We start from the raw sequence: 144,179 nt of genomic DNA, 5'->3' as shown, positions 1-144,179 counted from the left end.
CTGCTGGGCAGTAACTAATAAGTGTTATTTGGAAAACCTCAGTAATGCTTATTGAAGAAGGGTGAGTGGAGTGAACAAATGGGAAGAACTATCTACAAATAAGTCATGGAGATGTGGCTATACTTTAAAATTTAAAATCTGAAGTTTTTATAGGGAAGCTAAGTTGCATTAAAATTTTTTTCTAGCCTACCCCTTGAATTTATATTTGTTTACAAAATTTTTGAAATTTAACTACTGTATTATTAATGATATAGAAATCATAACTTATTTAATGATATGAAGAAAGTTAGGATCTAATTTACAAACAGAAAGTACAAGAGCTATCTTACTGTATAAAATCGGGCTCGATATCTTGCATTCCTAATGGATCTGTAAGTGAAAAACAATTAGGATAAGATGTGTCTTGGGTAAACAACACTGGTATTTGTTGAAAGTATTTTCAGAAGTAAAAGAACCTTACAAGTTTCCATGAACATTAACATTCAGTGACCTAAAGGCAATTCATGTTTTAAGCATTTCAAACAGGCCACGGTTTTACATATGAACCAAAAGAAAATGATGAACAATAGTGTGATTATTTTATCTATCAAAGGATATAAATTAAATGCCTTGCTAGCTAAACTCTAGAAGAAAATAGAGGTGATTCATGTCAAACCTGTATAGATTTATCTTAGCTGTCCAAAGAAATCATAAAGAGAAAGGTAAAAAAAGATTTGACTACATGAAATTTATAGCTTTTATATGTCAAAAATGATATAATAGGGAAAACAGATTAATTAGAATTGCCAGAGAAACAGAAAAGATTAGTATTCTTATTATCAGAAGTGTTTCTACAAATGAATTTCAAGCACTAAGACTCCTTTAGAAAAATGAACAAAATAATTGGGCCATTCACAAAACAGGAAAAATAATTTGTTAACAAATATATAATGCAGACAACCTGCGTACATGACCTCTTATCTTCTCATTAGAATATTGGTCAACAAAAGTGCAAATTCACAGGCGTAAATACTTCATTTGCTTTGATGAAACATATGCCAATAAAACAAAGAGGGCCATATTTTAATTATATGTTCACATACCAAGCAAAAAATATTGACATTTCAAAGAAGAGAAAGCTAATAATTCTGCAGAAATGTAGAATCTGGTTAACAGTTCAGTTATTGTTAAATCATCGTTCTTCACCCCTTTCATGCTGACTGTGACATTTAATTTAAAAACAAAAGAGCTGTTCATCTTCTCTAACAAACAAACAGAACATTCTCAGAGCACTGCACTAAAAATCACTATCCTAATTAAGTCTCTGTCGCTACCATTTTAACTTTAGCAAGTCATTTAATTCCTCTGGACTTTAGTTTACTTATATTCAAAATTGAGATAGTACTATATGGTTGCTGTGAACCCTTTTTGGTTATAATAGAAAATGTTTCAATGATTGTTGGAAAGAAAATTGAATTCTCTGCTGTCTTTTTGCCTTTAGTGATTTCCAAGCCTCCCATGCAAGAATCAAGAATTTCTACTTTGCTGCTGAGTGTTCAGATGAGATGAATTAGTAAGTAATTTCTATTCATTCATTTACTAAACACATATTTATTGAGCCTCAGTTATGTGTCAGGTACCATACTAAGACTAAGTAGTACAATGTCATGCTTTTTTAATAAAAAAAAGAAATATTTTTTCAAGAGCTTAGTATAGTTGAGGAGAGCTATATTAACTGACAGAGGCCAATGTGCTGCAATGTAGAGAATGGAGTAACATGGTACAAGTTGAAGACTTGAATTTTAAAAGAATGAGCAATAAAATTGAAAAGTGATTTCATACTTACATTGGTCATTCTTCTGTCCATAAGCTGACTACATCTCTGTGCCACAACTTAGTTTAAAGCTTATCATTTTTCCAAGTAAACCACATTTTATCTGTTTGCATATCAAGCATGGTCCCTATGGAATATGATCAATGCAGTTTTACTTTTGTAACAAAAATTTCTCATGTGAATAAAGAATGCACTATAAGACATCCATTCATTTAGGGAAAGTAGAAGATTATTGGTATTTTAAATTACACCTGACTGATTTTAGGGTGTGTTGACTAACATCATCAATGAACCTTTAACTATACAAGGCTTTTATGTTCACGTTTAATTTAGATTAAAAGAGAATTAAATTACTATAACTTGAAAGGAAAAATTGCTTATATTTGTATTCAACATGCTATAAAGAAGGGTTGTTCTCTTACTGAATGCTTGTAGCCCACTCTGTATTTTAATTATGTTGAATTTAATCCTGTTTCACTGCTGGTCTATTATTTATGCCCCTGAAACCCAAGCACAACAACATTCTTAGTCTTGAGAAACAAACAAAAAAACCTTTGTGTTGATAGCACGTAAAGTAATAAGTTGTTATAAAAAAACAAAATAAAATTCAGACAATATCAGAGAGGCTGTGTGAATATTCCCAGAAAAGAGCCCAGTGATGAGTGTAGCTATGAGCCCCCTGGAAAGACATTGAAAAATATGAAAATATGAAAATAATAAATGTGTTTGTTCTATTCTGTCAAGAAGTGAAGTAGGAAGATTGCTTGACTTCTGGGAGACGATAAGGATTAAAGGTAGAGTGTTTTGTTTTATAAAAGGGAAAATATGACAACGTTTACAAGTTTAAAGGAAGGAACCAATAAAGAAGAAGACTAAAAATATAATGTTAAAGGAAATTGCTGATAAAGCACAGAGGCAAGAGAGGATGAAACTGAAGATATATGTGAGGAATTAGGTTTTAAAAAAGAGCAAAAGAGCTTCATGGTAGATAGGCATGCAGACAAGTTTTTGACAAGTTTTCTTCTGAAAACAAGTTTTATTTAAATACAGGTTAAATACATTACATAACATTAAAACTGAAGGAAAAAAAAAACAGTTTGTTACTTCACATGGCATTGGGCAGCTGTTACTGTAAGTTACAAGCTCTACAGCTATATGACATACATCCGTTTGAAATTTGTTCCCTTGTCAAAAGTTTGTAGGCAAGTGGATTTAAGGCTAATCATTTTTGTTGGCTTCCTATTGTCTTCATGAAGGAGGCAAGATGCTCTGAAAGAGTTAAATTCGTTAAATATATTTTAATTGATACATAGAAAAGTAAAAGTGTCATTACACACAAAGTGAATAATAGAACTGACTCTGAGACATTTGATATTTCCACTAAACAATATTAAAACAATATGAATGTTCTCAGGTAAAAGCAGCTTTTAGCCTGGACCATTAATAGAGATGCCTAATTCACCCTGACTTTCAAAGCTCAAGCACAATCTAAGTGAATGTATTCCATAATTAGTAAACCAGAAGTAAAACTATGATAGACTTAAAGAATTGTAGTGTCTGCTTTGCTCTCTCTATCAAAATTATTTTCTCTTCTAGTTAGAGAAATGTTAGAAGTATTCTACGATAAATCTTTGTTGATTGAACTTGGCATATTGATTGTAAAGCAAGAACCTACATTTCTTAACCCTCTTCCAGGAATTTTATGTAATTTAAAAATTTTCAGGAGTCATTTAGTTTAAAACAGGTAGTTATATTCCATCATTTTTTTTCTTTGGAAAAGCTGCATTTCTGATGAGTGATTTCATTGGGAATGTGAAAGAAGAGAAGTATACAATTGTTTCATTTAAAATAAATCTTCTCTGTCTACATAGAAATATATTTGGTTTTAAATATACAACTGGATAATAAAAATTAAATCATTGAGAATGGATTGATTTATGTTGCAAGTTTTCTTTTGAAAGTGAAAGAGACCACATAATTTGAAAACAGTAATAATTGATAAATAAAAACTACACTGAGTTTAAAACCTGATGACTAAAATGTCATCTAAATTAATGGAGTTTCTATGATCTAAGCTATGATGCAATAATATATCATAGGAAAAAGCTTATAAAGTAAATTTGATTTTTCTTTAACATTAAAACATATCCAATATGATTCTGTCTTATAGAAAATTTAATATATATTAGGATCAAATTTTTCAAAGATTATGCTCCTCTTCATTTTAATAAATGTGAAATCTGGGACACTGTATTAAATGCTGTGCCCCAGATCTGACTATCCCTGTTAGAATACCTGAGACTGTATAACACTGACTCTCCACTTCATGTATATAAGCTTTTCTTTTTTAAAATGATATGTAATGCTTATATTTTATGTAAAATATTGTGATTTTTACTTTCAATATTGTGTAATACAAAATTAATAATATTATTGATGTATTTATACAGGCCATTTGAACTTAAAACTAAACACAATGCTCTGCATAAAAGTGATAGGGTTATAGGCTTGTTTGTTTGTTTGTTAATCCCATTAGCTACATAAAAAAAGAGAAGATTTGCACACATAAGCAGCATGAGTTGTCATGTTCACTCACCAATGGTTAGGATGTCTGGGCAAGTTAATTTGTAATTTATTTCACGAATCTAAGTAGATAGTGCCTGAAAAGAGATCAACAGAATCATACTGAATTATCAAATCACAGCAAGTGCTTGATCCCATGAATGGCATTACTTATAAAGACTCAGGAACCTTAGAACGTACAATCACTCTTAGGATTTGACTAATTTGGACAGATGAGCTCATTACAGAAAGTCTGTATACCCTTGTTTCTGTTTGGGAAGTAAATTATCATTTTCTCAGAAAAGCAGAAAATAGAAAGACTGGAAGTTACAGGTGCAAGCCACTTTCACCTGTGAGTAAAACTTATTTGCTCAGTGGTACAGACTAAAATAACTCAGAAAATTCTTACATGCTAGTAAAATTATATTAAATATTTATATTAAATTATATTAAAAAATGAAATTCTTTAAAGATAAATACATGGACAAATATAGTAACCTGTATTACTGTTATTTTGTCCACAAACTCACTTCTAATTCTTGTATAGAATTTAAATGTCAAAAGCATAAAAATGAATATGAATCAATGTTATGCAGTATATAAAGTATATAAAGATGCAGTATATAAAGAGGTATATAAAGTATACAGTATATAAAGTTGCAATTTGTGACATCATAATGTTAAGACAGGGATGGAGTTATATAGGAGCAGAGTTTTTGTATACAATGGAAATTAAGTTATCAATTTAAAACAGAACATTACAACTTCACAATGTTTCATACAATTAAAATGGTAACCAGAAATAAAATATCTATAGAATACACACAAAATGAAATGAGAAAGTAATTAAAGCACATCACTAAATAACATCAATAAAACAAAGGGTGGTGGAAAACAATATGGCAATTTCTCAAAAAATTAAAAATAGAACTACCATATGATCCAGCAATCTAACTTCTGGGTATATATATATCAAAAAAATTGAAAGAAGCTTCTTGAAGAGATATTTGAATATCCATGTTCACGGCAGCACTATTTACAATAGCCAGGAAGTGGAAGTAACTCAAGGTAATGGATAAACAAAATATTGTATATACTTAAAATGGAGTACTATGCAGCCTTTAAAAGTAGGGAAATCCTGTCAACTGCTACAACATGATGAACCTCAGGGACATTATGCTAAGTGAAATAAACTAGTCACAAAAGAACAAATACTGCATAATCCACTCATATGAAGTATCTAAATTAGTCAAATTCATAGATACAGAAAGTATAATGGTGGTTATCAGGGGATGGAGGAGGAGGAAAAGGGGAATTGTTGTTTATTGCATAAGGAGTTTCACTCCTGCAAGATGAAAAGTTTCTATATGTATGTTTCATAGCAATGTAAGTATTTTACCACTACTAAACTGTACACTTAAAAATGGTTAAAATGGTAAATTTTATGTTTTTTTCATAATAGAAAAAAGTCAATGTAATTCACCATATTAACTAAAACCAACCAAACAAACAAAATGAACATCTCAATACATGCAGAAAAAGCATTTGACAAAAGCTATTCCTGATAAAGATTCACAGTAAACTAGGAATAAAAAAGAATTTCCTTAATTTGATAAGTGGTACCTATGAAGATAATACAGCTAACGTCATATTAATCATGAAATATTGCAACATTTCCCCCTGAGTTCAGCAAAGAGGCATGTGTATTCATTCTTATCACTTCTCTTCAACATCATACTTGGACTGTATCTGGTACAATCAGGCAAGAAAAAGACATTAAATGTATCCAAATTGGAAAGAAGTGAAACTATCTTTATTTGAAGATGACACAATTGTCTATGTAGAAAATCTTTTCTAATCTACACGAAAGCTATGTGTAATACATGTAAAAAGTAACATGTGAGTTTAGCAAGGTTGCAGAATATAAGATAGTAGACAAAGATCGTTTCTATACAAGTATCAAACAATCAGAAATTAGAATTTTAAAATGCTACCTAAAAGAACACTAAAATAGATGAAGTACTTATAGATTACTATGAAAGAAAAAGAATTACTGAGAGAATTTTTTTTAATCTAAATAAGTGGGAAAATATACTGTGTTCATGGGTCAGAAGACTCAATATTATTAAGATAACAATCCTCTACAAATTGATCTACAGGTTTCATTGCAATCTCAGTCAAAGTTTCAGCAGCATTTTTTGGTAGAAATTTTCAAACTTTTTCTCAAATACATATGGAACTTCAAAGAACCTAGAATAGCTAAAATAAAATTTTAAATGAAGAATAAAGTTGAAGGACTTCTACCAAACTGATTTCAAAGCTTATTATAAAGCTATACCAAACAAGACAGGTAGTATTGGTATAATAATGGACAAATACATCAATAGGACAGAGTAACAAGTCCAGAAATACACACATACATTTATGGACAACTATTTTCCAACAAAAGTGCAAAGGCATTTCAGTAGAGAAAGACTAGTCTTTTCTACAAACGGTGTTGGAACAATTGGATATGGGTATGCAAAAAAAAGAGACACCTTTGATGTATGCATCACACTGCATACAAATGTTAAAAAAAATGGATCATAGGCCAAATGTAAAACGTAAAAGAAGTATAAAGCTCCCAGAGAAAATGTAAGACAAATTCTTTGTGATCTTGAGTTAAACAAAGATTTCATAGATATGACATCAAAAATCACAATCCACAAAGAGAATATTGGAGGTTATTGTAATAAAAAATGTCTGCTCTTTGAAATACAATGCTAAGACAATAAAAAGACAAGCCAGAGAGAAGGAGAAAATATTTGCATGCCATGTATTTGATAATGGACTTGTGTCCAGAATATGTAAGTAATTTTCAAAACTAAGTAATCAGGAAATAAACATCCCAATTAAAAATGGGCATCTCCATACTGTTTTCCACAGTGGCTGTACCAAACTGCATTCCCACCAGCAGTGTAGGAGGGTTCCCTTTTCTCCACAGCCTCTCCAGCATTTGTCATTTGTGGACTTTTGAATGATGGCCATTCTGACTGGTGTGAGGTGATATCTCATTGTAGTTTCGAATTGCATTTCTCTGATAATTAGTGCTACTGAGCATTTTTTCATGTGTCTATTGATCATTTGTATGTCTTCCTTGGAGAATTGCTTGTTTACGTCTTCTGCCCATTTTTGGATTGGGTTGTTTATTTTCTTCTTATTGAGTCATATGAGCTGCTTATATATTCTAGAGATCAAGCCTTTGCCAGTTTCATTTGCAAAAATTTTTTCCCATTCCGTAGGTTGTCTTTTTGTTTTACTTATGGTTTCCTTTGCTGTGCAGAAGCTTGTAAGTTTAATTAGGTCCCATTTGTTTATTCTTGCTTTTATTTCTTCTAGGAGAAAATTTTTGAGATTTAAACAAACATCACATAAGAGAAGATATACAGGTGATAAATAAGCACATAAAAATACTAAACATCATTCTACCATGGCATCATTAGGGAAATGTAAATTAACACCACAATGTGATACCACTGCACACTTATTAGTATGGCTAAAATTTAAAAAGACTGATAATACTAAGTGCTAATGAGGGTACAGAACAACTAGAACTCTCATACATTTTTGGTTGGAAAGTAAATAGTACAACCACTTTGGAAAGCAGTTAGGCAGTTTCAACATATACTTATCATATGATCCAGTCATTCCACTTGAGTATTTGTCCAAAAGAAATAAAAGCACATGGCTACCCAAAGACTTGTACACAAATGTCCATAGACTCTTTCTTCATAATGGGTAAAAACTGGGAACAAGCTAAATCCGTATCAACAAGTAAATGGATAAATAAACTGTGATACATATGTACAATGAAATACTACTCAGCAGTAAGATTTGAATTATAGATGCAGTTGACAATATGGGTAAACCTCAGAATAATTATGCTAAGAAAAAGAAACCAGATACAAAAGACCACATATTATATTGTTTTATTTATATAAAATTCCAGAAAATGTAAACTAATCTGTGTGACAGAAAGCAACTGGGTGGTCATTGGGTATTTGGTGGTGAACAGGAGAGATTACAAATGGGTACCAAAAAACTTTTGAGGGAGATGGATATGTTAATTATGTTGATTGTTGTTATAGTTGCATAGTTGTGTACATATATCAAAATTTGTCAAATTGTGCATTTAAAACATGTACGGTTGATTGTATACCCATTATACCTTAATAAATCATTCTTTCAAAATTAATGGGAAATAGCCTCTAGAATTGTCCTGAAAAAAATGTATTTTTAGAAAATTTCAAACCAACAATATTTCAAACTTTCAAACACCCTGGGTTATATCTTGCAATTTCTACTACTTGCCTGTCAGACTAATCTTCATTAAGCAAATTTCTTTTGTCTTACTCCTCTGTAATTTTTATTGGAGCACCTTTCCTCTTGTTGTTGGATTAGCTCAGAACCTACCCCCTTTTCAGACCTGTCCAAAGTGTCTAACCTTTAAGGCCTATTTTGAATCCAGTTCCTCAAGAAGCCATGAAGAACGCAAGTCTGATTCTCTCACCCTTCTCTGAATCTTTACAGCAATTATTTTTCTGAATGATAATATTAATACTGGGCCATATATCTTGCATTTTTAACACCTTTTATTGTGGTATGATTCCTGTACAGTAAACTACACATATTTCAGATGTACAATTTGATGAATTTTGATAGATGTATACACCTATGAAACCACCACCACAATCAAGAGAGCTAACATTTCTATCAGTCCCCAAGAGGTGCAAATTTCAAATTCCCAATTTATCCCTTCCCACCCCGTTTACTGCGTGGTAACCATAAGTTCTCTATGTCTGTGATATCTTGCATTTTTTAATGATTCTTTAATTGGCATTATTAGCATTGTCTTTCCAGCATGAACAATGATGTCGTCTTTAGAAAGGATCAAGTTACCTTTTTTGTATATCTCATGATACCTAGTATAGTCTGAACACATGGTGATAGCTTTGAACACTGCACTGAAAATCAGACTGATTGACACGTCATTAAAATAAGATTGTTAATATACCATATGGAAGTCTGTTTTAGAATCCCTAAATCTGAGACTCTTTCTCTGAAAACAGATTCTGTTCTGTGCTACCAATTGAATTCCCTTAGCTTAGACCAATGATTCTCAAAGTGTGGTCTCTGGGCAAGCAGCATTAGAATCACCTGGGACTTGTTAAAAATACAAATTCTCGGGCCCCACCCTAGACCCACTGAATGAGAAGCTCTGGAGGAGGGGCCCATAAATCTGGGCTTTAACAATCCTTCCAGACAATCCTGATGCAAGCTCAAGTTTAAGAACCACAGCTTTAGACACAACGACCTCATTAAACCGACATTGATTTTTATGACTTTTGTGATAAAACCCAAAGAATAGTCCACAACTGTGTCAACTTCGGACGAGGAGAAATAGAGAAATCAGCCACAGGAAATTAAAGAATCAGTATCTGAACTGTGATTTTTCTTAGATAACTAAATGGAATGCTAGACAGAGTGATGGACGATGAACAACAGCTAATAGATATTAATCTATCTCATTCCACACATTTTTAAGCAGGACACTAAAATTTACAAATGACCTTTGATTAGTATTAACTGTGAAAGAAATAGCGTGGAGTCAGCTTTGCCTTGACAGCCTTTGCTTTAAGCAATGAAGTAAGATTGTCTCTTTGCAGAATTAAATATGTGTTTCAATGGGACACCACATTGAAAATATGCTTGTATCATTTTTATTCCTAAAAATTTGACAGTTCATTATCTATAATGAAAGTGTTACCGTGACTGTATCTGAGGAAAGCAATGTGCCCTTATGACTAAACTCTAAGAGAAGCATTACATTATGTCAGATAAAAGTTAAAGTGGCTTTGAACTGTCATTGAGGGCTTGTTGAGTGAAGAATAACACAATGTATTCCCACTATATTGCTTTTCTTTATTGTGGTGCAATATCTTGTATCCTGTAATGTTTCTGACCTAAATTTTAGATTAGGTGAAAAGACAAGAATTGTAACCCTTTTGTATCAATGATTTTGTGTAAATTATGCCATCCATCCTTTAATGAATGCATGTGCTCATCCAGAAAATATTGAGTTCCTAGTATATACTAGGCAGTAAGAGTACAAAAATGATCAAGGCCAATCCTCTCATTAAATAACTATCAGACTGGCTAAGAGGATGAACATTTAAATAGATAATATAAATGGAGTAAAATATATGGTGTATTATAGGCACACAAAAGATTCTATATATCAGAAAAGAGTGAAGTTTACTTTTCCATGGGGACAACTGAATAGGACAATCCTGAATTTTAGAATTCACCCTGCAAGTGAATTATGCTATTGAAAACTATAATAGGAATTGATATATGCTTTAGGGAGATCATTCTAAGTGGCAGTGTCGAGAATGGATTTAAGGGTAGCAAGACCAGCAGCATAGACACTCATTAAAATTGCAGTCTGGTAATAAATGGTCATATCCTGAATTAAAGTAGTCACACTGGGGATTAAGTACAGATAGCTGTGAAAGGTATTTTCCACAGGACTTGGTCGATGAAAGGATGTGGGAATCATGGCTACCCTTTTTTCCTATAGAGAATTCACATTGTCCTGATACTCAGTCCAATCAAAAAGGTTGGTGTTAAAGGCATCCTATCTCACAAAATAAATTTTAAGTTTCATACCCTTGGAAAAAGAAAACTTCAGAAGCTTACCTCAAAATTTTGGGATGTTATATATGCATTCTATATAAAGAACTAGCCCTGGTTTTCTTTTCCAATTTTCTTACAAAACGTTCTATTATTTTAAATGAAGATTTAAAAATTTGATATTCACTACAGTAACAAAAATAGTAAATTTGTTCACAAACACACAAGCCATGTTCTTGTTGGGTGTCATGTAATAGTTCTTTCAATGAGTTAGACACTTTATCTTGCTATTAGAGGATCCATTCATCCAACTCCATTCTCCCCCTTGTAAAGTACTGTCAGATAATTATTATTTCACTGCCCTAATTTAGTTGAATACTTATATTAGATAACTAGTTTTGCAACAGGAAATTTTCATAATTGAAAAATGTCCAGCATATCATAAATGAAACTGTGGCCTACCATACCTAATGTGATTTCTTACTGAAATTTAAGAACACTTTATTAAATTATTGCTTAATTCATGGGAAAGGATTGATATGGCTAACTGACCAACCTATTTTGAAGATACTTGTTTGGCTTTACATTCTCACACATACAAGCAAGTGAAGAGGATTTAATGTAAATCAGTTATCTTTACTGGAAATCCTCATGAATGAAACATTGTTCTGCAGTTATGTTTGTTATTGAAACCACTGCTTTTCAAAAATGATTGTTTTTTAATTGAAGTATAGTTGATTTACAATATTACATTAGTTTCAGGTGTACAATGTAGTGATTCAACATTTTTATAGATTATACTCAATTTAAAGTTACTACAAAATAATGGCTATATTTCCCTATGCTGTACAATATGTCCTTCTTGCTTATTTATTTTATACCTAGTAGTTTGTGTCTCTTAACCCCATAGCCCTGCCTTGCCCCTCTTTCCTTCCATCTCCCCACTGGCATCCATTGGTTTCTCCTCTATATCTGTGAGTCTGCTTCCATTTTGCTATATACATACACTTGTTTTATTTTTTATTGAGGTGTAGTTGATTTACAATGTTGTGTTAGTTTCTGGTGTACAGCATAGTGATTCAGTTATACATATTCTTTTACATATTCTTTTTCAATATAGGTTATTACAAGGTATTCAGTGTAGTTCCCTGTGTTATACATTAGGACTTTGTTTAGTTTATATACACTTGTTTGTATCTGCTAATCCCACATTCCTAATTTATCCCTCCCCTGCCCCCGCTTTCCTCTTTGGTCACCATAAGTTTGTTTTCTATGTCTCTTGAGGCTCTTTCTGTTTTGTAAACAAGTTCATTTGTATCTTTTTTTAGATTCCTCATATAAGTGATAACATAGAGTAATTGTCTTTTTCTGTCTGACTTATTTCACTAAGCATAATAGTACTTATGGTCCATCCATGTTGTTGCAAATGGCAGTATTTCATTCTTTTTATGGCTGAGTAATATTCTACTGTATATATGTCACATTTTCTTTATCCATTCATCTGTTGATGGGCACTTAGGTTGCTCCCATATCTTAGCTATTGTAAATAACACTACTATGAACATTAGGGCACATATATCTTTTTGAATTAGTGTTTTCATTTTCCTCAGATATATACCCAGGAATGGAATTGCTAAATTATATGGTAGTTCTGTTTTTATTCTTTTGAGGAAACTGCACACTGTTTTCCATAGTTGTAATCTCACCAACAGTGTACTAGGGTTCCCTTTCCTCCACATCCTTGCTAACATTTGTTATTTGTAGACATTTTGATGATAGCCAAAAAATGATTGTTTTTATAAAAAAAAATAACCAAATTGCTTACAATACATGCTTAGGTAGACTATTAGTTTTTTTTTTTTTTTTGCTTCTTTTCTCCTTCCTTACCTGTCAGAAGCCTTCCAAAAATTAAAGGGACTTCAGCTTGAAATTGAATTTTTGAAAACTTTAATTCTTAATAAAAAATAAATTTACCAAAACATTATAAAAAGGTATTATAAAAAGTTAAAGCAGTAATGTAACAAGAGAAGCAAGTTGGTGGAGTAAAAGGATGCTCGTAGCTCACCCTTTCCCACAAATACACCAAAACTCACATCTACAGATCCACTCAGCCAACCAGAGCACCTGCTAAACTCCGAAAGAACATCGCCCTCTTTGAAAGACAAAGACGCCAAAAATCTGGTAGGAGAAAAGGAAAAAAGAAAAGAAAAAGCAAAACAGTGTGGGACCGGTCCCATGGGGAGGGAACAGCAAAGGAGGAATAGCGCTAGTTCGCTGAACCTCCCCCTCTCCAATGGAGAGGCCAATGGGACAGAGGGGGAGCCTCTGAGGCTCAGATCTGCCCCGAGCACCCCTTGACCAACAGAACTAAGTTAAATGGGCACAAAGGGTCCTCATGGTACCCAGCCCGAGACGCAAGCTGGCAGCTGGAGCCAGAACAGGCCGCCCGAGCCAGGCGAAGGACTGGGGCAGCTGCACTGAGGCAGCCCCATGGGACTGCAGGGTGCTGCGCACTGTGGCTGGGAGGGGATACGGAGCAGAACAACCTCGGTCCCCCATAAATTGCGAAAAAAGCAAAGCAACATGGCTGGTGTGCCCTGGGAGGAAGGGCACTGTAGCCTTTGTCTCCTAAGACCTGCGGCACCATTACTGGCACTACTCGCGAGAAGAGAGGCTGGGCACAGCCACAGCAGCCATTTCCTCCTGTGCGTGGCGCCTGGGCGGAGGCGGGGCCAAGACTGAATCCGCACCCGGGGGCTCTGCAACTTCCCTGGCAGGACTGAGACTTGTTTACAGCCCAAGGCAGATAGGATCTTTCTGCCCTGGCACCTCAGAGAACTCACACCGCCAAGACAAACAAGGAGCTGAGATCTGGCATGGAGCAGGGGTGGGGCTGTTCCGCGGTCTTCCCCGAGCCCACCTACAAAGCACCGACCCAAGGCTGAGCGGGCAGCTGCACAGAGCAGCGGAGCGACCAGCACCAGGAGAGGGTGGGCAGCCACTCACCTTCCTGGCAGGAACACAACACCTGACCGCGGTGCTGGGAGGGGGCGCAATCCGCCCACCTGCCTCGCCCGAGCACAGCATCTGACTGCCGCATCGGGAGGGGGAGTGACCCGACCATCCACCAGGTAAAAGCTCAGCACCTGACCCAGTATTGGGTGGGGGCGCAATCTGCTAGCCAACAGCCACTGGGAGCAGCACAGACGAAGGCGCCAATGGAGGGCCTCTGGAAACAGCAAGCTGAGTTTGTGAAACGGCGAAGACAGGAAGACCTCTCGATAAAATCATTAAGAGCACACAGTCTCCAGGAGAACACATCTTTTTTGTTTGTTTGTTTTGTTTGGGGGGGGTTTAAATCTTTTTTATATCTCTTCTACTTTCTATTACCTTTTTAATTTTTACTTTTGAAATAATTGTATATGTCTACGGTTTTAATCCCTTTAAATTTTTTCTCTTAAAATCTTTTTTATTATTTTTATTTTTAAAAATCTACCTCATTTCATTTTTAATTATCTTGGTTTTGATCTCCTGTTATTGATTATACACAGGTTTCAAATATTGTTTTCTGATTTTTCTCCTTTTTTTAAGGTTTTTAAAAGACATCTCAACTCAATTGCTGTTCTGCTTCAACTTGCTCTTCTATTATTGATTATACACTGTTTTCAAACCTTTTTCTTCTCCATTCTTTAAAAATTCTCTCTTTTTTTTAAGTTTTATTCCTGCATAGGCTTTAGATAGATAAATAAATAAACTCCTTAAGGACCACAATAGATAACTGATACTCCTTAAGCCACAGTGCCAGAGAGATATGAGAAAGATGAAGAAGCAGAGGAACCACTCCCAATTAGAAGATCAAGAGAAATCCCCTGAAAGCATGATCAAGGAAATAGACATTGATGGCCTACTAGATCAAGATATCAAAAAAGTAGTGATCAAAGTACTGAAGGAACTAAAAGAGATAGTGTTTAGAGATATAAAATATGTCAAAAATGAAAATGAAGCTATAAAGAAGAGCCAAGTAATATTGGTAAACTCATTGGTTCAGATGAGAGCTGATCTAAAGGCTGTACAAATAATGCAGAGGAACAAATAAGTGACCTAGAAGACAGGACAACAGAAAGCACCCAGTCAGAACAGCTGAAAGAAAAACAAATAAAAAACAATGAAAACAATATAAGGGACCTATGGGATAATATAAAGTATGCCAATCTACACATAATAGGGGTTCCAGAAGGGGAAGAAAGAACAAAGGTGATTGAAAAGGTATTGGAAGAAATCATGACTGAAAGCTTCCCAAACCTAAAGAAGGAATCAGATATCCAAGTACAGAAGGCTCAGATGGTCCCAAACAGGAAGAACCCAAACAGACCCACACCAACACATACCATAATCAAAATGGCCAGAGTCAAGGATGAAGAAATGATCCTAAAGGCAGCAAGAGAAAAACAAAGAGTGAGTTACAAGGGAACCCCCATAAGGCTCTCAGCTGATTTCTCTACACAAACACTACAGGCCAGAAGGGAGTGGCAAGATACATTCAAAGTCCTGAATGAAAAAAAAAAGATGCAGCCTAGGATACTCTATCCAGCAAGGCTACCCTTTAGAATAGAAGGAGAGATAAAGAACTTCACAGACAAGCAAAAACTAAAAGAGTTTAGCAACACTAAACCCATGCTGAAAGAAATATTGACAGGTCTACTCTAGGAAAGAAGCAGGATGCTACAAAAATGAAAAACTCATAACTGGAAAGACAATAACTACCATGAATTACAAATAGAATAAACACAAAATTGTAAAAGAAGACATCTAAATCATTAAGAGTGGGAGAGGGAAGCAAGGAAAGCCACTGTGGAAAACAGTATGGGGATTCCTCAAAAGACTAGAAATAGACTTACCATATGACCCAGGAATCCCACTCCTGGGCATATATCTGGAAGGCACCCTATTTCAAGGTGGTACCTGAGCCCCAATGTTCATAGCAGCACTGTCTGCAATGGCCAAGACCTGGAACCAGCCTGGATGTCCATCAACAGATGACTGAATAAAGAAGTGGTGGTATATTTGTATAATGGAATACTATTCAGTCATAAAAACCGACAACATAACTCCCTTTGCAGCAACATGGATGCTCCCGGAGAATGTCATTCTAAGTGAAGTAAGCCAGAAAGAGGAAGAAAAATACCATGTGAGATCGCTCATATGTGGAATCTAAATAAATAAATAAATAAATACAAAACAGAAACAGACTCATAGACATAGAATACAAACTTGTGGTTGCCAAGGGGACGGGGCGTCTGAAGGGACAGACTGGGATTTTAAAATGTAGAATAGATAAAAAAGATTATACTGTATAGCACAGGGATATATATACAAGATCTTGTGGTAGCTCACAGTGAAAAAAAAATGTGACAATGAATGTATGTGTGTTCATGTAGGACTGAAGGATTGTGCTCTACACTGGAATTTGACACAGAATTGTAGAATAACTATTACTCAATAAAAAATGTTTAAAAAAAAGAAGTAATGTAACAATGTTAAATTCACTAATGTTGATTATATAAGAGAATGTCTCTCTTAGGAAATACACACAAAACTATCTGGGAGTAAAGGACCATTGTGTATGTAGCTTAGTCACACGTGTATATATATCAACAGAGAGGAGATAGATTGAGATAGAGAGAAAGAATTAGTATAAGGCCAAAAGGGTTAAATGTTAAGGAGAGGTGAATCGGGGTGAGGGAAGACTGGAGGGAAATTCATTGAACTGCTCTTCTTTATTTACGTAACTCTCAGCAGTGGTTGGTGCATGTTTCCCAACTTGCCAGCCCAGAGCATGAGCACTGGGTGAGCCAACAGCCTCCAGCCCCTCTACCCCCAACTCCCTTCCCTCTCCCCCCAAACTCTCTCCATACTTCTAGCCCCTTGCACCCCCATCCTGTTTCCTCCTCCCCTCACCTCCCCTGCCTCCTCACCCCTCCCCCTCCTACTGTAAACCCCTACCCACTGCCTCCATGGGACCTGGCCACGATGCGTAGTGTCATCTTCATGGTGCCTGTGACCTCACTGAGTCAATCCCCACATGTCACTGGAGGGCCCAATGTGGGCAGTGGTCACCGGCATTGACCATTTCCAAAGTATTGTTATCTATCTGCTGGTAACCACTGGAATCTAAGGATGTCCAGGCAGATGCTTTCTTTTCTGCCTCTCTCCCACACTCTGGTTGGTAGGCTTCTTCTCAGGACATACCTACTAGCACTCATTTGTCTTGTTTTCTCAAAAACTGTGTTAAGTTATAAGATTTTACCCAGCTTGTAAGCCTACACGTTAGCCGATGGAGGTCAGCAGAATGACACAGACTCCTGCATTAGAGACAAGACTTCATTAGTCATGGCCCAGCGGGCAGCCTGAGCTTCACTGACATCAGCTCTCCTTGACCCTCAAGACCCAAGGGGGAGATGTGGAGCAGACCAGGATGTGTGTGTCACAGCTGAGCGACCCCAAGCTTAGGACAACCCCCAGTCTTTGAAAGAGGAAATCTACCAAACCTAACCAACTTTTGCCCCAAAGGGAAATGTAATCTTTATTAACCTGCTCAGGAAACAATCCATCCTCTGCCCTGGAGGGCCCTCTATCTTTCAAGGCTGTTTGCTACACAAACGTCCTTGAAAGAATAGTCCAGGACAAATGCTGTCACAAGATGTGTAGAAACACCATGAAGAATTGCACCCTGACAGTTTTAACTGCTTGGCTCTATCTGGTTCTAAACGTAAAAATTAATTTTATTGAAATACTTGTGTGTATTGAGAAAATTCAATTTCTCCTTTAGAACTTGTACTACATTCTGAAATGACCAATCTGTGTAATAAGCAGGTTATTAACATTATCACACACATTTAAAATTTTTTATAATTTAATTACAAAATTATATAATTATATAACATAATTTTATATTATATATTATATAGAATTATCTGTTATATTATCTAATGGCAGTAAGGCTAAGGATGGTATTCTTTTTTAAAAAAGAAGTCCATTCCTTAACATTTCAAGAAGAGAACACCAATAACAGCTAAGTAGGGAAATGTATGCTTAGTAAGAACTGCTTTTAGGTACAAATAAAACAATTTTTTAGATGCTGACAATACTATTAATCTTATGTTTTCAATAAATGTCAGATTTTTCTCATACCTAGGGCACTGATAAAACATAGAAAAATGTATTTCTGCTTAAATACAGCAACTTAAAAATTGCATTAATTTCTCACTTGAGAAAATTCTTAGTCTCTAAATTAAACTCCTTTACTTTTTTTTAAATTTTCTTTTGGAAAAGTAATAATTTTAGTATCTTATGTATAATCTATTCTTTTAGGGGGAGATGGAGGGATTATAATTTTACAAAATATGAAAATATCAATTGCTTAAGAGTTTAAATTTCTTATGAAAATAATCAAGTAAATATATGAAAATCATTGATTTTTGTGTCAAAGATACTAACCCCTAGTGTATATGTCCATGTATGACTTAAAAATTGTGCTGAACACTAGAATTTGACACATTGTAAAATGATTATAAATCAATAAAAAATGTTTTAAAAAAAAGATACTAACCCCTAAAATACAAAATACCTCTTTTTCCAATATATTAAGGCAGTGTTGTCTAATAGAATCTGCAATGATGGATATAATCTATAAAACTTTATATTATGCAATACAGTAGCTACTAGCCACTCAAGGCTTTTGAACATTTGAAATTGAGAGAGAGGGAAAGAATTCTGATTTTACCTAGTTTTGACTTAAAGTTGTCTTTATTGCACGGTTTGCAAACCAGACACCTTTGAATCTTTCTTTTTTAGTTTTTCATGCCACCCAGAGATTTTTTACAAAATATTTACATTGTGATTTGTAACTGCAAAAAATAAATAGAATTTCAGTCTATTCACTAAAGATCATTGATTTAACAGAGAGCCATGCTAAGAATATGTTTAATATTTGTAGAGGGTTGAAACATTGCTGCTTGATGAATTCTAACAAAGAAATTCAATATTATAGTTTGTTGCAAAGAAGCTAACAGAAATTTGTATTGCAAAAATTGTACATATAGGTCACCATAATAATAGGCAGAAGCTTCAGATTAAAATGATTTCACATTATTATTTTTCATGTAATAGTTCAATTCATACTTAGTATTTATATTGCCTTTATTGTTTTGCTTCAAACATGTTTTTAACATAAAAATTAAAACCACATAATAGTAAATATTTGAGGCTAAACAATAAAATCTAAGCAGGACATTTTGAGGCAATCAAAATGGCCATATTAGGATAGTAATACCATTTCTGGTTAGAATATTTAATATGTGTTTTATGCAAAATGTTCACTTTCATCTTCTTGGTCAGTCCCTAACCACCATTTCTTAAATTTAAATGAAACCTATTAGGAATCATTAAAATTTGTATTTGGGTTATAGGAGGGAGAGATGAGTCTTGTTCTGTCAATATTTTCAGAGGCAAAATAACAGAGCTGTTTTGGGGACAAGATTCTATCCTAGGCATCAAAAGACATAACATTTGCCTGGTAAAAATCACTAACAGCTACTTTCTAAATGAAATATTGCAATGTAAAATTGAGTACTTTTAGCTTGCAAAGTGTTTGCCATGAATTTTAATACCACGATTTATGTGTATTAGGAGTACAAAATTATGACTGAGTCTTACCTCTACAGATACAATCAGGGCAGTTCTAATTCAGCTAGAAAGTCAGTCCATAAAGAAGAATGATTGACATTTATTGGTACTTAGCTTTCTAATGTTGGTAATATGAAAAATTGATTAGAAATTGTCCAATCATCAATGATGCAGCTTTCTTTGATCTTGTGATTAGAGAAAGTTCTTGTATAACTTATATTGGCCTTATATCATGATATTTATTTATTTTAATTCTAGTTTGTACTATTACTCTATTATTAATGAAAAATTTCTCCCTAAAGAAAATTATCGTGTCTCTGGAACTCTCCTATATTTGGTGTCAGGCTGTATCCCTTTGAGTTTTAAGATATTTCTAATGACTGCTTGAAGCCATATATTATAGTGGTGAAGATTGTGGACTCTGGAGTTAGACTGCCTGGATTGAGAGTACTATCACTTACGAGCTGTGTGAACTTGGGCATATTATTTAACCTCTCTGAACCTCACTTTTCTCATGTTAAATGGGAATAATAGTTCCTACTCTTATGGTTGATGTTGGTATTAAATGAGAAAGTGCTTTGCATATTATAGTCATCCAACAATTATTGGCTGTTATTTTTAACTGTTGTTTTCTTTCTCCCTGTTCTTTTTTTCAGTTGGGTTGGACAAATGTTACTGTTAGCATACGGTTCCTCCTTTGGAGATGCAGCTGCCAATGAAGGTAAGAACTTTAAAGTCCCTTTAGTCTAAAAGCTTTTGCAGTTTAAATATTGTAAGTCAAGTATGCTTCAATTTAAAAATGCAGAAATATGATTTAAATACAAGTTCATCATTAACACATTTTTCCACACATGGCATCATCAAAAGATTATCAGACATTTAGCTATAATGCATTTCATAAATGCAAAAGAATTACTTTTGAATATATATTCAAGAATTACTGAATTGTGCCAAAAGATTTTAATCTCTAAAACAGAGATTTAGAAATGAACAAAACTATGTAACATTTTGGAGAGACTATTGATTTGTTAGATTAGGAAACAGGTATTTTTTGGTCCAGTACCTTTTATCACTTGCTTCTTTACTCACTCACTTCATAATTCAAAGCACAAACAGTTTTCTGGCCTATTCATCAGAGACTACACAATCCTAAAAATAGTGGATCACATATCTATAAGTCCTTTTGTAATTCTACACACTTTACTTTTATTCTTCTAGGTGAATAATTCTTGAAGGGTAAAAAGCAAGATTAGGTTAAACTAATTTATATAATTCCTAGGATTACTCAGTACCTCCTTAAAAAATGATAAATCACTTGATCATGTCTATTGATAGAAGAATTGTTTATCAAGTGATTTTGAGACTGAGGAAACAAATGTTCTTACTATGTAAACATTATCAAGCATTCATTGTTATTACCAGTAGTAAAAAGAAGTCTTGCATGTAAACTGATTTGGAAAACAAAGGAAAAAAGACAATAAAGCAAAGGCTTACACAGAAATATTGCATATAAAGTTTTGCTTGCATAGTCATCAAAAAGCAAGCATAAATTGGATACCAGATTCCAATATTCACTGATAAAGAGGTATCTGCACCTTTATTGCAGAATTGGAGTATGTTTCTGAGGATGAATATATAAAATAACTAGCAAATTTACTTAAAAGGAGCTATTCTTGATAGCTATTTACTGAAATATTCCACAAACATACAGCACACACTTGTGATAAAGTGCAGTCTCTACACACAACACTAACCAGTATTTCCATTGTGCAGCTCAGCTTCAGTTATCTTAAGATTGGTAGTTGATTGGATGCCTCAGAATACAGAATACACCTATATGGTTTTTTTAGTGAAATCCTGGATGTGGCAGTAGCACTAGCCACATAACCAGAATTTCCAGACTAGCTGAAAATATCAGCCATCATCATCACTGGGTGTACTGCTCTGTGCTGGAAGGGAAGGAAGAGCTAAAAGTGTTTCTCTTTTTAATTCTCATCTTCCTTCTGTTCAACTATAACATATATTGAAAACTATCACAAATGCCAATTTACAAGTGATCCTTGGATAGACTCTTCAAACCCAGAGCCCTTATCTTTTTTTACAGAATACAGACGTATAGGTGCTATCATTTACGCAAACTGTATTTTGGCCCTGACAAGAGAATTTCCTGTGATTCGGTGTAACACTTGCCACCATCCAACTACTGTAAGTACTATCATCATTTCAACATTGGTCACCCATGACCAAATGTAGAACACTCAAATTGTCAATTTAAGTTTAAAAGTGTATTTGTGTCAGAAAGCAGTTTCTGTCTGAAACTCATTAGTGTGAAATATGAATGTCATTTTCAGAAAATAGAATCGAAGAATCCATAGAGAAAAAATTTTTTAAAAAGAAGGATGACAATTCACCTGTCCCTTCATTTTGCTGCACTAGCTGGCATGATGAAGGCTAGTATTTTAGGTGGACTTTTAACAGATGTTAAAATATATTAAACATATTAAAATATTATCTATTTATTTATTTATTTACCTTTTGTTTTCTATGCCTGTATGTAGGTGTTTTGTTTTGGTTTTCTGTGTCTTTTTCTTCTTCCTCTTCTTTTTAAATGGGGCTTCTAGTTTCTTAAAGCTGCAGTTTTTAGTTTCTGTCTTTGACTAATAACTCATAGTGTGGAATTTCTAGGTGGTTACTGGAAAAGGGGAGAGAGAGAAGGGGCCTAGTGGTGTTTCTTTAGGCAGTCATTTCTTTTTCTTTTTTATTGAAGTATAATCAGTTACAATGTGTCAATCTCTGGTGTACAACATACCAGTCAAACATGTACATACATATATTCATTTTCATATTCTTTTTCATTAAAAGTTATTATAAGATATTGAATATAGTTCCCTGTGCTCCATAGTAGGATCTTATGTTGTTTATCTATTTTATATATAGACGTTAGTATCTGCAAATCTCCAAATCCCAATTTATCTGTTCCAACTCCTTTCCCCCTGGTGACCATAAGTTTGTTTTCTATGTCTGTGAGCCTCTTTGTGTTTTGTAAAGAAGTTCATTTGTGTCTTTTTTTTTTTTTAAGATTCCACATATAAGCAATATCTTGTGGTATTTTTCTTTCTCTCTCTGGCTTACTTCACTTAGAATGATGATCTCCAGGTCCATCCATGTTGCTGCAAATGGCATTATTTTATTACTTTTTATGGCTGAGTAGCATTCCATTATATAAATATACCACAGCTTCTTTATCCAGTCTTCTGTCGATGGACATTTAAGTTGTTTCCATGTTTTGGCTATTGTATATAACACTAAGCAGTCATTTCTTGTTTCAAGTTTTCCCAGTCCACTTCTCAGAGACTGGGGTTTGAATCCAGAGAACTATAGCAGCCTTTCTTTAGGACGGAGCAGTTAGTCCCCCCTTGTCTGATTTATTAGTCCCTTTTCATCATGTTTTAACAAAATCTTTTAGAATAGCTTGTATCTCTTGGCAGATGAAATTTTTTTCTTTTTTTTTCTTTCTTTCCTTCTCTGTTTTTAAATTTTTTAACATTTTTTATTGAGTTATAGTCATTTTACAATATTGTGTCAAATTCCAGTGTAGATAAAATTTTTGTCTTCTATCTGTCCCCAATTTTTTTATCCTTATGTTATTTACCAGAGAAGCTTCTGATAGTCCTAAGTGGCCCTGTCCATAGATAGAAGCCTCCCTCTCTAGGTGTCCCAATTGACCTCTGAGGTGCCTGGATCAACTTCCAGAAGAGTAGCAGTGACCTTATCAGTATTTTTGAGTCTCTAGATTTTGAACATAAGACCCTAGGCATGCTGGTATACAACAGTGCTCATAAGGTATTTTATACACTGAATCAGTTGAATGACATCCTTGGGGGTTCTTAGGTGAGGCAGGGATAAAATGTGCCCTCCCCTTTTCCTTTTTCATTATATGTGTTCCACTTGTCTCCGAGGGTGACAAATACCATTGTACCCTACTGGGTCAGGATGCAAACTGCAAGAGCAGCAAAGCACGCAGCAATGCAAGAATTTTTTGTCCAGAATGACACCTTTTTGGGGGTGCCATGTCATGGTCCCTGAGGTGAATGTCTTCACACTTACTCTGTGTGTCCCTCACAACACACAAGAACCTCTGAAGAGCATTCTCCTTCCACTCAACAGGTCAGGCTGAAATGAATAGGAAAATAACAACCCAATTTGCCCTACCACTTGTCATTGTTGCCTGGTCGACTGATGAGGCCTGTCCCACAGTACTTGGAGGGAAGTCACACCTCACTTCCTTCAGAGGAGCCTTTCATAAGCTTAGCTAATCAATATAAAGGAGTTCCTTCAGGAGCACTGTCCAAGTATCCAGGCAATTGACTAAGCTCATACCAGAACTTGGGAAGGACTCAGTTTTTGAATTCCAAATTTACACTGGGAACTCATGGCAACACCCAATAAATGGAACAGCTATCATGGCCATAACACAAGAACATGCTAGCAGGCAGAGACACTGTCCCAAGCAGTCTGGTAGTACCAGTAAGTCAAGAACTTTCTAATGGCATATCATTCCAGTCTGAGGCCAAGTCACTCTGATCACTGTGCCAATTGTCTTAATATAGGTTTTATTATTTAGGTATGATAAGGGCAAAAGATCAGGAGATGACTACCAGTGAAAAGATAGTTCTTTATACTTACAGATTCCAAGAGGAGGGGGCACCCTCGCCTTGGAAGTCCACACAAAGAAGCAGGAGGGTGGATCAGAGGGCAGAGGTGAAGGGGGAAGCTAGGCAAGAGCCCTCATTGTGGTTTCCTTGGGAAGAAACATGCTAGGAAGGGTACACAGGTTTAGGATTGGCTAATATGTGTAATTTTAGCAGGCTCTGGGGCCTAGGAGCTGTCCCTAGTTGTCTGGTACCTAGCCCTGGGTTGATTAAGGCAGATAGGTAGTGGCCCAGAGTGTGAGAGCCTGATAAAAGAGGTGGTTGAGTGTGGGCTCCAAATTGGTTGCTTTGTGTATAAAAGGCTTGCTCATGGGTGAGCTGTATACTATAGCTAGGAATTGGCTAACATTGTAAGGGGCAGTTCCTCCAGGGTCAGCAAGGCCCCATATGTCAAAGCATCAGAATACAGAAAATAGGAGACATGGTTAATGCAGTGAGTTATATATCAATTTTAAAAAAAGACTTCTCACAGCCTTTAATAGACTACTCTACATTATGAAGTTGTAAGACAGAATATATATTATTTTCCAATTACTAGCCATGGAATCTTGTGTGTGTGTGTGTGTGCGCGCGCGCGCGCATGTGTGTGTGTGTGTGTTGGAGCCATTGATGAGACTTGGGTTCTAGAAAATACACTTTGGGAAACACTAGACTAGAATAATCTGTCCCTTGAAGAAAAAAATTCTTTTGCGGATTCCTTTTATTCCTCAATGGTTTTGGAGGAATCTGAGCATGTTTATAGCATCTATTTTAGTATTGTACTAGACTTACAGATCTAGGATAGAATGTTTCAAAAACAAGACAAGGAAATTAAAAGTGTTAATATATTGCAATGACTGTATCTATTTCTGGATAGTGAAGGAGTTCATAGTCTGATTTTCAAAATTATTTAACAATTTAATCACATGTGATTTGACTATATTATGTAATATTTAGAATTTGAATTTTCTTTCAGATTGTTTCCGTGAGTCCAACCTTCCAATACAGATGTGCTCAAGACGTCTCTGATGAGTTCATCTATTTTCGTCCAATTGACGCAGAAGTTCGGGAAGAGGCCAGAAAACAAAAACATCGGAAATCAACCAGGGCCTCTCATCGACACACCAGAGAAGGTATCCATCAGAGGGACTTGGGGATTATAAGTCAGGTGGTGATGGTGACCACTCTCCTACTAACTAAACAATTAGAGAGCATTGCCCTTATAAGACCAAAAACTTCAGGGTTTCTTCACCTAGAGAAAATGTCAGTTAAATCACCAAGGGTCCCAGAATCTCAACTCTTAGAAGTTACAGGAATTGCCAGTCCAGAGGAAAGGGGGAAAGGCGCCGCAATATTTGTTGCTGGTGTGCCTGGAGATGAGGAGCTAGATGATACAGAAATTCCAATTTTGAAATGTACTGAGCTTGTACATCTGGAGTCTTTAATAAATAAATGTTCACCATCCTCAGAACACAGTTGCCCACAAACACCAAGAAATCTGTGGCTGGAATCTCCAGAAAATGCAGAGTTCCAAGGAGGTGATGATTTGGAAGTAGCAAGAAGCATGTATCCTTTTAGAGAAAGACCCATCCTCCGGCGTTCCTGGGAAGAGCTCTTAGAGGCACCACTGAACAGTGAAGGACTCCACATACTCCAAACTACTCCTACAGAAGAGAGAGAGATTGACTACCTCCAGCTGCCACCAGAGGAGGAGAATCAAGCAACCACTTCGCTGAGGGCTCACCATCTCCAAGCTTTGCAAGGACCTTTCCCACTGCATCCTCAGCATCCGAAGCTCCAGAGGCAGCGTAGTCACAGCTTGCCACGATACAGTGATGTCAGAAGCCGAAGACTAAATGCACCTGAGTTAACATTAAACCCAGAGGAGACATGGTTCTTCTTCCCAAGTGATCATACTTTGCTTCCAGGAGGTAAGATTTTTGAACTTGCTATGACTGCTTTTATAAATTACGGATAATTTTTAGGACAAATAGAATTTCATCAGTGAATTTATTTTCAAACTCACCACCTGGCAACCTATTTCTTTCAATAAAACATTAGCTTATTCTAAGAAAATTGGATACCATCCTATAATTTGAAGCTTTATATTTGGTGCTTACAGTCTGTCTTTATGTTATATAAATTCAGTCAGACGCTGGTAATAATCATGTGAAAATATATCCTTAAAATATACAGACTGTTTACAACTTCAGAAGTTTTAAATAAATATTCTCTGAAAACAACTTCCAGCTAAGTGGGTGATCTTGAGAAAATGACATTGTATCACAGTTTTGGACCCACAGAATAGAACATTTTACCCCCAGAACACCCATCACCAAGTAACTAAATAATAGAAGCTTAGATTAGAAAATGAATGGGAGAATGGACCTGATCCTGCTGGTTAGAAAAAGGGGGAGGAGGAGAGAAAGGGGGAGGGAGATGAGACTCTCTCCATTTCCTCCTGTATGAGTGCACCCTAGTGGCTAGAAAATATTGGCAAATGAATAATTAATGTTACAACCTATACCTGCTTAAAAACAATATTAATAGAAGTATTTAGAATGTATTTTATAGTGTGTTTATCATGTATTTTAAATCCTAGACTGATATTTGCTATTAACTGTAAGGTGACATTTTTGTTTTTATCATTAAAGCTATTTAAACATGTACAACAATGCCACTAGGGATATCGTAAAGAATTAGGAATTTTTTATTTAACTCATGTTAGTAGCTGGCCCGTATAATTTCCTAAGAATAGTGTCATCTATTAGAAACCTTTTGTAGAAGTAGCACCACCAAGTATCAAAGGTAGCTCAAAATAAGTATCTGGAATCTAGCCCAGACTTTGGAAATCATAATATGACCATTACATATTTTATTTCTTTTTCTATGCATATTTAGGGCTCTGAGATGTTCTTCATAAGCAACTGAAATCCAAATAAAACCCAAAGCGGGCTGAGATCACTCCATCTTTGAAATGTTCATACAATTTGCTCAACCCCAATCTCACATCCAATCCCCTCCTCAAGGTTGCTGCAAATTCTTGGGTGCTTCCATTCTCATGGCTACCTCTCTCTGATTTCATGTTACCACTGAATTCTTAATCTCATTATTTTCTCATACTACAAAAGCAATAAAATTGAATACTAAATATATGTTCCTAAAAGTCCTTCTGCCACCCACCACTGTAATTTCTCATTGGCTAACATTCTTCTGTAGTCCCCCTCCCATTACAATATTACTTTGCCTCTCTCTTCCTCTCTTTCCTCTCACTTCTATATTTTCCAGTACCCCAAATTCCTCATTGTGTGGGACTATTTAGCCAGATTTTTGTTTTTCTCTGTATATCTTTACACCTCAAACAGCTTATCAAGATATCAAGAGGTTACATACTGTGGCTATTGCCATGTAATTTTAAATCATTAAAGTGATTGGACTGGGATCAAATGTGGACATATTAGTTGGTCATTCTTATTCATAGAATCTTTTTATTGAAATGAAAGTCAATCTTCAATCATTTAAAAATAACTTTTGATTTTGTGTTTTAGAAAATGCAAAGGAAAGTGACAGCATTGAAGAGGCTTGGCAGAAGACCATTTTGTCAGCTTCGGGTGAACATCCTCCTATCAATCCAAGTTTTGAGAAGTCTTCTGCAATGAGGGATAAAATTGGAATTCCTGGAGATAATACTAGACTTCCCAGGGGCAATGTTAGAGTTTCCAGGAATAATGTCATCATCCCCCAGATTAATGTTGGAGTTCCCATGGGTAATGTTGGGGTTTCCATGAATAATGCTAGGATTCCCATGGATAATACTGCAGTTACTTTGGATAATTCTAGAGTTCCCAGGGGCAGTGGTGGTGTTCCCATGGGTAACCTTGAAGTTCCTAGAGGCAATTATGGACTTCCCAGGGGCAGTGGTGTTGGAATTCCCATGGGTAGTGTTGAAACTCTCAGGAATAATGCTGGAACATCCAGACGTATTGTAGCTTATCCACTTACTGAGCTCTCAAAGATAGGTGAACACCGGGTATAAAAACTGACACTTTACAAAGCAGTCCTGATATTTAAAGGAATACACCAAGACACTAAACATCAAAATGGCAGTATCAAATATTACAATCTAAAATAGGAAATGAAAAATCTAAATTTGAAATGTATAAGTGAACATACAAATATATTTATTATGGATGTCTTTTATCAGAATTTTTGGAACTAGATTGGAGTCTACTTACTAGTTTATTCTGAGTGACAACCCTTTATTAACCTGTGGAATAATCTAGTTGGAGGGGATGAGTTGTGGAGGAGTAAGACATTTACTTCATCAAGCCTAGATTTCTATTTAATAAAGAGATACAATGTCTTTGTCTATCACTAAACAAAGTAACAACTAATCTCCAAATGATATTGTACATCTCATAGTTACCAAAACGTCAGGTTTTCTTGGATATTTTGATGAGCAAATGAAAGTGATCTCATAGTTATCAAGTTTTCTGGATGAGTCCAGCTTAATGTCCAAGAAATTTATTTACTAAAAGTTAGGGAACCAGAAAATTCAGCAGAAGATTTCTGAATGCAATGCTTTTCTGAGATGTCTAGATAGGACCTATGAAGAAAGCCCACTAACAAGAGTATTTAAACATACATATTTATTTCTTGTGACACATATCTGACAAAATTGTAAATATTTACTGGAAGCCTTAAAAATACAAGGAGACAAACTGTAGAACTGTAAATAGAATACATGGTTGTGATGTAAATACTATGGTAAGACAACACTAACAGCACCACAGGATGCCTAAAATATTGCATGCTAGAACAATATTTTTCTTTAAGAAATTAATTTTGTTTATTTGTCCCAACTACTAAATTAGTTTGACATTAAAATGCAGGATAGAAGGGACAATTATTGAAATATTTTACTAAATTACTGAATAAGATGCCTTTTTCAGAAAAAAAAAAAGAGGACCAATTTTAATTGTTCCAGATGGTTAGTATAGTATTCAAATCACACAACCGTAGTTATCTATAAAATTGGGTTTTCAAAAACATTTATTTCACACATCTCTGAAGATAGACAAGGTAATAAGGCTCACTCCATAAACTACATGGGAATCTCATTACTTTCTGTTCATACATAACATAAATTGTATCCAAAGTTTTAGGGCATATGGGCCAGCACTCAATTTGTATATTTAAATTTTCAAATTTCCTGAATAATGGTAGCTGTTGTTTTTACAAAACTAAGGGCAATTTAAATTATGGGTACCACCTAACCCCGTATTGTGTGCCTTACCACATAGTGCAAGGGGTGGTAGTCTGTGTTATGAGGGAAAACTCTTGCCTGTTCACAGGTTTTATTTGGCATTTGAGGAAGGAGGTAAAGAGGCTGGCTAGCCTCCCTCTTTCACTCTCTGCCGGTTCAGTTGGGTTACTGAACCACGGCCTTGGCCTCAGAAGGAAAGGAAAAGTAGTGAGATTTCTTTCTCCTACTTCTTCCAGCCCAGAAACTGGAGTACAATTTCAGACTGGAGTAACCTGAATCTTGTATGGGGTGGCCAAACCACAGAAGTAATGGAAGCATACAAGCTGCCATACTTCAGTTACTGCCAACCCCTGACAGAAAAAAACAAACTGACAGTTCACCTTGTTTAACTGATAGTTTACTCTATATGCTCTCTTGTAACACTGACTTTGTGAAACAGAACTATTGCATTTCGACCTTCAAAGGGAACCCACCTTGCAAGTGCAAAAAGAGTAAGGTGGAAAATTTTGAGATGAAGTACTAAGAACTAACATTTACCAAACAGCAAGTGAAAAGAAAGACAGCAAACACAATTATATTCAACTGTGTATAACACTGATACACAACTAAAGATGGTGACTAAAACAAAGCAAAACACCACCATACCACCATCAAGAATAAAATAAAAAATACCTGCTATGTGAGTGTTAGTCTTCTTGCTTATGACCCATATAATTTTGGATATTGTGTTTAGTGTCTTAACATTTAAATATAAAAAGTATATATGTAAAATGGCCAGCTGCTTCTTCTTTGTAAAATTTTAAAAATTGAATAAAACTAAATTAGGATGGATTAAGAAAATAATCATCAATCTTGTAAAGAAAGTTACTTGTATTGGTTTTATTCTGTTAAATATTGTTCAGAAATAAGAAATGCAAAAGTTTCAGTGGCACATTGTTATCTATCTTCAAAGATTGTGCCTTGTCTTAAGGTTGTATATATCAAATAAATCATATAAAGTCATTCATTAATCATCATAATGCTACAGAAAAGAGAGTAAAAAGCATGCAATATATTGAATAAGAAAACTTCACCACAAATTTCACAAAAACTGGACTTGAAGTTTTCAGGGAAAAAAAGGTAAAATTGCAAATCTAAATGCATAGTGTTGAAGAAGGAAAATGATAAGCCATTTCTAACCCTCTTGCACTTGCCAAATGAGAGACAGATTAAATTTACATATATAATTCTATATTTTAATATATCTCCTGTAAAATAAGAACAAAATTACTTGTTAAAATCGATGACGGCATAAAATGAGAGAAAGAACTCTAAAATTTTCCTGCATATTATAGTGTACAAGAAAGAACAGTTGATTAAAAAATATAATATATAGTTTAACAATCTTAATTAGCCATATAATTTCCTCTCAAGTTTCTAGAAAAGTGTGAAGTGTGCTCTTCTCAGTGTGAGTAGGAGATTAATTTTTCTAACTTTACAGATTTTTTTTACATCCAATCCCCTAATTAGAGAATTATATCAAATTGATTTTCATTCTTAAACTGCATAATGTGCATTCAGACAAGTTTAAATGATTTTTAATTCACAAATGTTACTTAGCAATTCTGATTTGAAAAATCCCAAAGTTTCATTTATCTCTGCTTAAATCTTTAAAAATTAACCAAATGAAAAGATATTTTAAACAGTTAATAGGATGGAGCAAAGAGAAAATTATCACAAAAACACCCCTCTAAGAATGAACGAATGTATGGTATTCAAATCACATAACTGTCACTTTCATTTCAATTAACATGGTGTTAGAAAAATATTTTCAAAGCACTTAATTGAATTCAAAATATCTTTGAAGGATTCTGAGTACAGAAACCATTCAATCATAATCGGTACCTTAGACCAAAGGGACTTCAACAGTTTCTAAAATGTCTCTTTTTTATAAATCTTTGGAATGATCCATTATTAAAAGTTTTAATATCCTTAATTTACTCTTTACTGGATAGTAACAATAAATTTAAAAATCATATAAAGTAAAACTGTTCATTTTTATATTGATTTGACCTTTTTTCATTATTTAAACTTGAAGTTTACCAAAGGTGAGACATAGTATATAAGAAAATTACTGCTGTCCAACTAACAAAGCACTGTGATCACTTTGGGTGAAAAAATGAGCTGCCTGAGAAATAAAATAACTTTTGTATTAAGAACAATCTAAGAAAACTGAATTTCGACTAACAATTAAAAATCATCTTGAATTCTAAATTGAAGCCAAATTGTGTCCACAATTAAAAAGTAAAATGAAAACTTGAGGTTTTGTATATGTAGTGAAACTTTATTTCAGAAAACCACAGTATCAAGAGCCATTATAATATTAAAACATGCAACTATAGAAAAAAAATTAACCAAAAGAAATCCATGCAAGGGAATTGTTTTTGATGATTAATATAATAGTAAATGAATGTACAATGGTATCTCTAGTTAAGAATGAAGCATATATAGACAGTATGCATTATTTTTTCTAAACTCCATTAACTAGTAAGACAACTTCATTAATTGCATGTGATATTTCTATCTAGTGATTATATTTTAAGTGTCTTAAAAGTGAAAACTCAAAATATAGCAAAATGCTTTTAATAGGTCATCAGGTGTAAAGTACATGTGCCTTTTACATATTTCAAGAGTAGAGATCCTCACTGAAGTGAGTGACAATCTAGTAGAAAGTGAGAGAAAGAAAGAAGAGAAAAACAAAAAATTAGAATAAAACTGTAGCTTTTTAAGTAATTGATGTTTTCTTAAAATATTATTTTAAAGGTAATTTTTTTCTCTTTTGAAAGTTATTTTTGTATTAACATGGACAAATAAACCTTAAAATAATTCAACTTTATCATTTATATCTTTAAATTTTATACTACCTCCTAGTCCCCTAATTCTCACTCCTTATACCTGTTCCTCATTCCAAACCTTATTCAAGTCCATTCTTCACCTTATCCCATCCCCCCTTTACCCCATCCTTGACCTCTTCTCCATACCCATAATACCTTAATCCCACTTCATCCCTCCCTTGCCCTTACTGGATCCTACCTCATTCTGGATATCTTATCCTCTTATCCTCATCCCAATCCCCACTTTTTTTCTTCCCATCCCATTCTAAATTCACATCCTATCCCTGATCTCCACCCCATTATGCACAGCACCCCATTCACTATCATCATCCTTTCCCTCAGCCTATTCCTGAGCCCCAATCCAATCCTAACTCCACCTTTTGATCTCACCCATCCCAAGCTTCACCCCCATCTTGGACCTCTCAGCTTCATCCTAACACTAATCTTAAACTCTCCTTCAATCTTGAACGTCAGAGAAAAGGATAGAATAAAGACTAGTGTAAGGACCATGAATGAATTAAAGATGTTTATTTCATGCCTTTACTGATTTATTAAAATAAAACCCCAAAGTTGGATTTTTTTTTCCAGATTATGTCAAGATATCCCAAATTATGATATCAAAGCAGCTAAGTCAAAGTGCAAAGGTCTGAACACCATGTACCCCCTAAAGTCATCCTTAATAGGGAAAATAGACTAACTTATGCAAGGCTTTCAAAGATTATAAAAACATATAAACGTCATTTCAAACCCTTTTCTGTTTTGTTTTTAAATTTTAATTTTTAAATGACTTCCAAAAGATTTGAATGGTTTTATCTTCTTTCGTATTATTATAAGATACCTGCCACCTAAAGAAATACTCACTTTAGGCTCTTCAAGTAAATGAAAAGATATACATCACCAATTTCTTAATATTAATTGTAAAATAAGTTGATGAAAAAAGATAAAATATGCACTTTGTGAATTTACCTAGAGTGTATTTTTGCTATTGAAAAGTAATATTTTGAAAGTTTATTTTTAAAATGGACACACCTCTAATGAATTTCATTATCTTATACAACTAGTATCCATTTAGAAACCAATTTCTCTATTCTTATACATAAATTATAATAAAAAGATCATCTTCAAAATAAAATTCACTTTAAAAATGCAGAGACATTCAAAACTAGTTAGTATATAATACTAAACAGTGTTAGAACTATCAACAATTAATATTACCAATTTGTTCCCCAGAGCCCAAGAATCTTGAAGATATTAACTAATTTTCATAATTCCTACAGAAGTACATCTAGTCATTTGAAAATAAATACACATAAATTTGGTAATTTTAAAGTTGCAGAATTATAATGACCAAAGTTTATTCCTTAAAACTATCATTTCAGTACTGTGTAATAAGAGTTAATGCTAATACATGTGCAGTACTTGAAGAAATTCAACAGTCTATGAAGAAGAAAAATTAATTTTAAGAAAAAGTATTATTGATTTTAAAATACCCTTTATTGTCAAAATTTGGTAATAACACCTCCATACATTACACCTTCTCAAAACTTTAACCCATCAAGCTCTCAAACCAAGTGTTTCAGTTTGTTGTGACTATGTCCAGTACATTCAAGTAGGTAACTTCATATTTCTCTTTTGCTATATTTATCACCAGTGATTAGAGAACAACTCTGTCTTAACTTGGGGGGAAAAACAGCTCCAACAAAATCAGTGAGAGCTGGTGCAATGCTAATGATTTTAGCATTCATTATGAATTAAAATTTTCCACCTTTTGAAAATGAAGCACTTGACTTGGTTTTATTTTCAAAGAAAGGGAAGACAGTAAAGTACACTGGTATCATGAAATATTTTCCATTTTACACTAATGCTGTATCACATTTTTCAAAATGTATATTGTCATTAACTGCTGACCATTGTTGAATTCTATCTCATTTATTAAGTATTTATTGTGATATGTTCAAATAGTGTACCGTTAAAGGTGATATTTTAACATATATGTGACATGTGTATCTTGGCCTGTATTGTATCTTTAAAAAAGTGTGGTGTAGGTTGATATGATGCATTTATTTATTCAGGGGTTGAATTATCACAGCACTAGACTTTAGAACTGCTGGTGCTCCGTATTTGAGATTATCCTAAGCTTGCAAAGCTCTCAACAAATATTTTAATATCTTACTAATTTAAGATTCTAATAAAGAATATTACAGAGGGGCTATGATCATTAAAAAACTAAACCACCAAATTAATCTTATTTCTGGAGCAAAATGCATCAGACATTCAGTAGGACTTTTTTCAAAAACAGACAAAACCAAAATTATTTTTGTACTTGCTGATTCAGCTGCTGTTTCTAGTCCATGGTCTTTTGTCCATGAGTAGTGCCAATGTAGACATTTTCATTTTTGGATCTTTCTCTGTGAGTGTATATGTGTAGGTTTGCGTGTGCAAACAAGTGTGACAGAGAAACGAGGACATTTTGGGGAAAATGTGTAAATCATTATTTGCATTTAGGTTTAATCATTGGCAGTTTTGACACCACAATGCACATTTTCTTAACCACTCTAAAATTATTATTTTATATTTTTCTAGAAAATAATTATCCCAAAATTGACTATTCAACCTCTAATACCACTTCATCTACATCCATAATATAAATTTGTGGTTCTTAATCTTTGACCTGATTAAGTTGGCAAGCCAGGGAATAGATATTTCAAATGTTGACTTTGGTGTCCTAATGAATTCTGAATAAAAGTAGAAGGTACAGCTAACCTCCAGACTTATATATTGAAAATTGCGATGGGTTCTATGTGTTTCACGTGTTTCGTTTATACACAAAATCTCATGAAAAGTTCAATTTTTCTTTTTTCAGAAAGTGAACTCCTCACTCAAATACAAACTTGATTAGAAACCTTTTAAATTAGAACACTAAAAATGTTTGATGCTACAGAAATAGAAATTAATTACTTCCCTCTTGTATCTTTAAAACTAAATTTCAACTCCTGAATAATATTGCTTCTCCTAAATTTTTCAATTTTGTATTTGTACCATGTTGAGACTTATACTCTAGTAACATTATGTAAACTTGGTGTTGTTTCTCTTCAAGTGAATTGTGATACTAATTGTAATTGATGCCATTTTTCCTATCATATTTCTGCCAGATTACCTTATTAATATTTGTGTCTAGTAAAACTTGATGGTAAAAGTCACTGTTATCCTCATTAGGCATATATTTTCCGATACATTACATTGATGTGTAAGGTGCACTGCAAAAATGTTAAATTTTTGTTTCTAACACGTCAATTTGCAAAAAATATACATATTTGGCACAATAGTGAAAGGAACCTATTTCTTTCTGAATCCAAATTTGTCTTCTGCTTTACAAACTTCATTTGTAAATTAAGATTTCAATAAATGGTGTCATCTGCATTCAAATGTTGTCTTCTTTTAAATTTTCTTTTAGAAACACTTTGCTTAGTGTTGCAAACATCCCTAATTCAAGTATGTTTAAGGCAAGCAAATAATGAGTGTTAACTCTTTGAGTGCTTGAAAGCATAAGCCATAACCCCACCTTCCCAACAGCCCAGTCATTTAAAACATGGTCAAGCAAGTTTTATGATACTACTTTAAATCTTGAGGACTTGACTGTTCAACCTAGTTGTATGTGAACAAAGCCTTATAACCTCATGAATTCTGAGAAACATAAACTTCCATCACATCCCAGGATTCTGTCATGCATGGGTCTCCAGCTATAACTTTGCTAAAGGTCTCTCTTCCCATTTCACCAAACTTGAAATAATCCCATTGGTGCTTTCTGCGTGTAAATGGGCTGCCTTCCTCTTTGGGGCAACTCCAAGCACTTCAGAGTCCCACTGTGTTTAACAAAACTCTAGAAGAGCACTATTTATCCCTTTCCAGTAAACGGGTGTTGAGCAAATATTGATATTTTTAATGAATATATTTAAAAGTTAAACTATATGTGTATATACTAATATGTATTAAAGTTTATTCCAACCATATTGTGTTCATGAGACAGAAAATGATGAATAAGAGCAAATCAAAATAGCTATTGTTCTTACCTAAGTTCCAATTCTAATCCAAGAGTTTGAGTTATCTTTATGATTTAAAAAGTTAAACATTTTGTATGGGATAAAATTATTCCAACCAATGAATGAATGAACAACAGTATCTTGATGGCAATGTTTCATTGAGAAGGAGAAAATTAATGAAGAGAACTTATGAAAAGAGAGCTATGGCATTTATTCGTTTTATTCAACATACAATTGAGCACCAAACATGAGGCAGGTACTGTACCAGGCACTAGGGAATATAATGATGAGAAAAAGAAACCCATTCATAGATTCCTAGAGCTTACAATATAGTTGAATAAACAGTGTAAATGATTAAGATGGTCATGAAAGGCCATTTTGATAGTAACTGGTAATCACTTTGCTCCATTTCTTATAAGAAATAACATTACAACTAAGTATGAATAAACTCTGCAGACAGACAAAAAGGTCTGCTTAGGTTCTTGTTGTGTAATCATAATGTAAAATAGCTTTGGACAAATATTGAGTAGTCTCTATTACTACAAGAATTTTGGAAGAATATTCTCCCTCTAAAATATAGCAAAATCCTAAGGTATGGCATCTAATAACAACACAACTCCAGCAAAGAACTCAAGTCACATTTGTTGCTTCTCTCTAACTTGTTGATAAGACAGTTTTCTTGATTGCAGTTGACTCTCGGATTTGATGTGCATCAAAATCTCCAGGAGAACTAGCTAAAAGACAAATTTAATTTGGGGGGTGGACAGCAATAGCTCAGTGGGGGAGCACATGCTTAACAGGCAGGAGGTCCTGGGTTCAATCCCCAATACTTCCATTAAAAAATAAATAAAAAGATTTTTTAAAAGACAAATTCTGAAGCCAGATCTTGATACTAAATGAGAATCTCTAGGGATGGGGTACAAGAATCTATATATTTTTGTTTATTTTGAAACAATCACATACTTAGAAAAAATAGTATAAGTATAGTAAAGAACATTTTTATTTCTGGACCATTTAAGAGTAAGTTGCAAACATGATGCACCACCACTTCCGACTAATTTAGTGTTTCCTATAATCAAGGACATTCACCTATAATCACAATACAACCATCAAAATCAGGGAATTACTGGGGCCTATTCAAGTTTCTCCAAATGTCCCAATAATGTCCTTTATGACAGAGGATCAAGTTTACAATCACATGTTGCATTTAGATGCCAGAATACTTTAGTCTTCTTCAACCTGGATTAGTTACTTAGTCTTTTCTTTAGTTTCAAGACTTTGACTCTTTTGAAGATTATAAGAGTTTTTTTTTTAATGTCTTTAAATGTGAGTTCATTTTTCCTCATAATTAGATTCAGGCCATGCATCTTCAGCAGGTATATCACAAGATGTTGTATACATCTCATTGCATCCTATCAGATGACACACAAATTTGATTTGCCTCATTTAAGTATTGTTCCTCATCAAACTTTTTTCCAGTTACATATTTACATCTGTAAGGATAGTTTCTGATTTTAATAAATGATTTATAATCCATTATTATCATTATTTATTGTTATGACAAAATATCCTTCATTTAGTCAGTGAGATCCCCTTAAGAGTTGATTTCTTATCTTTTCAGCATTTCTCCATCATTCTTTTGTACTTCCTAGATCTCTGGTTTAAGATGTTCCAGGATTCTTTAGAATTTTTTTCTGCCCCAAGCCTAGAATCAGCCATTTCTCCAAGGAACTCCTATTCTTTTTGGAGATCGGTATTTAGAGGCCAAGATCTAGGTGTTAAGTGAGCTCATTAATATAAGGGTGTGGCTGCTTTTAGTATAGCAAGCTAAGGAATAGATATTAGATAGACAGGTAGATACATACATACATACATATGCAAACATTTATTTCTATACCTATCAACACATATTGAAAACCATGAATTCTTATTAATACCTCCAATTCCAATTCAAAACCATTAGAATGAACAGTTTTCATTCTAATTTTCCCCCTTTCCACATTTGTAATGTCCTCTGACAGTGAGAAACCTGGCTTAAATTATACTTAATATACTTATTTACTTGATTAAGTAACCAATATCCCATTTATACATCCACATCCTTCACCCTTGCAGATACTGTCTTCTTCCTGTTCCCACTCTGAGTACCCATTCTGAGCCAAACATAACCCTCCTTCACCCATATGGATGACTTCCTCATCCTACTCGAGCTCTGACTTCCTGTGCCAGGCCTCTCTTCTGTAGAGATGCTTTCATCCCTTTTTCTGAGGGTCTGAATGAATACCTGTATCAGGCTGTTTTCCATGTGGATACCTTCTTCATCCTACTTGGGCTGACACATCTCACCAAACTGCCCTTCAGCAAGGATGCTCTTCTTACTCAGCTTGGTCTTACTCCTTTGCCAGGCAATTTTAATGTAGGGATGCCTTCTTTACCCTGATTTGGTTGTGACACTCCACAGCAGGCTACTCCTCTGAGAGGATGTGCTCTTCGCTGTGCTTAGGTTCTAACTCCCCACACTGGGCCACTATTCCTCCTATGGACATCCTCCTCTTTATGCTTGGCCCACAACACCTTGCTGTGGATCATTAGCCCCCTATCATTGACATCATGGATGTCTAGCTTACTTTGTTTTCCCCACTCAATGGCTTTAGGACTGAATTGCTCAGGAATAAATGGAAAGGAAGGGGCAGGAAAGAAAGATGTATTTGTCTGGGTCCTCTGAGAATTAGATGCCAAGATATGGATAAACATACAATGATTTTATTAGAGGACACACTTGTAAGAGAAAATAGGAAGAGAACTGGGAAAGACTGGGAGAACCATCAGGCCTCAAGTTAAAAAGAAAGGGAAAGAAAGTTGGGTGGATGCATTCTAGACCACCTTGCAGTCTAAGGAAGTTTAATCAAGACCGTTGTGAAGTCCACAAGCCCAAATCATCTGTCAGAGGGATCCTATGTGTCTTAAGAATGTGCCTGCCTTAATTTCCCTGCTACGTTCAGTCACATGTCAAGAGTAGTCTATGGGAGGCATGGTCTCAGTCCAAATGTAACAGTGGATTTTAGAGTGCTGCAGCTGGGGCCCTTGGTCAACTATACTTTCTGTAGTTGGAGATCTGAAAGGGGAATGTTTCAAGGCCTCCACAGAAGGAGAGTGAGGGATGGAAGAAAAGAGAGGGGAAGTGTACCCAACAGAGCATCTGGAGGTCATTGTGCTTTTTGTTGAATATTATGAAAAATAGCAGAGGGAAAAAATTAAGCATCACAAAATTCTCTTAACTTCCCTTGTGTGTTGAAAGAAGACTTCCATTATTCTAATTTAGCGTGGAAAATCGAATTTAAATTCATAGAAAATCAATGTTCAGCAGAAACAGATACTGAATACAGAACAACATAATGTAGTATAAAATGTACTGAACAAAGATCCAGGAGGCATATTTTTGAGCCAATTCTGTCACCCCAAAAGCTGTGTGGCCTTAATAAAGTCACTCTGCTACTCAGTTTACCCACCCCCAAGCACTTCCACAGTCCAGAGTTTCACATTAAGACACTTCAAGGGGGAGGGTATATCTCAAGTGGCAGAGTGCATGCTTAGCATACACAAGGTCCTGGGTTCAATCCCCAGTACCTCCTCTAAAAAAATAAACAAATAAGTAAACCTAATTACCTCCTCCCCACAAAAATTAAATTTAAAAAAAGACACGCCAGAAAGAATTGCTTAGAGCTTATTTCCTCAAAAAAGCAATATAAGCATTTTAAGAATTTAGGACTTCAATCTAACATATTCTACTCTTTGCCTGTCTAACACAAAACACCCTAATTTTTAGAGATGCACATCCAGAGAGATCTGTAATGTTTTCTGAATACATTCCCAAAAGAACTAATCATTTTTCTAATGAGGAACAAACCAAATTCACATCTAACTATTGCACCCAAATGTCAACAGTGAGACTACTTCTAACACTGCTTGCCATACTCATATAGTCCATGATCTTCAGGTGATACAATTTATTGTACTCATTTATACTCCAGTTTTACCAGGATTTTATCCAGTTGTTGTTTATCCCAATTCTACATTCTAAATAGTAAATAAAACCACCACCAATACACAGTACATATATGACAGTAAAGTAAATCCTTAACCACCTAGCCAAGTGGTTAGCCATCTAACCCAAATTAGTTTAAACCCCGACTTCAGACAATGCTTCATTCCAGGACTGGTGAACTATAAGATGTACAGTTCAAAGTTCTACCTACTATAAGAATATCCCTCCTTCATTACCATTCAAGACCACTTCTTGAAAGGCTGTAACACTGCAACACTCCATTTCCAGCAGGTGCCAGCATATCAGAAAGAGCCATCTGTAAACCAAGAAAGAGTCTTTTCATTGTGAGTCAATTGGTTATAAGGAAGTCCTTATTAAGCTATAGATGTTATATGAAAAAGAAGGCATAACAACACAATAGGCTTATACTCACTGGAATTAATGTAAATCTAGTACCTTACACAACTGATAAAGGACTGTTATCAAAAATATACAAAGAACTCTTGACATGCAACAATAGGACAATGAACAACCTGATTTAAAAATGAGCAAAAGACCTGAACAGATGCTTCACCAAAGAAAATATACAGGGGCAATGAGGCATATGAAAAGACACTCAGCATCAAGTGTCATTAAGGGAACTTCAAATTAAAACAACAATGGAATATCACTGCACACCTATTAGAAGAGCCAAAATTTAAAACATTGATAACACCAAATGCTGGCAAGGATGTGAAGCAACAGGAACTCTCATTCATCAAAGGTAGGAATACAAAATAGTACAGCCATTTTGGAAGACAGTTTGCCATTGTATAACAAAACTAAACACTTATCCTTCAATCAATCACAGTCCTTGGTATTTATCCAAAGGAATTAAAAACTTAATGTCCATGCAAAAACCTGCATGCAGATGTTTATAGCAGCTTTATTCATAATTGACAAATCTTGGAAGTAACTAGGATGTCCCTCAGTAGGTGAATGGATAAAGAGTGGTACCTGGAGTGGTAATGGAATATTGTTTAGCACTCAAAAAAACGAGTTGTCAGGCTTAAAAAAAAAAAAAGGATAAACCTTAAATTACTAAGTGAAAGAAGCCAATCTGAAAAAGCTTCATACTGTATGATTCCAACTTATATGGCATTCTGGAAAAAGCAAAACAATGGAGACAGTAAAAAGATCAGTGCTTGCCAGGGTTTTTTGGTTTTTTTTTTTTAAGAGGGGGTTGGGGAGGATAAATAGATCAAGCACAGAGGATTTTTAGGGCAGTGGAACTATTCTCTGATACTATAGTGGCAGCTATATGTTATCATACATTCATCTAAATTTATACAATGTACAACACTACGAGTTAACTGTGTGTATACTATGGACTTTGGGTGACAATCACATGTCAATATAGGTTCATTGATTGTAATAAATGTATCATTCTGGTGAAGAATGCTGACCGTCAGGGAGATTTGTTGGGGCATAAAGAGTATGTGGGAATTCTCAGCACTTCTCACTTGATTTGACAGTGAACCTAAAACTGCTTTTAAAAGTAAAGTCTATTTTTAAAATCTCATTTAGTATCTCAACTTTGCCCTTTCTCTCTCTGAGATAGCGTTATGTTTCTACTGACATATTACTATCCCTCATCTTGGTGAGCAATAAACTCAGCTTTGTTTTATCAACTGGTTGTTTTGTCAATATTTTGAGGAGTTAGCATTGCTACAGCTTTAGAGGTCTCACTGAGATCCACTCAAGATCTCTTCACCAAAGTGGCCCAAAACCTCAACTTGTAAACAACGTGCTTCTCCAAAGCCCATTGCACCTCTTGCTTGGAGGCTCTATGACCTTAAGAAAAGGATTAGATAGCGTGACCAAGTGGGATTTATACTTAGGATGTAAGGATGGTGGTTCAAAATATGCAAATCAATCAATATGATTTGTGTTGTGCTCTCTTAGTAATGCTGAAAGCATTAGTCATATGTGGTTGTATTTGCAATCTTAGCTGATCTTATTGCTTTGCTGGAGGGTATATGGAAACCTTTAGATTCAGGTGATCTTCAATATCCTAGCCCAATGACTCTTTTCAAGTTTATGTCTGAGCTCACAATATAATTAACTAATCAAAATATCTCTTTGGTGTAATACATTTTCAGTGATGGACCAAACAAGGTTGTAGAACATTTCTCTCTTCCATAAATTGCACATATTTCATGACAAACCTACAGCCAGTATAGTATTCAATGGTAAAAAACCCAAAAACTTCCCACTAAAATTTGGGACAAGACAAGGCTGCCCACTATCACCACTCCTATTCAACATAGTCTTGGAAGTCCTAGCAACAGCAGTCAGGCAAGAGAGAGAAATAAAAGGGATCCAAATTGGAAAAGAAGAGGTAAAAGTGTCACTATATGCAGATGACATGATACTATATATAGAAAACCCTAAAAGGTCCACAAAAACTACTAGAACTAATCGAAGAATTCAGCAAGGTAGCAGGTTACAAGCTTAATGTTCAAAAATCAGTTGCATTTCTTTACACTAATGATGAATCAACAGAAAAAGAAAGTAAAGAAACAATCCCCTTTAAATAGCACTCAAAGTAATAAAATACCTAGCAGTAAATCTAACCAAGGAGGTGAAAGAATTATACACAGAAAACTATAAAACAATGATGAAGGAAATTAAAGAAGGCTTTAAAAAATGGAAAGATATCCCATGCTCCTGGATTGGAAGAATCAATATTGTTAAAGTGATCATACTGCCCAAGGCAATCTACAGATTTAATGCAATCCCTATCAAATTACCCAGGACATATTTCACAGAACTAGAACAAATCATAATAAAATTTATATGGAACCACAAAAGACCTAGAATTGCCAAAGCATTACTGAGGAGAAAGAAAGAGGCTGGAGGAATAACTCTCCCAGACTTCAGACAATACTACAGAACTACAGTCATCAAGACAGCACGGTATTGGTATAAAAACAAACATATGGATCAATAGAACAGAATAGAGAGCCCAGAAATGAACCCACAAACTTTTGGTCAAGTCATCTTCAACAAAGGAGGCAAGAAAACACAATGGAATAAGGACAGTCTCTTCAGCAAATGGTATTGGGAAAACTGGACAGCAGCATGTAAATCAATGAAGCTAGAACACTCTCTTACATCATACACAAAAATAAACTCAAAATGGATCAAAGACTTAAACATAAGACAAGATACAATAAACCTCCTAGAGGAAAACATAGGCAAAACATTATCTCACATCCATCTCAGAAATGTTCTCCTAGGGCAGTCTACACAAGCAATAGAAATAAAAGCAAGAATAAACAAATGGGAACTAATGAAACTTACAAGCTTCTGCACAGCAAAGGAAACCATAAGTAAAACAAAAAGACAACCTACGGAACGGGAGAAAATTTTTGCAAATGATGAAACTGACAAAGGCTTGTTCTCCAGAATATATAAGCAGCTCATATGACTTAACAAGAAAAAATAATCCCAATCCAAAAATGGGCAGAAGACCTAAACAAGCAATTCTCCAAGGAAGAAATACAAATGACCAATAGGCACATGAAAAAATGCTCAATATCACTAATTATCAGAAAAATGCAATTCAAAAATATAATGAGGTATCACCTCACATCAATCAGAATGGCCATCATTCAAAAGTCCACAAATGACAAATGCTGGAGAAGCTGTGGAGAAAAGGGAACCCTCCTACACTGCTGGTGGGAATGCAGTTTGGTGCAGCCACCGTGGAAAACAGTATGGAGATTCTTCAAAAGACTAGGAATAGACTTACCATATGACCCAGGAATCTCGCTCCTGGGCATATATCCAGAAGGAAGCCTATTTCAGAAAGACACCTGCACCCCAATGTTCATAACAGCACTATTTACAATAGCCAAGACATGGAAACAGCCTAAATGTCCATCGACAGATGACTGGATAAAGAAGAGGTGGTATATTTATACAATGGAATACTATTCAGCCATAAAAATGACAACTTAACACCATTTGCAGCAACATGGGTGTCCCTGGAGAATGTCATTCTAAGTGAAGTAAGCCAGAAAGAGAAAGAAAAATACTATATGAGATCACTCATATGTTGAATCTAAAACAAAAAAAATGAACATAAATACAAAACAGAAAGAGACTCATAGACATAGAATACAAACTTGTGGTTGCCAAGGGGGTGGTGAGTGGGAAGAGACAGACTGGGATTTCAAAATTTGTAGATACTGACTTGCATATGCAGAATAGATAAACAAGATTATACTGTATAGCACAAGGAAATATATACAAGATCTTGTGGTAGCTCACAGTGAAGAAAAAAAGTGATGATGAATATATGTATGCTCATGTATAATTGAAAAATTGTGCTCTACACTGGAATTTGACACAACATTGTAAAATGACTATAATTCAATAAAAAATGTAAAAAGAATTGCACATATGTCATGAAATACTTCTTGTTCTGCATATCATGTTTCACTCCACTGTAAAGAAATTATCTGTTAGCACATATTCTTTTTTCACCAGTTTTATTAATATACAACTTATTGCCATAACATTCACCCTTATAAAATGGTTTTAGTACACTCACAGAGTTGTGCAACCATTGCCACAATCTAATTTTAGAATAGTTCATAACCCCCTAAAGAAATCCCATATCCATTAGCAGTCACTTTTCATTTTCCCTCAACTTTTCAGCCTTAGGCAAATACTAATCTACTTTCTGTCTCTATAGATTTGCCTATTTTGGACATTTCATACAAACGGACTCACATAATATGTGGACTTCTGTGACTTGCTTCCGTGTTATTTTGAGAAGATACCATTTTATTTAGGCGACAAATATTTATTGAATGACTATATATGAAAACAATGACAATAAACATTTTATGTACATGATTATTTCCCTTTGAAGACCTCATTATAAACAGGTGTATGGAGAGAGGAAAGATAATTGTGACCAATTATTTTGGCATTTGGATGTGTGTTTAAAGGAAAAAAAAAGTGTATGAATAATCCTGAGATGAGCAGTTAGGGGAAATACGACTACAATTCATCCCTGTACTTTTAAAACTGCATTTATTCCTAACGCATTTTAAAATGAATGGTATGCAGTTCCTCTGATGTGACAAGGATAGATGGATATTAGCCAAACATTATACAAGTGAATATTAGACTTCACAAAAATTCACTTCTTTTTTTCCCAGTTTGTAACTGTCATAAAGTTTTAAAGGTTAATCCATTTTGTAGTCTATTTAAGTACTTTATTCCCTTTTATTGCTAAATAATACTCTTAAATATATATTTCACATTTTGTCTATTCATTCATCAGTTAGTGGACATTTGGTTTATTTCCACTTTTTTGCTATTATGAATAGCACTGGCGTGAACATTTGTGCACAAGTTTTTGTATGCACATACTTTTCATTTCTCTTGGTTAGATACCTAACAGTGGAATTTCTGGGTCATATATTACTTCTAGATTTAACAATTTAAGGAACTGCTAAACTGTTTTCCAAAGTGACTGTACCATTTTACACTCCCATAAGCAATGTAGTAGGATTCCAATTTCTCCACATCCACACCAACAATTATTATTTTTAGCTATAATCAAAAAGTGGTTGTGAAATGATATTGCGTTGCAATTTGGATTTGCATTTCCCTGTTGACTGTTGAATATCTTTTCATGGGAGAACATTTTTTGCAAACAATATATCTGAAAAGGTACTTGTATTTAGAATATGTATAGAACTCTTACAACTCAACAGACAACTCAGTTAAAAATGAGCAAAGAACCTAAATTGACACTTCTACAAAAGAGGTATACAAATGGCCGACAATTACATGAAAAAGCATTAATAAAATCAATCCATTGTTTTCACAATTCTCATAATAGAAAACATCCTAGGGATTTGGAGTGAATACATCATTGGTCCAATAAAATCTAATTTTTAGATATTTAACATTGTAGTTTCTGGTACCCTTTTTTTCTTCTCTTTTTTTAAAGCAACTTGTGCAAAATTATCCCATTTACAGATTCATTTGTCCAAATGCATAATGATCAATAATCTATACTTGCCCAAAAAGTATACTGCCTTGTCTTATCTCTGTTTATAGGAAAACAGTTATTTATACTGTTTCCTCTAATTCTTCACCAATTCTTCACCTTTTATATCTTTATTTTTTATTAAATATGTAATACATAAATCCACTCTAATCAGGAAAAAATCAACTGATACAGAAATAGAGAAAAACATGAAAGTTACCTTCACTATCCATATTTATATTTTTATGGCTTGTGGTATTTAGATTATTCATTGTAGTACGTAGACTATCCTAACAACTCTTTTACGCATTATTGACACACTCTTCCACAAATGATTCATTTCTGTTAATCGAAGATCTAAGGCAACCTAATAGTAACAATAAAATGCAAATTTAACAAATTGAAAAGATAAAATGCAAATGCTGGAAAATATACTAAGCAAGAGAAACTGAACCATTAACTAGAAATTAAATGAGATAAAATGTCCTTGATGTTCACACACAACCTTTGAGTATGCAATTATGATCAAGAATATAATGAGATTTCTGTAAAAATATTAATCTTAGATTTCAAATTTGTGAAGATATGAATGAAATTAGTTTCTCATATTTTTACTTTGAAACTTTTAAATAGCCTTAAGAGATAAGTAGGAAAAAAGATTACTCTGTGCTCTCCCTGAGCAATCTCACCCATGATCACCTATATACAAGATTCCAAAATCTTTGTCGACAGTTCAGACCTCTCATCTGAGCTCCAGTATGCAACTGAATGTCCCATAAATATTTCATACTTGATACATCCAAAACTGAACTCAGCATCCACTCACATATTCCTTTACTCCACTACAGAACTGTCTTTGGGTACAGTTAATAGCAAGAAATAGAAATTTACTCAAGGTAGTTTAAGTTTTTTAAAAAAATCTCATGAAACCCAACTGTTGCAGGGCAAAATAGTTATGGGATTTTGCTTTTCTTCTTTAGCAATGAGCTCCTCTTTTATCCTAGATTGAGGGATACTAATGGTAAAAAGTATGGAGTATTTATTCTTCCCTTCCAGTGAAGGAAAATTATATTTCCAAGGACTTGGGGAAAGATGTAAAAAAATTAAAAGTTGATGTGTTGTGAAGGACTGGGGACATCAGGCTCTTTCTTATGATCATCAGATCCTGTTATGGGGGAGACATTCTAGAATGAAGGCTTTTATGAATAAAATCCTAAAGAAGAAATGGGTAGGAACAGTGGGGCAAAAGACCTCAGGGTTCAGATGCCTGGCCATATCCTTGAGTCTCACAAATTGTAGTCTGAAAAGTGCTGCAGCTAGTGGGTTGCTATGAAGAGCACTGTGCAAGTGCCCAGGATCTCTGATTAAGTGGAGAATTCATACCAGCACCACACCCTGGAGGCGACTCCCCTGGTTAGACCACTCAAACTGTGTGGGAACCTTGCCATACTGTGCCTCGAGGTATTGCAATACACATGAGCACAGGACTTGTGAATTCCTGCCAACTCCTACTACTCCTAACCTCCAGGGTTTGGGTTGCAAAAAAATGCATGTGGTCTAAATACTTAAAAGTCAGAATATTTTGTCTTGACAACTTGGAACTGAGTGGAAGGAACTACTCCAATGTTTGCCAGAGTATCTCTTGCTTTCTGTTGTCTTTCTGATACTGAGGCTGAGTACCAGTGGCCACTGATCATTGCACTAGTGTTTTCTTTGTATCCTTATTTCTCTCAAAAATGGGAAAATAAAAAATGGGCCAGAAAAGCTGTATATTTCTTCTATGTCTTGCATTTCACTCATTTACACTAACAGATTATGAATAATTTGGTGCCAATATATTTGACAACTAAGATGAAATAAGTCAGAACTACAATAACTCAACATATGCTTCCCTAAAAATCAATGTACCGTGAAATCATGTAATAAAAGCTGTAAAACTTATGGGGAAAATGAGATTAGGGGTGCAACCCCCAAAAATCTCATCAGTAACATATTACAAAAAGATAGGAACTTAATAAACATGGTAGCACACTTTTAAGCACGTTAAACAGTTGAGAAATATATAAACACTATTTACAATACATAAGAAAGTAACCTGAAGTTTGCTTATGGACGTGGATGTAGGAAGGGTTGCAGCCCATGAGTTATTGTAAAGCAGTTTTAAACAGATTTATCAAAATTTGCAATCTTTCACAGCCTTAAATCCTAGGTCATATTATTCTCTTTCAAATGTAGGTCCTTTAAGAGATGCATATATAATAGACAACTTTTTCATTAAAATTGAAAATGTAATCCAATGTAATTCTTTTTCTTCAATTAGCATGTGTTTCACTACTAGAAATTCTTCTGCAGGTTTTTCATCTGCAATCATATCTTCACCCAAGGCTGAACGTTTTGGAAATTGCAACAATGTTTTAAACCACGAAACCAACTATTACTCAAAATTAAAGGCACCTCTTCCATAGGACTTAACAATTTTCTTTTAAGATCTTTGTGTATAGATAGTGCCTTCTCATTGATTGTGAGAAAGGTTGTTCCCAAATTTTTTACCATTTGGTCTTCAATCCATAGGCTCATCAATTTTTTCATTTCTTTTATTACTTTAGGCCTCACTACTGATTTTGCATTTCTTGAAGTTTTTCCAGCCATAGATGTTTCTTTTATTTTCACAGTATTGCCTCATATGGTCCAAAATAAAGATTTCTTCATATCTGCTGCTCAGGAGATATCACATGTTCTCTCACTTCTTTCAAAATGCTTGATTACTTCAAGCTTTGCCTCAATATTTAAATCTTTCCTTTTTCATGCTGTGCTTGATGTTTTTGAGCCAGTGTTCAGACACGTTTGGGATACTGAGTGAGTGTTTTCTCATGTAGAAAATTTCACAAATAAAAAAGTATTAGCAAAACATAACTGTAGGATAACCCCTGGGTGAATCAAGGTGTCTGGTAGATGTTTGAGGAGTGTGTGTGTGTTTTGTGCACTCATACACAGTTCAGTTGAGCTAGATACTGTTTTCAGCATTCACATCATGTTTCTTATGGATGAAATAGTACATGAGTGAACAAAAAATTTTCAAATTGTTCCCTACTATATCCATCATGTTGGAATAACTTCACCTTTTTAAAGTAAGTGTTACTGTAGAACTGACTCTACACAACTCACCAAATCAGTCACAAGAAATGGAAATCTGAGTGCATGTTGAATAATCTGGATGTATAATTAAAAACCTATTACAAAGAAATCTCCAGGCCCAGATAGCTTCATTGGTAAAATCTATTAGACATTTAAGGAAGCAATAATGCCAATCTTAAACAAGCTATTTCAGAAAATAAAGAGAGGAAACACTTCCCAATTTGTTTTATGAAGCCAATAAAACACTGATACCAAAATCCTAAAAGAAAATTACAAACCAATAACCATCATGGACACAGACGTAAAAATCCTAAATAAAATATTAGCAAGTGGAAATAAGGAATATATAAGAAGAATAATGTATCAGACTGCTTAAGCTGTCACAACCAAATACCACAGACTGTGTGGCCTAAACAACAGAAATATATTTTTTCATAATTCTGGAGACTAGAAGTCCCAGATTGGTCCAGCATGGCTGGTTTCTGGGCACCATTAAAGGGATAAAAATGCAAGCCATGGTGTGAGAGAAGATATTAACAACACATGTAACTGGCAAAGTGCCTATATATACTCTTCTTAAGAACACTTACAAATAAATGAGAAAAATGGACAACACAATAGAAAAAGTGAGCAGAAACCTTGAATAAGCACTTCACGACAGATATTATCAACATGGCCAATTGAAATATGAAATGGTGCTCAACTTTATTAAACATCAGGGAAGTGCAAATAAAAAGTTGAGTGAAACTAAACACCCATCAGAATGACTAAAATGAAAACGACGATACCAATTGCTGGTGAAGATATTGAGAAACTGAAACTTTCAAACACTACTGGTGAAAGTGTAAATTGGTACAATCACTTTGGAAAATTGCTTGGTTGCATCTACTAAAGTTGAACAAAGTCATGTACTATTATCCAGCAATTCCACTCCTGCCTTATATCCTTTGGCCAATTTTACGAAGACGAAAAACAGCGGCACATGGGCTCCTATTGAATTCACTCAGGGGCAGTTTGATGGTGCCTTACCTTATCTTCATGCTATACTCTTTTCATCTTGCATCCCAGGGTTCCCATGTTGCCATGGAAGCATGCAATGCTGTAGACCTACCCAGTATCTGTACATTTGCTGACTAAAATTTGAGAGCAGATAACCATCCTAGCATGCATCTTTAGATGAGAACCAATGGATAAATACTTTTCCCTCTTCTCCTACTGCCAGACTGTCTTGAGACAGTCCATATAGCCTCTCAAAGATGAGACTGATTGTGAAATTGAGCAGTCAGTTGCGTTGGTTCCAAGTGGTAGTCAGCTCAGTAATATGCCCTTGTGTTGACTCTCACTTCTTCTGAGACTTAGTCACCTTGGGAATGTATTCCTTAATAAAGTAATAGCACATAAGCTTTTTGTCAGGCTCAGTTTTCAGAAGAACCCAAGCTAAGGAAATACCCAACTAAACAATATACATATGTGCATCAAAAGACATGTGCAAGAATGTTTATAACAACATTATTTACAATATCCCAAAACTGGAAACAACTGAAATGTGCCTCAAAGTATAATAGATTTTAAAATGTGACAAAAGAAGTCAAATACAAAGAATACCTACTGTACAATTCCATTTATAAAAAGTTCAAACATTAGTAAACCTAATATATGGTGCTAGAAGACAGAGTAGCGTTTATCTGTGAAGCAGATGATAGATACTGACTGAAAGTGAGCATAGGAGGGCATCTGGAGTGCTGGAAATGTTTCTTGGTCTGTGTGCTATTACATGGATGAGCTTACTCTATAATGACTCCTACTAATGCACTTTTCTACAGATAGGTTGTACTTCAATTTTAAAAACTTAAGTGATTGATGTAGTCCCATTTGTCCATTTTTGCTTTTATTGTCTATGCTTCTGGTGTCAGGCATCCTATGGAATGGAATAAAATATTTGCAAACCATGTATCTGAAAAGGGTTAATGGTTAATTTCCAAAAAGCATAAAGAATTCCTATAAATCAATAGTAAAGATAAAATAAATAACCCAATAAAAAATAGGCAAAGGACCTGAATATACAGTTTTCCAAAGACATACAAATGACCGACAGGTATGTGAAAAGGTGCTCGATATCACTAATCTCATCTCTGATGAGAGAAATGCAAATCAAAACCACAATGAGATAATCATCTCTCTTCTGTTAGAATGGCCATTAGAGAGAGAGGAGAGGAGAGGAGAGGAGAGGAGAGGAGAGGAGAGGAGAGGAGAGAAGAGAAGAGAAGAGAAGAGAAGAGAAGAGAAGAGAAGAGAAGAGAAGAGAAGAGAAGAGAAGAGAAGAGAAAGCAAAAGAAAAGAAACATTGTTAAGGATATGGAAAAATTGAAATTCTTGTACACTGTTGGTAGGAATGCAAAATGGTGCTAACAGTATAGGGGTTCCTCAAAAAATTAAAAATAGAACTACTATAGGATCCACAAATCCCACTCCTGGGTATTTCAGTCCAAAAAAATTGACATTAATATCTCAAAGAGATATCTGCACTCCCAAGTTCTTTGAAGCATTATTCACAATAGCCAAGACATAAAAATAACCTGAATGTCCATTGACAAATGAATAGATAAAGAAAAGGTGGTATATACAAGCAATTGAATAGCACTCAGCCTTAAAGAAGAAGGAAATCCTACCATTTGTAGAAAACACGGATGAACCTGGAAGATATTATGCTAAGTGAAATGTCAGTCACAGAAGGACAAATGCTGCCCAATTCCACTTATATGAGGTATCTAAAATAGATAGTACTCATAGAAGTAGAGAATAGGATGATTTTGCTAGAGGATGGAGGGAGGAGGAAATAGAGACTTGTTGTTTGATGAGTATCAACTTACAGTTATACAAGATAATATATAAGTTCTAGAGATCTGCTGTACAACATAGTGCCTATAGTTAACAATGCAATGCTGTGCACTTAAAAACTTGTCAAGAGGATAGACCTCATATTAACCGCTCTTACTGCAAAAATAAAAAAAGCAAGGGGCCATAAGAAATCCTTTGGAGGTGATATATATGTTTATTACTTTGTGGGGATGGTATCATATGTATATCAAATGTCCAAATTCTTCAAAATGTATAAATTTAAAATGTGCATTTTTTGTATATTAAGTATACCTCAATAAAGCTGGAAAAAAAATTAAATGACAAAGGTCATGAGAGGGAGAGAGTAGTGTGAAAGAATAAAGTTTTCCAAAACAAGTCCCTGAATCTGGGAGATAAATCCAGGGAAGTTTTCCAAGAAAGAAGCAGGCCCACTGCCTTTGAAAAGCTGAGTACCTATAGATAAGGACCACAATGAGGAATATTTTGTGCATTACCAGGAAATGGGAATTATTGCTCATAGACTTTCCAGCCTTAAACTAAGCAAGAACTACCTACCAACCGTCTACAACTAAGGACTAGGTTACCTGATCCTCCCAGTGGCATCTGGAAGGGATTTAACTTCATCAATATCCAGTGACTACCAGCAGAAGTCACACCAATCCATGACCCAAGACTTCTTTGCTTCCTGTATGATTTGCTTCATGTGAACATTCACTCCTTAAAATGTCCCAGAATGTCCACAAACTCAAGGAAAAGAGGGAAGTAGCTATAGAAGCTCCTCTCCCAAACATGTGTGCTTGGGATAGGTGTGGACCCTCTAAATTGGTAGATTGGTTAATGGCATCCCAGTTACTCATTGTTTAAGAATTCTTTAATATAGTCTGACAAATCATTGATTATGACAATGATCCTTGTAGAATTTTCACTAAACAGTTGGGAGTCATACAATTATTTCTAATGCTACTCCCCTATCACAAAGCCCATGCCTCAATCATAGAGAAAAAAGTGACTTTATGGTAGACAGATTTCTAAAATGGCCCAAAATGATTGTATTCACATCCTTATCGTATCCCCTCCCTTTGAATGTGGGCTGGACCTAGTGACTTACTTTTAATGAATAGAATATGACAGTATTTCACTTCTATGATTAAGTTGCCTCCATCTTGCTAGTACTGTCTCTTTCTCGCTGAAACATTCTTGTCCTCTTACTGCTTTGATGAAGCAAGCTGTGAAATGGTCTATGAAGAGGCATATAGGTCAAGTCATCTAGGGAGGTCTCTAGCCAACAGCCAATGAGGAACTGAGGCCTTCAGTCCAACAATCCACAAGGCACTGAATCTTGCCAACAACCACGTAAGTGAGCTTAGAAGTGTACCGCTTCAGTAAAGCCTTCAGATATGACCACAGCCCTAGTCAACACCTTGATTGCAGCCTTGTGAGAGACCCTGAAGCAGAGGACTCAGCTAAGTTGTGCTCAAATTCCTGACCCACAGAACCTATGAAATAATAAATGTGTATGCTTTTAAGCCACTAAGATTTGGGGTAATGTTTTGCACAACAATAACTAATACAGCCTTATTCTTGACTTTAGTATCCCTTCAACAGTTTCTTTCATTTCTCAGAGGCTGAAAAAAATTATTCAATCAGAGCAGTCTACACTCAGTTGCCTGGACTTCTCCCTTGAAATATTTATCATTTAAGATGAGTTTCAAACTTCCTATCTTCATCAGCCTACTTTGGTCTAATAGAGTTGTATACATTTATTATTTTGTTTTCCTTGGATTCTATGCTTTCTTCTTTCAGTAAAAGCACTTCATATCATCTCTAGAGAACTACCTCACCTGTATCAGATGTTGTCAATCAATGATTTGGGAATTATCAATTTAAAATATTTAACATCCCTAGATGGGTGAACATATAATCCAAGATGGGCCGATCAGTCACTCTTTATGTAGGATTTTAATTTTGAGCAGTGTAATGGACATTGCAGGAGGGAGGTCCTTCCTTCCTTCCTTCCTTCCTTTCTTTCTTTTCACTAGGACTCAACCCTCTACCATTGGGTGGAATCTTCAGTTCTGTGAGTTTTTGTAGGAGGCACACTCCATCTTCCACCCCAAAAGAGAAAAGATTAACTACTTAGTCTCTCCACAGTTTGATATGGGCATGTATTTAGATCAGCCAAGTGGAAGGCTTCCATATGAGACTTTGAATCTTGAAGGAATAAGTGAAAGATGCATACTTATCATATGGAGCAACCTTAGCTGTGTTGCCTGCATCCTAGCCTTCACTGATCCCTGCTCATATTTCTGATCCTATGCCTCAAGCCTTTCTCTTAATTTGGTTAATTGCCTAATATCTTTCAATAATTACTTTATATTTAACTTAGCTAAAATTACTAACAACTATTGTTTACAACTAAGACTTCTAATGGATATAAACAGATTGCAAGAATTGAAAATTGTTGAAACACATTCTTTTAGACAGTGAGGCCTGGAATTTATTGTTGTTCAGTTCCTCCTATCTAGGTTCTTGTTCCTGTCTTGGTTTCTGTCTTTTTAAAGCTCTGTTTATTTAGCTTTTCTTTTGATTCTATTATTTGTCTCTGATAAGTTCCATTTTTGCTTATATTATCCAGACCTGGGTTTTGTTGTTTGTAATTAAAGAATGCTGACCAATACCAAAATTGGAATCAGGAATAAAGAATAGTTCAGAGAGAGAGGTGCAGAGATTTTGAATACTTTTAACCCTTTAGCTCCTCCCAGATAGCCCTTTTCAAATATCAGGCTATCACTCTTTCCTGCTCGAAGCTCTAAATTTATACACAAATGACCTATCAGGATGAGGTATAAATTCAACTGAAATAATTTTAGAAATCCAAAGAATCAATCTTTGAGTTTAGCTTTTAAAAATCTCAGCTTTTTGGGCCACAAGAAGTAAAGGGGCTTTCTTTAGTATGGCCATCAAAAGTCCCTGAGATTTATAATATGCTGAGGGTAAATTTAAGAAGTTGCGCATACTTTTCCTTTCACATTATATTAGTCAATCCCGTAAGAAGAAGAATCCCATTAGCAGTACTTTCCTGGCCATGAATTTTCTCATCCTTGTATGCACATCCCTTTGCAGTATGAATTTTCTGTTCTTCTTATTAACAGACATCCTTTGAATCTGATCTGGCCTCATGACTTCTTTTGATGAATTGATTGTGGGGACATGATATTGTAGGATATCCAAGCCTAGGCCTTGTACTTTCCACTCCCTCCTTTTTAGGTCCCTGAGACCTTCCTATGAAGGCTTGGGCTAGCATCTTTAAGGATGAAAGAACATGTGGAAAGAGATACCCCACCAACCTCCAGATATGAGAGTGAGGCCGTCTTAGATCGTTCAGCCCCAGGTTGCCAAACAACTGCAACTATGTTACTGACTCCAGGAGAGACCAACAGAAAAATTGCCCAGCTGAACTCAGCCTAAATTGTGGGTGTACAGAGTCATGAACAAATAAAATGATTGTTGTTTTAATCTGCTAAGTTTTGGGGTTAGTGTAGTACACAGTAAATTATTAATTGATACACAATCCTACCTAATCATCTAAGAATTTGTCATAGCATTAAACTATTAATCTACGAACACAGCTACCTTGCCTGTCAGTGCTCTCAGAGGCAAGGAAATTAAGTCTATATTCTGTGCAGCCATGTGTCCAGATAAAGGTCTGGTTCTTATTATTACAGAAGAAGGAGAAAATGGATATTGGAGTCTCTTCAACACTTCTTTATTCTTTTCACTTTATATACTCTGGATAATCTCAGCTTTCCCATGATTTTAATTACTAACAATATGGAACTGACTCCTAAATTTGGACCTATCTCTGAGCATCAGACTTGTATAATCATTCATTCATATATTCATTATATACATACATATATCATATAAATATTTTGCTTTATATATATTTATATATTCCTGTTAAAGAGCTTAGACTTTATCATAACAGCAATGGAAGGCATTTGAAGTATTTCAGGAAGATAAGTAGATATGATCAGATGATCACTTTTTTACACTGTGGAAAATGCTAATCTCTTCCAGGAACACTCTCATAGACACATTCAGAAATAATGTTTTACCAGCTACCTGGGCATTTCTTAGCCCAGTCAAAACGACACATAAAATTAACCATCACAGCTACCATAGAGGAGGAAGATGAGCTGCCTAAAGTCATTCTGGTCCAAAATAAAGTGTTTTTTCAGAGGGTAAAAATAAACTATTCTAGTGAGGTTTGGTAGTTGAGTTTATTGTCAAGAAAGTAGTTGAAGAGATGCACCATGAGGTGTAGGCTGGTTAGAAAAGAAAATGAGGCCAGAAGGGCCAACAGATAATGAAAAAGGAGAGATGTGGTGGTTTTAAAATATGTATATAAAATCTTTGATATTCTTCCCTTCAAAAGTCAAGTCTACTACCCCACACCTTGCATATGGGCTTTACTTAGTGATTCACTTATAATGAATAGAATGTGGTTGAAGTGACAATGTATGACATCCAAGACAGGGACATAAAAGGCATTGTGGTTTCCTCCTTGCTCTTTCTCTAAGATCACTCATTCTGGAGGAAGTTAGCTGTTGTATCATGAGGACACTTAAGAAACCCTATGGAGAGACCAACATGATGAAGAACTGAGGCCTCCTCTAACAACTATGTAAGTGAGTGAGCTATCCTGGAAGTGGATTCTCCAATTTAATCAAACCTCCTGATAACTGCAGCTCCAGCCAATGTCTTGACAAGAAACTTAATGGAGACCTGCAGGCAGACGCACACAGCTGAATTTCTGATCCACAGAAGCTGGGAGATAATGTTTGGTTTTTGTGCTAAGTTTGGGATAAATTATTATATAGTCATAGACAGCTAATACAGACATCAAGGCCTAGAGATCTTGATGAAACCAGAGAAAAGGTGTGGGTCTTGAAGGATAATAGTTGTGGCCAGGGAAGAAAATTTGTTTGAATTAAAAATTTCAGAGGTGAAGTGGCTCTCCTAGTAATAACAAAGTCAAGAGTATGGCCATGGTTGTAGTTGGCTGAAATGCAGCTGGAGTAAAGATCATTGGAGATGAGGACATAATGTGTCCACAAGAATACTGAAGATACCGAGGATCATCAAACACATTAGATAAGAGCCCTTATAGAATCCTAGAATATCAGTGCTAAGCATGACATACAATGGTAAGTCATCTAGTCTGTCTAATTGGACTTTATTAGTTTCTCAAAGTGTGATCCAAGGAATATCCACATTAGAAACAGAGAAATTGAGAAACTCTTGCAAAATTCCCTTATTTCAGAATAAATGAATATTAATTTCTAAGGGTGGTATCCAGGAATCTTCATTTTATCAAGTTGTCCAAGTGATTCTTAGACACACTGGCTTTTAGCACCTCTAGTCTAGTTCAACTGCCTATTTTTATGACTACTTTTTTAGAGAACAAGATCTTATCTTGATTCTAATACTTTCCATGACACACAGCTGCCTTTGGTGCCCAAAGCAATCAGTAGCAATTGGTAAATCTACAATAATAAATCAAATAATATTTAAATTAAATATTTCTTCTATATGAAAATGAATATATGAATGTATATGTATCACTGAAATATGATGCTGTACACCAGAATTTGACACATTGTAACTGACTATACCTGGATAAAAAATAAAATATTTCTTCTAAAAAGAAAATTGAATTTTTTTTACATATGATTTGGCTCCTGCCTGACTCTTCTACCACTTTCTACCTAACTCACAATGCTCCAGGAAGTTTGTTCCTACCTCAGGATTTTTGCATTTGTCATTCCTTCTGCTTGGACACTTCACATTCATGTGAGCGGACTCTCTTGTTACTCAAGTCTCAGCTTAGGTGTCTGCTCCCTGAAGAAGTACTTCCTGTCCTCCCAGTCTAAAATAACTCCCACCCTAACACACTCACTCTCTATAGTATTTATCACTATTCTAAGTAACCTTATTTCTTTCTTTGTTTTCTTGGTCTAAAATTTCCACTTAAGCTCCTCCAGACCAGGATTGGGTCTGTTTTGTTCATTGCTTCATACCCAGCACGTAGAACAATGACAGGCTATGGTGCCCCTTGGGGAGGAGTAGGAGTAGTCAGATCTGAGTGCAAGCAATAAGGGGCTGGATTATCCATAGAGAATTTAAAACCAATAATAAAAATGTAACCAAGCAGGACCCTGTGGGGACTTCCAAAGTCAGACCCTTCCCCCATATCCTCTACTGTAGTTCCTCTCAGAAGTACCCAGATAATAGTATCTCAAGTACATTTCCTTAGTTTTTCAGATGCTAAAAAACCATCACCAAAGGGAAGAAATTTAACTACTTGATGACTGAGAGCACATGGCCCCCAGACCTTCTGGAGCCTAGGGGTTGGTAGTGTTGATAGCACTGTTCCCTGAACATCTGCTAATCAGAGACTCCTGCATGAGTTGATCATGTACCTTATGACTACCACTCCCTTACCTGACCTTTAAATATGCTTTGCTGAAACCCTTCGGGGAGTTCAAGATTTTCTTGCGCATAAGCGACCCTGTCCTCCTAGCTCGGCCCTGGAATAAACCTTTCTCTGCTCCAAACTTGAATGTTTCAATTTGTTTGGCCTCATGGTGCATTGGGCACATGAACTTGCCTTTGGTAACAAAAGCAAAATAAAATCATTCTTCTTTTTATTATCACCGTGCACTGGCAATTCTCAGCAATGTCAGTGATAAAACTCCTTGAGAAAGCCTTTTTTTTCTTTGGTCTAAGTTCAAAGCAATATATGTAACCTTGAAATCAGCACATTTTGATAATTTATCTTTTAATAAACATTGCATTCTTCGTGAAAGTGAATTTGGATAATTAATTCTCATTTATACAATTGGTCTCAAAAAAATCTGTTGGCTAAACTACATTCATTCCTTTAGAGCATAAGTTCACAATGTTTCCAAATTGTTGGAGCTCAGCTTTTGATGCAATTTCGTGTCTCCATCCCCTGTGATACTACATATCCCTGCATTTAAACAGTGTATTAGAAATGAATGATAATAAAACAGTGATTGTAAAAAACAGAGAAATAGAGTCTAAGTTACTTCAGTTCTGCCATCTTACATGACCACTTGGTGTTTTTATTTGGGTTTAAAATTTAAAACACTGAAACAGAGTACAAACTTTGGGATTTTTTGTTTGGAAAATGTAACTTTTAATTCACACATGTAATATTTTAATATATTTGAATTTGTCTGTTTTGAAACTTTAGATGACACTATTAATCAGACAGAAAAATATGTGCAAACATCCTGAATTAGCCTGGAGCAATGTGAAAAACTAAACTTTAAATTGTTCCTTGAAGATTGGGTCAAAGAAATCGTAGAGAAAGTCATTTACTACTGAACAAAAAACACAATGTAAGGAAATGGACATTTACACAGAAAAAATATAAGCAATTAAAAAAAAAGCAGGAGAAGTGACAAAAGATGCTAGTCTGACACTGTCAGAGAAACTAGAAGGGCAGTAACTGAATGCCTTCTTTGCATCAAACACGGGACACTTGTTCTAAAGCAATGGATTAAATGATGTCAAAGTTCCCTCTCATTCAGACATTTTCACTGATTTTTACAGAGGAAGGACTTCTGAAGTTTTTACCAACTATTATAGAAATGTATGATTAATCTTGTGAAGATATTTTAGGTGATATTTTCACCTGAGGAAAATTTGAATGCCTCTGAATTTGATCCTGAAGAAACAAAGAGTTAGATGGTATTGTAATTCATGGAACTTTTGTGAAATAGGATTTTTATGTTTTCCCTTCTAAACTTATTCACAATTTTAAGACTTGTCCTATATCTGTTGCTTACTATGAAATAAACTTTACTAATACTAAAATCAATTTAAAAAGTGTTCATCTATTAACAATGAACAAAGATAAATTGACCAATCTACCTATATCATCTATTGAATATGTAGAAACATGAGTTTGATTGACAATATCAAAGTCATTGACAAATATACAGATGCTAAAGCTCAAAAGCAGAAACTATAATATTACTCATTACTGCAGTAGACCAATATGTAGGTATATGTAAGTTCTTTCTACTTTAAAAATACGTTAACACAATTAGAAAATGTTGATCCATTACTTTTGCCCTTTTTTGTACTGTACTATTTACTTTATTTTATATTTTATTTTTATACTGGCATGATAGATAGTTAGATAAAAAGAAAGCTGTGACACTCACTAAAAGAAAATTTTCACTCTATTTCTTTTATGGCCTTCATTATTAGTTTAATTTCATCATTATTTCTTAAAATAATTTTGTCATATAGAGGAGGAGGCTGTAAAAAAATCTGCTTTGGGTGTCAAATGTGCTAGGTAGGTCACTGATGCCTGGCATATAATTTGTACTTAAATATTTGTTGAATGAATAAATGAATTAATATCCAGTATGTTGATGGATAGATTATGAGCATCTTTCCTTAGAATCATTCACTGGAGGCCTAGGGGAGATCTTGTTCCTACTGAGAACACTGCACCTGTCCACATATTCTCCTTACAGCACCAAAATGATCCTTTTTGGTGGGGGAGGTAATTAGGTTTGTTTATTTATTTATTTATTTACTTACTTACTTACTTATTTATTTTTTAAATGGAGGTTCTGGGGCTTGAACCCAGGACCTTGTGCATGCTAAGCATGAGCTATACCACCCCCCTCCCAAAAATGATCCTTTTAAAATCAAACTTAGATTGTGCCACATCTTTGGACAAAACCCTCCACTAACTTCCCCTCTTTTTCAGAGTCAAATCCAAAGTTCATATGGTGGCACAAAAAAAAAGGCCCCTACACAGTGTGTTATTTCACTCCCTCTCAACTTACCACTTCTGACACATTGGCCTTTTTCATTGCTGTTCCTTCTGCGTGGAACGTTCTTCTCTAAATTCCTTCAGGACTTTTCTCAAATGTCACCTTATCAGAAAGTCTTTCCCTAACCTAGCTAAACCAGTAAATTTCTACTCCATCCCCATACTGTTTTCTTCTCCTTCATAGCATTTGGCACTTTGTAACACTTGTTTCTTTTTTCTTTTTGGAACCATAAGCTCTATGAGGGAAAGCATTATGTTATGATCTGTACTTTGAACGAGTGCCTGGCATGTAATAGGCGCTTAGAGACAGAGTCTTAGACTGTAGGGACTTCGCCACGTATTGCATAAGTAACATGTTCTTTGTGACTGTATAGTTATTAAAGCAGCAGGACTTGGATTTTAAATCTTCATCTAGACAAATCACATATGCCTGAAACAACGAAAACACTGAAAAGTTCTGTACCCAGCAAAAGAACTTTCAAATGGACTATGGAGACTATTCTGAACGGCTTTATCAGAGATAGTGACAATCAACCAAGAGGTTGAACCCGTTTCTCCGGAGGAGAGCGGGTTAACTATAGCCGCTTCCCAGAGCCGCAGCAGAAAGGCGGAGAAGGGGCGGGAGCGGGCAGGCGAGGGGCGGAACTGGGCGGGGCTGTTGTGAGTAGAGCCCAGTTGAACCGTTTTGTCCCTTTTCGCTCTCCGTGTGAAAACCTGGGCGCGGAGGGTCAGAGATATGGCGGCCGCTAGGGTAAGTAAAAAAAAAATACCTTGCTGAGTTTCTCTGGGTGTCGATAGCTAGCACTCTAGTAACCATAGAAGGGATCCTCCTAACTTCAGAAGGGACCCCACTGCAAGAGACGAGGGGGAGGTGGGGTTGTGAGAGGATTGGCAAGTACAGGGAATCTATAACGTTTGAAGCCTCAAGACACCTACCTGTCCCCGTAAGAGTTTCCTCAGCCTGGAACAGTACTCTCTCCTCAGTCCCCTGCAGTTGACTGTTTATACAGCGGCAGGGTGGAAACTGGGAAACGGCTGGGTGAAAGTCGCCAGCCGCGCAATGAGCAGCGGCCGACTTGGGTCTTGAGCTGAAACAAAGAGAAAAGAATCCTGGGCATTTGTCTGGGTGCACAGGGCGGGGCCTCAATGACCCTTTGAAGGACTTTGTTCAAACATTATTTCAGGTGAAATAGACCAGGATAGAGACGTCTCAAGTCTTTGTGCAGTGCGCGGGTTTGTAGTCACTGTTACTCTCCGGGTTTGACTAACAAACCTAAGTTTCTTTTGAGTTCTGTAATGGGAAAAGGTGCCTTTACTTAGTCTGTGTACAGGAAGTGACTCAGCTGGTTGCTAGTTGCATTTCCCTAAGTAGGTTTCAACAACAGCAGTCGTCCAATGTGTATAAGTAGACAAATATCTCTGGGTACATATTTGTAGCAGGTTTTAAGTGTACAGTGCACCGCTTCCAGGAGATACAAATATGAATAGTTCAGGCTCAGTATCCGACTTGATTCGCCATTCTCACAACATTTCTGCCTTAATAATTTATCTGAATTACTGCAACATCCTTCTAACTGGACTTGCTGCCTCTAGCCTGACTATTATGTAATTCATTTTCCCCTCCACTGCTAGAGTACTAAAATGCAAATCTGATTATGCCTGTCCACTACTTAAAAACCTTTATTGGCACTCCATCATTTAACCTCTGCGGTCAGGTCAGACTCCTATGTCTAGAACACCGTGTCGTGGCTTTGCAGCTTCATATCCTGTCTTTCAGGAGCTTTCCTAGCATCTGTACTCCAAGCCTTGTCCCCTGCTTTTTCTCTGGGCCTGAAGTGCCCTTTCTCATCTTCATCTAGTTAGTTCCTATTCATATTTCACTCACTCAGTTAAGAGATTTGTGTACTGCCTCCCCATATGCTAAGCACAAAAATGCCTTTTCCAAGATAGTGTCCTCGACCTTCCCAGTCTAATTTAAACAGGACCTGGGGCATATTTTTACTATAGGACTTATCACACTGCAAATAATAGACTATTTACTTGTCTGTTTTACCCTCCTAAACTATAAGCTACTTGAGGACAGTAATTATATTGATTTTTGTATCTTTAGTACCTAGCACAGGTATGACTTATATTAGGTACTAAATAAGTCTACGTGAATGAATAAGTGCCAGGCAATGGAGATAAAAGAGATTCATTTAAACAGTGTAGCTGCATCATATAACAAACACCTGTGATTCAGGGAAGTGCCTTGCCTCGGGACAAGTACAAAGTGATCTGAGGGTTCCGAGAGCGCACACCTGGTTGAAGAGAATAAAGAATGATACCATGGTGGAAGTACAGAGATAGAAGGAATGGTCAAAAAGCAAACCTGAATAGTGTGTTGTTACTGAAACCTAGAGAAGGAGAGAATGAGTTGAACAGTCTTTTGATTTGGCCATTAATAAGTCACTAGTAGCTGCCATTTATTGAGTGCTTACTACAAGGCCAAGTGCCGTGCTAAAGTATTTTGCATATGGTATTTCACTTAATTCTCAAGACAACTTTATGTTGTAGATATTATGATCACCATTTTACAAATGAAAAACTAAGGTTTGGAAAAGTCAGGTAAATTGCCCCAGTCATAATGCTAATAAGAGCTGAAGTGAGGTAAAGTGGTAGAGAGAGAACCTAGATTGTAAGGGTTTAAGGAAAGGATCAGGGGTGGGAAACTGGCATTCGTTTAGCACCCACTTTGGCCAGCTGCTTTACATGTATTATTTCAGTTTCATCTTCTTCTCCTAAGAAATGAGTAGTATCCCCATTTTACTTATGAAGAAACCAAGGCTTAGAAAAAGTGCTTGCTCCAGGTTATACAGCTATTAAGTGGAAGAACCAGGTTCAAACACAAGTATATTTGGCTCCAAAGCCCAGGATCTTTCCACTACTCCTTGCCTCCTCTGAAAGGCAAGTGTACATTACTCTTTAGAGAAATGTTGTGGCGAAAGGTAGAAAAGAAGTCTTGAGATAAGGGTAGCAAATTCCAGAAAAGGTATCTTTTTGTTTAAAAAAGTAGGAGACTGTATGCCAATTAAATCTCAGTAAAACTTGGGGGGAAACTGTCAGGAGACCTGAGCAGGTTTGGATACAAGGGGAGATGCACCAAGAATAGAAGAAAGAATTAATAATAGTTATCACAGCTATTATGTTATTGAATGTTTACTGTGCTAGGCATTTTGCTAAGCACGTTATGTGAATTTTCTCATTCGTGCTTCACAATGACCCTGTGAGTAGCTACTGTTATTCCCAGCATTTTACAGGTAAAGAAACAGAAGCTTGGGGAGGTTGAGTAACTTTCACAGTCACACTGTTGTAAGCAGTAGAACTGGGTCTGAAATCCCATGATCTAAGTCCAGATTGTGGAGTTTAAGCTTGAGGAAGCATCTGTGAGGCTAAGGTACAAAAAGGGTGATCTGAGTTAATTTTGAAACCCCAGAGTTTACTTGCAAGGATTAAGATAGAAAGGAGTCCTGAAGGTTGGTAGATAATTCTGAAAATAGTTTACATACATTTTGAAACATAAGAGCTTTTTGAACAGGTATATATAATGGTGAAACGTTGTGGAATTAGCCTTGAGACCAAGGACTGTGCTGATCTCTCCTCCTGACTTCTTGAATCAGAGAGAACAGCTGAAGGACTGGCCTTCTTTTAAAAAGATTGAGAGGAATGTAGTAGTGTCAAAAGCTAAATTTCGTTAACGGCAGAGATTGAGTGAATTTCAGGAAAATTTGGGTCTGAAAGATATTTGTTTATAATAGAATACTTAATATTGAAATATAGATACCATGTATTTAGTATTTCCTGTGTGTCAGATGCTGTGCTATGCTGTTGATGTACATTATTTCACTTAATTCTCACAAAAAAGTTTTCTATGGTAATGTTATTAGCTCAAAGAACAGGAGTAGAGCAGTAAGGAAATTAAAGCTGAAATAGGAGGTTGTAGTCAAAGTAAAGCTTTTTGAGTCTATGATTTTAGCTATTAACAAGTCTGGGAAATGGTCAATTCAAGGTGTGCTCATGGAGTGGGTAACCATAGTGGAGTGAATATGAAGGTCTAAGAACATGAGGTCAAAGAACAGTGAGGTGAGGCTTTTGAGTGATTCGTCCACGCAGACATTAAAGCCACTCAGCATTATGGCAGGATTTAGAGCATAGAAAATGACTATTAACCAGGATCCTAAATCTATGATGTGATGAAGTGACCGGGAGGCCAGTAGATGACAGTGCTAAGGATGACTAGACGGATGGTATGGGCCTCAAAGGAGAATTACTTTTCTTTCCTTTCAGTAAACTTTTTTTTTTCAATGGAAGTATAGGATATATACAACAAAGTACACAAATCATAATCAGCTTGGTAAATTTTCAAAAAATGACCATACTTGTTCAACCAGCACCCAAATAAAAAAAAATAATATTACCAGCATCCCAGAAGCCCTCCCCTTTGTTCCTCCACACAGTTATTCTCCACCATAAATTAATTTTGCTTGTCTTTGAACTTTTTGTAAATGGAATTATGCCATATTTACTATGTTATGTCTGGCTTCTTTCATGAAATACTGTTTTTGAGATTCAGCCATTATATATGTACGCTACTTCATTCATTCTTACTGCTGTATGTTACTCTAGAGGGTGAAAATATCATGATTTACTTATCCACTCTACTGTTGATGGACATTTGAATTATTTTCAGTTTTGAGCTATTATAGCTAATGCTCCTATGAACATTCTTGTATATGTCTTTTGATGCACATAAGTGCACATTGCTGTTGAGTATATACCTAGGAGTGGGATCGCCAGGTCATAGGGACTGCAGCTTTGGAAGCTACTGCCAAATAGTTTTCCAAAGTGGTTGTACCAATTTACATTCCCATTCATGAGGGTTCCAGCTGTTCTACTTCCTCACTAACAAGAACAGAGATTTTTACCTAAGGGTGGAGAATTAATGGCTTAGCAGAATTGGGACTCAGAAGAAGACAAACTCTCCCTCCTATCCCTGAGACACTTTGAATAGCCTCCACTTGAGAGTTACGGGGAAGTAGTGACCTCAGGGGGAAGTCATGTTTCATTTCAGACAAGAAATGAGGAGGGTAGATGCAATGGAAGGGTTTTGGGAGTTTGGGGAGGTAGCAGGAATTTGGTCAGTGGAGAGAAAATACAGAGCACTGTAGAAAATAGAATACAGGAGATGATACATGACTCTGGGATTGTGTTATGGGGCTTGGACCAAAGATGGTGGGGATGGGAAGGAACATGGACATCATAGATGTAAAATTTTCAAAATCCTTGATTATACCAGCCATATATTCCTTTGTCTCAACTTTAGTCCTTGTCTCTTTCTCTTCTTTCTTTCATGTGACTGATACCAGAAAATAGTTGGAACCTAACAAAGTGAAGTTCATTCCTAGGAAGACTGGTAGTTATCTCCAGCAAAATCAGTTTTTCTGCTTCCACTCAGCATTGTTGAACATCTTTATTTTCAGTGTAACTTTGAAAGTTATACCTTGAAACCCTTAACCATACTTGGTATAGGTTCCAGGATGTTGCTTTATGCTATAAAGTGAAAATGATCTGTGCATTGCCTCCTCCCACACTCATATGACTGAACAGACAGCTGTTAGGTATTCTGTGAACCTCATTAATATGAAAATAAAAGACTATTTGACATAAGTCCTAAAATTTTCACACAGTGGGCTTATGTAAGTCAATATTTCCTGATCTTAGCTGTGCCTTAAAATCATCTGGGGAGCTGAAAAAAAGTACTGATGCCTGAGCCCCACCCCAGATGGGGCATTTTCATGTTTAAATGCCCACCATTGATTTCAATGTGTTGCTAGGTTCAAGAGCCACTAATTTAGGGGGGAATATGTGGCTTTTATACAGGTTATAGAGAAAAGAGTAGCAGACTTTTTCAGGTTATGAAGAACAGAGGCAAGTTCAAGTTATCTTAAGGATACATAGATTAGGAGGAAAGTCTAGGAAACTGTCTCACCAGCTAAACAAATCTCCAGAAGAACCATTCAGAATACGAATACCAACTCTGGTAGTTATCATTCTCATGATTTTTCTGCTTCTGCTAACTCTATGTGTGTTATATCCAGACTTTTCCTAGAGGGAGGATCTGATTGGGTTGGCTAGTCACTAACCACTGCAAAGTACCCTTCTTAGGCAGAAATTGTACCTCAGGCCCTTTTATTAGATAGTCTCATGTTGGCTGCCTTTTTCTCTGGTACAAATCCCTGGTCCAGTCAGTTTTGGCCGGTGCATCAGTCCTGTAGTTCACAGCATAATGACCTATGTTAGGAATCACAGAAGGGAGCCATATAATTGTCAGGTGTTCTGAGGATTCTTAGAAGGGGCAAGGCAATAGATGATCCATTTGGGATTCATGGTCTGTCTGGTACAATTTACTTTTGAATACTTTCCAGAAGTAAGTGATAAAGTTGTTGAAAATGTGGTGGAATATATTCAGAATTACTATTAAAAACTAACTTATTAAGACTTTGTAATTTAAACTAGGAAAATAGTTGCCCAAGGATAAAAAACACTGAGACAGCCACTAAGTAGCAATCTGTGGCGGATAATAAAATTTGCTTAGTATAATTTGAACATGTTCTGGGGAAATTGTAACTCATTTCTGTAATCTCTCCCGAGTGAGACCATCTGTCATGTTGACTTGATGGATATTAGTACTCTAAGCTAAGGCATGAGTTACATACTTAATGTAGTTTTGGCCTGGCTGTTTTTGGATCTTTTCTTTCAGTCATTCTGAAACTCACCAGGCACTTTTCTTATCACTAGGCTAACTGCTACTGCCACATCCCCTCTTCAGCCTGACTCTGTAGTTAACCTCATTCATTCATATTTCCAAATTCCCACTTGATATTTTTAGGTGCATCAAGTTCAGTATGTTCAAAATTTATTTATTTTTACTAAATTTGATTTTTCTGCTCTGTTCCTTATTTCATTTAAGAATGTGAGCATCTGATCTTGGGATCATCTTTAAAGTATCCCCTACATCCATACTGTTAACAAGTCTTGTGGATACTTTATTCTTTCATACATTCTTATTCTTTTACATATTCATTCAAAAAAATCTTAATCCCTATAATGTTCAGGAGCTGGTGATAAACATTGGGGATACAAAGATCAACAAGATACGAACAAGACATAAAGAAAACACAAAAACCAATAAGCACATGAAAAGATGCTCAAAATAATTATCAGATAACTGCACGTTAGAACAATAAGATAAAACTAGAAGAAAATAGAATGTTGGTTAAGTCCAAATGTTTGTAGGGATATTGGAATATAAGTGTTCCCATGTACTACTGGTGGGAGTGATGAGTGGTATAGCCACTATGGAGATATTATTTAGTGAAATTAAGTACACACATATCCTGTGACATGGCAATTCTGTTCTTGAGTGTATATCACAAAAATATACAGGTTCATTAGAGCACTTGTACAAGGATATTCATTACAGTGTTTTTTATGATGATGGGGAGTTTGAGGTAATATATGTGTCCATCACTGACAGTGGATGAGTGAAATGTGGTGAATATATATCATGTAGTACTATATAGCAGCCAGAAGGAATGGGTTATATGTACACATAGGAAGACAGATGGATATAAAAGGCTGTGCTGTATGAAAAAAGATAAGAAACAAAATAACTAATACACCATTTACAATGTGAAAAAAGTAAGAAAAATGAGATATGTAACAAAATTAAAAAAAATTTACACATTACTACAATGTGCATTTTGTAGAAACTCAAATAAAAAAGATAATCATAAAATACATTAAAATAGCTACCTATGGTGGACAAATTAGAGTGAATTTTGGCAATTAAGGAAATAAATGAACAAATGAATCAATTGATTTTGAAAGAGGGAGGACAAAGAAGAACAAGATCAAAGTATTGTCCTCAAGGAATGGACTCTTATGGGTGAAATTGACAAGTAAATACAAATTATATTCAAATTAAAAGATATCTAAAAGTTACTGTGGGAGAAAAGAGGAGGAAGTAGTTTAAATGTCTACAAAATAAAAGCCTGCTTCATAATATTTGCTCATTTTAGTTCTTCATTTAATTCTTCAACGAGTATGTATTAAACACCTACCATGAGTTAAGAACTGCCAGTTGCCAAATGGTGGTAGATTGTATTTTTTATTTCAAATATTTGCTCTCTCTTTCTATGAGGATTATACACCCCTGCCTAGATTTATTGTTCTTTTCCTCTACCAAAAGAATGACTAGTATTAATTTCATGGTAACTAATTTTATAATTTTTCAGCATATTTTGGTACTGATCAAAATATGATTAAAGTGAAATGTTTACCTAAGTCTAACTGAAACACAAATTCTTTTGTTTATCATGAAAGAGCTAGTAGATGTTAAACAGAACTTAATTTTGTAAGCAGAGAAAACACTTTATATCCATTCACTCATCTGGACTAATGGAAAGAATGGCATAAATAATTGAAAACTAGTATTTACACCTAACTTTGTATGTATTTTTGTATTTATATTTTTGCCTGTAGCAACAGCTGAAATTTTGGGCCCCTGTGAAAAATATTCTCAATAGAGCTCCTATGACAAAAACTCATCAAGCCATGCACCTCACAGGGACAGTTCCTCCTCCTGTTGAATTGTCTTGGCACATTTGTCAAAAACTAATTTAACCCTAAATGTAAGGGTTTATTTTTGTACTCTCAGTTCTATTCCATCGATCTGTATGTCTGTCTTTATGCCAGTATCACACTGTCTTCATTACTGTAGTTTTTTTTACATTTTTTATTGAGTTATACTCATTTTACAATGTTGTGTCAAATTCCAGTGTAGAGCACAATTTTTCAGTTGTACATGAACATATATATATTCATTGTTACATTTTTTTCTCTGTGAGCTACCATAAGATCTTGTATATATTTCCCTGTGCTATACAGTATAATCTTGTTTATCTATTCTACATTTTGAAATCCCAGTCTATCCCTTCCCACCTCCCGCCCCCTTGGCAACCACAAGTTTGTATTCTATGTCTATGAGTCTCTTTCTGTTTTGTATTTATGCTTTGTTTGTTTGCTTGTTTTTTTTAGATTCCACATATGAGTGATCTCATATGGTATTCTTTCTCTTTCTGGCTTACTTCACTTAGAATGACATTCTCCAGGAACATCCATGTTGCTGCAAATGGCGTTAGGTTGTTGGTTTTTATGGCTGAATAGTATTCCATTGTATAAATATACTACCTCTTCTTTATCCAGTCATCTGTCGGTGGACATTTAGGCTGTTTCCATGTCTTGGCTATTGTAAATAGTGCTGCTATGAACATTGGGATGCGGGTGTCTTTCTGAAATAGGCTTCCTTCTGGATATATGCCCAGGAGCGAGATTCCTGGGTCATATGGTAAGTCTATTCCTAGTCTTTTGAGGAATCTCCATACTGTTTTCCACAGTGGCTGCACCAAACTGCATTCCTACCAGCAGTGTAGGAGGGTTCCCTTTTTTCCACAGCCTCTCCAGCATTTGTCATTTGTGGACTTTAGAATGATGGCCGTTCTGACTGTTGTGAGGTGATACCTCACTGTAGTTTTGAATTGCGTTTCTCTGATAATTAGTGATATTGAGCATTTTTTCATGTGCCTATTGATCATTTGTATGTCTTCCTTGGAGAATTGTTTGTTTAGGTCTTTTGCCTATTTTTGGATTCGGTTGTTTGTTTTTTTCTTGTTAAGTCATATGAGCTGATTATATATTCTGGAGATCAAGCCTTTGTCGGCTTCATTTGCAAAAATTTTCTCCCGTTCTGTAGGTTTTCTTTTTGTTTTACTTATGGTTTCCTTTGCTGTGCAGAAGCTTGTAAGTTTCATTAGTTCCCATTTGTTTATTCCTGCTTTTATTTCTATTGCTTGTATAGACTTCCCTAGGAGAACATTTCTGAGATGTATGTGAGATAATGTTTTGCCTATATTTTCTTCTAGGAGGTTTATTGTATCTTGTCTTCTGTTAAACTCTTTGATCCATTTTGAGTTTATTTTTGTGTATGGTGTAAGGGAGTGTTCTAGCTTCATTGCTTTACATGCTGCTGTCCAGTTTTCCCAGCACCATTTGCTGAAGAGACTGTCTTTATCCCATTGTATATTCTTGCCTCCTTTGTCGAAGATGAGTTGACCAAAAGTTTGTGGGTTCATTTCTTGTCCCTCTATCCTGTTCCATTGGTCCGTATGTCTGTTTTTGTACCAATACTATGCTGTCTTGATGACTGTATCTCTGTAGTATTGTCTGAAGTCTGGTAGAGGTATTCCTCCAGCCTTTCTTTTTCTTTAATAATGCTTTGGCAATTCTAGGTCTTTTGTGGTTCCATATAAATTTTATTATGATTTGTTCTAGTTCTGTGAAATATGTCCTGGGTAATTTGATAGGGATCATTAAATCTGTAGATTGCCTTGGGCAGTATGATCACTTTAACAATATTGATTCTTCCAATCCAGGAGCATGAGATATCTTTCCATTTTTTAAAGTCTTCTTTAATTTCCTTCATCAATGTTTTATAGTTTTCCGTGTATGAGTCTTTTACCTCCTTGGTTAGATTTACTCCTAGGTATTTTATTATCTTGAGTGCTATTTTAAAGGGGATTGTTTCTTCACTTTCTTTTTCTGTTGATTCATCATTAGTGTAAAAAATGCAACTGATTTTTTAATGTTAATCTTGTAACCTGCTACCTTGCTGAATGCTTCGATTAGTTCTAGTAGTTTTTGTGTGGACCTTTTAGGGTTTTGTATATATAGTATCATGTCATCTGCATATAGTGACACTTTTGCCTCTTTTCCAATTTGGATCCCTTTTATTTCTCTCTCTTGCCTGACTGCTGTGGCTAGGACTTCCAAGACTGTGTTGAATAGGAGTGGTGATAGTGGGCAGCCTTGTCTTGTCCCAAATTTTAGTGGGAAGCTTTTGAGTTTTTCACCGTTGAGTATTATGTTGGCTGTAGGTTTTCATATATAGCTTTTATTATGTTGAGATATGTTCCCTCTATACCCACTTTGGTGAGAGTTTTTATCATAAATGGGTGTTGAATTTTATCAAAAGCTTTTTCTGCATCTATTCAGATGATCATGTGGTTTTTGTCCTTTCTCTTGTTGATGTGATGTATTACATTGATTGATTTGCATATGTTGAACCACCCTTGTGTCTCTGGGATGAACCCCACTTGATCATGATGTATACTCTTTTTTATGTGCTGTTGGATTCTATTTGCTAATATTCTGGTGAGGATTTTGATGTCTATGTTCATCAGTGATATTGGCCTATAATTCTCTTTTTTGGTAGTGTCTTTGCCTGGTTTTGGTATCAGCGTGATGGTGGCTTCATAGAATGAGTTTGGGAGTATTCCCTCCTTTTCAATCTTCTGGAAGCACTGGTATGAGTTCTTCTTTGTATATTTGGTAGAATTCCTTGGTGAAGCTGTCCAGTCCTGGACTTTTATTTGTAGGGAGTTTTTTTTTTATTGCTAATTCAATTTCATTTCTAGTGATCAGTTTGTTCAAGTGGTCAGTTTCTTCTTGGTTCAGTCTTGGTGGACTGTATGTTTCTAGAAACTTGTCCATCTCCTCTAGGTTATACAGTTTTGTTCCATATAGTTTTTCATAATATTCTCGTATGATATTCTGTATTTCTATTTTATTTGTTATAATTTCTCCATTTTCCTTTATTATTTTGCTAATTTGTGGTCTGTCTTTTTTCTTCTTTGAGAGTTTGGCCAGAGGTTTGTCGATTTTATTTACTTTTTCAAAAAACTAGCTTTTGGTTTGATTGATTTTTTCTATGGATTTTTCAGTCTCTATTTTATTTATTTCCTCCCTGATCTTTATAATTTCCTTCCTTCTGCTGCCTTGTGGGTTTTTTTGCTGTTCTTTTTCTAATTCTTTTAGCTGGTGGGTTAGATTGTTTATTTGGGATTGTTGTTCTTTTCTGAGGAAGGCCTGTATTGCTATAAACTTCCCTCTTAGCACTACCTTTGCTGTGTCCCATAAATTTTGTGTGGTTTTGCTTTCATTTTCATTTGTCTCAAGGTGTTTTTTAATTACAGCTTTGATTACATCATTGACCCATTGGTTTTTTAATAGAATGTTGTTTAATCCATGCTTTTTTTTTCCCTTTGTTTCTCTGTAGTTGATTTCTAGTTTCATGGCATTTTGGTCAGTAAAGATGCTTGAGATTAACTTCTGTCTTCTTAATATTATTGAGGTTTATTTTGTGCCCAAGTCCATGATCAATCCTAGAAAATGTTCCCTGTGCACTTGAAAAGAATGTATATCCTATTTTTGGGGGGTGTAATGCTCTGAAAATATCCACCAAATCTAATTTTTCTATTGTATCATTTAATTTCTCTGTTGTCTTATTTATTTTCTGTCTGGAAGATCTGTCTAGTGATGTTAATGCAGTGTTAAAATCTCCGACTATGATTGTATTCCCATCAGTTTCCTCCTTTATCTTTGTTAGTAATTGTTTTATGTACTTACGTGCTCCTATATTGGGTGCATATATATTAATGAGTGTAATATCCTCATTTTGTATTACTCTTTTAATCATTATAAAATGTCCTTTGTTATCTTTCCTTATGGCCTTTGTGTTAAAGTCCATTTTGTCTGAAATTAGTACTTCTACACCTGCGCTTTTGGCTTTTCCACTTGCATGGAATATTCTTTTCCATCATTTCACTCTCAATCTATATGTGTCCTTCTCCCTATAGTGGGTCTCTTGTATGCAGCATATTGAAGGTTCTTGCTTTATTATCCAGTCTGCTACTCTATGTCTTTTTATTGGAGCATTTAGTCCATTAACATTTACAGTAATTAATGATAGATGTATGTTTATTGCTATTTTGAACTTACCTTTGCAGTTGAATTGGTATTTCCTCTTTGTTCCTTTCTTCTTCCTTTTGTGGTTTGGTAATTTTCCTTTTTATTATCTTGGATTTTATTTAGTTTTTGTGACTCACTTGTAGTTACCTTTTTTGTAAGTCTATTAATCCATTACTATAACTGTTTGTATTAAACAGATAGTAATATAAGCTCAAACCCATGCTACCAAGAACAAAAATTTTAAAAAGAAAAATTAATACTCTATATTTTCTTGCTTCCCTCTCCCACTCTTAATGACTTAGATGTCTTCTTTTACAATTTCGTGTTTATTTTATTTGTAATTCATGAGTTAACACCTTTCCAGTTATGAGTTTCTCATTTCTGTAGCATCTTGCTGCTTTTCTATTTAGAGTAGACCTTTCAGTATTTCTTTTATCATGGGTTTAGTGTTGCTAAACTCTTGTAGTTTTTGCTTGTCTGTGAAATTCTTTATGTCTCCTTCTATCCTAAAGGATAACCTTGCTGGATAAAGTATCCTAGGCTGCATCATTTTTTCATTCAGGACTTTGAACATATCTTGTCACTCCCTTCTGGCCTGTAGTGTTTGTGTAGAGAAAGCAGCTGAGAGCCTTATGGGGGTTCCCTTGGAACTCATTGTTTGTTTTTTTCTTGCTACCTTTCGGATCATTTCTTTATCCTTGACTCTGGCTATCTTGATTATGATATATCTTGGTGTGGGTGGTGCTGCTTTGTTGCTACCTAGTGGAGGGTAGAAGTCTAGGTTCCCTGGTCAGTCTCTGTTGACACCCAAGGAGGGAAGGGTCCCCTTGTTATTTCTGGGCAAGATTGGGGGTTTAAATCTCCCACTGGGCTTCTGCTCTTACTTCCCTGTCTGGGAGGTATAGGAGTACCTCATTAGTGCTCCCCACTTATGAGCACTGTTGGGGCAGGGAAGTGACTTTGTTACTACTTAATGATAGTGAAAATCCTGACTCTTCACTAGGCCTTCTCAGTACCACCTTAGTGCCAAAGAGGAGGGGTTGCCTCATTACCAACAGGTGATATTGAATATTCTGGTTCCCTGCATGTCTCCACTAATATCTAGGGGGTGGGTGGGGGGCAGAACTAATTACCACCTGGCAGGGATGAAAGTTCCACCTTTTTTAATACCACCTTTGTGGGATGGTCAGTGTTAGAATGACTTATTTCTCCCTTGTCAGAGTGGAAGTCTAGGCTCTTCCCTCAGCCTTTGTTTTTGCGGGTGGGTTTTTGGCCTTAGGTATGTTTGTGGTGTTCTGCTGTAGTAGAGTGGCTGTTGTTTAAAAGTTTTGTGCCTTGCTAGACCGCCCCTTTCCTGGTCTTTCGGCTAGAGAGAGCAGGCTTTTCTTGAGTCTTTGTGTTCACTGGTTGCCATTTCTGTGTTTCTGGCTTCTCTAGCACCCAGTCTAAGACATATGAGACACAGAAAACCCAGAGATCTCACTGCCATATCATTCCTCAGGTTCTGAGATCCCTCACTGATCTGCCATCTTCTCTCCACCATTTAGAGTCTTTATGCACTTATTTTCTTTATAATATCCAGGGTTTTGAGCACTACTCAGTGGAAGGAATTGGGAAAAGTATATTAACTTTATCATTCCAGAAGTAGAAGTCCTCCATCTTATCCTATTATCATCCTGTACTGGTGGTATATTTGCCTGACTCCCACACTAGAGATTTTACAATACTTGAGGGCAGGAACAATGTCTTTGCGTATTTATACCCATCATGGTCTAAGAGGGCACCTGCCTGGGGCGTAGTGTTTGTTTAGGAAGTGTTTTTTGACTGAGTTGACACTTTGAATAACTTTTAGACTTATTGCCCTTAGGAACAAAGTATCCTGGTTGGAGAAATATTAATTAATAGTCCAGAATAGTACGTGGTTAAATTTTAAATCATCCCAGACCTTTATAGACTGGACAGTTTATATCCTTGTAGGTATAAAAAAAATTTTGAAATACCTTAAAATGAGGATGTGTTCCTTATCTTTGCCCCCTAAATAGAATAGATCAATTCCTCTCTGTGTCCCCATTGTACACACCTCTGTTATACTGCTTATAACTATATATTCCATTTATTTATGTTTTTCTCCCTCGTTAAACTGAGAGTTTCCTTAGAAACGAGGACCATGTTTTATTCATATTTGTATTTAAGTCTCTCAGGCTCCTGAGATATAGTATACAGTAGACACTTGAATGGTTGTTGAATGAATGAATGAGTGCGTTCTGTGACACCCATATACACAAATATAAGATTAAAATTTTTATGTTTAAGTATTTAAATATATGTAGAGGGAAATTTATCATAATTATAGATTTTAGAATATATTAATTGCTAAAGAGGGTAATGTTAACATGATCTATATTCATGCATTTTTTCAGAACTTCATTGGAAAAAATGTACTTTAAAACTGACTTTTGCTAGTGACTTGAAGTTTGAACCTTTATTCATATTTATTGATAATATTTCTGCAGGTCAGAAGAAATATTTGAATAAATAATGGCTGAGAATTTTCCAAAAATAATGACATACATCAAATCACAGATCCAAGTTGCGGAGAGAACCTCATGTAAAATCAGTTACACATACACACACACACACACACATAAGCTCATCCCACTCCCCTGTACACATCATTTTCATACTGCTGTAAAATAAGAGAAAATATAGGAAAAAGCCAGAGAAGAAAGACACATTACCTAAAACGAAACAGAGGTGAGACTTAACAGCATATTTCTCAGAAAGTACACAAACTAGATAATGTTTCTGGAGGAGACTATTCTTTGTGATTGCAGCTGTGACTCAGAGTTGTTAAATTATACTTCTTACTTGCTTTTCTTTTGAACAGCTGAGGGCTTCTCATCTTTAAAAACAAAAACAACGCCCAAATCCAAAATCCACACTATATATTGGTGAAGGAAATGTTTAATTGTACTGTATACTGGATTTTATATCATGGTAATCATAATTCAGCTTCCTTATCTTCAAACCGATGCATATAATCACTTTTTTTTAGGACTGTAGCTTTAATACCACTCCAAGATAGGGTGTTTGATTTGTCCTGAATCTCTGTTATTAATTTGTACTTAGGAATTCCTTATTGCATTAGAGCCCGAATTATCTCAGGATTCTAGCTACATAAAATGCCTCAAGTTCTGTTCAAGAGCTTAATAGAATTGATTACACACCAAGTACAGTCCAAATGCACACAAATTCTATGACATTATTTCTACTCTAAAGGAACTTACAATTTTGTTGACAAAAAAGGACATATCCCTATGCAATGGATAATATTATAAGATAGCATATATTTGAATATTATAAACTATAATATATGTAATAAATCCTTAGCAATTCAATAAGTGACCAATATATAATAGTTTAAGGCCTCTCAGACCTTAAATTATAGTATTTAGATTACCAAGAATGAAGCAGTTAGCTTGTCAGCCGTGGCTTTGTGTTGAACATTGTCATATGTTCCAGGAACTTAAAGCAATTTGGCTGGCTAAATCAGAAAGGTTAATTTGGGGTTACTTATAGAATATAAGATTGGATTAGAAACAGGAAGAAGGTGGAGTGTTTGAGTGCTAGGATAAGTTGGAATTTTATTTTGAAGGCAGCAAGAAGCCACTGAAACAAATCCAAAGTGATTTATGATTTTTTTAGTTTAATGTAAAACATTACAGATGTGCAAAGAGGTATTAATGAACACTGCAAATGCAGTTGAAACCTCCTGTGTATCCCTCCAGCTCTGATCTCATCCCCCTTGCTCCCTGAACTCACCATAACCACTCTCCTCGTTTTTGTATTTAACATTGCTATGTGTGTTTTTAGACTTCTACTATATCTGCATGTGTTCCTAAACTTTATACACTATTGTTTTGTACGTTTTTAAGCATTCTATAAATTGTATTTATGCTGCTTATATTCTTCCACAACTTGTTTTTATCACAACGCTGTTTGTGATATTTATTCATGTTTATATGTATAGCTTTAGTTATTCATTTTCACTGTGTGTAGTATTCTGTTGTATGAATATACCATACTCATTTCTCTGTTCTCTTAATAGATGTTGTGGTCACTTCCTCCACTCCTTTTTCTGTTACAAATAAGGCTGCTATGAACAATGATATGCGAGTCTCTTTGGACTAATGTGAGAGTTTCCCTGCTCTACCTGCTGTATGACTTTGGGCAAATCACTTAACCTGTCTAAACCTTAGTTTTCTTGTCTGAACAATTAGGATAAAAATAGTATTTATTTCATAGGGTTTTATATTAGGAAATGCAAATAGGTAATATATGATGTGTATAATACTATGCCTAGGCTATAACAAATGTCCAGTATTTTCTATCTGCTGTTGTTTTTATTAGTATTCAAAAGACTCTTTATATTCCCAGCACCTAGTACAATGCTGTATTTCTTCTGATCTTCAGATCCCAATTTAAGTCACACATCCTTCGTGCCAGTGGACAGATAAGCTGTTTCTTGTGACAGTGAACATCAGAAGTCTCAAGCAAGTAGAATAGGAATTTGATGTGTTATCTTATCAAATTTTTATTAAAATGAATACATATTTACAGCCTTATTTCTTCTTAGACTTATTTTGATTTCTTTCAGACCCTTGATGGTTATTCATGATGTTTTCAATGACAGAAGTCATCTTTAAAAGTATAAAGTGTAATGTGTTTATTTGATTGCCATGCCCTTTATGTGTAAAATGTTCTCCTTTCTCTCTCTGTCATTCAAAGCCACTAAGTTAGAAATTTGAATGCAGAGGTTATTGCAGAGATTGTTTACTCAAAAACTATCCTGTGAATTATGACTTAAGAAGTTTCTTGAAGAATAATGCAGATTGAAGGAGGTAAAGTTCTAGTAGAGTGGGGATGAGATTACCATTTTCATTGATCATCTGTGAAAGCCTAACTGTTAAGAGTGTAAATTGAGGCATGCCAGAGTCTCAAACCTTTGAGGACTGAGATGCTGGAGGCTTTATAGTTTGTGGCTGTTTTACCCCTAAAGCTCTTCCACACATTCTTTATTTTTGATCTCAGTATTTCAGTCCTTTGAAATAGACTGTTTGAGATGCTGACATGGAAAGCCCGAATTGTACAGATACATTTTTGTAGTTTGATTATTGTTCTTCAGTACCGCTATCTTTTTCGAGAGTCTTAGGAGAAAATACAGGAAGAGTTTTTAGATTTCCTATTTCAGCCAAGTATCTACTTTTCAGGTACCAGTATAATAAATAATGCCATAGCTGATGGACTCGGCTGTTCTTAGTAGATGTAATGATAGTTTATTCTCTTAGAGATGATTCATCCACTCATTATTTTCTGAAGAAAATAAGCACTATGATGTATACGGATCCTCTGTTAGTGACTCACTGGTGATTACTTTAAAAGAAGGCATCCTTGTGTAAGACTTATGTTGCTGTCAAGAAATAACTCTTAGGCTATAGCTACAAAATGAAGCATTAGCACCTTTTCTTGTTCCAATTTTCGTCAGAAAAAAAGATACGATAGTTTCTGTTAAAGCAGAAGATGAATTTAGTGGCAGTTGCCATTGTCAGAACTTTACTACCCTTGGAAAGTAGTACAGGGGACCCAGTGGTGCATTCCACAAGTCTAATGGGAAATTAAAATATGCTTTTATTGGCAAGAGTGGCTGGACCTGTGCTACATAACCCAAAGGAGTGGAACCAGGACCAGTGAAAATTACATGGATATGTGTTTCAGTTCAGTCTGTGGAAGAACTTTCTCATAGAGCTGTGAAAAGATGGAATGATCTACTAGTGGAGTTTCCCCTTACTGAAGGAGGTCATACATAGACTGTAATGTCACTTGGTGGTGTGTTATAGAAGGGATTCTATCATCAGAGGAATGGTCAGACCAGAAGATACCTAAGGTCGTCCCTTTGCATTCTGAGACCAAAACGCTAGTACAAAGAAGGTGATATGCCTGAAACACAGCCCTATATTTTGAAACCAATCTCTCTTTTACCATTTTAAGTTGAATTCAATAATCATTAGTTTATTCAGGTGCAGTGCTTGATCTTTCTTGTCAATTTATGTTCCATCTCCTACCTGATATTTCAAAAGAGGGTAAACTTCCTCAGTTTTATAGCTATGCCCCTTGTTTGTTTTCCTCAGGACTGTTTGCACTTCAGGTCTGTGGACAAAGGAAATCATCCAGAAAGAACAGGACTGATGCAGTCAGTTACAGTCTTCCCTCCCCTTCTGATAAGCCAAGCTATTAGCCCTTTAGATCTACCAAGGAAAAGAAAGGGCGAAAGAAGGAAAAGTAGGAAATGGAGGTAAAATAATGATTGAAAAATAATTGGAACAAATAGTTGCTGAAAAAAATTAAAGTGTGGGAGAAAGAGATGAGAAGAAAGAGCAAAAAGTGAGAGCAACTGGAGATGAGTAAGCTACTTTTTCTTTTACCAGGGATGGCAGACTATAACTTCCTCTCTTCCTCACCCAAGTCTAGTGATCTAGAATCATAAACGCCCCTGTGGTGAAGAGATTTTCCCTGTGAACAGCTCCTCAGGCACCAGTCCCACACTGAAAGGGAGACTTAATTTTCATACCTTTCCAACTCCCTCCATTTCTGAATGTTTTGACCTCCAAAAAATGAGGCCTTTTAAAAACTGTATTTAAGCAATTATGGTATAAAAAATTTTTTTCCCTAAGGGATGCCTTAAACAAGGTATTATTGACTATTCTAGCTAAAAATGCATCAGGCAGAAATATTTTAAGGTATTTATTTGATATAGTATAATAATCACCGCATTAAATTAACGAAGAAATTTTGTTATGGCACGTGCAAAGAAAAATGTTGTTTCTAGCAAGAAAGAATCAGGCTTGTTGTCCACTTACAGTCTTTAGAAGGTTGAAATTTAGTTTAAGAATGTGTTATAAGAACACTACCTTCCATTTATCTAGCAAAAGAGAGTTTATAAAAATTTTACCGTCTATCATAGTATTTGATTTTTAGAACATTCCTATGAGAATTTGAAGTAAGAAGACATATGTTCTCTAAGGCATGTATACATGTATCAGAATAAGATGTATTTGTGATAAATTTTAGTTGTGGTGGGGTTAGATTAATTGGGTCCTCAAATGCTTCAGAGAGTATGGTGGGGTGTGCAAGCATATGCAGAATTTTGAGAATGACAACATTTAGGGGGACCATAGTGCATAACTTTCATTGGATTCTTGAAAAATTAAGACCATTAATCTTAAAATTTCAGATTAGCTTTAGGACCTTTATCATTTGCCTCCACAAATACTTGGTACATAGGTATTCAATAAATGTTACATAGAAAAACTAGCTAGATTACCTATATACACTCCCTTATTTAAACCTGTGAATTATTTTATTATCTTTTTTTGAGGTCTTTAGTCCTCCAAATTCCTTTGGATACAGAAGTATAAGACTACTTACAATGAACCTACATTTTAATTAAAAAATAGGCTACATATTTCTTAAAGGTAACTAATAATATAACATGTTTGTTTAATGCCAGATTAGTGTTTCACACAAATAAGAGCTTAATGAATTCAGAGCGATGGCTATGAGTGAGCTAACAGGACTTGAGCTAGACCTTCAGTGAAGGGGGTTTAGGTAAGTGTATTCATTCAACAAATATTTTTTGAGGTCCTGCTATGTGCCAGGCACTGTTAGGTGTAGGAGAGGGGAAGACATTCCAACAGGGGAAATGAAGGGAGTGAAGGCACTGAGGAAGGAATGTGCTTGCCATCTTTGGGCCTAGGAAGATTAATTCAGCTAGAACCAGAGGGCCTAACAGGACATTTGTTCCATCAAACATTTGGTTTATAAGACATTTGGACAACACCAAAAGGTCCTTGAAATTTGGTCCTATCTAAAATGCCCATGCACGTATTTGATCCATGCCAAATGGTTTTGGACAGGACCAAATATCAAAGACCTTTTGGCCTGGACCGTATGTCTTATGGACATTTTGGACAAGATCGAATATCTGCTAACCCCAGAAGTTAGATAGAAAGGGATAGACTAAGGTGGTTTATTTGTTGAGCTGGGAAAATAAAGCAATATTTTAGAAAGATTAATTGTGTTTCCTGTATAGTTTATTTAATCCTATTTTGAACTTCAGTCACAACTGAATTCTGAATTGACAACCCTTTGAACATCATCTCTTACTGGAGTGTTACTGTTCTCAAGTAAATAGAATGCTCTCAATATGCCTTTCCCACATCCCTACAACGTACGTGTTTTTTAAAATTTAGTTACTGATTTTGACAATAAGTATTTGTCTGACCCTGATTACCATAAACTGACTGAAGTTGAATTATGCCTATCTGTCTTGTTATTTCTGGAGGATTTCCTTTTTTATTGAAGTATAGTTGATTTACAAAGTTGTGTTAGTTTCTGGTATTCGGCATAGTGATTCAGTTATGAGGTTCTTTCTCATATTCTTTGTCATTATAGGTTATTACAAGCTATTTAATATAGTTCCCTGTGCTATAGGACCTTGTTGTCTATCTGTTCTGTATATAGTAATTTGTATCTGCTAATCCCAAATTCCTAATTTATCCCTCCTCCCACCCCGCCTTTTCCTCTTTGGTAACCATTAGTTTGTTTTCTGCATCTGTGAGTCTGTTTCTGTTTTGTAAATAAGTTCATATGTGTCATTTTCTTAGATTCCACATATAAGTGATAGCTGGAGGATTTTTAAATGTTTATTTGTGTAACTGCTATATTCCCTATTTTGTTTTTAATTTTCTACTTAAATTTTTATTTATCGAAGATAAACTTTTGACATTTTTTCAACTGGTACTTAGTAATAATTACATCACAATTATTGAGTGTTCATAAATTCCAAAATAATTTTGTTCTTTCATGCAACATCATAATTAAAACACTTGGCACTTCAAATGCTTTAACATCAACATTCTGTAATTTGATAATACAGTAAAAACCATATCTATCCAAGCCACGCTGAAGTGGGCAGTTATTTGTTTTGGCTAATTTGAGATTGTCGTTTTAAGTGCTAGAGCTTTAATTTTGATAAAGATTGTAGCTCAAGTGTAGCATGTACTTCCCATCTATCTTAAGCCGGAGAGTTTAACCCATTCTTCACCATTAATTAGGTATGTTCATTATTTAATTTTGCCAACTGTAATATGCTGTAGCTGTTATTCTTAATGAAGATGAAAATGTACATAGTTTATGATATGAACACAGAAATAGCCTTAGAATATGCTATCTTGAAACGCTTCTGGTGTCATTTTCTTTTTTCCCATAAATGTGAAATAAAATAGACGCAACTTCTTAGCTTTGTGGGCAATGTCACATGCTCAATAAATAAAGGCAGTGTTTTTCCAAGTGTTTTTCTGCCTGCCTAAGTTCACTGGTGATTCTTGTGTCCTTTCACTTCTCTGCCGCATTCAAAATACTCTGTATGCTTTCTCCACCGTTAACATAAAATCTGATGCATAGTAGGCATTCAAAGAATATTTACCTCTTTCCTGTTACTAATGTATTAATGAGTATTATTTTGTCAGCACATTCATCTTCATATTATTTCACTTTTACAGATGTGCTACAAGTCACTACTTTCTCTTTGATATTTAATTTCCAAAAAAAAAGGCCATAACCTATGCACCATTTAAAATGCCATTTTTCATATAGGTAGTAGAGCAGAGAGATGGAAGAACCTGGGTTTTGATAAGTTACTGCATCAATCCTAAAGTTCTGTCTACTTCTAGACTTCCTATTACATGGGAGAATAAGGTTTTGTCATTGTTGAAGCCAGTTTGAGTTAGGGATTCCAAAACTTTAGCCAAAACCACCCTAAACCCACAATATTGGATTGTTGTGAAGACTGAAAGATTCAACATATGTAAAGCACCTGGCACATAGTAAGTACTCCTTAACACAGAACATTATGTCTTCAGGGATCCCTTATGTGCTCAGGGACATTATATTAAGACATAAGACAGGTACCACTACCACATTGTTGAGCTGTTGCATCACCCACTTTTAATTTCATTGCTGATTCTCTTTCTTTCCCAGCTATAGTGTGTGCCTCTGCTACTATCTTTGATTTCTTCTTTTATTCTTTCTTGTCTCTTACATTTCTTGTTACTTCTTCCACTTCTTAGCTTTTGTATGATAAATCTAGCCTTTTATAAACACAACTAACCAACTGGAATCCCTTGCCTGTAATGCTCAGCTCTCTGGTTCTTCTCCCTTTTTGTTGGTTACTGGATGTTGAAGGACAGCTTTTTGGCCACAAGAGATTCTAAAATATGAGGCCTTATCTCTTTTTCCCCTTCCCAGGTTTTAAAACTCCTCTAAATGCTGAAAAGTTTTAGGAGCAAAGGTCATACTGTACCTAATAATAATCATGATTTATGAAAGAGAGATTTTCAAAGGCCACAGGAAAATTAATCTCCTTACTTTAGAGTCACACTATTTTTCTTAGTCAGCTCCAGCTGCTATCACAAAATACCATAGTTTGGGTGGTTTAAACAGCAGACATTTATTTCTCACAGTTCTGGCAGCTGGGAAGTCCAAGATCATGGTGCCAGCAGATTTGGTTCTTGAAGGCTCTCTTCATGAGTTGCAGACTGCCACCATCGAGCTATATGCTCACATGATGTCTTCGTTGTGCACACTGTAGGGGGGAGGGAGCTCTCATCTCATTATGGGGGCTCCACCCCTGTGACTTCTTCTAATCACATCCTAAAGCCCCCTACCTCCTAATACAATCACATTAAGGGTTAGGGCATCAACATACGAATTTGGGGGGATACAAAAATTCAATCCATAATACCATGTATATTTTTAAATTTTAAAAATCAAGTTTGGTGTCATCAGGAAAAAAATATCTTTTCTTTCTGAGTGTCTCCCCACCACCCCCTTTATTTCACTTTGGGACTGCATTTGATCATCATATGTCCCCACAGTGTTTTTAGTCTAGAAGTAATAAAACTGCTATTCAGGCCGTTTTCTTCCTCTCTTGGGTTGGCCTGGCCCCAATTCTCTGGGGTGTACTATATTTTACTACCTTTTTACTTTACTAATCAAATCTTCTATTTATATATAAAAAAAAACCTCTGCTATTCAAATATCTTATAGGTACTATTTTCGAAAAACACTAGGTGATAGTGGATAACTATCATACAGAGCAGGCTTAAGTTTATAGTACAGATAACATGCTTCAGGATTTTTCCCAGATGGTATTTTTTTTAATTTTGTTTGTGGCAAAAATGTTAGTTTACGGCTAAGGCAAAACAAGCAAATTCATGATTTGACTGTTTTCATATCAAATAAGCCAATAAATGGTTCTCTAATAGATCATGGGTTTATTTGTAGATTTTTGTTGATCACTAATAAATTAGACTGTATTTTATAAGCCTTGTGTTTCATACAGTAACAAATTTCAGATGAGAGACCTGTTTGAGGCATAAATCTGGCTTATTCCAAGTTTAAAGCTATGGAATAATATGTAATACATAAACAGAGAGATTATCTTGAATATGCTGATTGTTAACCCCTGCTCTAAGTTTTAACACTTCAGAAAAGTGGTAATGATTTGTAGGCCAAATGAAAATCTAAAGAATGGATAAAGAGGATAGGATTACTTCGTATTTTAAACTTTAGATCATACATTTGTCCAACGATAGGTTACTCTAACCTGATGATTTTCTATCATTAATTTATACTAAAACATGTACTTGATACAAGTCTGGGGCAAAGTGGCTACAACACTACTAAGATTTAGTCATTGTCTTTAAGGAAAATGCAATCTGTGGGGTTCAATATATAGAGTGAGAAAACAAATCTAATTAAAAGGTTAGGAAAGACTACATGAAGTGTGCCATATCTAAATAGTTCTTAAGAATGGCCAAGATTTAGTAAAGGGGGTATTCGTAGTGGGTAATGACATGGAAACAGGCAACCAGTTGAGTTTAACTGCATCAGAGAATTCCTGAAGGAGAGTAGTGAACACAGACAACGATAGAAAAGTGATGAATTTACTCAGAGATGGGGCTTGGGAGGTGGGAGAATATCTTTTTCTTATGTTTATATTCCTAGTATCTGGCATAGTGTTTGACTAATCTTTGTTTAAAGAATGGGAAAATGGAAATAAAATGTATACAGTGGAACCTGGAACACATTTATAGATTTAGACCATCTTTTAGAACCATTCCTATAAAGGATAAAAATCTCTCATTTTCATATTTTCCTTTTACTTTCTTGAAAATGTGATGCCATTATACTCCTCTGCAGTGGTATAAACAGTATCCAGTTCTGCTGCTGTTTTTAGGACAGGATATATGCCCTAAATGGATGGATAGAGTTAAAACTGGTAGATTTGAAAGCAAAAATCATGTAAATGATTTAATCTTTTCTTTTTTATTGAGTAAATTTGACATGTAACCTTGTGTAAGTTTAAGGTGTATAGCATATTACTTTGATACATTTATATATTATAATATGATTGCTGTTATAGCAATATGTATCCAATTACATAATTATAGTACAGTATTATTGTCTGTATTCATTATACTGTGCATTAAATCATTAAATGGTTTATTTACTACTCAGTACAAGTTTTTGTTTTTGTTTTTGTTTTTTTTAGGTTTTTGGTTTTTAGTTTTTAGTGCTTTGGTGGAGGGGAGGTAATTAGGTTTATTTATTTATTTATTTTTAATGAAAGTTCTGGGGATTGAACCCAGGACCTCATGCATGCTAAGCACACACTCTGCCACTGAGCTGTACCCTCCCTCTACTCCTTACAAGTTTGTACTCTTAGATACGATCAATCTTATTCCCCTTCCCACATCCCCTAGTAACTGCCATTTTACTTTCTGTTTTTTACAGGTTTGACGTTTTTAGATTCCACATATAAGTGATATCATACAGTACTTGTCTTTCTCTGTCTGACTTATCTCACTTAGTATAAGATGCTCAAAGTCTATCCATGTTGTTGCAAATGGCAGGATATCATTTTTGTGGCTGAATAATATTCCATTGTGAACATGTACCACATCTTTTTTATCTGTTCACCCATTGATGAGCTTTTGGATTGTTTCCATAATGCTACAATAAACATGGGAGTACATGTATCTCATCAAAATCTTAATCTCTTGTTTTTGATAGAAGCATAAAAAAAACCTAAAGGTTAGAGCTCTAAGGCAGTGCTGTCCAATAAAACTTCCTTCGATGATGGAAATGTTCTATTTCTGTGCTGTGCACTATGGTAGCCACTAGAGTCACATGTATCTATCTGTTGAGGCCTTGAAATGTGACTAAGGGGATGAAGGAACTGAATTTTCATTTTTTTTAATTTTAGTTAATTGATATATAAATTTAAATAGCACATGTGGATATTGACTACCATATTGGATAGTGCAGTTCTAAAGCCCTAACAAGTTACCTCCTCAAGGTCTTTCATTTTACAAATCAAGAAATTTTGGCCCAGAGAGATGACATGACTAACTAGAGATTACCTGGTTGTTCAGGAATAAAGCTGGGACCAAACACAGTTGTTCTGATGGCCAAGTCAGTGGTATTACTAGATCTGAACACTTTGAAATTTAAATTGCTATTCAAGTTATAATTTTACTTTTATTCCATTTATTGTGTTTAGTAATAATTACCTATTTCTCCTATCCTTTCCACTGCTTCCTCTCCTTCACACACACCTACACTATCTCCATTAAAAAACAGGTGGGGGGGGGCCTTTAGGAAGACATATTCAAGTTCATTTATTTAAATAGGATGTAATTTTTAATTGTGTATGTTTTTAAATGACTGTTATCTCTAAATTCTTGAAATCCCCTCTGGGGTCTTCACATTTAAGATGTTCATTGTCAATGTGACTATATAATCTAGAGTTTTATTTTAATATGAGGAAATTATTTTTTGGTGACTTCCCTTCTGGTTTTTAGAGAAGCAAAATGGCAATATCTTTTCTGTAGTAAATTATACACTTGGAAATTATCACTGAACTTTAAAACCATGCATTGTCAAAATTAGAAGGAACTTTAGACATCTTTCAGTGCAGCTTCCTTTCACAAATGGGCGGCCTGACATACAGTGAGGGGGCATTTACTTGTAAAAGGTGACATAGTGAATTATTAGCAGAGCCCAGACAGCTGTTCCAATTCACAGCCTGGTGTTTTTTCCATTATATCACGATTTCCTCTCAGATCTTCACAAATGAACAACTCAAACGACACTGCAGCAGATGAAGTTCTTTTAAGCTGCTAATGGCTATACTGAATTTTGATAACTAAGCTCAACTTGTAACAGCTCATTGGGTGCTGGAAATAGACCCACCAAGTTCTTCAGCCAAATATTTTTAAATTAAACTTATTGTTTCTATTATGTAGTTAGAAGAGTGTAGTAGACAGATGGGCATGTATATATTGGCTGGAAATTGAGATAAGTTTTTATAAGTGGGAATCAAGAATGCTACCATAGAATCATCAGTCTCAACTTTACCTATCTGAATAAGATGTTGTTGAGCCAGATATTTCAAAGCAGTTTACACTTGCAGTATTGTAAGCACAATTGAATTTTCTTACAGATCTCAATTTGAAGGTCTAGCTGGCTGTTTGCATGGTGTAGTTGTTACATAGCTCTATTTCAATATGCCAGCATCTGCTAAGGCTTGTACCCACCCCCAGGTGTCAAAAATACGGTTACTTTTCCTTTGAGTGATGTGGAGAAATCATATTTATTTTTATGAATTATATTGGTCAAAGGTCAAATATTGTGATTTGGAATACTGTGGGGCCAAGATATAAAGCAGGCCAGACTGGTGACTGGAAGAATGAAAGGGAGCGTTTTACTTCAGTTTCCTGCAGCATTGCAGCTCTTCTAGCCTGCCACAGCATCTGCTGTCACTGTTAGACAGACATTTAAAATGCAGTGGTGGTGCTTCAGAGGTGAAAGATACACAGCTGTAAACTTCCCAGGCCCATGTGTCTCATGTTTAAATTTACGTGTCTGGAAGAGGCTCTCATCAATGCCAGGGAACTCATCTTGTCAACAAGTATATATTGTTCCCCTATTCCCAATGAGTTAACAGCCTACTTTGGGAGAAAATACTAACACCAGTGGCTAGCTTCAAGTGCAGTAAGAAGCTCAGGATAAATGTTGAGAGTGCTTATACAAATTGTAGATAGATTATGGAGAACCTAGAAAGTACAAAATGGTTTTAAACAGTGTGCTAGGAAAGGGAGGGCCAATTTATTTTCTTGAGTAGGGTAGTAATCTGACTGACAAAAGAATTATTTTGGTTTGACAGTGGAAATTACAGTTGGTTGGAATTAGATGAGAATGGAGTGGTGGCCATTGACTAGGAGGTTGATGATGACAGTAATGATGATGTAATAATAGTTACATGAGCCCTTTTTCTGTGCTTGTCACTGTGAAATAGCTAATATTACATGTGTGAAAATTGACACCCATTCACATCACCTGCCCAAAGCCATACCAGTAGTAAGTAGTAGAACTAGAATTTGAATCTGTCCTTTTCCCATTACTTTACCAAACAGATGGTAAGGGCCTGGTCTATGTTCATGGCCCTGTAGCACCTACTTGTATTGTAACACTCATCACTCTAGGCTCTTTTTGTATTATACATCTGTCTCCTCTGCTAGACTGTGATTCTTTGAGGACATGGATTATATCTTAATCGTCTTTTTAACCCCAGCACCTAATGTAATTGTACAGTAGGCACTTAACAATGTTTACAGAATCAAAGGATAGATAGTAAGGAGTAAACAAGAGACAAAAACAATAAACTACATCATTTTTGTACTTTAGAGTAACGTTGGAATAATGAAGTTGGTAATAGAGTGCTTGCTTCTGTTCTTAGAAGCCTTTTATTGCTATTCCTACTAAACTGTCCTCATTTTAGCTAGTAAATACTGTTGAAAGATTATAATGATATGTATCCAGAGTTTCATAGGAATCTTTTAAAAAATTTTATTATAGAAAATTTCAAACATTTACAAAATTATAGAGAACAATGTGAAATATAATAATATAATGTAGCATAATATATAAAACATAGTATATAAAATATAATATTACAAAATATAAACCTATCATCCAGCTTCAACAATTCCTGGCCAATCTTGTTCCACCTCTACCCAACCCCTGGATTATTTGAAGCAAATCCCAGACATATTTTGTCTATAAAAGTATCAATATATAGCACTTTAGAATGCTTTAAAAATATTATCACACCTAAAAATTAATAGTAATTCCTTAATATCTAATATCTAGTCAATGTTAAAATATCTGAATGTATCATAATTTTTTAAAGTTCATTTTTTTGATTCTGACTCTAATAGTATCCATATATTCCAATTTCTTGATTTTAAGTCTCTCAAGTTTTCCTCCATCTCTATTATTTATTAAAGAAATCGGATCATTTCATTAGCTGTATAGAGTTTCTGAATTCTTGAATTTTCATACTAAATTTCCATAGTTTTTAATGTATTTCTCTATCTTCTGTATTTCCTATATCATAATATCAGATAATGAACTGACCTCTTATTCAAATTCAGAACTACAGAATCTTGCTTTAACTTCATCAATCTTTTATCTTTCTCCTATACTGAAAAAATCTAATCTTTAAAATGTCAGCATATTTAAATATCTTATCCTATAATATACACATAACAGTTTCATAACAAAATGCCAAAACTGCAACCAACAATATGATTATTAAGAAGTTTTAAGGTTGATTGGTTTGGGTTTTTTTTTTACATTTTTCATTGATTTATAATCACTTTACAATGTTGTGTCAAATTCTAGTGTTCAGCACAATTTTTCAGTCATCCATGGACATACACACACTCATTGTCACATTTTTTTCTCTGTGAGTTATCATAACATTTTGTGTATATTTCCCTGTGCTATACAGTATAATCTTGTTTATCTGTTCTACAATTTTGAATCCCAGTCTATCCCTTCTCACCCTCCACCCCCCGGCAACCACAAGTCTGTATTCTCTGTCTATGAGTCTATTTCTGTCCTGTATTTATGCTTTGTTTTTGTTTGTTTGTTTGTTTTTGTTTTTTAGATTCCACATATGAGCGATCTCATATGGTATTTTTCTTTCTCTTTCTGGCTTACTTCACTTAGAATGACATTCTCCAGGAGCATCCATGTTGCTGCAAATGGCATTATGTTGTCGGTTTTTATGGCTGAGTAGTATTCCTTTGTGTATATATACCACATCTTCTTTATCCAGTCACCTGTTGATGGACATTTAGGCTGTTTCCATGTTTTGGCTATTGTAAATAGTGCTGCTATGAACATTGGGGTGCAGGTGTCATCCTGAAGTAGGGTTCCTTCTGGCTACAAGCCCAGGAGTGGGATTCCTGAGTCATACGGTAAGTCTATTCCTAGTCTTTTGTGTAATCTCCACACTGTTTTCCACAGTGGCTGCACCAAACTGCATTCCCACCAGCAGTGTAGGAGGGTTCCCCTTTCTCCACAGCCTCTCCAGCATTTGTCATTTGTGGATTTTTGAATGACGGCCATTCTGACTGGTGTGAGGTGATACCTCATTGTAGTTTTGATTTGCATTTCTCTGATAATTAGTGATATTGAGCATTTTTTCATGTGCCTATTGATCATTTGTATGTCTTCCTTGGAGAATTGCTTGTTTAGGTCTTCTGCCTATTTTTGAATTGGGTTGTTTATTTTTTTCTTATTGAGTCGTATGAGCTGCTTATATATTCTGGAGATCAAGCCTTTGTCGGTTTCCAGACAGAAAATAAACAAGGCAACAGAGAAATTAAATAATACAATAGAAAAACTAGATTTGGTGGATATTTTCAGAGCATTACACCCCCCAAAAATAGGATATACATTCTTTTCAAGTGCACATGGAACATTTTCCAGGATCAATCATGTACTAGGGCACAAAAGAAACCTCAACAATTTTAAGAAGATAGAAATTATCTCAAGCATCTTTACTGACCACAATGCCATGAAACTAGAAATCAACAACAGAGAAGCAAAGGAGAGAAAAAGGAAAGCATGGAGATTAAACAATATGTTATTAAAAAACCAATGGGTCAATCAGGAAATCATGATTGGTTTGTTTTTTGATGTTCTCTTTGTACTTTGGGTATAGCCCATTAAAGATGGAAGGTCAATTACTTGGTTGTAAATTCACTTTGAATTGTTCCTGTCTGTGTGATCATTGCCTCTGCATTGTTTGTTTATTTCATTGTCCTTTTAGTTTTTAGGGCTCACTTTTTAAAATTTCCATTTTTGTTTTATACTTATCACAGGATTCTTAATTTAATAAGATAACTTTTACTACATGATGATACATCTCTAAAGCAGAATTATAATGATTAGGGCTGATTTTAAATTAGCATGTAATAAATATATACTCTTTATAATAAAATAGGTAACATAAATTCTTATAGAAGGGAACTTTAAATTTCAATTCTGTTATAAGGAAGAGAAGACAGATATATTTATGTTTTCATGTGAATTTGGAGCAGTTAATGCTCTGCCTTGTTTTTTCCAGCTCTCATATTGTGAACGTGTCCCTTTTGTGGTCTAATTTGTGCTGTTTTCATTTTTATTTTTTTGGTGATGCTGCTATATAAAATGGCTCCATGCATAGTGCGTAAGTGCTATCTAGTGTTCTTAAGTACAAGAAATCTGTGCTATGCCTTAGGGAGAAAATATGTATGTTCAATAAACTTCATTTGGACATGAGTTATAGTGCTGTTGGCCACGAGTTCAATGTTAATGAATCAACAATACATGGTAAATAAGGTGTCTTTAAACAGAAACACATATGAAACAAGGTTATGTATTGATCAGTTGATGAAAATGTAACCAGATTGTCACAAGAAATTAACCCTATATTTTCCTTAGAAACAGTGGTTCAGTATTGGCTAAATCAGTGTTCATGGTGACTTTATGGAAAATAACTACTGCAAATGATGAAAATCAACTATATTTTGATTACAGAAGCACTTGGAAGGATTGAGTCTCATGGGGGAGTTAGCTGATGCTCATCTTCAGTCTTGGTATTTGTAAATCTCTGTATGATAGAATTATGTTCTAGGACCTGTTTGCTATCTTTAGGAGGAAGCTGTTTTTATCTCTCATTGATTTTAAACAAGACATTTATCATTCTGAATTGACAAGTCATTTATTTTGAAGTTACAAGTCATTTATTTTTAACTTAAAGTCTTACCTTGTGAAAACTAGGATTGCCTCTGACCACTTTTGATATTATTTAACTAGCAACCTTATGAACCTATAAATGTTTATAATACCCCCAAGCTCTGATGCTTTATAAATATCTTATTTGATTTTCTGAATCAGGTGTTGGCATTTCTTTTTCTGGAAAGGGACAGATGGTAAATATGTTAGACTTGTAGGACACATAAGGTCACCTATTCTTTGGTTTTTGTTTATTTTTGTTTTTACAAATTTTTATTTTATTTTTTTTTAAAAAAAAGCATTTTTAGCTCAGAGTCCAGGCCAGATTTAGCCCAGAGCTGTAGTTTGCCAGTCCACATTCTAAGTTTTTCAGTGTGATGTACAATCACCTGCCTCTCTGGATAGTGATGCCTTTTTCATTAGTAAAACCTGTGTTTGGAAAAGGCCTGAGTGTGCCAGTCTGCCTGTTTTCTTTTTTTTAAACATTTTTTTATTGAGTTATAGTCATTTTACAATGTTGTGTCAAATTCCAGTGTAGAGCACAATTTTTCAATTATACATGAGCATACATATATTCATCATCACTTTTTTTCTTCACTGTGAGCTACCACAAGATCTTGTATATATTTCCCTGTGCTATACAGTATAATCTTGTTTATCTATTCTGCATATGCCTGTCAGCATCTACAAATTTTGAAATCCCAGTCTGTCCCTTCCCACCCCCCGCCCCCTTGGCAACCACAAGTTTGTATTCTATGTCTATGAGTCTCTTTCTGTTTTGTATTTATGTTCTTTTTTTTTTTTTTTTTTTTTTTTAGATTCCACATGTGAGCGATCTCATATGGTATTCTTCTTTCTCTTTCTGGCTTACTTCACTTAGAATGACATTCTCCAGGAGCATCCATGTTGCTGCAAATGGCATTAGGTTGTCAGTTTTTATGGCTGAATACTATTCCATTATATAAATATACTACCTCTTCTTTATCCAGTCATCTGTTGATGGACATTTAGGCTGTTTCCATGTCTTAGCTATTGTAAATAGTGCTGCTATGAACAATGGGGTGCAGGTGTCTTTTTGAAGTAGACTTCCTTCTGGATATATGCCCAGGAGCGAGATTCCTGGGTATATGGTTAAGTCTATTCCTAGTCTTTTAAGGAATCTCCATACTGTTTTCCACAGTGGCTGCACCAAACTGCATTCCCACCAGCAGTGTAGGAGGGTTCCCTTTTCTCCACAGCCTCTCCAGCATTTGTCATTTGTGGACTTTTGAATGATGGCCATTCTGACTGGTGTGAGGTGATACCTCTTTGTTGTTTTGATTTGCATTTCTCTGATAATTAGGTGATACTGAGCATGCCTGTTTTCTTTTGATCAAAATCTTGGCCTTTTTTGTTCAGAGGCAATAATATTTTTATTGTTATTATGGTCATCACCTTTTTTTTTCAGATATGTAACTTGAGACTCTAAGATAACCCTGTCCAGTAGAACTTCCCTCATGATGGAATTATTATATATCTGTGCTCTACAGTATGCTGTTGAGCACTTGAAATGGGGCTAATGTGAGTAAAGAACTAAATTTTTGAATTTTATTTATTTTTAATAAATCTAAATAACCAAATGCAGCTAGTAATTAGCAGTATAACTCTTAACATCTTAAGTAACTTGTCCAGATTTAGACAGTTAGTTCCACAACTGGTATTAAAAACCAGGTCTGTGCAACTCCTAAGCTTATGTTTTTTCCATTATGACACACTGCCTTATCAATAAAAGTCAAGGTGGATGGATGCTACCCTACGGAGTAGAAAATGTAGCAAAGATACTTAGATGTTTTTCAAGGTATATTGTATTAACTTTTTGGGCTGCTAGTTTAGTTAGTCAACCCACACTTTGGAGCACTGGATCATAATTATTAAGTAACACTTATGAGTTTATTTTATAGTCTTCTTCTTCTTCTCCTCCTCTGCCTCCTTCTTCTTATTGTTATTATTGTTATTACTACATTATGTGAAGTAAGATGACTATGCCCTGAGAACATTAGGATGTTGAAAATTTTTGAGATAGTAGCATACTTCAGAAGTGTTTTTCTTATATCTAGGGAGTAAGGTCTAATCAGGTATTTTAAAATAGCTTTTAAATATGTAAGAATTGACATCCTTCAAATAATCACTTTAGAGCTTTAGTAACAAAATTTTTTTGCTACATAGGAAAGCATCCTTGCTGGCATCAGTTTTAATATTTTTTTATTGACACCTGACATAGGTATTGAGTGGAAATTTTGTTATTTCACTAGTGAATACCAACTGGGTATAAGAAATCAAAAGAGGTGTCTTTTGGGAAAGCTGGCCTAGATAAATCATTCTGTGATGCTGACGTATGTATTAGAGGGAGGCTTAATGGGGGAAAAACAGTGAACAAGATTTCTCTTACTAGTGTTGAGTCTTTATTTTAGCATATATTTCTGGAGTCTCAATCTAAATCAGAGTTGTGCCTCATTTAAACAGGAAATTGCTTAGCTAGTGCCTGTAATTTCCTTATTCTGCCCAGAAATAGTGAAAAATATGTCAGAAATGAAGTACAGACACTGTCACTATTATCAGAGAACATTTAGAATCCTTTGGTCAGTGTTTCTCCCAGTTCTTGAGCAATTCCATTTGTGTGTAAGCCAGAGAAAACTTTTCCAGGATGTCTTTTGTCCATTTCAGCAAGCCTCCTTTCCCATCTAAAGAATCAAGCTCTTAAAATAGCTGTTCCTTAGAAAGCTTTACATTTGGTCTTGTTGAATGGCTAATCTTTAGGAATTATTTTGGCACCTGGATAAACACTGGAACACTTTGTTTTTAGAACCAGTAATTGTTCTATATTCTTAATTCAAATAAAGTTATATCCAAAACAGTGGTCACTTTTGACTTTAGATTAAGCATGAAACAGGTAAAAAACAAATGCATTGGGAAAGTTAGGGGCAAAGGAATTGTAATGGAAGGAAATTATTTTTATAAATAATGTAATTATGAATTTTATTTCAAGATACAACCTGAATCACCCAGTACTCCTGATCACCCTTATCCTTTACTTTCTCCATAGCATTTATCAATTTGTAATATACCATCTAATTTATTTATTGTGTTTATCACCTGTCTTCACTAGAATGTCAGCTCTATGAGAGCAAGAATCTTTATTTTGTTCCCTGATTAGTCTGGCACATAGTAGCTGCTCAATTAATATTTGTGGACTGAGTAAATATTATAATCTATCCCACTTGATTCCTCAAATTTTGTATTCACATCTTCCTGGCAATTATTATATTGCTATATTTCACATGAAATAGTGAACAAATTGGTTAAAAAAATACTCTACCATCTAGTATTAGGATCTATGTCCTAAAAATGTAGAATATAATTTGGAGTGCTTGAGTTTTTAATAAACGTAAATGAAACCTATAGTGTTCCTCAGATGCCTCCCCAAATTTATCAGGAAATGGAGGATGGGAAGCTTTTCAATTAAAAATACCTTTTTTGATATATCTTTCTCAGATGGGAAAGCTGACAACCATGCCAGCAGGTCTGATATGTGCATCTATAAGTGTGTATGCAGCCAAGGAAGAGGAATCCAAAAAGCAGCTAGTGAAACCAGAGCAGGTAACTTGCCTACAAAAGTTTGAATTTTGTATAGCATAAATATGATGCAAAAGCTGTGAGGTTTCTTTTTTTTTTTTTCAGTTAACTCTACTCATCAAAAATGGCTTTGAAGTAATTGTTAGGCACATTTTATAAGTTGAAAGATAGTTACAAGTTGTCTCAAAATAAACACTATATTATATTTAACCCAAACATCTAAAATCTTAACTCTAATGAAAAGCAATTGGTGATTTTTTTCTTAATGAATATTCAATGAGTAGTACAGGGTTTTAGTACTTCTAAGTAGTCTGATTTTTCTTTCTTGAAAAATGTATACAGGTACACCTCATATTTGGAAGCTTTAGTTTAAGAAATTCATGAAAATCTGTTTTGAAAGTGACCTTAGATATTTTCTAGTTCAGCCTTCTCTGTGATACTGTAATCCTCTCTACAATAGGCACACTAACTGGTCATTTTCTTCTTCATGAATAAAACTAGATAAAGGAACCTAAGGGAGCCCATTCCACTTTCTGGCAGCTCTCATTCAACTTAAAGTCCTTCCTTATGTCAAACACAAACCTGTCTCATAATTATATGTTCTAATGTTCAGGATGCTTAGTGTTTTCTTCAAGTTTAAGTATTTTGACTTATGTAGGATAGAGTCAGACTCTGACTTTACTTATTCTAGATAATATATTTCTATTAATGCAGCCTAAGATGACATTCATTTTTGTATTTATTTTTCTTTTGAATCTTCACAATCAACCTTGCTTATAATCAGCCTTAGACCATAACATAGTGAACTTGCCCTTCTCTAAAAATTCATTAAACTTTTTTACATGGGCTGCTGGTAATCTGTGTCTTTTCCCAGTCTGTACTTATGCATGTAGACTTTTTGAACTTAGTTACTGGTACATTTATGCCTTTTTAACTTTTATCGTGTTGATCTAGTCCATCATGCCAGCCTGCTAGTATTTTGTGATTACTGATTCTATTCACCATTGTACTTTTCATCTTTTCCAGCCTCAAGTCACCCTTAAGGCTTATCTATATACTTAGAAATATATACTTGAGTCAGACAGGCCTGAATCTGAATCCTGACTCTACCACCACTGACTAGTTGGATGACATTGGACAGAATTCTTAATGGTGGCATAAATATTCTGTTGTATGAGTGTATTATCAAATGTACAATTTCCATAAATTTTTGGAAATTTAGCATATTTCCAGTTATTTTGCTGTTGTAATCAGTGCTTTGTCAAGATACCTTGTACATAAAGCTATACATCTATAACGATTTTCTAAGAATAAATTTCTAGAAATGGAATTGTAGGTCAGAAGGCATGAAAAATATCAATACATTGCCAAACTGATATGCATAAATGTGGTATTTATTCATTCATTAAACAAAGAATATTTCCTGAGTTCCTCATATATCTGTGAGGCATATACTAAGCACTGGGTACCAAGTTTTATTAATTTTCATTAGCAGTCTAGGATAGATTTACTCTCCTACATACTTGTTGACTCTCAGGATTCTTTCTCCTTTTTAATCTTAGAGAGATAATGTTTTCAAGCCTACCTTGACACTCCCATCTTTGGAAACATCGAAATCTAGGTTGGACAATAGGTAACTAGCATTTGTCCCTAATAGCTATTTACATATTTCTGAATTTTAAAATAAATTTGCACTCTTTACTATAGTATGGAATACACAGGATTTGTTGGTATTTGTTATATTCCCCCAGTACATTTTAAATAGGATTTAATTTAATTATTTAAACAAAATTGATTGTTAGCTAAGTGCTAGGGACTCTTCACAAAATCAGGACTCAATCCTTGAGGAACTTAAAGTTGCTGAAAGAATCAAAATATGATTTGCATGAAATATTTCCAGGTACTTTTATTGTATAAAGTGAGTTATACCTTTGTTTAAATCTGTTTACAGTTAAGTCTCTACTAAGCCAAAACACTTTATGAAGGACATGTTCTGGTTAATTGAATCTTCTGGTGAACTTGTGGCTAATCAGAAAATCCTTTTTGAGTTCAACTCTCCTTGTTAAACATCTTTTTTAAAAGTTTTAGTATACTCCTACCTTATTAATTACCATCTAGTGAATGTAATTAAATCTCTGTTTATTAGAAAACTCTGCAGATGTGTGGGGTGACCATTTTTTTAAACCATAAAATTTGCAGTATTCAGATCTGCAAAATGACACTTGGGCTGTGTTTACAGTCAGCCATAGATGTTACCAGATAATTTCTTTTAAAAATATTTCTGTAATGTGAATTTGACTTATTTTCTTGTCATTTGCTTGTTTTCAGCAAAAAAAATAACAGAGAAGAAATATTGATTTGAGAGTGCTAGTTACTTTGGTTCAATTTAATTTAAATGTGGTTTTATAGTTTACTGAATCTAATATCTAATCTTAATTTCTAATCGAGTACAGACAAGTTGTATTTATACAATAAATGACATTTAAGCCCAGGGCCTCAATCTGTGATGAAAATATTCTTTTGTCAGTAAAAACAAATTTCTCAGAATAGAATTGAAATCCCTCTTTTCCCCAGCTTTATAGAGGTATAAATGACAAATAAGAATATATACTTAAAGTGTACAACTTGATGTTTTGACATATGTATATGGGATTATACATTGTGAAATAATCACTACAATCAAGCTAATTCATACATCTCTCACCTCACATCATTACCATTTTCTGATGTGTATGGCGAGAACACTTAAGATCTACCCTCTTAGCAAATTTTAAATATACAATACAGTATTATTAACTATAGTCATCATGATATGTATTAGATATATGGCACTTCTTGTATAACTGAAACTTTGTACTATTTTTTTGCAATTAAATTTTTTTCATTTTCATTAAAAGTTATTACAAGATATTGAATATAGTTCCCTGTGCTATATAGAAGAAATTCATTTTTATCTATTTTTATATATAGTGGTTAACATTTGCACATCTCAAACTCCCAAATTTATCACTTCCCATCCCCTTTCCCCCAGTAACCATAAAACCGTAAGATTGTTTACTATGTGTGCAAGTCTGTTTCTGTTTTGTAGATGAGTTCATTTTTGTCCTCTTTTTCTTTTTTAGATTCCACATATGAGTGCTATTATACAGTATTTTTTCTTTCTCTTTCTGGCTTACTTCACTTAGAATGACGATCTCCAGGTCCATCCATGTTGCTGCAAATGGTGTTATTTTATTCTTTTTGTGGCTGAGTAGTATTCCATTGTATAAATATACAACAACTTTATCCAGTCATCTGTTAATGGACATTTAGGTTGCTTCCATGTCTTGGCTATTGTAAATAGTGCTGCTCTGAACATTGGGGTTCATGTATCTTTTCAAATTAGAGTTCCCTCCAGGTATATACCCAGGAGTGGGATTGCTGGATCATAGGATAAGTCTATTTTTAGTTTTTTAAGGAATCTCCATACTGTTTTCCATAATGGCTGCACCAAACTACATTCCCACCAACAGTATAGGAGGGTTCCCTTTTCTCCACACCCTTTCCAGCATTTATTATTTGTAGACTTTTTAATGATAGACATTCTGACTGGTGTGAGGTGATACCTCATTGTAGTTTTGATTTGCATTTCTCTGATAATTAGTGATACTGAGTATTTTTTCATGTGCCTGTTGGCCATTTGTTTGTCTGAAACTTTGTACTCTTTAACCAACACCTCCTCTATTTCCCCTCCACCTCATCCCATCCCAATAATCACTGTTCTGCTCTCTGGTTCTGAGTCTGTTTCAGATTCTATTTATAAGTGAGATCATACAGTATTTATTTCTCTTTCTGTCTGGCTTATGTCACTTAGCATCATCTGAGATGATGTGGTTTTTATCTTTTATTCTGTTAATGCAGTATATCACATTGATATGCATATGTTGAATCATCCTTGCATCCCAGGGATACAACCCACTTGTTCATGTTGTATACTTGTTTTAATGTCCTTTTGAATTCAGCGTGATATTATTCTATTGGGGATTTTTACATCTGTTCGTTAGGGATATTGGCTTGTAGTTTTCTTTTCCTACAGTGCCTTTGTCTGGCTTTGATATCAGAGTGATGCCATCTAATGAATTTGGAAGTGTTCCCTCTTCTATTTTTTAGGAGAGTTTAAGAAGGACTGGTATTAATTCTTCTTTGAATGTTTAATTCACCCATGAAGTCATGTGGTCCTGGGTTCTTCTTTGTTGAGGGGTTTTTGATTACTGGTTCAAACTCCTTATTGGTTATTGGTCTATTCAGGCTTTCTATTTCTTCTTGATTTAGTCTTGGTGGGTTGTATGTTTCTAGAAATTTATTAACTTCTTCTAAGTTATCTAGTTTTTTGGCAGATTCTTTTTGTTTCTGAGGTGTCCATTGTAATATCTCCTCTTTCATTTCTAATTTTATTTGATTCTACTCTTTTTTTATTAGTTAGTCTAGGTAGGAGTTTGTCACTTTTATCATTTCAATAAATACTTTTATCATAAACCATACCTTGAATGCCCATACCTAAGAAGGAAAATACTTTAAAGCACTTATTCTTAACCATTTTGACCCCTTTGAGAATCTGATGAAAACTTTGGATGCTCTTCCTAAAAAAAACTGCATATATAAAATTTTGTTTACATAGACCACAAATAACAAACCAGTTCTTTAAACTGTTGATATAATTAGGGTATAAAGGAAGAATCAATAGATTTTGCTTGAGGAGCATAAAGAATAGAAAGACTGAGAGTATGATGGACAAACATACAAGTAAACAGTCTTATCTACTCTAAAATCCATTCATCCACATGCATTCTTACTTTCTTTGGGAGCTGGAAAATTCCTTACTGGGCTGTGTGCCTGCTTTTTATATGTGATACACACTCAATATGAAATATGTACCTCTGACCTTCCTAATTATACATAGTTGCCAATGTGGTGAATTTAAATTTCAAGCATTAGTCTAGAAAGAGAAACACTAACTATTTAATCCTGGTATAGATAGCAAAGGGTCATCTATCTAATGGTAAAATAAGAATTTTATGACCCATTATTGGTAAAGTTTTACCAGACCTACACTGTTTCACGTTTGTTACTGGTAGAAGATCAAATCCGAAGCGATTAATGATCTAGTTCCCTTGCTATTGATTTGTGAGCTTGATTGTCCCCAATGATGTCTTTACCAAACTTTACAGAAAAGGTGCTTCACCCTGATCATAAAAGCAAAACATGTTTTTGAAGGAAATAAGTCCTTACCTCATTAAATTTTTCATAATTATTTCTATGTTTTATATTTGTTTTTATTAAATATAGATTAGAATCAAAAGGCTGTTTAATCAGGTTATGAAAGTTATAAAAATTATAATATGATGAACAGACATACACCTACCAACCTACCATCCACTTTGAAGGAAAAACAAAATAAAATACCCTGGTTCTCATCCTGTTCCCTATCCATTCAGAGATAACCACTTCCATGAATTTTGATTATTGCTCCCTTTTTTTACTTTTTAACTTTACCTTATAAGTCTGTATTGCTAAACATTGTTTTTTGGTTTTGCAAGTTTTCAAGCTGTATATTGATGTTTTGAAACATACCTGCATGTATTTCTACATACTACCTTTTTTGTTCTACAGTTATTTTATTATGTTCAACATTCCTGAAATCCACCCAGATTTTTCCATGTAACTGTAATTTATATATTGTCCCTAATTTGTAATATTTCACTGTTGGATATACACCAATTTAATTATCCCTTCTACTGTTGATAGGCATTTGAGTTGTTTCCAGATTTTTGCGATCAAAACATTGCTATGAACATTATTGTACATATCTTTAGGTGCACAATTACAAGAGTTTCTCTAAATATATCTAGGACTGAAACCACTAGGTCATACAATATGTAACATTTTCAAATTTACTATAGTATATGCTAAATTGTTTTTCAAAGTGTGTATACCCGTTTACATTCCCACAAGCAGTATATAAATGTTTAGGTTGCTCCACATTCTTGTCAACACTTGATATTCTCAATGTGCCAAATGGGTGGAGTTGAAATGCTATCTTGTTGTAGTTTTCATTTGTATTTTCATGTTATTAATGAAGTTGAACATCATTTTATATATTTGTCATTCTAGTGGTTATATGTAGATGTAACATTGTACATTTAACTTGTATTTTTCTATTGATAAATGTTGAGCATCTTTTCATGTGTTTATTTGCCATTCATGTATCTTCTTTGGTGGAGTCTGTTAAAATATTTGGCCCACTTTTATTAGGTTGTTTTTTTCTTATTATTGAGCTTTAGCATCCTAATCCTAATCCTATATATTCTGGATGTTCAGCCCTATATCAGGTATGTGTTTTACAAATATTTTCTCCCAAACTGTGGCTTATCTTTTCCGTCTGTATTACTTTTTCATTTCTTCTGTAACAAATGACTATGAACTTTGTGATTTTAACAGCACAATTTTATTATCTTATGGTTCCTGTAAGTTAGAATTCTAACACAAGTATCACTGGGCTAAAATCAAGACATTAGCAGGGCTGCATTTCTTTCTGGAGGCTCTTGAGAGAATCAGTTTCCCTCCTGTTTTCAGCTTGTAGAGGCTGGCCCAATTTCCTTAGCTTATGGCCCACTTCCTCTCAAAGCTAGGAAAAGTAGTGTAAGTCATTTTCACATCTCATCACTCTGACCATTCTTCTATAATCACATCCCCCCTTGGCTCTATCCTTCCACTGCCCCCTTTCATTTTTAATATCATATGATTAATTACTTTGAACCTGCTCAGATAATCCAGGAAAATCTTCCTATCTTAAGGTCACCTGATTAATGTTAATTACATATACAGCCTTAACTCTCCTTTACCATGTAATATAACATATTCATGGGATCCAGGTATTATGACATGAATGTCTTTGGGTGGGGGTCATTATTCTACACACACTTCCTCCTTTTAACAGTGTCTTTTGAGAAAAAGAAGATTTTAATTTTGATAAAATCCAGTTTATCAGTTTTTAAATTTATAGATTATAATTTGGGTGTCATGTCTAATAAATTTTTGCCTAACCAAAAGTTATGAGCATTTATTAATGTTTTAGTTTTTTAACAATTAATGGTTTTTAGTATATTTACAGAGTTGTGTGATCATTACTGCTAATTTTAGAAAAATTTCATCACTACAAAAAGAAAGCCAATATCCATTATCATCACTTCAATTCCACTCTCTCCCAAGCCCCTGATAACCACTGATCTACTTTCTTTCTCTATGGATATGCCTGTGCTAGACATTTCATATGAATAAAATCATACAATATGTGGCCTTTTGTGAGTGGCATCTTTCAATTACTGATATGTTTTCAAGTCTCATCCATGCTACAGAATGTATCAGTGGGTCATTTTTTTATTGCTGAATAATAGTACATTCTATGAATGCAGTAAATGTTGTTTATCCATATATCAGTTGATGGACATTTGGGTTTTTTCCACTTTTTGGCTATTATGGCTAACACTGCTATGAACTTGGGTGTACAAGTTTTTGTATTGACATATGTTTTCATTTTTCTTGGGTGTAGACCTAGGAGTAGAATTTCTTGTCCATATGGTAACTCTGCCTTTAACCTTCTGAGAAACTGCCAGGCTGTTTTCCATAGCAACTGTACCATTTTACATTCTCACCAGCAGTGTATGAAGGTTCCAGTTTCTCCACATCCTTACCAACACTTCTTGTTGTCTGTCTTTTTTTTATTATAGCCATCCTAGTGGGTGTGAAATGATACTTCACTGGGATTTTTATTTGCATTCCCTAAGAAGTAATGATGTCAAGCATATTTTTCATGTCCATACTGGTAATTTGTACATCTTTAGAGAAATGTCTATTCAAATCCTTTGCCCATTTTTCAGTTGGATAATTAGTCTTTTATTGTTGAATTGTAAGTGTTCTTTATGTATTCTGGATACAAGCCCTTTATGAGATACATGATCTGCAAGTATTGTCCATGAGTTGTCCTTTTACTATATCAATGGTATCATTTGCAGCACAGGTTTTTAATTTTGATAAAGTCCAGTTTGTTTATTTTTTTTCTTTTGTTGCTAATGCTTCTGATGTTATATATAAGAAATCATTGTCTAACCCAAGGTCATGAAGATTTATCTCTATGTTTTATTCTAAGAGTTTTATAGTTTTAGCTCTTATATTTAGTTCTGCGGTCCATTTTGGTTTAATTTTTTCTATATATGGCATGAAGTAGGGGTCCAACCTCTTTCTTTTGCATGTGAATATCCAGTTGTCCAGGTACCATTTGTAGAAAAGACTATTCTTTCTTCACTGAATTTTCTTCATTCCCTTGTTGAAAATCAATTGACCATAAATGCATGGGTTCATTTCTAGACTCACAATTTTATTCCATTTATCTATATGTCTATCCTTATAGCAGTGCTACACTATTGTCTTCTAACAAGACAAATTTCTTTTGAAATTGGGAAGTATGTGTCCTCAAGCTCTGTTCTTTTTCAAGATTTTTTTTCTATTCTGGGTCTCTTTTACCTTTGTATGAATTTTAGCATGAAATTGTCATTCAAAATAGTGAATTTGTCTATTTTTCCTTGTTTCATATATTTTGAGAATATGTTAATAGATGCATACAAGTTTAAGACTGTAATATCTCTTGTTATTTAAATTTTTGTCTTAATAAAGGTACTTTATCTCTAGTAATGATTTTTGTCTTAAAGTCTATTTTGTCAAATATTAATGTAGCTTATAGTAGCTTTATTTGGGTGGCTGTTTGCCCAAAATGAATTTTTTTATTCCTTTTTTTCCAACCTTCTAAATAGTTGTTTTAGGAGTGTCTCATAAACACCATGTGACTGTATTTTGTAAATGCATTCTGATAATCTTTGCCTTTTAACTAGATCATTTTATCCATTTGCAATTATGATAATTTTTAGTATCTTTGGAATTATTTCTACCAAGCTTTTGTGGCTTTTGTTTTTCTTACTTCTTCTCTTCTTTTTTTTTTTTTTTTTTTTTGCTTTCTTTTTCTTTTTTCCATAGCAAAGTTTGTTAATTATGCCTTCTTTTTAATTTCTTTCATTGGTTACCCTAGAAATTTTAACCTGTGTTCATTTCAAATCTCATCAGTATATTTACCCTCCATCCAAACAATATTAAGAATTTAGAACATTTTAATTTCTGTCATCCTCTCCTAACTTATACCATACTTATGTTCAGAGATTTAGTTCTGTTTTAAAAACACATGCATAAAACATTTTATTCTATATATTCATTATTTTAGATTTACCCACATATTTACCACTTTCTTTGCTATTCATTCCTTCTTGCATCACAAACCTTCTCAATGGGAATATTTTTCTTCTGTCTTAAGTGATTTAAAGTTTCCCAGTGAGAGTCATTTGGTTGCAAACTATCGTGGGTTTTGTCTGAGTGTGTCCTTACTTCTCCCTTCATTTTTGAAACAAAGGTATTCTATTGAGAATATAATCCTCAGTTGAGTTACTTTCTTTTAGCACATTGAGGATATTATATTGTGCCTTCAGGGTTGCTTTTGGGAAGTCAAAGCTTATCTAATTTTTATTCCTTTGAAGGTAATCTTTTCTTTCTGGCTTTTTTTTTTTTAAGATCCCCTCTTTGTCTTTGGTGTTATGGAGTTTTACTATGACTTGTCTAATTGTGGATTACTGTATATTTGTCCTGTATTTCTGAATCTGCCAAATGTTCATCAGTTCTTGAAAAAATCTTGGCTATTCTCTTCAAATATTACCTCTGCCGCATCTTTCTCCTCTCCTCTGGGACTGATTAGACATCTGTTAGTATTTCTCACTCTATCTTAATCTCTTTCATATTCTTTTCATTTCTTTGCATAAAAATTTCTTCAGGTCTACTAGTTCACAAAATCTCTCAGCAACTATATGCAGTCTATCAAAACTTACCAGTTGAGTTCTTTATTTAAGTTTTCATTTTCCAGTTCTAGAAGTTCTCTTTTTCTTTATTTTTATTAGCTTTGATAATTTTTGTAGTCTCTTGCTCTTGATTCAAATTTCCACTTTATTTCTTTAAGAATAAAATATATGTATTTGACATGATATGTTCTAATATATATACTTTTTGTGGATCTGATTCTGCTCTTTGTTGTTTCTGCTAGCTCTTATCCAGATGTTGCCTTGTGTTTTCTAATTTTCCTTCTTTGTGTTACTTAATTTTTTGAAATCGTGTCCTCATATTTCTTGGAACTTTATCTGTTGTAATTCTTTGAAGTCTGTGTAGCTTCCTCCAGAGAGAAGCTGTTCATTTGCTTCTGCCAAAGCATCTGTGGGAGATCCCAGCCTGGGAGCACTTTAAATGTACACTTGATCTGAGGTTTCTCAGATTATCGAGATAGTTGTATGCTGCAGATTATATGAGTTCTCACTTGTGTTTGCCAATTCTTAGGAAATATTTCCTTCCTCTCTACTCAGTGCCCAATCTTTGAGACTATCAGTTTTCCTTACAGTCTCTTGGAGTGAACTGTTTATTTCTAGTTCAACCTTAAGTTGAGGATGCACCACTAAGAATGCCAACTTTATAGAATCTCCCATAAGATTGCCCACCTGAAGCCCATTCTGGGTTTAGTTTCCTGATCCCATACTCCATGAACCATCTGTTTTACAGCAAACAACATCAAGGTCAAAACTGGTAGTATTGTTCATCTCTGTGGGTTTTTTGTCTTCACTTAATTTCTGGCTTCTGGGTAGTCTTTATAAGCAGCTTACCAGATCATTCCTGCATTTAAGATGGTTTAAAAATATTTTATCAGCATTTTCAGTTGTTTTTAGTGGGAAAGTTGATGAGGATTCTTATTCTGCCATTCTGCCAGGAAAGGAAGCCCAGCTATTTAATATTTTGACATGATTTTTTTCTGCCTCTAGCTCCCCATATATACTCCACCACCTCTCCAGTCTAAATATGTTGAAGAGCAGCCTGGTCACTTACAAATGGGCTTTGCGTCCATTCGCACTACTACTGGTCGTTATATTGGCTGGTGCAAGGTAAGTGAATTCTAATAGTGGTTTATTATTGGAGGTTTCTCATTTGTATTACATAACAGTTGTTCCAGTTATCCATTGATGTGTAACAAACTACCCCAAAACTTAGTGATTTAAAACAGCAACTATTCAGTTATATTTCATGATTTTGTGAGTTGGGAATTTAATCAGACTTTGGACAGGTGATTCCTCTGTTGCATGTGGTGTTGACAGAGGCCACTCAATGGTATTCATCATATGAATGGGCTGATCTAGAGGGTCCAAGACATCTTTATTCTCATCACTGGCACCTTGTCACAGGTGGCTAGAAAACTGGGCTCAGTTGGTTATGTTGATGGAAGCATCTACATATGGCCTCTCAGGTAGACAGATAACTTACATGGACAGTTCAGGGCTCCTAGAGAAGACATTGCAAGAGGCCCTAGTCAGAATTTGCTAAGCTTCTTACCCATCTATAGATGTCCCTCTAAAAAGAAAGTCACTCTCATAGCACATTTGTTAAATCAAGTCACTAAGGCCAACCAGTTTTTAAAGGACGGGAATTAGGTGCTACCTCTCAATACAAATAGCAGCAAAGAATTTGTGGCCATATTTAATCCACTGTACCACTACTGCATAGTTTGAAATACTTAAGCAAATGTTTATGTCACCCAGCATGTACAGAACATTGCTTTACCATTTGCATGAAGTTCTGAGATTACTTCTACATTGTTCCTTATTTGGCTGAGTGAAATGTTCACTTGTTGAGTTTAGTTCATAAGGCCATTCGGACTATAGTCAGCTATTAGGCAAAACAGAATTCACCTGAATACTTTGGCTTCAATCAGCATTATCCACCAGCACAGTGGTGGAGTAAGCTAATACAATACTGATGTTTTATTATCATCATATCAACGTGGGTGTGTTAGCATCAGCATCTCCAGTGTCAGTGTCATAATGATAATGTTGGTACCATTGTTTTCATCATTCTGACCTAATAATCACACAGCTTTCCTTCAGGTCTAACCTATCCAGTTGTGAACACTTGTGCTTTTTGTTTCTAATCCATTCTTTTTAAAAAGAAAATTCTAATAATCTTACAAAATATTAAATCTGTGAATTCTGGTCATGTCAGATGATATTTCAAACATTTGATGAATATGTTGTGTTATTTTTAAAAATTTGTGCCTGTCAAACAACTAACAGACTCTTAATGTACTCTTTAATAGTTTGACTAGTTGTACTACACATTCTTAATAGTTTGGTCTCAGAGAGAAATAGCTTAACTAATTAGGGTCTGAATCATACCCCTGAGGCTATATGCCAACAGCTGGATGATTCAGACTGAGGTCTCTTGAGACCTAATTTTCCATAGTGTTCTCAAAGTTGTTTTCAGTGAGGTGAAATGTTCCTGAGAGATCTTTCAATTGCTATTGTTATTGTCACCCAATTTAAGACTAAAAGAACCTTTTATTCTGTTAATATGCTGAAACGAATAGGTTGAATAAGGGCACTTTTGAATGTATTTCATCTTAGTGTAAAAATTTCCTCTCTAATTTTCCCTTAAGAATGTAATCTATTCTTTAAAAATTACCTCTGGCTCTAATTACATTCTGCATTAAACTTAGAATCATGTAGGGCAAATTCAATTCCTATTCCTATGCCTTAGTGTTTTGAAATTTAGGTAGCAGTGACCTCCAGTGGTAAAAGTGAGTTCCTAAACACAGCTAAGGAAAATTTCCCAAAGGAAGTGACTAGTTTTCTTCCTCAACAGTTGCATGATTTCCCAATCAAACTGGTCCGTAAGTATTATAAGAAGGTGAAATTTTCTCAAGAGGCAGTCCCTAAAGAGAAGAAGCTCAGTGGCAGTTAGGGTCTCTGTTGGATTGTACAGCTTTAATCCATGATGAACAGAATAAACCTCTGCATCTGATCACCATGAAAATGTCTGAGACAGTTACTAATATCAGGAATATCAAGAGCAATAACTTATTTCTTTCCAGTCTAATATAATCATTTCTATTTTACTTGCTTTGAAAATATCTTGTTGTTGTTTATATCCTGTAGTTTCATAGCAGCTAGTTCAGGGGAAACCATATATTTGGATTGTGCTTTCTAGTTTCATCAATAGAGTACAGCATGACCATGGGCGATTACTATGGGTAAATCATTCTGTGCCTTCATTTTTCTCCTAATGTAACTGAGATAGTACCAGCCACTCAATAAATGTACATAGCAATATTTCTTGCATTAAAACAAATTAGAAACAGGTAAAAGGAATAATTTGATTTAAAGCTTTAATCCCTCCAATGGATTCATCTAATCTTGATTTGTAGAGAACTTATGTTCCTATTTGAAAATAAGATGGACACTAGTCTGTGTAGAATGATTTCTATCCTGAGATAAATGTCTTATTTAGATTTGTTTTCTTATTCTGATGCACACTTAGAAAAATGGCAAAGATGAAGCACTTATCTTTAGGGTTTTTGTTGTTGTTTTCTCCACAAATTATTATATTGTTGTTGCCACATCTTTCTTAATCAGATGTTGCTTCTAAGCTGAAATATACCTCTCTTTATGCTTTATTTAAATTCCATTTATTTCTCTATGCTGCCATAAAACAAGATGATGAATCTTTGTATTTCTGCAATAACTTTTCTGTGAGCTGCTCTGATCATTTTATAGGCATTACTCTACCCATTTATATGAGGAAAATAGTAAGCAAGTATTATCTATGTTAAATAGAATGAAAAGCATGAAATGAAGAGAAGCTAAGTTCAACATGTGTCCTCTTAGAGAATAATAGGAAAGTTAGATTTAGACTTGGGTGCCTTGCTAATTTAACATTTTCATATAACCTCAGAGATGGGGGCTATTTGATCTAATTATCAACATTTTCAAAAATACAGATGTTCTCTTTTTCCCCTTTTTTTACTTAGGGTGTTTATGTCTTTGTGAAAAATGGGATAATGGATACAGTACAATTTGGGAAAGGTAGGTGAGTGAAACATCTATAATTAGAAATGTTCTGCTGTCTTTTTAACTTGCAGGGTTTAAATGTGAGAAAAATAAACTTGCTATGTTGTCCATTATCATGTTTTATCAACTCAAAAGATACTCTCTATAGCAGTTTATGATAATAATAACAAAGCAATAGTATCCATTATTTATTTAGCAGTCATTATATGCTGAGACACTATGATAAGCATTTTACATAATTTATCTAATTTCATTTTGTAGCTAATCTCTCGGTGTTGGTATTATAATTATCCCCATTTTACAGACGAGGAAACGGGTTTAGAAGGGTTAGGTAGGTTACCAAAGTCACATAGCTAGTAAGTGGTAGCACCTGGACTCAAACCGAGGTCTGTTTTAACTACAAAATCCATATTAGATGCTCATAAAGCATAAGTTAGAAACATGTCTCCGCTGTTATCAATTAGTTTAAATAAGTGCTATTTGCTGTTAAAATACATAGTATTTTGCTATCAATTGCTAGGAAACACTATACCAATTAGTCACCCTAGATATTTGAGCTAATGTTGGAAAAACAACTGTATTTCACTCTTTAGTTTGATTATGGTTTTTAGCAGCAAGCAGATATAGCTTCCTGACATTCTTAGCTTAAGCTAGTTGTCGAAATAAATATGTATGGGGGAACAGAAAGATCAGCTAAAATTTTAAGTGTCTCCATGATGTTGATCACCTGTCTATGTATTATCATTATTTAATGTCTGTACAAATTATATTCCTCATCAACTTTGAGGAAGTGATTGACATTAAATAATTAACTATGATAGAAGAGAGTGTTTTGGGATGGCATGGAACCAGAAACAATTTGAATATACAAAGAACCAAGAAATCTAGACCTTGCCCACTCTCTATCTATTTTTTTTCTCTAGGCTCAACTTCTCATCCTGATCATTGGTTTTAACTAAGAGCAACGGCTGCTCTGAGGTTATTGGGGAGTCGTGGCAAGCAGAGTGTAGTAGCTGCATGTTTCCCTAAGCTATTATTCAAAGCTCCCTAATAAAGTATCTTTGAATTCTTATTGGATCCTACCAGTGTTTGAACAGATAAGGCCAGAAGCATTTCCATTATAGGGATATAGTACACAATCATGATTTACTTTATAGTAAGGCATCTTAAGGTGTGCACTGTAGCATCAGATTTCATTAAAGTGTAATAATCACCTGTATCAAGAAACAAATACCATTAAATCAGCTGTGGAAGGAAGATTTTATTTTGTAGCAAGTAACTATTACAACTAGCTTTTAAAATTGCTGCTCAAATCATTATTTTGTGTAGTTTTTTTGAAGAGTGTTTAAACCATCTGCTGTTATCTTAGCAAATCTCTGTAATTTTTCCACATTATACCTATATAGGTTGCCCAATTATAGTAAGTTATTTATATTAATTTTCTGATTTCTTAAGATGCATATGTCTATTTGAAGAATCCACCTCGAGATTTTCTTCCAAAAATTGGAGTGATTACAGTTTCAGGATTGGCAGGCTTCATTTCAGTGAGAAAAGGTAAAGTTAAAAAGTGTATATTCTCTCCTTGCCATTATATTAATTTCTGAATTTTACTGTTAGAAGAAAACCTCACATCCTTTGTTAAGTAGTATTATGATGGGCTACCATATACATGTTTAGATTCTATAGTAAAATGTGTTTACTTTTAGAGACTTTTTGTGTTTTCAAATATATAGCTATTCCAAAAGAAGTTCAGTATCATTAGTTATTAGGGAAATGCAAATGAAAACTACACTGAGGATACCACTGCATACCTATTGGAATGTCTAAAATTTAAAAGATTAACCATACCAAGTATAGTCAAGAAAGTAGAGCAGCTGACACTCTCATATACTGCTGGTGGTAATACAAAATGGTATAGCCATTCTGGAAAATAGTTTGACAGTTTCCTGTAAAGTTGAACATGTAATCACCATGCGATATGGTAATCTCACTCCTGGATATTTTTACTGGAGAAGTGAAAAACCTGTACACAAATGTTTATAGTAACTCCATCCGTAATCACCAAAAGCTAGAAATAACCTAAATGTCTTGCATCAATAAACAACTATGTCACATTCATACAAAGGAATACTGCGTAGGAACAAAAAGAATTAACCATTGACACGTGCAACAATCTTGATGAATCCGAGTTAAAGAAACCAGTCTTAAAAAGTTACATATTGTGTGATTCCATTTATATGACTTTCTCAGAAAGATAAAACTACAGTGATAACAGATCAGTGGTTCTCAGGGGTTAGGAGTGGAGAAAATGTGTGACTACAAAGGGATAGCAGGAGATTTTTTTTTAGTAGTGATAGAAATGTTCCATATTCTGATCGTAGTGGTGGTTTCTTGACTCTATACACATATTAAAATTAATAGAAATGTACCAGAAAAGTTTAATTTCCTGAAAAAGTTTGAAAATGACTGCTTAGTTAAGGCACTTTTGGAAATGAATGAATTACCGCAAATTGCTTGCAATTATTAAATTATCACTTCAGTATTCTAAATCAGTGACATGAAGGAGTTATGTACCTTTTAAAATCCTTAGCTGATTAGTTAGTTGAATCTTTCACCTTTCTAAGGACTTAATCAGAAAAGGATATATGGAGAGAGTCCATTTCAGTTTAACATGCTGTCATAAACATGGTAGTTGATTACTTCTGTATATTACCATGCTTTATTAGATACTTGAAAAAATAGGATTACAACTCTGGGTTTCTTAGTACATGAAAAAGTACCTAGTTTTAAAAAAGAAGAAAATCATCAGCCCCCTTTGTTTAGGTAATTATCAACGTTAGATTGAGAATACTTTTCTTAAATTGGACATGACAACTAAGAGATATTAAATGAATCATAATCCTTAAGGACATTTTACCTATTATCTTGACTGGTATTATTACCTAAAGAATAATTTAACAGAGGGTGATGGCTTAAAGGGGAACAAAAAATATATTAAAGTTATAAAAGCTTCGAGTCTCTGGTAGCATCTGTTTGGAGTTTAATTTTATTTGCATGTCATAGGTTCTAGGTTTAAGAAGATTGCTTATCCACTGGGACTGGCCACTTTAGGAGCAACTGTTTGCTACCCAGTTCAGTCAGTAATAATTGCAAAGGTAAGTTCTTTTTAAGTGATAGCTTCATTTCAGTATTTGTTTAAACTCTCAGTGTAACAATATTTAAATGTCATACAGCACCTGCAACATTTAATTTTCATTGAAATATAGTTGGTATCAACTTTTATGTTGGCAAAATTACATTAGCATCTCAGCATGATAAATGCCATTCTTAATTACATGATCATCACAAATAAATAGGATGAATTTGTTTAAATATAATTCAAGAATATAAATGCTTGTTTGAGGATTAAGTTCAGAGACACCAAGTTAGAATTTATAGGGAGGAATACTCCTCCATTGTTGGGCTATGTAAAATTCAAAATTCTTTAAAATCGGATGAACACTGAAAAACATTTTTTAAATAATGTGAGTACAAACTCCTCTTAGATTTGTATTATTTCGCCTAGCCTTTTACAGTTGTCTTGTGTACCTCTAATTTGGTAGCAGTTTTTTTTTTAATTATTCACTTTTGACTCTTTACAAAACTTATTTTCCTAAACACAGAAATTCTCTGTGTAACTTTTATTTTATCCTGTTATGTTACATTTAAATTATTTAATTATAATAAAACTGATTAGAGACTTGGAAACAAATACAACTTATTCTTGATAAGTGTACAAATCACTTGTGAGAGACAATACTTGGATATTGTTGAGTACCTACTAGTGATGAATATTCAGCATCCTGTGAATATCATTTATTGTAAATTTTAAAACAGCTTTAGTTAATCAGACAAGTCCCAAAAAAATGTCAGGTAAGTACTCTTCTGCTGTATGTGTATTTTTCTGAAGGAAACAGCTCATACATTTTAAGAGATTCTCCAAGGGGTCTACGATGTAAAAAAGGTTACAAAATGATAGTCCAGAAAGTCCTTTGAAAAATAAAAGTCACACTCCAGTTATTCACTATTTGGAAATACACCTCAAGATGGAATTACTTTTTGCTTTTTATATTTCTCCTCACAATTTTCATTATTAATTTATGTAAAGAGTAACAAGAAATCTCTTTGAAAACTATAAAATATCTAGGAATAAGCTTATCAAATAATCTTTTAAAACCTATTTTAAAAAATTAAAGATTAAATTTTACCAAAGGGCATTTTTTTCAAACTTGAATACATTTAGTGATATGTCTTGTTTTCTAGATGAAAGGACTCAATATTGGAGTATGGCAGATGTTCTCAAATTTATGTATTTAATCTAGTTCTTACAAAATTCCTGGATTTGAAGGAAACATGACATTCATTCAGCCAGTATTTGTTGTCCGTGTATCATGTATCAGGAATGATACTAAGCTGTAGCATAAACAATGTACCAAAATAGCCAAGAGAACAAAACAGAATATCCAAAAACAAATATATTGAGTATGTCTTTGTGTACGTTGTGGAGTGTGGGGGAGGGTGTGGTACAAGTAGCATTTCAGATCAATGTGTAAAGAAAGGATGGAGTATTCAAGAAATGTGTTGAAATAATTCACTTTTTGGAAAAATACTTAGACCTTTACCAAATATCATGCAAAAATAAATCTCAGGTGGAATAAAGATCTAATGATAAAATATACTACTACAAAATATTAGAAGAAAAAAGAGAAATAATTGTTCAGTCTTGAGATAGGAAAGGCCTTAAGGAAAACAATCCAAAAGCCATCAAAGAAAAAAATTGATATATTTTACTACATCAAAGTAGTACATTTCTGTCGATCACAATATACCATATGCAAAGTTAATGAATAAATGAAAAACTGGAGAAACTATTTGCAACATATATAACAAAGGACTAAATAATATCCTTTGTGTATTAAAAGCTTCTGTAAATCGATAGGAAAAGAATGAATGCACTCTTAAGAAAATGACGAAAGTATATGAGCTAGCAATCCATAGAATAAGAAACACAAATGGACCTAATATATGAAAGATGCTTAACTTCATCAGCAATCAAATAAATGCAGTTTAAAAGATCATGTATATAATGGTTTTTAGCCTTTCAGTTTGACAAGGATTTAAAAGATTCATAACACTGCTGCTGGTAAGTGGGGTTGGAAAACAGATATATACTCTTGGTGGGAGTGTAAATTGCTACAATATATTGCTGACTTTCTGGAGGCAATGTGGCTATATTATCAAAAATTAAAATGCATATTATATTTAATCTAGAGATTTCACGTCTAGGAATCTTTCCCGAGGAAATACCACAAGGGTTTATGGTCCCAGTTGTATGTGTCAGACTGCTAATTGTAGCATGCTTATAATTGCCAAAAAAAGGAAGTATCACATATGCTCATCAACAAGTGATTTGTTAAACAAGTCATAACGCCCATATGCCCATCAATAGGGGATTTGCTAAACGAACTGTGGTGTATCCATTATAGAATACTAACTATGCAGCTATTAAAAAAGAAGCAGATCTGCTGGTGTATAAACTGATATGGAAACATCTGTGTGACATATTGTTAAGCTTTTTTAAAAAATCACATCTCAAAATAATATGTATCGTGTGATCCCATTTGTGTTTAAAAAGGAAATACAGTGTGTATGCAATTTATTTTAAATGTTAATTTAAAATATAATTGAGATTATAGTTTATAATCTATTCTCTGTTACCTTTTTTGCAATTCAGTAGTTCATCATGGATTTCTCTCCATGGCAGTGCATATAGATCTACCTCATCTTTTTGGTAGATCTATAAGTATCAATATTCTGTTTGTTTTAAAATGCTATGGATGTGCACATATAATGTATATATAAGAGTAAAAATTCAAGAAGGATATCCACATGACTGTTAACAAAGGTTACATTGGAGGTAAGAAGAGGACTTTCATACTAGTGGATTGACTGATTTTTCTTAAGTATAAATATATACTTAGAAAAAACAGTAAAAAATATTTTTGTTTAAGGAAGAAAAACATAGTTTTTAAAAATTTATGTTTATAGAAAGTGTAATCCTGGAAAGCTCCCCAAAACCTCTTTAATATTTGAGAAATCAATAGCTATTGAAATTACTTCAACCATAAGAAACAAAAGGATGGGAAGAGAATAGAAGAAATCAGAAGGAGATTTTCAAAGGGAAAGAGAGATGAATGAAAGGAAAAACAGCTTCAGGAATTCAGTCAGCATCCTAGCCTCCACTGTAAGTTACCGTATTTGTAGTTCATTTTTTTATTTCATGTTTCTACCAAAAAAGAGTATTATTCCCTGGAGAAATACATTAGTTTTTTTTTTCTTTATGACTAGAGAAAGCACCATAAAAATTTAAGCAAAAGTGTTAACTTTATAGCATCTTATAATCTCATTTTCTTAGTCAACTGTTTAGTATCTCAAACTATATTTCCCAAACTCCTGTTAAACAGACATGGACTTAAATTCACATGTTACAGTGTGAATGCAAACTATACATTTTTAAGACTTTATTATATTTAGAGTACTTTTAGATTCACAACAAAATGAAGGAGAAAGTACAGAGATTTCCAGTTCACCCCCCTGCACCCTACCATGCATGGCCTCCTTGTTATCAATATCCTCACCAGAGGGGTACATTTGTTACAGCTGATGAACCTACAGTGACACATCATTACCACCCAAAGTCCCACAGTTTACATTAGGATTCACTCTTGGGGTTATACAAAGTATACAATTTTTAGCCTTTTTCATGATGTAAGTAATTTTTCATATAAGATTTAGAAAATGAGGCTTTGTGTTACATGATCTTGAGATTTATATCTTTATTATTGATTCTGACCTGGGTGTTCACATAAAATACCTGATGTAAATTTTTTAATGTTTGTTATTTTAACTGTTAAAAATATATATTATTTGACTCACTTTGTTTTACTTAGGTAACTGGGAAAAAGGCATATGCTACAAGCCAGCAAATTTATGAAGCAGTTAAATCATTGTGGACAAAAAATAACAAAAAAGAGTCACTTCCTGAATCTAAAGAAAAAACTAAGGTAGAGTTTAAATGGACCAAAAAGGTAGACTTTGAGTTTTGTTTGGGTGGGTGTTGCCTTGGTTTTTGTTTCTTTCTTTTGGGTTTTTTTGGTGGGGGGATAGGTAATCAGGTTTATCTATTTATTTTTAACAGAGGTACTGGGGAGTGAACCTTGGACCTCATTCATGCCTGCTAAGTATGCACTCTACCACTGAGCTACACCCTCCCCCAGGTTGTTGACTTGTAATAGGGGTCCCAGACAGGAGTCAAGGATGGAATGAAAGAAAACGAAGAAACATAATACCTTGGCATGCTATAATTTTTTTAGGGTATTTTATTCTTTTAGTAAAATGATTTACTTATGAAGGAAAAATCTTTTTGGTAAACAGCTTGGAAGCTCTGCTGAAATAGAAATACCTGCAAAAACAACTCACAACCCAGAACACTCAGTGCCTTTGCCAGCAGAACTCAGTTCTGAAACAAAGACCAAATCAGAATCTGTCTCAGGTTTGTTTTGGAATAATTCAATTTTGTTTTCATTCTTTTCTTAAATAATTTTATAGTATTATAATTAGTAGTTTTAACTTATTTATGAGTTTTCTTCATAAATGTTTTGTCTTTCTCTTATCTGTAGTGTGTGTATTTTTTTAGATTATGAGGTACTCGGGTACCTGGGATTTTTCCTAACTGCCACATAGTTCATAATACATACCTTTGCATATGGGAATATAGAGTAGCACTGGCCAGTTGGGTGAGTGAAGCATTTAATATCATTTTATAAATATGGATTTTTGAATCAGTTGGAGGAAGATGTGTCTTCTTGGATTCTATCAGTTTACAGGCTATAAGAAGTCACATCTACATAGAGGAAATACCAGCTTTCCATTTCTTGAGCTGTTTACCCCTAACGGTCTTAGCTTCCACTATCAGTTTTAGTTTAGATACCAGGAGCAGTTTCAGCATGAAATAGTCAAAATAGGACCAGTTATAATACTAATATCTTTGCTAGTATTAGATATGGGCAGTTAATACTTTGTGGGACCAAATAGTGACAATTGTACTTTCTAGGCAGATATTACCATGGTGTTACTGTGATCAGAAAGAAAATAAGTAATAACCATTTCAGTACTATATTCACATAAACTCAGTCATTGGCTTACATAGGTTTGTTTATCTGTACCAAGTAAATGGTACTACCCATTAAGTTGTCTTATTACAAATGAAACAGGACCAACTCAGAGGTGGAGACTTAGGGAGTAATGAAAATATCTGCCGTATATTGAGCAACCCCTGTAGTGCAAGGAGCTGTAAGTATATTATGTTATTCTATCTTTACCCAAAAAGCAAAACAAAAAACTCCAGTGTATATATAATTATAATTATTTCATGATGAAGAAACTGAGACTCAGGGAGCTTAAATAACTTGCCCAAAATCATATAGTTTATGAGTAGTTGACTTGTGTTTATAGCCTAGATATTCCTGAGACCATAGTCCAAGCTCTTTCCACTGTATGTAGATTATCTAATTTTAACCCAGAGTTTAGTCTCTAATTTCAGCCTCCTCCTATCTTTCTTAATCTTTATAAAAGCTATCACTGAGTAACAAACCTGATTTGAGTTTTACTATTTTTCTGTCCCCTCTCCTTTCTAGTCAAGATAAGTTATACAGTTTTTGGACTCTGTCTGAGTCATCCACAGTTGACCATATTTCCACAACTGTATATCTGGTCATTTTTCTAAATGCCCGTCAATTCCAGAGATCTTTGTAGAGGTGTTACAGCTTAACAATAGGACCAAACCATCCCTAGCCAATGTCTTGACACATCTGGATTCTGGGACCTTCTACCCACCAGTCATGAGTAATGTGGTATATGAAAAGCATTATAAGGAGACATGTAGAGGAGAGAGAGACCCAGTACTATTCATCCTTATCATATATCATTCAGAATTGATTATACAGTAGACCCTTGGGACTCACCGTTTCTACATTTCACATGCAGTCCCAAAAGTGCAAGATATGGGAAACAGTAGTGATTATGAGCACAAGTTTTAGAATAGAACCTGGATCTAAATCCTAGATCCAACATTTTCTAGTTCTAGTGCCTGGGGCAGGTTATCTAATGCCTCAAGCCTCAGTCTCTTCCTCCATAAAATGGGACAATAATAGTGTTTTTTTTTTTTTCTGACATGGTGGTTGTGAGGATTAAATGAGATGTCGCATGTAAAGAAGAAAGTACAATGTCAAGCATGTACGAAGTTCTCAATGAGTGTTAGAAGATATTGTTATCATTTGCCTAGAGTAATTAGCCATTTGGCCAATCAGCAAATTTATTTTCATTGAGCATACTTTGGGAGCACAGTACTTAGCTAGGGAGCCTAGCCATGGCCACCACTTCTCACCATACAGAATATTCGATTGGGTGTACTGTCCAACTATAGATCATGGCTCTGCATATAGAGCTTGGTTGTTCTCTATCATTCGTATACTTTATGATGACAACTGTGTTATTTTGGCAATCACAGATTTGGAAATTTGGTGACCTGAACCCCTTCAAAATCTGATGAAAGTAGAATGAAGTTTCTCACAGTCTCACAAGATAATGTCCCTCTCAAACTATGGACCTTGTGCCAAATCTGGCTCACTGACTAATTTTGTACATTCCACAGGCCAAGAGTAGTTTCTGTGTGATTTAAATATTTAAAAAATCAAGAGAAAAATATTTCATGACAAGTGAAAACTGTTTGAAATTCAAATTTCAGTGTCCATAAATAAATATTTTTTGGAACAGAGCCACACTCACTCATTTGTTTATTATCTGTGGCTGCTTTCACCCTACAAATGGCAGAGTTGAGTGGTTGTGAAGGAGACCTTATGGTTTAAAAGTCAAAGATGTTTACTTTGGCCCTTTACAGAAAAAGTTTGCTGATTCCTGCTTTAGAAGGATGAGGTGTGCCATATACGATTCATCTCCCCCTCGTGACATTTGCCAGATTTTTTTATGGGTCGTGAAACTAAATAGCCAAACTCAAAACCTCTGAAGGGCAAAACCAAATATCCTACAGTGGTTTAGTGTGAGAGAGACGGAAACTCAGGTGTCAGTCAGCTAAAGAGTGCCATATGTGAGGAACAGGGAGGAGCCAGAGGTTGACTGACTCTTACTATAACTGCAACTCAGCTCAGTGCCTGATTGGATTGAGATGGTAAGTATTTCACCATTCTGAAAAAAGGAAAAGGATCCCCTCTCTGGCAGACAGTATCACCTGGAGCTTCTACAGTTCTTTTATACACAGTGTCCACCATACAGATAAACAAAATACTAGTCATGCAAAAAGTCAGGAAGATGTGACTGACAATCAAAAGAGAAAAATATAACAGCAAACCCACAGGTGATCTAAACATTGAAGTTAGCAGAAAAGCACTTTAAAGTAACTATGATGAATATGTTAAATAGAAAACACGATGACCAACATGGATGAAAAGATAGAAAATGTCACAGAAAGTTAGAATCTATTAAAAAATCAAGTGGATATTCTACAAGTGAAAAATACAGTACCTGAAATTGTGAACTCATTGGATGGGTTTAGTAGACTGTATACAAAAACAGAAGTAATGAACTCAATACAGGTCAACAGAAAATAGCCAAACCAAAGCACAGAGAGAAAAAAAGAATGGAAAGAATAGAACAGTATGAGAAAGTACTTTACAGTGACTAATATCTTTTTAAGTGTTTCAGTTACTGAGAAGCTGAATACTGAATTTCATCCCAATTGTATACAAAAGAAAAATAGACTCTTAACAATCAAAACTTCATTCAGCAATTTATTAGTGAACACTAACTTGCTTAAAATATAAATAAAGTGTGAACTAAATTATCAGTGAACAGATCACACCTAATTGCTATTTCAGACAATAGTTCATTTTATAACTTTAAACATCTTTACTCATTTCCTGTTTAACACCAGCTTTTTAAAAAGTCTGCTAAAAACTTAAGCATAAATTATATTTTATTAGAGATTAAAAATATGATGAAGTACAAAGAAAAGCATTATAATGATTAGGGGATTGTGATTCAACAAGAGTTTTATGACTGCGAATTCTTTAGGAGGAAAGAGAGCCCTTGATCCAAAGGGATGAAGAAATTTCTAAGAGGAAATATATAATCCTTACTTATTCAGAAAAGCATGAGATGAACCTTTTTAAAAAGGCAGAAATCAGATGACCTAGGCTAAGTGATTCTAAACCAGAGAGATCCACCTCACAATTTCTTGAGGTTTTTTTTTTCCCCTAAAATTCACTCTACACAAGAATTATAAATCAGAATCTCCAGAGGCCTCCAAGCAGGTGGATTGTAGGAAAAGCTCCACAGGAATTTTCTGTGCATATTCCCCTAGTTAATAATGTCTGACATAAGCTATGGATGAACTAAAAATTGGAAGCCTTTCAACAAATTTTGAGAGGTAGAGATGTAAAGGCAAAGGAGCCTTTCAAATTTGGGTGAGCTGAATCTTTGACCAGTTTTGGACAAGAATATAAATTAAGGAAGTGAGTAGAAGTGTTACAGAATTTAGTCAATTGATAGACATTGTTAAGCAAATTATAGACAGTGAGACTTCTATAAAATAATTATTTGTCAATGCTTACTATAGTGTGTTTGCTAAAACTATTTCATAGTACCCTTTTCACTTGTACTGAGCAAAGGCTTCCACCAGGCGGCAGCAAAGATGCATGAGAAAGGAGCAGGCAGAACCAGTTGCTTAAGGGGTCCGTGTGCACCAGGTCTGTGTGCCACGGACCCCTTCTCAGAATGTTTTTAAATGTATAAATTAAAATATGTACAAGATCTTATGGTAGCTCACAGTGAAAAATAATGTGACAATGAATATATATATATGTTCATGTATAACTGAAAAATTGTGCTCTACCCTGGAATTTGACACAACATTGTAAAATGACTATAACTCAATAAAAAAAAAAAGTTTTTAAAAATCTGTAAAAATAAATAAATAAATAAAAGCTTAACTCCCTAAAAAACAAAACATAAATTAAAACACATAGTAATATATAATAATATCTAACAACATATCTGATAAAGGCCATAGTTTTGAAATAAGTGTATATATTTCAAGATATCTGCAACTGCAGTGTGATATGAAAATATCTGTGATTTCTGTTAGTGACAAAATCTAAGGAACTGTTAATACTATTGTGGTTTGTTACCTGCATTCATTATTGAAGAAAACGTTCATTTTTAGTCAGAGGTAAATGAAAATAAAGACAAGTTTCCCCCACCCAAGTTCTCAGATCACATGAATTCTATCCCCAAACCCCTCCCTACCCCAAAGGAATCCCAGATTAAAAATCTCTATTCTGTGGAGAACAGTATTCGTATCATGAGTAGTGATTATTTAATACCTGGCTGCTTTTAAAATCTATTTGGTAGTGAAGTTACATGTAGGTCTATCACAGTTTATAAAACAGAAACTGTTTCTGAAATGATAGGTATAAAATAAATAATTGTGTATAAATCTATTTCTCCCTTTTGTTTTCACCGTAGAGCTAGAAATTAAATTCCTATAGGAAAAAAATGTGTCTCCCAAATATAAAAAATCCTTTCAAAATGAATCAGAGTTTGACAAACATTTAAAATAAAAACAAATTTCTGAGAAAAGTATTTTTTGTCTTATGTCACAAAGTAAATATAAAAATTGTTCTTACATACTTACCATGCACAGAGTGTTATATGCACCACTTTGTGTGCATCATTATACTGAATACTAAAAATAATGGTATGATATTGTCACTACTGTAAACCCCCATTTTACAGAAGAGCCAGAGTTGTTGTGTTGGTGGTCAGACAAAACTGGATTCAGTCCTGGCTCCACTATTATCAGCTGGGTGACATTAGTCAAGCTTCTTAACCTCTCTAAATTAAAATGTCCTTATCTGTAAAGCAAGGATAATATAAAAATATCATCTGTCTCAGAGCAGAATTGTGAGATAACGCATGAAAATAATGTAGCATCTTGCCTAGCACACAGTCAGCTTCTCAAGTTTACCACTGAATCACACGTTGCCTAATCCAGGAGTCCATTCTCAATCTCTGTTTTATGTAATCCATCAGTAACTTCTAACATAAGTGATTACTCCTTCCTCTTGAAACAGTCTCTTCACTTGGCCTGTGGGGTATCCTTTACTCTTGGTTCTCTTGCTTCACTGACTGGCTGTTCCATCTCAGCCTTCTCTGCTACATTCTCCTAATGTTCTTAACCTCAAAAAGTTGGAGTATCCAAAGGGTTCATTCCTTGGGTCTCTTTTCTGATGTTCTGGATGATCTCATATGGTCCCATATGAGTTTTAAATGTCATATATAGCCTAGGAACATAAAATTTATAAACCAGCCCAGGGTACTCCTAAACTCTACAGATTCACATTTCTAGCTGCTTACTCAATATTTGGATTCAGATGTTTAGTTAGCAGTTCAAATATAGCACATCCAAAACTACACACTTCATTTGCCTTCCCTCAAATGTGCTTCTACATTTTTCCCTATCTCAGTAAATGTCAGCTCCTTTCTTCCAGTTCCCCAAGTTAAAGAGACTCTCACACAACATACTCCATCCATTTAGAAAATCCTGTCCATCCTACCTTAAGAAGTTATCCAGAATGCAATTCCTTTTCACCACCTCCACTGCTACTGCCCTAATTAAAGCCATCAGCAGCTGTCTGTGGGGATACTGCAGTAGCTTCCTAACTGGTCTCCCTATACTTCCACACTTGTTCCCCTATGGTCTCTTCTCCCCCACTTGTTCCCCTATAGTCTCTTCTCCCCAGAGCCAAGAGTTATCTTTTTAAAAACATAATATCATGTCACTCCTCAACTACCCAGTGACTTCTCATCTCACTTAGAATAAAAGAGAAAAGCTTTGCCCTGGCCCCGTCTGGCCTAGCCTTCCATTGTTTTCTGATCGTGTCTCCTACCAAATCTCATTGCACCCACCATCACCACACCTTGCCTACTCTGTTGCAGCCATATTGGCCATGTTGTGGTTCCTCCAGTGTGCCTCAGGTACATCATACCTGCCATCTGCTTCTCCTATAAGGCATTTCCATCAGGTATCTATAGGGCTCATACTGTTACCGCCTTCAGTTCTTTGCTCAAATAACACCGTTCTAGAAGGCTTCCCCTGGTCACCCTATTTCAAACTGCACATCACTCAAGCACTCCCTGTTTTATTTTTCTACAAAGCACTTGCCATCTTCTAATACATTTTTTACTCAGTTTATTCTCTCTCTCACCCAACTTGAATGCTATGTCCGTGTTGGCAGAGATTTTTATCTGTTTTGTTCACTAATGCATCCCCAGTATCAACAAGAAATCTGTTAAATGAATGACTAATTTTTTTCATTTTAATACTTTATCAGGTGCTACACAGTTTATGCCTGACCCCAAGCTCATGGATCATGGGCAGTCCCATCCAGAAGATGCAGATATGTACAGCACTAGAAGCTGAACTAGTCTGCAGAGAGAACTACAAGATGTGTGAAGTGGCAAATAATGATGAAAAAATCATGTAATTGGTAACTGATGCACAGAGTATTAACTTAAACCAAGTTTTTCCCTTACATCTTCTAATGTACGGTTTGACGAATCACATAAGTGATTAAAACACAAAATGTGACTACAATCCTGACAATATTAAATGATTGATGAAGAGGCAGAGGTAGAAGTATTAGTATGCATTAGATCATTTTAAGGGCATTTATAAAGAAATAAAAATAAAGTAAATATATGAACACTGATGAGACTAAAATCTGAAAAAATATGTATGTGTATATATAAATATGTATACATATACAGATATACATTTGCTTTAGCTTTTCTGAATTAATGTCAGCTAAATTAGAATGGTGTGTGGAAGGATGTGTTCCCTCCCCCCAATTTTGTTTTTCATTTCCCAGAGCTGGAATAAAATAACCATATTTTATGACACTTGGGCTTGGTTTTGTCTCTTTGTTTTATTAATGTTAACTCCTCTTAAATATCCAAAAATACATCTAGCTATTTAAGAGGACCATATGCTACATGGGACCCCCCCAGTGCTGCTTAGCAGTCCTTCCTACGTTCCTAGGTGGTTTCCTATTCTGCTCTCCAGGAGACGTATTACACACCTTTGATTCTCAAACTCCTCTACCTGCCAAAGATGACTGTGTCTCCTATTACATAGTGAAAAACAATAAGTCATTAGATATAACCTTTCCCAGCTTCTTCCCATCTACCTTCAAGACTTACCTCTTTCCAGCCAGGCATCCCCTTTTCTAAAGCTAATGCTTCTATTTGTGTTCCCAATCTCATTCCTTCCCATCTTTTCCAGGACCATATTCCATCCTGTTTAACCTTTAAGTCTTTAGTTTCTCTTTTCACTCATTTCTTTTCCTCAACCTGTAAATAACATCAGATCTTCTTTATCTAAAAACAGTAACAAAATACCTTTCCCTAACCCCACCTCTTCCTTGTGGGCTCTCTTTCTTCTTCCTATGATTTTCATAATTCATAAAAAAAAGTAGGGGGAGGGTATAGCTCAGTGGTAGAGTGCATGCCTAGCATGCCAAAGGTCCTGGGTTTAATCTCCAGTACCTCCATTAGAAAATAAGTAAATAAGCCTAATTACTTCCCCCAAACAAAATTTTTTTTAAACAAATAAAAATAAGTTTTAAATTTTTTAAATAAATTTTTTAAAAAGTAATTAATGTCACTTTCTTACTTCATCAATTTCAATTCCTCTCTAACTTGTGACACCAACTTGAATTTTCTGTAATAACTGACTCTTGGCCACTCCCTCCTAAAACTCACTCCTCCCTTTGGTGTCTTTCCTGCTCCTCTTGTTATTCTTCATTCTTCTCTTGCTCTGATCCCCTTAAATGCTGAGGCTCCTCAAGTTGCATTTCTAGTCTTTTCTCATTCTGTGCTCTCTCATTTTCATTCAACATTCTTCACTGACTTCAGCCACCATTTATATATCCTTACTGTTTATATTTTCAGCTCCCATATTTCTCCAGAGCTGTACACCTATCTTTCTAATGATTTATCAGTTGTAGCCATCTTATATCCCATAGATACCCCCAATATCTATATACCTAAAGCTAAATTGTCTCTATCTCACTCTCATTTCTATGCTTCTCAGATCTAGTCTACCTTCTGTAATCCTTGCTCTCATTTGAGTCTTCATCATCACTTTCTTGGATTATTAAAGTAGTCTTCTGGTTAATCTGCCTGCCATCAATCATGCTTTCTGTCACTTAAGAATGCATTCTGCTAGATAGACAAGATTATACTGTATAGCACAGGGAAATACATACAAGATCTTATGGTAGCTCACAGAGGAAAAAATGTGACAATGAATATTTATATGTTCATGTATAACTGCAAAATTGTGCTCTACACTGGAATTTGACACAACATTGTAAAATGATTATAAATCAATAAAAAAAAGTCAAAAAAAAAAAGAGTGCATTCTGCTCATAAATATCAGTAAACCAGTTAACTGTAGCTTAAGTAAATAAGAGTCTATTTAAAGTCTAGAATTAGGCTGTACAGGGTTGGTATAGTGGCTTGGTGTCATCAAGGATTTAGACAGTTTCTCTTTACATTCTGCTCTTCAGCATCTTGATTTGTCACCTCATGGTCACAAAATGGCTGCTATACCTCTGGGGAACACACATTCAGAGTAGGAAGGATTAAAACAAACTGTACCAGATACTTCTCACCCCCTTTTATCAGAAAAGTAAATGCTTTCTTAGAATCTCTCTCAAAAGACTTCTGTCTATATCTTGACCAGAATTTGTCATGTAGCCACAGTTAGCTCAAGGAAAATTGGCAAATCATATTTTTGTCTATAGTGAGAAAGGCAAGGAGTAAGGAATTTGGAATGGGTGTTAAGTTTAAGCTAACATACAGTGTCTGCTACCCTACTCTTCTTACCCATCTGTCATATTATTATGACATAGTTTTCTTTCTAACAACTGTTATGGGTAACTGTCTTCCTGAAATCTTCAGTGGCTCATCACTGCCTACCCAGTCAAACCAAGACCCCTTAGCATGACATACAGGGCCCTTCATATATGATCCCAGCTAAACTTAAATCCTACCTTCCCTCTCCCTACCCACCCTACCACTAACGTATATTTTTTATCTATAACATATCGCTTGGTTCTTGGACATGATTTGCTCTTCTATGTCTCTTTTCCTCTGCCTATGCTGGTGTCTCTTAGAATTTTCCCTGTCTCATCCTGCTCCATATTCCAACTTCCTACTCATCCTTCAAACCCAGTGTCGCCTTTCTCAATTCTCCAAGGTAGAATGCCCTCTCCTGTACATTCCCTTACACTTGGTATGTATAGCTATGATAGCCTATACAATTTATTATAAAACTAAAATTAGTTTAGTATATTTTCACTTACAAGGCTCCATGTGGGTATGACTGAATCATCTTTGTGTAACTTTTATGCCCATGAATACCTGATACATAGTAGGAACCCACATGTTTTACCATGCTGGGTGTAACACAGGATGCAAAAATAATTATAATTCCATCAAAAGCCTTATATTCTCCTAGAAAGGATAAAAATATATACAAATACAGTATTACACATAGTATCTTCCCTAAGATAGGTACAACCAAAGAACTATACTTGTTCAGAGATGTAATGTAGTTCTGAGATGGAAGTCAAGGAGGCAGTGGTACTTGAGCTGCTCAAGGTGGGGAAGCAGATCACATACTAGTTTTTTGTAAGTAAACCTTTCAAAATTTAGCTTCAATATTTTAAATGAATTTATTTTTACCTCAGATCTGTATATGATCAAATGCACCCATATTTCATCAAATCTAAGATAGATTCTTAGTTGATCATTATACCTATCTCAATTTCAGATGTGTTAAAATGTAAAAATATAAGCATCTGAAATTTAATAAGGTAAGAGATCAAAAAAATTAATATCCTAAATGTAGGCCCCCGCCTGAAGGCTCTAGAGAATAAGCCATGGGCTGAACTAATAAACAAGCTGTGAGGAATGTCATGTATCCAGTATGGATGGCTGGATAGCCAATGATGGGTAAGATCCTCAGAGGAGGACAATCTAAGACAGGCACAGCCGGCTGGATAAGAGATGGCCTACTTAATGAAGTTTCGTGATGAACTTTAAAACAATCTGTCCTTGATCATGTAACAGCCTGTGCTTGCTGCAGGAACTTGGGGACCTAAATAGATTAAGATTATTAACATTGTCATAACTTAGATGATATGTGAGGCATCGTGCATGTCCTATATAAACCCTTTTCCAAAAATCAATAAACAGAAAACTGCTTCGCTTCTCTCTGCATGGTGTTTGTGTGTACATGATATCGTGCCACCAACACTAAAGCCAAATATAAGTGATTTTTGAATTATCTGCTCTTTTGAATCATCAGTTCTGCTACTACCCATTAGTATATTAGTCTGGGTGATGGAGAGTTGACTATCTACAAAATCTGTGTCAAAGTAAAAGATCTGCTCAAACCAGAGTTTCGTCACTTGCTGTATTGTACAACACTCAAAGTCAAACTGCTGTTGGGCTCAGGTGACATTCAAATGTTGGAGCCTATGTTGTGGGAAAGTGTGATGAGTCATCTTTCACTCTTCCCCCGCCATGTCCATGAGTTCTTCCCTGTTAAACCTGAACAGATGCCAGCCCTCCTCGGAGGAAAGGTCTAAAGCCCCTCGACGAGTGTAGTAGTCAATAGAAGCCTGGTTCCAAATGACGACAAGAAAGTGCATGCAGCTACATTGGCTTCTGATGGCTATCTGTTTAAAAACAAATGGAAATTAATTTTACTTGAAAGTATAGTCTTCATTAACACGTTTATTGAAGGTCTACTATATGCAAGGCACTGTGTGTGTATAATACTTCCAAATAATAATATGATAGTTATCTCTTGGACTTCTCTAAATCTGTAAAAAGAAAAAAGTCCTATTGAGCTTTAAAAACCTGTCTTTAGTAGAAGCCCACAACTCGTTTGCCAAGTCCATATATTGGTTTTCCTATAAATCCAACTCACTGTTTTTTCTTATTCTATAGAAAAATTTTACCTAAAGTTCTCATATATATTTCCAAAATCCAAAAGGATCTTGTTTTTACACTGTTCTCATATTCATACTATGGACCTATTTTGGGGGTAAAATTGCCTTCTAATATCCCTTTTGCTTACTTCTGCTTTATAGCAAAAAGGTATATAGTGTGGTTGTGGATTAAATAGCACTCAGCTTTTACCTGGACATAAATTTGACCTGTATGAGTAACTGATTTGAAAATCCAGTTTAATTGGAATAAAAAAGTATATTTTGAGGTTATGTTCAGATGGTAAGATAAATTATCTACTTTATGCCAGGTTAAATAATAATATTTAATGAAGGAAAGGACAGCATATAGAATAGCAATACTAACTGCAATATATACCTGACTTAGCCTCTTCAGCATTTCAGCTCCAATACCTAGACCTTTTAAATAGATAAAGCAAAATGAAAAAAACATGAGTTGAAAAATTCAATTTAGCAAGTTATTTGCTTTAGTTTAAAAGAAATAAAATATAGAACTCTATCTGGTATATATATATATATATATATATATATATATATATATATATTTGTGTGTGTATGTGTATATATATAGTATATATATATTTGTAATAGCTTGTGTTGAAACTCAACTCATGAATGTTTTTCATATCTGTTATTCCTAATTGGAGTGTGGTTCCAAAGGTAATGGAAAACATTTTAGATTTATTTTAATGATCAGTGAAAAGGAAATGAGTCCTTGTCACTATCATTTTATCACAGAGTATATTTCTTATTTACTTGTAGATAAACCAACACAAAATGTAAAACCATTTTTTAAAGATAAAAGTATAGTTATAACTTGGCTTATTCAAGCCTTGATGGGAACTAGTAAATCTTTTTCTAATCTGTGATTGAGTCTTTACCATATGCAAGCATAACTAGGATAGTGATCAAGATCATGGAATAGAAATGAATTACATAAACTAACTTAAACTCCATCTTTATACTAAAGCTTCATAATTTAAAATATACCATTTAAATTTTTTAAGTATAAGTAATACTATAAGTGTTACTTGACCTCGGTAAGCTTGTATGACATAAAAGTCCTCTAGGTAAAGTAACCTGCCAATCCAGGGGTCGTATGTAAAGTAGTACATGGCAAATCCAACAGTCACTTTACCTAGGAAGATGAAAGAGAGAACAAAGAGGTTAATGCTTTGAATCTTCTAATGTTCTTTTCCTCCAAAATGGAATATCTGTGTGTTTTTTTAAAACCACTAAAGTAATAAAAGCTTGCCATACAAAATTTCAAACAATACACAAATGTATAATGTAGAAGGTTTAAGTCCCTTAGAATACAACTTTTAAGAGATAAACCATCTTTTAACAGTGTGGAGTATATTCTTTCCCCAATGTTTTTCTATGCATATACAAACATAAGTATATACCACACATTTTCTCTTTTAAAAAACAAGACTGAATTTATGTACTTACAGTCTTCACCTCTACTTAATAGTAATTATATGCTATCAAACTACTTTGTTTTCAGGGTAGAGAAAATATACTACAGATTAAATTGAAAGAGGAAGATTTATTTTACTTGTTGGTTTTTGATGAGTGTGTACTTCTGCGATCAGGCAGTAGAAAAGGGGATTTTCTCCAAAGCCATCCCTGAGTAAATCTGAAATATAAATTCACATAAAATATATTAGAAAGTTTACAGTAGAGAGAAGGAAGATGGTGGAGTTGGTAGCACCAGAATTCCCTTCTTCACCTATACAACAATTGCACTGGCAGAAACTGTCTGAAGTGAGTATTTTGTCTCTAGGTTTAGTTGAATACATGCAACTTCCAGAGGACAGCTTGGCTGGTAAATTGCAGTTAATTTTGGCAAAATTCAACTATCAGCCCAGCAGTGGCTTCCAAGCACACCATTCCCCCACTCCACCACCTTCCACCCCACCTCATGGCAGGTAGCTGTAAGGACAGCAACCTGACTTTCTGGAGTGGATTGCTACTCTGAATGCTGAGATGAGGACCTGGAGGTTGGCTACTATTTTTCTAACCTCCACCAACTAAAGCAGCTTCCAAGAGATTTAAAGGAGCCATACTTGCTTTGTTAGACATTCAAAAATAACCATATATACAGGAGAATCTAGAAAGCCACTGTGCATGACCAGGGAAAGACAGAGACTTAGAAAAGACCTCATAACACCTTTAAACATTCAACTCAAGACTGATCTAAAAAAAAAAAAAAAAGACTGATCTGTGACACAGGCACACTGGGGAAGGCAGAGAATTTGATTTCCAGAGTTAACACATTGTAAGATTAAACTGTCCAGTTTTCAACAACAGCAATAAAAAAATCACGAGGCATACAAATAAATTGGAAAGTATAGTCCATTCAAAAGAACAAAGTAAATCAACAGAAAACGTACCTGAGGAAGCCCAGATGTCAGACTTGCTAAACAAAGACTTTAAAACAACTGTCTTAAAGGTGTTCAAAGAGGTAAAGGAAGACATGTACAAAGACAGGAAAAAGATGTATGAACAAAATAGGAATATCACTAAAATAGAAATTATTTTTTAAAAACATCCTCACCAAAAATTCTGAAGCTTAAAAGTATAATAACTGAAATGAAAAGTGCACTGCAGGGGTTCAGAATCAGAATTTAGCAAGCAAAAGAAAGAATAAGTAAACTTGAAGATAGGACAACTCAAATTATCAAGTCTGAGGAAAAAATGAAGATGAAGAAAAGTAAATGGAGCCTAAGGGATCTGTGGAACACCATTAAATGGGCCAGCATACACATTATGGGACTCTCAGAAGGGGAAGAGAGAGAGAAAAAGGAAAAAAAAATTTGAATAACAACTGAAAACTTCCCAAATTTCCCAAACTTCCCAAAACATCAGGCTATAAATGTAAGAATTTCAACAAACACCAAGTAGTATAAACCCAAAAAGATCAAAACCAAGACAGGCTATAAATATAAGAATTTCAACAAACACCAAGTAGTATAAACCCAAAAAGATCAAAACCAAGACACAAATCAAACTGCTGAAAGCTGAAGACAAAGAGAAAATCTTGAAAGCAGCAAGACAGAAGTAACTTGTCAAATACAATGGATCCTCAATAGGATTATCACATGATTTCTCATCAGAAACCTTGGAGGTCAGAAAGCAGTGGATTGACAAAGTGCTGGAGGAGGGGGTGAGGGTGGTTTGGGAGGAGTGCAGAAACCTGTCAACCAAGAATTCTATATCCACCAAAACTTTCCTTCAAAAGTGAGGGAGAAATTAAGATATCATCAGAACCCCACCCCCCCCAAAAAAAAACCTGAGGAAATTCATTATCACTAGACCTGCTCTGCATAAAATGCTAAAAGGAGTCCTTCAGTTGAAATGGAAAGGAGCTAAATAGTAAGTCAAAGTCATACAAAGGAATAAAGATAAAGGTAATGGTGCCTAGTTAAAGGTAAATACATGGGCAGTTATAAAGGACTAGTGTCATATTAATTTTGTTTGTAATTACACTTTTTATTTTCTACATGATTTAAAAGACAAGTGCATAAAATTCATCATTAATTTGTGTTCTTGGGCACACAGTGTATAAAGATGTAATCTGTGACATCAGTAACATAAAATGGGGGAATGGAGATGTATAGAAGAAGAATTTTTGTATGCTGTTGAAGTTAAACTAGTATAAATTCAAATTTGATCATTATAACTTTAGGATGTTAAGTATAATCCCCATGATAACCACAAAGAAAATGTCTATAGAATATACACATAAGGAAATGAGAAGGGAATCGAAACATTTTACTCTAAAAATCAACACAAAAGAAGGTAGCAATGGTGGAAATGAAGGACAAAAAAACCTATATAGAAAACAAATAAGAAAATATCAGAAGTCCCTCCTTGTGAGTAGTTAACTTTAAATGTGAGGAGTTCAATGCTATAATCAAAAAACAAAGATTAGTAGAATTAATTTAAGAAAAAACATGATCCAACTATATGCTATCTATAAGAGTATCACTTTAGATTAAAAAAAAAGATTGATAGTAAAATGATGGAAAAAGATATTTCATGTAAATAGTAACCAAAAGAGAGCTGGGATGATTACTAATATCAGACAAAATAGACTTTAAGTAAAAAAACTATTACAACAGACAAGGATATTATATAATGATAGAAAGTTCAATTCACCAAGAAGACATAACAATTACAAACATTTATGCACCAAACATCAGAGCTCCAAAATATATGAAGCAAATATTGACAGAATTGAAGTTAGAAAGAGACAGCTCTAAAATAATAATAGGGAACTTCATTACATCAATTACAATAATGTATTAAACAATAAGTAAGTTAATAGATTATTTGAACAAAACTATAGATCAACTGGACCTAACAGAAATATACAGTCCACTCCACTGAACAACATAATACACATTTTTCTTGAACATTCTCTTGTATAGACCATATGCTAGGCAAAAAGGCAAGTCTTAATATGTTTTGAAAGACTGAAACCATACAAAGTATTTTTCAATCACAATGGATTGAAACTAGAAATCAACAGGAGACTAGGAAATTCACAAATATGTGGAAATTAAACAATGTACTCAAGCAACCAGTGGCTCAAAGTAGAAGGGAGTCAAAAGGGAATTTAGAAAACACTTAGAGATGAAAGCAAATGAAAACAACATATAAAACTTAGGGATGCAGTGAAAGAAGTGCTCAGAGGGAAATTCACAGCCAACATTGAACAAAAAGAAAGACCTCAAGCAATAACCTAAACTTACACCTTAAGGAATTAGAAAATGGAGTAAACTAAGCTCAAAGCTAGCAGAAAGAAGATAATAAAGATTAGAACAGAAATAAACATAGAGGATAGAAATACAATAGAGAAAATCAATGGAATCAAAAGTTGATTCTTTGAGAAAATCAACAAATTGACAGGTAGACAAAAAGGGAAAAAAGGTGCAAGTAATTAAAATCTACTGACCTTACAGACATAAAAAAGATTATAATCAAATACTAGGAATTATACATCAACCAAATTAGACAACCAAGAAGAAATGAACAAATTCCTTGAAATTTACAAATTACCTAAACTGATTCAAGAAGAAATAAAATCTGAGCAGATCTATAATGAGTTTGAATCAATAATAAAAAAAAATCTCCCAATGAAGAAAAGTCAGGGACCACCAGATGGTTTCACTGGGGAAATCTATCAAACATTTAAAGGCTTAACACCAATCCTCCACAAACTCTTCCAAAAAAAATGAAAAGGAAGAAACATTTCCTAACTCATTCTATGAAGTCAGCATTATTCTGACACCAAATACAGATAAAGACATCACATGGAAAAAAATAAAGATCAATGTCCTCTTATTAATATAGATGCAAAAAGACTCAACAAAATGGCAAATTGAACCCAACAGGATATTAAAAGGATTATTAACTATGACCAAGTGTGATTCATCCTAGGAATGACAGGATGACTCAACATAAAATCAATCACGTTAATGTAACAAAGGAGGAAAAAACATATGATCATCTCAATTGGTGCAGAAAAGACATTTGACAAAATGCAACACCCTTTTATGACAAAAGCCCTCAGAAAATTAGTAATAGAGGGAAATTCCTCAACATGATAAAGATTACCTGTTAAAAAAAAAAAGTTAACTTCATACTCAATGGTCAGTGACTGAAAGCATTCCCCCTAGACTAGGAACAAAGAAGAATGGCCACTTTCACCACTGAAATTCAACATTGTACTGGAAGTTAGAGCTAGAACTATTACACAAGAAAAAGCAATAAAAGTCATCCAAATCAGAAAGGAAGTTGTAAAATGATCTCTATTTGCAGATGACATGATCCTATTGATAGACAATCCCAAAGAACCCAAAAGAAATCTACCAGAGCTAATTAATTCAGCAAAGTTGCAGGTTAAAGATCAACAAACAAAAATCAGTTTTGTTTCCATACACTAGCAAAGAAGAAACCAAAAAATAAATTAAAAAAGCAATTCAATTTACAATTGACCCTAAAATAATAAAATACCTAGGAATAAATCTAATCAAGGAGGTGAAATACTTGCATACCAAAAATTATAAAACATTGTTGAAAGAAATTAAAGACCTAAATAAATTGAATGACATCCCGTGTTCATAGATAAGACTTAACATATAAAGATGCCAATGTTACCCAAAGTGATCTAAAGATTCATTGCCATCCCTATCAAAATTCTAACATTCTTTTTCACATGAATGGTATAGCCAATCCTCAGATTCACTTTAAATTCTAAGTGTATAATTGTATACACTTGACTTACGATGGGTTTACATCCTGATAAACCCATCAAAAATAAGTTGAAAATATCGTAAGTTGAAAATGCATTAATACACTTATCCTACCGAAAAGCATAGCTTAGCCTAACCTACCTTAAACCTGCTCAGAACACTTACATTAGCCTAGAATTGGGGAAAAATCATCTAACACAAAGCCTATTTTATATTAAAGTGTTGAATATCTCATGTAATTTATTGAATACTATCTGAAAGTGAAAACAGAATGGTTATATGGGTACAGAATGATTGTAAGTGTATCAGCTGTTTACACTCATGATCACGTGGCTGACTGGAAGCTGTGGCTCACTGCTGCTGCCCAGCATCGTGAGAGCAACCTATTGCATATAGTGAGCCCAGGAAAAGATCAGGTTTCGAAGTACAGTTTCTACTGAATGTGTATTTCTTTCCAACCACTATAAAGTCAAAAATCTTAAGTTAAACCATAAGTAAGTCAGAGACTGTCTGTACACTGTAATCATCTCTTTTCTTAATGTTCACATTTCCTGCCTAAAATATTGCAATTCATCATAAAACACTAGCCTATCCTATTAATACTGCTGGCTATCAAAATGTAGTAAATATCTTGAAAATAATTTTAAGTAATTTTGCCTTTACCCATTTCATCCTAACAAGCTACTACTAACATACTGGGCATTAAATTATACTTTCTTTGACCAACTACACTTCTCATTTTACATTTCAAAATTTAGTTAAATTTAGTTGAAATCTATTCCCGCTGTAAAATGTAAAAGCTCTTAAATATCAATTTCATACTAAAAATGGGGAAATAAAAAATAGTAGAGCACTGACAAAGCTATCAAACTTACGTCCTGTACAACTAGATACTATTAATGACAACTTCTTTGTGTACCAAGGACAGCAGCATCCACATATCCAGGTACAAGTAGTGCTTTGTGCATACATTATGCCATGTTTCTTTTTCTAGCTCTGAAAATACCATAAAACACCTTACCCTTTGCTGTTAACTTCACTGCATCTACCATGTTTTCACAGGCAGCCAATTCCTGTCAAAGTAGAGAAAACTTTCAGTTTATGGTTTAGTAACAAATTGTTAAGTTGACAAGCATGAAGTTTTTATTGAGCATTTAATAACATAGGATGTCTTGGGTAGTATTCAAAGTGAGTCAGACATAACCCCAGTCATCTAGAAACTTAAAATCCAAAACGTACCTGCAGCAAAAAGAATATATAGAGAGCGAGATTAACTATTTCGATACATCAATTCTGTGAAGGTCAACTGCCCAGGTAACTAGCCTTGAATACAACCAGAAATCAGGAAGTAAAGCCAAAAGTGTTTCTGAGTATTCGAGGTGGATGTCACAAAGTCTATGTATTATAAAGCTCATAGACTTTACAGAAAAGTCCATTGTGTTTGCTTGTGAGGTGTTCTCAGTTTAGCTTTAAACTTTTTTATTTGGCTTTTTAACTATATCATTTTTCTACACATTCAAATTAATTCTTCATGGTTTGGATCTCAAGCTTTGAAAGGCAATCCCACTTTGCAATTATAAAACTAGTCACTTTTGTTCCCTTCTTAACAAATTATTTAATTTTATTTTTTCCAGTTTTATTGTGATATAATTGACATATAACATTGTGTTAGTCCAAGACGTACAACATAATGATTTGATATATGTATATATTGCAAAATGATTGCCACATAAGTTTGGTTAATGTCATGATCTCACATAGTTAAAATTTTTTCTTGTGATGACAACTTTTAAGATCTACTCTCTTAATAACTTTTCAATACTATACGATACAGTATTGTTAACTATAGTCACCATGCTGTACATTACATCCCCAGAGCTTATTTATCTGATAACTGGAAGTCCTTACTTTTTAACTACCTTCACCCATTTTCCCCATCTCCCAACCCCTGCCTCTAGCAACCACCAATCTGTTTTAAGTTCCTTATATTAATACTTGATTAATTGAGGGGGGGGGGGTTGGTGTAAAAAGTAAGGTGGAATTTCACCTTAATCTTTTCCCCCCAATTATCCCAACACTGTTTATTTTATAACCCATCTTTTATTAACTGACTTGAAATGTCCACTTTATCATGTACCACATTCTCATATATACTTAAGAGAACATCTGGATTCTCCATTCTCTTCCAATGATCTATCTCTGCATCTATGGTAATAGATTACCATAGTATTTTAATTACTTACAGCTTTATAATATCTGGTAAGGATAACCCTTCCACATTAATGTTTTTGGAGTTTTTCTAAAAACACATGCTTATTCTTCCACGTGAAAATTTGAGGATTTTGACTGGAATTGCATTACATTTATAATGGAAAAAACTTTTTAAATATATAAGGAAGACAGCAAGGGCCAGATTATGTAGAGTGTTGGTGAGAAATATGGATTTTATTCTCATGGCAACCAAAGTCCAATGGAGTTTGAGCATTTGGCTACTGTTTAGAGCACCTTCCCTGAGACACTGTAAGCTCTTTGAGGGCAGTGAGTATAATTCAATAATCTGATATCCTTTATAGTACTTAGCACATGGCCTTCCCCTAGTAGGCACTCAATGTCTGCATAATGAGCAAAAATCAGATATTATAGTGCACAGTACTTATCTATGGATCACCAATGGTCCAAAAACCACACTTTGAGAACCACCATGATAAAAGGCTTTAAATGGTAAGTCTGGTAAGCAACAGTTATAGCTGCCTAGCTAAAAAGTGACTAGATCCGCAAATAATGCTTTGGTGTGGTGATCAAGAATAGGATAAACCGGATGCATACAGAGGACACTTGGAAGAATTTTAGTGTCAGGACAGTAAATAAAACCTGCAAAATACTCAGCTAAGGAATGAATTGCTCTGATGGCAAACTCTCATAGATCCCTTTGCAAAGAGAGAATGCTTTGCAAAGCTAGCTGTGAATAGGAGTTAGGATGAATGGACATGCATGTATTAGAGAAGAATATAAAGCTCAGAGCTAATTAATAATTATATTCATGTCTATGATGCAGAGTAATTTAGCTTTCCTATTATTTTCTGCAATGAATATCCATTAAAAAATTTTTCCAAGAAACATCTAGTGTATATTCAGGTACAAGAGGCAAATTCAAAAGTAAATGTCGTCAGGAACTTCAAGACACAGGTTCATTGAAGTGGGAGAATCTAGTGATGTATTTTACCTTTGGTGATTACAAAGGGCATTGTTTGGAAAGATAATGTAGGTAAGTTTTCTGGACAGAGAGATTCGCTGTCATTCAATCATAAATCTATTAATTGCTACCTGGGTGTCAGGTACTAAACTACAAAATCTCTTTAAAATTTTTCTACCTAGAAAAATGTGCTTCCAGCATAATTAACATGTTGGGCATAGTCTTTTGATCAATGAGCTAGTCATGCAGATTAATGCCAGTTAGAGAAATGATGTGAGGGGAACTTGGGACAGAAAAGAATGGAAGGCATGGAAAGACAGATAACCCAGTTCTTACAGATCTGCACCATTTCAGCAGATGGATTTCACTGGAAAACTTCTGGTATTTTATTTTGTCCACTAAAACAGAAATTTAGCCTTATTTAAAGGAGATTAAATATATTAGTAGATGGAAACATTTTCATTACAAAACTCTTTCATAAGTTTTTCTTACCTATAACCTGTGCCTTGTTCCAGCCACATATTTATTCCATTAAAATAAATCTAGGCTACTGCTATTATACAGGCTTTTATGTGGAATTGTCTAGGCTGTGCGTCACATTAAATGATTACCTTGAGTGCCACAGAACTTCAGCGCAGTAGCTATAGCTATTAGTTTGTTCCCTTTACTGTGTTGGGATGATTTCCAGGAAAACCATTAAAATGAACTTTTAAATCAGAAATTTTTAACCCAGCTCTTTGGACTCCTGGGCAGCTATCTCTGGATGGACTTCCGGAGTAAAAGAACTGTCTGAAATTATACAGAAAATTTGTTGTGGATGAATAATGTTTTCTGGGCAATCATTAGCTTCTACAAGTACATGTGGTCTTCAAAGCAAGACGCCCTACCCTAAAATCTTAGCCATTAATATCTGAAATTCTATCGCTGACAGGTCATTCATTTGAGTTAAGCATTCCTTTTATCCAAGATCCTTTTTTAAAGTTAAAATTTCCCCAAGAGGAACAACACAATAGGTCCCTGAAATATTCGTAAGTTGATTCCCCCATGACTTGTTGAGCCCCCTACTATAAGTCAAGCAACTTATGTGTAATCATTTTACGTTACTGAATCATTACAACAATCTTTCAATATAGATAGTACTATGGTCTTGATTTTAGATGTGTAAATTGAAGCTTATAGAGGTTATGTAACCTCCAGAAGCTTGTATATATGGGTCATAATTAGCAGAGCTAGGTTTCAAACCCAGCCTATGCTTTCCTTACCCTAAGCCCTAAATTAGTGCCGTGAAGCTCCATGGAATGAGAAGAAAGCAGCTTACTTTAATTAGACGCAGGATTTCCAGGCAGTCTTGAGCCTCCGCAGGTCTTACTCGGAAAGAAATCAAGCTTGATTGCTTGACACCTGATTGGCTCCCTCTTGGTTGCCTCATGCCCGGTTGCCTCATGTCTGGTTGGCTGAGATGTGGTTGGCTCGGGCCTGGTTGCCACATGCCTGGTTGGCTTCTGCCTGTTTGACTTATGCCTGATTGGCTTGGGCCTGGTTGACTTGCGCCTGATTGGCTTGGGCCTGCATGCCACATACCTGGCTGGCTCCTGCCTGTTTGGCTTATGCCTGATAGGCTTGGGCCTGGTTGACTTGCACCTGATTGGCTTGGGCCTGGATACCACATACCTGGTTGGCTCCTGCCTGTTTGGCTTATGCCTGTTAGGCTTGGTCCTGGTTGACTTGCGCCTGATTGGCTCAGGCTTGGTTGCCTCAGGCTTGGTAGGCTCATGCTTGATTGGCTCAGGTCTGATTGTCTCATGCCTGCTTGCCTCGTGCCTGGCTGACTCATGATTGATTGGCTTCGGCCTTGTTGCCACGTGCCAGGTTGCCTTGTGCTTATTTGGCATGGGCCTGATTGCCACATGCCTGGTTGCTTCATGCCCTGTTGGTTTGTGTCCGGTTGGCTCCTGCTTAATTGGTTCATGCCTGGTTGTCTGACGCCTGGTTGGTTAAAGTCTGGTAGGCTTGTGATTGATTGGTTCATGCCCAGTTGATTCGTGTCTGGCTGGCTGAGAACTGGTTGGCCAAGGCCTGACTGACTTAGAACTGGTTGGTGGATGATGGGCTGGCAGACGACTGGTTGGCCAATGAGTAAGTCTCTTGATGTAACAGGAGCCCTTAACTAAAGTGCTGTGGTGGGAGGCTGTAGGATGTTTCTGGTTTTTCTCAACTTGATTCGTACTTCGAGATACCCCTCTATCTAGATGAGGATGGCAAAAATAAAGGAGGGCTACCTAAAGAAGATTATTGATGCCTCCGTTTCGCTGGAGTTGACTTCATCCAGCTGTAACAGCTGTAGGCTTGGCTGGGTTTCAGATTGTCATCTGGCCTTTCCCTGCCAACAGGCTGGAAGGGACAGGGAGTAGAAAATGACCCTGGGGGAGTATTACTGCCTCACCTCCTTGCACCTTCACTGCGTCATAGTGAAGTCACAATGCCATTACCTACGTGTGTACGTGCTCCCCCATGTGGTGAGGGAGAGGCAAGACAGGGCTCGCTTGACTATTATTTCCTCCTCTCAAAGTTTAAGAGGGTGAAGCAAAAAGCTGGAAGGAGTCTCAGAGCCTGTGCTTGGCACTGACCCCAAGAGTGCCTAGTGTTTTAACCACCCTGCTCAAAGATATTTGCTGTAAACCTTTCTACTTTCCCCATGCCCCAATCCTGAAATAATTCACTTCCTATTTCTGTTCTGACTTCTATTTACTACCTTTTCCTCACACCATAGAAGCTATAATGCTTAAAAGACTTCTCCTAATGAGGGATTCAAGTCCCTAATGAAAATATTTCTTTACAAATAATTAAGAATAACTATGACCACTATTTATTGAGTTATTTTATGACCCAGGTTCAGTGGGTAGCACTTTACATATTCTCATTCAATTCCATAGCAACCCTATCATCCCCAATTCTAAGGAAAGTGGTTAAAAAGATTTCATAACCTAATCAAGGCCTGAACAGTTGGCAAAGAGACTGAATTCAGACACAGCTCTTTCTGATTCCAATTCCAGGATTTTTACCATCATACTTTCCTGCCTCTTACACAAACTATACTTATTCTCCACAACATCTGTAAGATCAGGTATATTGTCCTTTAACCCCCCTCCCCTGGCAGAATGCCTTCTGACATCATTTTACCTGTTGGCTCACTTCCTCAGCAATGTATATTATATAACTGGTGCTGATAATGTTGTAGATGGAGTGTCTTTTAGTTTTTAAACATACCAGAGAACATGGGTTGAAGCTGTTCTAAGTCTCACACTTTGCTGAAAGGACTTTATGTATGTATTACTTCATTTAGTCTTCAAAACAACCCAGTGAGATATGTACTTTTGTTCCCCATTTTATCAATAAAGAAACTGGAACTTAGAAAGATTAATTTTCCCAGATCTAATACATGCCAAAACGGGGACAGAGTCCAAAGCCCATTGCATAGAAGGAGGGCTCAAATAAAACTAGAGTACAATCACCATTTGGCCCATACTAGCTGTAAATGGAACATAGAGACCCCACCTTCTTAGCATGACAGAAAAATCAAGTCACATCACAGAACTATGCCAACCCTAACACAAATTAGATGTAGATACATTCCTGATCTTGGTCCACCTGTAATAATGATGAGAGCTAAAATTTCATGAATGCTTTTATGAATGTTAGGCATGTTCTAAGGAGCAATTTACTCATATTAACTCATTTAATCCTCACAACATCCCAGTGAGGTTGCTGATATTATTATGTTCATTTTTCAGGTAAAGGAACTGAGATTCAGGGAGGTTAGGTAACTTGATTTGTCACACAACTGAAAGTCCAGACAAAATAAGGAAAACCCAGTTATCATTTTGTTTTTTCTGAAATGCCAGGAAAGAGGTGAAGGAATTTTGTTCTTTGCTTTACAAAATCAAACAACTTACATAATTTATTGTGGGGATGATTGACGTTTCTTTTGTTTGTTTGTTTGTTTGTTTGTTTTTTGCTTTTTTACAGGAGAAGGCACTCATTAGGTTTCTGGTTGATGCCTTCCATAAAAGGGAAAAACGAGAAATTACAGTTTAGTGATCTAGAATTGTTAGCAAGTTTCTTTTGTATTTTGGCTTATTAGC

The 144,179-nt window shown here is 34.9% G+C and overlaps 3 protein-coding genes across 4 annotated transcripts in view; 2 read left to right on the top strand and 1 right to left on the bottom strand.

Moving 5' to 3' along the window:
* The window catches only part of LOC105091816 (connector enhancer of kinase suppressor of ras 2), a 47,036-nt gene extending 11,054 nt beyond the window's left edge, over positions 1–35,982 (top strand). Inside the window, exons 3-8 of the mRNA XM_031445993.2 lie at positions 1,481–1,552; positions 20,389–20,453; positions 21,837–21,937; positions 25,400–25,556; positions 25,893–26,354; positions 27,972–35,982. Of these exons, the coding sequence (XP_031301853.1) occupies positions 1,545–1,552; positions 20,389–20,453; positions 21,837–21,937; positions 25,400–25,556; positions 25,893–26,354; positions 27,972–28,459 (1,281 nt within the window). The 5' untranslated portion in view covers positions 1,481–1,544 and the 3' untranslated portion in view covers positions 28,460–35,982. The remainder of the gene's footprint in view (positions 1–1,480; positions 1,553–20,388; positions 20,454–21,836; positions 21,938–25,399; positions 25,557–25,892; positions 26,355–27,971) is intronic.
* Positions 35,983–62,241: 26,259 nt separating this feature from the next.
* APOOL (apolipoprotein O like) lies at positions 62,242–126,439 on the top strand. 2 transcript variants are annotated; one of them, XM_010983398.3, is made up of 9 exons: positions 62,242–62,331; positions 97,272–97,376; positions 108,290–108,409; positions 111,325–111,379; positions 112,820–112,918; positions 114,428–114,519; positions 118,354–118,467; positions 118,838–118,955; positions 125,872–126,439. In XM_010983398.3, exons 1-9 carry the CDS (start codon positions 62,317–62,319, stop codon positions 125,958–125,960), a joined length of 807 nt encoding a protein of 268 aa, XP_010981700.1. In that variant the 5' UTR covers positions 62,242–62,316; the 3' UTR covers positions 125,961–126,439. The 2 variants fall into 2 exon arrangements, with proteins under 2 accessions (XP_010981700.1, XP_031301858.1); XM_031445998.2 differs by lacking the exon at positions 97,272–97,376 and having other exon boundaries at positions 62,244–62,331.
* Positions 126,440–129,986: 3,547 nt separating this feature from the next.
* On the bottom strand, positions 129,987–142,066 carry SATL1 (spermidine/spermine N1-acetyl transferase like 1). Its single transcript, XM_010983404.3, has 6 exons — positions 141,356–142,066; positions 137,866–137,917; positions 132,140–132,220; positions 131,618–131,719; positions 130,940–130,980; positions 129,987–130,287 (listed from the first exon to the last, which is right to left on the bottom strand). Exons 1-6 carry the CDS (start codon positions 142,064–142,066, stop codon positions 130,117–130,119), a joined length of 1,158 nt encoding a protein of 385 aa, XP_010981706.2. The 3' UTR covers positions 129,987–130,116.
* Positions 142,067–144,179: the final 2,113 nt, after the last annotated feature.

This window comes from Camelus dromedarius, chromosome X (assembly GCF_036321535.1).
Source record: "Camelus dromedarius isolate mCamDro1 chromosome X, mCamDro1.pat, whole genome shotgun sequence".
Classification (NCBI taxonomy): domain Eukaryota; kingdom Metazoa; phylum Chordata; class Mammalia; order Artiodactyla; family Camelidae; genus Camelus; species Camelus dromedarius.
Note: the sequence above shows the minus strand (reverse complement) of the source record. Positions and strands in the feature narration are given on the sequence as shown.

Coding starts and splice junctions, on each gene's coding strand:
- APOOL (XM_010983398.3), top strand. Junction 114,520..118,353: donor AGTCAGTAATAATTGCAAAG/GTAAGTTCTTTT, acceptor TGTTTTACTTAG/GTAACTGGGAAAAAGGCATA. Junction 118,956..125,871: donor CAAATCAGAATCTGTCTCAG/GTTTGTTTTGGA, acceptor ATACTTTATCAG/GTGCTACACAGTTTATGCCT.
- SATL1 (XM_010983404.3), bottom strand. CDS start 142,066: ATGAACCAATCAATCACAAGCCTACCAGACTTTAACCAACCAGGCGTC. Junction 132,221..137,865: donor AGTGAAGTTAACAGCAAAGG/GTAAGGTGTTTT, acceptor TTTATATTTCAG/ATTTACTCAGGGATGGCTTT. Junction 130,981..131,617: donor TGTCATACAAGCTTACCGAG/GTCAAGTAACAC, acceptor TCTATTTAAAAG/GTCTAGGTATTGGAGCTGAA.